The sequence below is a fragment of the Callorhinus ursinus genome, unplaced genomic scaffold (genome assembly GCF_003265705.2).
Source record: "Callorhinus ursinus isolate GAN/ISIS: 27379988/994484 unplaced genomic scaffold, GSC_fseal_2.0 scaffold6, whole genome shotgun sequence".
NCBI lineage: Eukaryota > Metazoa > Chordata > Mammalia > Carnivora > Otariidae > Callorhinus > Callorhinus ursinus.
In genome coordinates, this window is record NW_027397068.1 from 16568030 (window position 1) to 16712208 (window position 144179).

The following is a 144179-nucleotide window of genomic DNA, read 5'->3' on the forward strand; positions in this document are numbered from 1 at the left end:
ATATCCCTAACATTCAGCTGCAGACCAGTAAGGGCAAGACCTTCTGTTCAGGCATCACATCCTTTCCAGTTATACATTCAAGCAAAGGGGCTACCACTACTGGATATCTCCTCCTTTACCATGTTTCTAGCTGGAGTTTTATTGGAACCGTGATACATCAATCATGATATCTCCATCCCCTTTAGCTTCATTTTTGGCTTCGTAATATTATGTTGCTCCCTAGAAATGTATGTAGTGCATTATGTACCAGTATCCACTTAACCCAAAAGTTTTACCAACCCCAGGATATTCTACTTTTTTTTCCTTTTTTTTAATATATATATTATATTAGTCACCATATGGATATTCTACTTTAACCAAAGCACATGGCCTTAGAGCTTCCACCAGGGGCAGGACAAAATATCCCACCCTTTAGGTTAATCCTCTTTGGTATCTGCTACCTCAACCTACAGAGTACATTTAGCAGTTTTAGTTAGCACTTGTTATTACTGTTCTCTAACAGCATCTTTGGGTTTAAATTCATCCAGGCTGGGTTAAAGGGAACATGTCTCATGGGATTCATTAAGGGAGGACTCTGCCCGATATGGAACAGATTTTCCAACTACTGATAATAAGCTAGTAAATCTTTTGAAAGAATCCATTACATTTCTTCTCTTTTCTTCCCTTGTCTTAACTGCCACCTGATAATGGGTCTATCTGATTCACCATTTCCTTATTTCTTCAGCTGCCCCCCACCTCACTTTGCCTTTCCTTGACTATCTGTTTTATCAGTAACCCAGGAGATGAATCTATAGAATGTAGCCACCCAGGGATCAGATTCTCACTGGAGTCTCCTTCCTACCCTTGCCCAGTTCTGCTTCCGGCATCACAGCGTTTTGACTCAAGGGTCTGAAAGCCAAGCCTATTTCTGAGACCAATGTCTAGCACCACAGCTGTGGTTATGGGTGAATTGGCAATCACACTAAGAGACAGGCAGGATTTTTTTTTTCTTGAAGATTTTATTTATTTATTTGACAGAGAGAGACACAGCCAGAGAGGGAACACAAGCAGGGGGAGTGGGAGAGGGAGAAGCAGGCTTGCCGCGGAGCAGGGAGCCCGATGCCTGGCTCGATCCCAGGACCCTGGGATCATGACCTGCGGCAGACGCTTAACAACTGAGCCACCCAGGCAGCCCAGAGACATAGGCAGGATTTAACATAAAGCTCTGTTTACTGGCAATATAGAAGAAAAAGAAAGCCATTCATGCCGTCAGTTAGGGATCTTCGTCTCCTCATCTCATCTCCGCAGCTACTTAAGTACACAAAGAGGAGGCTTCATTTGCAGGCTCACCCACATAGACACCTATGACTGCCACAGATAAGAGCCAGGGTACATGTGGGTCATGTTGATACATGGAAACCTCAACCTCTATTTCCCACCAAGCTTTTTATACCATACTTACCACATGGGCCCAATGCCAAGCTCCCTAATCCGAGGCAGGTGTGTGTTCCACACACCAATGAGGCAAACAAAATATTCTTCATTTATCTTTACTGTTTCCTAGGAAACAGTGCTATGAGAGTTGGAGATCTTCCTGAAACAGGCCTGAAATTCAGGCTGATAGTAATGCTTTATTTACAAAAGTTATATATATATATATTTATACATAAATATATATGTATGTGTTTGTGTGTCATTATGTTACATTTTTCTATTTCTGTGCTTATATTTAGTTTTCATTTATTATATTCCTTTTATTTAACCTTTTCTAATTTGTGAAATATAACTATCATACAAAAAAGAACATAAAATCTTAATCCACAATATAATAAATAATATTTATATATAAATACCCATGCAACCACCTCCTAGATTGAGAAAATTAACATTGTCAGCACCTCAAAAGCCACCAGACCGTCACTTCCCAAATCAGCCCTCCTCAGTATTTCCCTGCCCCATTCATGTGTTTGATTTTATGGTAATTACAACCATGTGTTCCTCTACAGTTTTACCACTAGGTATATATCACTAAACAATACAATTAAGACTTTCCTGTTTTAAATTTTATATAAATTCTGTATGCTTTTGTGTCTTGCCTTTTTTTTTCTCTTTTTGTAGGTGAGCTCAATATTATCTTTCCAAGATTCAATAATGTTGTACTGTACAATGGTACTTTCCTTATTTTTGTTGCTATGTAGTATTCTATTTTATGAAAGTGTTATGATTTATTTAATCCAGTCTTTTATTAATGGTCATTTGTGTTATTTTAATAACAAACAATACTTCTTATATTATTCTTTGCAGTCCTCTAAGGTAAGCAGGATTGTCTTTGTTTTTCGGACAAAGAAAAAGATGGATAGAGAGAGGGGATAAAATTTACTCAATATGGTTCAGATGGTAGAACTGGGCTTTAACCCAGCTATGATGACTCCAGAGTCCATGTTCTTCATTTCTTCACTAGGCTCTTGCAACAAGAGATATAGGATGACACTAAGATAGTGGCAATTGAAATGAAGAAAATGCTCAGATTCAACCAATTCTAAGAATGTAGATACACTATGATTTGGTGATTAACTTGAAGTAGTTGCTGTAGGAGATGGAACAATCAATAACATCATTGAATAAGCATCTGGCTTGAATGGGTAGTTGGTGATGTCATTTATGGAAATAAATGCAGAAGACCCGAGTTGGGAAACAGAATTTAGTTTGGACTTGTACATACTCCCTTTGGTACTGGCAAGACATTCTAGTGATTAATAGTAAATAGCTAACATTTACTGAGAACTTATAATTTGCCAGGAACTGTTTTAAATTCTCTATCTACATTAACTCGTGATTCCCACACAAACCTATAAAGTAGATCATATTCATGTGTCCATTTTATAGATGAAGAAGAAGCAAAGAGGGGCTTGGTGGTATCCCAAAGTTATAAAACTAGTAGGTGAGTCAAGGTAGTTACATGAGCAACTGCTTCTAGAGCTTGTGTTCTTCTTTTGTTTTTTCTTTCTCCTTTCTTATTTTTTTAGAGCTCATGTCCTTAAGCACAAAAATATAATGTCTTTTGATAAAAAGACACAGCCAATAGACAGTTAATTATACAGATTTGATGGTTAGGCAAGAGATCTGGGCTGGAAATATGGATCTAGAAGCTATCAGTAATATACATGACAATGGATGCGTGGAAATGGATGAATTAGCCCTGAAGGAGTGAGTAGTGTGACCAGAGTCGTGGGCTTCATAGGGAACTCCGTGGGATGTGAGGAAGAAAGAATGACACATTACAGCTGTCCAGAATTAGGAGAAGTGGGTGGGCTTTTATACTCTTATGTCAGTGGTTCTCAGTTGGAGGTAATTTTGCTCCCTCAGGGATGTTTGGCCATGTCGGGGGACATTCTGAAGGTGTGTACTACTGGCATCTAAGTGGGTAGGGGCTAGAGATGCTGTTAAACATCCTACAGTGCACAGAACAGACCCCCACAACAAAGAATTATTCTGTCTAAAATATCAATAATACCAAAGTTAAGAAACCCTGTTCCGCACAGATCAGTCACTGGGTGTGGGCCCACCTAGGAAGTGAGAGTTATGCAGCTGCGAGGTGTTTGCTGACAGCACGTCCAGCAGCTGGGATAAGTCATCCATCTCTCTAACTAGGAATGCAGCAGTGCATCACAGCATCTGTCATGGCTGGTAAGGGACATAAGGAAGCCTGCTTTTGACCACCTGCTGGGATCAACAGTGTATCAATCACACCTTTTTATTTTCTGTAATTCCAATGCTTTGACATCTTGAAGCCCTACTGACCCTGGAGAGATTGTGCCTTGCAGGCGCTCGCCAGTTCCTAGAGGTAGTAAATGATTTGGCCGGGAGAATGCCTTTCATATGCAAACCAACCAATCCCGAGTCCTCCCACCCTACCACCTTCTCTCATTCTCAGGGCCACTATCTCCCTGCTCTAACCACCCCAGAGTTAGGTACCAGACAGTTTGGCACAGCCCCTGCACCTCAGAGCCTACTGAAAGTCTTCAGATCAGTCAATCCTAAACCTGCTTACCCTGCCATGTCTGTTCCTTCCCACGGAAATCACACGAAAGGCTCTTCTTACCCATGTTTTTCATTTGTAACCATTGTTTTCTGACCAACCCTGGTGCTTCCCTGTGTGACCCAGTATGGCACGGCATGCCCCCCTCCTGGGAACTGTGAGTAACAAACTCTCTTTTCCATGGCATTCATCTCTTTTTCTGTTGGGCTCACAGTATGGAATAATCAAACCTACCTTTTAAAACAAGCAGATGATTTGAATGATTGATTTTCTTGATGTTCAGGTTTATTTCTTATTTCTTTTCTTGTTTTTTGTTTTTTTGTTTGTTTGTTTGGTATTGAAAGCCTTTAAAAATAATTTGGCTACGTTAATTTTTAAAATTTAAAAATAACTTTGTTTTGGCTGCAGGCTGGTTGCTACATTTTTAACTACACCCATGCATATTTTTCCTTTTTAAAAATCTGCTTATTTTCGGGGCGCCTGAGTGGCTCAGCCAGTTAAGCCTCTGCCTTCAGCTCAGGTTATGATCCCAGGGTCCTGGGATCGAACCGCAGGGTTCTGAGATCAAGCCCCACATCGGGCTCCCTGCTCAGTGGGTAGTCTGCTTCTCCCTCTCCCTCTGCCACTCCCCTCCCACTTGTGTGTGCTCTCTCTCTCTCAAATAAATGAATAAAATCATTTTTTAAAACTCTGTTTATTTTTCATGATAAAAGAATATTCACATATGGTAGTTGACCATAAACATCATAGGTGAATTTCCCTAGTGTTAATCACTGTCTACCTAGTTGCTAATTCATCCCATCTTCTGATTTTAAGCCAAAGAGTTTGTGGACATAAAGCTTCTGTCAAATATTTATTAGAGTATTCTCATTTGTGTTGCTTTGTAAACAATCAGTAATCCATCTCCCTTGATCCATGTTAATGAGCCATGCATTGTTTATTTCCAAATAATTAATTTTCAGCTTTTGTTATTAATGGCTATTATTACGTTCTGATCTAATATCATGACATGCATAATTTCAGCTTTTCTGTAATTTATTTAAAATACTTTTCTTTGTGGCCTGTTAGATGTTCAGTTTTTGTAAATGATCCATTGGCTTTTAGAAGAAAGTGTATGTACTGCATATTTGAAGCATATTTGGACTCTCTTTTAAATAAATTATAAATTAAAGTATTACATAGCTTTTATAATTTTACTTTTTTCTACATGGTTCTTCAAAACTTGAGAGATGTGTCTTCAAAGCTACTTTTTTCTTCTTTTCCAAGTTTTTCTTGTAAAATTTCATATGGTAGTTTTTACTTTAAATATTTTGTCATACAAAGGTATGTGCTTTGAATATCTTCTATAATTATAGATCTAAAATCTATAATTTTTAGGATAAAATGATAGTCATTTTTTTCGATTGTATGATGATATATTTGCCTCAAAATCCAATATAACTGATTTTAATATTATACTCTTTCTTTTGTTTGCTTTACCCAATACATCTCTGGCAGTTCTTTTTTCTTTCACTTTTCTATGTCATATTCCCTGTAGCTATGTCTCTTGGGAATAACACGATTGGACTTTGTCTTTAGTAGAAGAGTTTGACTCTTCTTTTAAGCCTGTTATGCCCCTGAAAAGCTTGTTTATTTGCCCTTTCAATTCTGACCTTTTTTAATACGTCTTTATCTTTCTTGTCTAATTCTTAATGGACTATGATTTTACTATAATTTTTGCCAGTGCTTTGTAAAACACATATCTTTTTTCAATTTAACAGATACATACTTGTTAAAAATGAATTATAATAATCAATTTAACAAATAAAGTAGTGTTTTGATACTACCCGATGTAGTTCTGGATACTAGCATTGTTTTATTTTTCTTTCTTCATCCCTCCTTCACTTCTCTGTTGGATAATATGGGATTGTTATAATCTGGAATTTGAGGCCCAGATTATTACTGTTATTTTTACATTTTGTATATAAAATTTCAAGAATTACTTTTGTATTTTTTCTCATAACATATCTATAACATTTAATTCAACATATTGTGTATCACTGTTCATAATGCCTAATACACATGTATTCTTGAGTCTTTTACTTGAACTCATTGCTTAGCTGGATTTATGCATGTTTTTTAAAGATTTTATTTATTAATTTGAGAAAGAGAGCGTGAGAGAGTGTGTGTGCATGCTGGGGGAGGGGCAGAGGGAGAGGGAGAAGCAGGCTCCCTGCTGAGCAGGGAGCCTGACATGGGTGGGGCTAGATCCCAGGACACTGGGATCAAGACCTGAGCTGAAAGCAGACAGTTAACTGACTGAGCCACCCTTTATGAAGGCACCCCTTTATGCATTATTTTACTATTTTTTTTCATGGAGAATCTGTGTTACTGAATTTTTGTTTTTAATTTCTACCTTCCTCTCAATTAATGTTCTTTCTTGTCAATCTATTATATTTTTACTTCATATTTGTATCTTTTAAATCAGAGTCCATGCTTTCTTAAATTGTATTAAGGACACAAAGCAGATGCATTAAGAAAAAGTGCTTTATACTTCTGATACTGAACATTTTCCAAATATATGTCCTTGCAGTTTAAATACAATTATACTTCTTTTATGTCGAGTTGCTAAAATACCTACATATCTTTTATATCTGCTTTTTCTGGTAAGGAAGAACGTATCCAAACATGATATTTTTTCATAAACATTGTGGGTGAATTCATGAGCCATCTGACTCTATTATAACCTCCCTCAGATGGATTTTGAGCTGGAGCTGGGACAGTTCATCTCATCTTCTTCTACTCCTGGACTGGGATTTAACATCATCAGTTCCCCTGGCTCTCAGGCTGTCAGACTTAGACTGAATTATACCACCAACTTTTCTGGGTCCCCACCCTGCAGATGGCAGATTGTGAGAATTCTCAGCCTCCATCACTACATGAGCCAATTCCTCACAATAAATCTGTGTCTGTATCTATATCAGCTATATTGTACCCATGTACTTCTCTCTAAGGTACTGGTTCTGTTTCTCTGAGGAGTATATCCCTCAAAAAGTCAAAGTATGTGTCAGCATCACCCGTTAATTATAGTTTCTCATTCAGTTCAAAGAAACTTGTAATTTGTGTATATAATATTGGTTGTATTGATTTGGGGAGTTATGAATGTTTGTGTTTTAATATTTTTTATAGATATTATAGTTGGAAGTTAGGAAAGACTTCATCAGGCACTGCTAACTAGGGTGATTCTTTTTTTATTTTTAAAGATTGTATTTATTTGAGAGAGAGAGAATGAGAGATAGAGAGCACCAGAGGGAAGAGGGTCAGAGGGAGAAGCAGACTCCCTGCTGAGCAGGGAGCCCGATGCAGGACTCGATCCCGGGACTACAGGATCATGATCTGAGCCAAAGGCAGTCGCTTAACCAACTCAGCCACCCAGGCGCCCACTAAGGTGATTCTGATGCTTGTACTCCTCACTTTAAATATGCAGCACACATCCTTAGCACATTTTAGGTTTCTGTAGTGACATTTATTCCATAATGCACATTGCACCATATCATCCAGTGATTTAAAACACAAAGCTTTTTTTACCTGGAGGTACCTACCAGCCTCTGTTCCACAGCTGGACTTTCCTAAGCCTCATCCACAGCACAGTGAATTCTAGGACAAACCTGGCCTGATGACTCCTACCTAGCCCAACCTTCTGACACTAAGCATTGTCACCTGAACCACTGGTCTTGCTATAGTTTTGAAAATTTTGCCTTGGTTTCATTCTTACATATGAGTCCTGAAGACTGAGCTCTGCCTTTTCCTCAGTGAGTTCAAATCCCTCTCTTGGTTACCTACCCAGTACTTTAGCTCCTCTGGGTTTACTTACTCCTGGAACAAAGTGAGGGATTGTAATTTTGCCCTGAAGTTCAAAACCTGCTGCCCAGTCTGAGGACTGGGTCCTGGCTGCTGCCTTGCTGCCTCTGCTTCCCCGCTGGAATTTCCAAACCTGTTCCCCTCACTAGGCTCCATCTGGTACCGCAGAGCTAAATTAGCTTTTCAACATTGTACTCTACTTCCTGAAATGCATTTTTCCTAACTCCTGGCAGCAAGTCCTATTTCACCATTATGGTGAGACCTAGCTCTAGGACAGCGTTTCTCCAGGATTATCCAAGGCTTACTTCCTAGACCATACCAAACTCGAAAATGAGAAAATGTCAGATAAGCAAGATCTTATCTTTGAGTTAGCTTGGCATTTTCTTTCCTCTCATTCCAGCCAACCCCACAGCTAACCTAGCACTAATTTAGGTGGTAGCACATGTGAGATACATTTTAAAGCTCACCAATTCTCACCCACTTCACTAGATGACTTTAAACAAGTCACTGTCATCTTTTACCCAGAAAAAACTAACCTCTAATGTTCTCCTTATGTTTAATGTTTACATCTCTTCTCCATGGAGGCAGCCAAGAGGATCCAGTTACTCCCCAGCTCCAAACCTTTCAGGGGTTGACAAATGCTTTAGCACAAGCTTTTAAGATTTGAATTTGCTTTGAATCATGCTTCCACCTTCAGCTTCTTTTCCAGCTACTCTCCCTCTCTGTCATTATGTGGCTCCAGCCACACTAGACTGCTTTCTGGATTTTGAAGATACTATTTATCCTCTTTGCTGTCTGGAACCCTTTCACCCTCAGTCTTGTAGACAAATGCTAGCGAATTTATCTTTCAGGCCTGAGCACCTCCTCAAATAGGATACCCTCCAAGAGGCCCTTACTGACCTCCCTATTAGATTCCTGCATTAATTACTTAAATTACTGTGTTAATTACTGTATTATATTCTCTGGTAGTACCCTATACATTTGTCGGTTGCATTTCCATCTTTCTAAAAATGAATTTGTTTGAATACTTGTCTGATATTTGTTTCCTCTGTTATCCTGCAAACTTCATAATGGTGTCTATTGGGTACATCACTTCCTGAATAGGGCCTAGCAGTGACTTCTGCAAGTAGAGTCTCAAACATACTTGATCAGTGAATTAAGACAAAACAAAAAAAAAAGGGTTAATATGAAACATAAATTAAATATTAGCAATTTACCAACAATACTAAATATTCCTTATTAATAAATTATATGCCTGGTGACAATGCTAGGTATTGTATTAAAATGTTAGTCTACAAGGAAGTCTATCAATATTTTCTTCATATACAGAAAAAAAGAGGCAATGAAAGGGGGTGGGATATAGTTCAGTGAGAGGAAAAGAAAATGATTTAGTGACAAGTAGTGAGCCTGGTTAAGAGAACAGCAGTTCTATGGACAGGCCAAAGCTCTTTGAAACATTTAATTGTTCACATAAATATTTATCTGGGGCTGGAAGGGGTCATAAATTATTTTTATTTTTTTATGCCCGATGGCCAAAGAGATGTAAAAATATGTTTTTTTCCCAAAATTCATAGAGCAGGTCGGAAGATAAGTACACATTTCTTAACTTTCATTCCTAAGTTTTATCTGCAAAACTGCTGATACAGCAGGCTCCTGCACCCGCCATGGTCACTCTGTTCTCTGCACCTAACTGTCCTGACATCTGTCTTCCTAATGCAGACTCCGAAGAACCTATAGAGTTTTGCTTAGCGAAGTCAGCGGCTCTCAGAGAATCAACTAGTGGCCCTTGTGTAGTCCCCATGCTTTTCCTTTCCAGATTCTTGCCTCTCGCCCTGTAAGCAGGGACTTAAGAGAAATTAATGTAGAAGACTTCTTGAAGTCATTAGTAGGGTTTTGGCAGACCTGTACCTCTGAAACAAATAATACATTATATGTTAAAAAAAAAAAAAAGAAGATAGCAGGAGCGGAAGAATGAAGGGGGGAAATCAGAGGGGGAGACAAACCATGAGAGACTATGGACTCTGAGAAACAACCTGAGGGTTCTAGAGGGGAGGTGGGGGGATGGGTTAGCCTGGTGATGGGTATTAAAGAGGGCACGTTCTGCATGGAGCCCTGGGTGTTAAACACAAACAATGAATCATGGAACACTACATCAAAAACTAATGATGTAGTTTATGGTGATTAACATAACATAATAATAAAATAAATAAATAAAAAATAAATAAAATGCATATTCCTGAGTTTTACCTCAGAAATTCGGATTTGGTCATTCTACACCAGGGGTAAATACCTGAATTCTTAAAAAATCATAGCAGGGGCACCTGGGTGGCTCAGTTGGTTAAGCGTCTGCCTTTGGCCCAGGTCATGATCCCAGGGTCCTGGGATCGAGCCCCGCATCGGGCTCCCTGCTACACGGGAAGCCTGCTTCTCCCTCTCCCACTCCCCCTGCTTGTGTTCCCTCTATCACTGTGTCTCTCTCTGTCAAGTAAATAAATAAAATCTTTAAAAAATATCATAGCAGATATTCCTTATGCTGATGGTCTACAGAAAATAGGTTGAAAAAAAAACAGCTACTATTTCATTGTTTTTCATTTAGTCACCTATTTTCTGAAGGGGACACAAACATTCTGTTATATAAGTGGCCAAATTTTGTCACTAAAGCATTTGCCTTTGTATAGGGTCAGACTTATTTAAAAAGAACAGTGTTTTCTCTACATTGGCATTCATTAATTTAGTGTTACTTTTTTTAAAATTTTTTATTGTTATGTTAATCACCATATATTACATAATTTGTTTTGGTGTACTGTTCCATGATTCATTGTTTGTTCATAACACCCAGTGCTCCATGCAGAATGTGCCCTCCTCAATACCCATCACCAGGCTAACCCATCCCCCCACCCTCCTCCCCTCCAGAAACCTATTACTTTTGACAACTCATAACATAAGCATTTTTAGTTAATGTTTAAAAAGGCTTAAGCTCTTCACTTTTTTCACTTTATCCAGCTATCAATATAATGAATATAGACAATATGGATTTGATTTTTATTTTTATGTAATTTTTCTTATCCTACCACTTTGATAGCATAGGTTTCAATATTTTTCAAAAAGTGAAAAGAGAAATGACTTAATAAACTTTAAGTGAATTTGGCAAGAAAAGTAAACATCCATTAAGTTCTTCAAAATTAAGTTTTAATAACAGCTCAGATATACAGATAAAATTAACATTATGTTACCTTTCAGTTTGACTACCACACTGTGCTGGATTACTTCCAAGAATCCCCTTTCCAATCACAACTGATGATAGAAATGTGATGTTTTACATCAGACACTTTGACTAAAATATCTCCACTCATCAGACTTCTAAGAGTCAAACTGCAGGTGGTCCTGAATTTATTTCAGATGTCTGCTATTTTTCTCCATTTGAAGTCTCTTTCAAGTAAAACAACTTAAAGGAATATCAGGAAGCAATTTATTGGAGATTATGTATTTATTTTAATCAACAGGGAGAATTAACTCAATGGATGTAATACATCATCTGGATTCAGCTACACTCTGTGTGCTTTCTTTTTTAGATGAAAGACTGAAATTTTCTTTGGTTCATTAAGTGTAGTATGGTTTCCTCTCTTTTTAATTAAATTTGAATCCAAATCCATTATTATTTTTCACAGTAAGTACTATTCTTCACTCCAACTCAAGATATACTGACTTATGTTCTACCTCATAATCCTGTACTGTCTGGTATAATTCTTCATGCTTCTAAAAATCCTTATAAATTCTACTACAATCATGCTTTGCAAAAACAAAATTAAACCTATACTTCTTTAATTATCTGTGTCAGAACTGAAGCAGTATATATTTATTTGCTTCCTTTTAAGATGAAAAATCAGTACACTTGTGGTTTCACCTTCCAGTTTTTAGTTGTATAATCTGCATGTTTGAAACAATTTACCATAACTTTTAAATATTGTTGATTCTTTTCTTTCAGAACTTTTTATGTCATTTGCCCTATTTGATGCCAAATTAAAATTATTTTTGCAACTACATACAGACGGCCTCCAACTTACAATGCTTCCACCTACAATTTTTCAAATTTATGATGGTGCCAAAATGACATGCATTCAGTAGAAACTATATTTCGAATTTTGAATTTTGATATTTTTCCACGCTAGCGCCATAGGACTCTCTCTCATGATGCTGGGCAGTAGCAACAACCACAGAACCCAGTCAGCCACATGATCATGAGGGTAAAGAGCCAATACATTTACAACCATTTTGTACCCATACAACCATACTGTTTCTCCCTTTCAGTACAGTATGCAATAAGTTACATGAGATATTCAACACTTTATAAAAGTGTTTGATATGTTTGATGATTTTACCCAACTATAAACTAATGTAAGTGTTCTGAGAACAGTTAAATTAGGCTAGACTAAGCTATGATGTTTGGTGGGTGAGGTATATTATGCATTTTCAATTCATGATACTTTCATCTTAGGATGTGTTTATTGGGATGCAACCCCATCTTAAGTGGAGGAAGACCTGTATTTCTGTATTTTAATAGGAATAAAAGGTCATTGTTTAAAAGAAGACTACCAAAAACTGTAACCACAAAATGAAAATGAAAATTTTATGTAATCCAGACAAAAATATCTTTGTTTTGTTTTTCTTTTCAAAATTTTTTATACATATACACAAAAAGTTTCTATAGGTACCTATAGCATTTCACTCTCCTGGTTACATAGCCTGCTCTTCACTTGGCAGTAGATCATGGATATCTTTCCATATCACTGTATATCTTTATATATCATATGGATGTGTTTATGTGATTATACAATTTGTATAACATTTCAAGTTAAAGTATAATGTGCAGCTATATAAATGTATCTTTCAATTTATAATCAATGATTTTATGGGCATTTAGATTGCTATTATAAACAGTACTGTGTTGAATATCCTTATTTTTATGTATTGGTTCAGTTAGTTTCTGTAGATCTATTTCTGGAGGAAAAATGGCTGGATCACTAAGTTTTGGCATATGGTTCTAGAGTGTTTGCAATTGGCTGAACTAAAAGTGTATAAGAGTTCTGCCTTATCGATACTCTTTTCTTTTTAAAGATTTATTTGTTTGGGAGTGAGAGAGAATGAGCAGGAGGAGGGGCAGAGAGAGAGCGAGAGAGAGAATTCTCGAGCGGACCCCCCCTGAGCATGGAGCTGGACACGGGGCTCAATCCCAGGACCCTGAGATCATGACAGGAGCTGAAATCAAGAGTCGGAAGCTTAGCCGACTGAGCCACCCAGATGTGCCCCTCCCCTTATCTACATTCTTAATATAATAAAATATCAAGTTTTTTATCTTTTTCAACCTGAAAATAATTTTAAAATTCAGGTTCAATTTGTAATTCATGGACTATATGTGAAAATAAATCAGGACTGGCTACATAAATTGGAAGATCCCATGTAAAATATACCCCTATTACCCTTTTTTGCAAAATTATTAAGAATTTCAAGAGCATGAAACAGAGTGTTACACCGAGCATGGGGCCTTTATAAGCTTGGAACTCTACTGACTCTAAAAGTTTCACATTCAGGAAACTAATCCCAGGCTTAGCTTTTCAAATGCATATTAGCCCTTTTTATTTAATTTCTGACTCCTGTTTTTGAGTGGTTTTCACCCAGTTTTAAAAATTCTAGTATATCTTTTTATTGATTTGTACAAACTTTTATATAGCTTATACCTAAATTACTAAAACATTATCTCATTTTTCTTATGTTTTATGAGGTTTTTTTATTTATATTTACATTATGTTTATTTAATCTTACAATGTTTTTTACTTGGGGTCAGATCTTAACTGCATTTTCTTTTAACCAAACTGGTTATTCATTTGACCTAATATCATTTATCTTGTAATCTATATTTTCTCCAGTGATTAGAAATGCCACATTTTTCATGTGTCAGTAAGAATATAGGATCAATTTCTGGATTTTCTATTCATTTTCATTGATCTGAGTGATCTTTCCCCAAATATACTCTATTTTAACTACTATAGTTCTATGATTCTATTTATTCTTCTTCCTTCAGAATTTTTTTGATTTTCTTACTGGTTAATTTTCTAACCTGTTTTTTGAATTGTTTCATCAAGTTGAGAAAATTCTTGAGATTTTGATTGCCAAAACAATGAATATGTTGATCCAGCTGGAAAAATCACTGTCTCTAAACATTAACTTTTACACCTAAAAACAAGGTGTGAACTTATATTTATCTAAGTCTTTGTTTATCATTTCATCATATTTTTTTTTGCTTCAAGAGTCCGTGTGAATTCTTTTGACAGTATAAGACCAACACTTTTATTTTTTTAATCTCATTCGCTCAATTAATAAGAAATGCTATTTTAGTAAATTTCCAAATATTGAACTATAATTCCACTGTGGAGATAAATGTGTTGTGGTGTGTTTTTTTTTTTTTAATGTACTACTAATTTCCTTTTGTGAAGTAATTAATTGATTGATTTATATGAAGGTATAGTTGACATCTAATATTATACTAGTATCAGGTGTAAAAAATAATAGTTTGATGTTTGTATATATTGCAAAATGATCACAGAGAAAGCCCAGTTAACATCCATCACCATACATAGTTACTCATTTTTTTCTTGTGATGAGACCTTTCAAAATCCATTCTCCTAGCTACTTTAAAATATGCAATACAGTATTATTAACTATAGTCACCATGCTCTACATTATACCCCTATTACTCACTCATTTTATAACTTAAATTTGTACCTTTTGGCCCCCTGAGCCCCTTTTCCCTACCTACCTCAGGCAACAACCAGTCTTTGTTTTATATCCATAAGCTCAGGTTTTGTTTTTTTGTTTTTATTTTTTGTTTGTTTAGATCCCATATATAAGTGAGATCATATGGTATATATCTTTCTCTGAAACAGGCACTTTAAAACAAATTTTGTTTCTCAGGGAAGGCTTCTTTTTTTTCAGAACAATTTTTAATGTTCGATTCTACTCCTTTTATTAAAACAAACTATTTTTTATTTTCTTCATTCTGTTTTCTTATTCTTTAATGTAGAAAGGTTGTTTGTGGCCTGGAATTTGTCTAAGTAGCACATGGGAGGATACATTTTGGTATCTTTATTGTACACTTAATATATCTTTCAGAATATATTTCTTAACATTTTAAAATAGAAAGGCAGTTAGCATAAATTTAGTAACCCAGCATTCTAAAAAGAATTGGAACGATGATAAGATATGGGCAGGCCTTGTGGGATAATTTAATCTGTGCATAGTTTCCTCTCTATAATTTATGAGGCTGCTAGTCCAGGGACCAGTTTTCTGTGTCTCACTTTCCATTTGTCCCAGTCTTAAATCTACAGATACGGTGTATCTTGTTGCCTCTCCTGTGTTAGTACTACCCAGTCATTGGGAAGAATCATAGTAGATCAGGGAGAAAACCACCACCTACTGGCTTCCTCCTTGAGTAGCTTACATTCTCATATACGTCTCTCACTGCGGATGATACCAAAATGTATGCTACTATTTGCTGCTGATGAAAGCAAGTAAAGGGATCTTAGAAAGGTGCTCCCTGCTTATTTTATGCTGTGCCATTGCCTTTATCCTTCTCTGCTGGAAATTGTGAATGCCAGAATCTCCTAAATTTACTTTCTGTAATGTTACACTACAATCTCAGGAAGAAGAAGTAATGAGTCCTTGATGTGTTTCCAGATAAATTAGCTCAGTTTGAGGTATATTGATTAGTTATGCTTCCTAAAACTGCACAAGCTTTTCACCATTTTTTTTTTACGTTTCTTTGGGCATTTTGTTATTAATTACTAGGTAACTGAGAATGTTGAGTTGTCAAAGGTGCTAGATATACCAATACTCAAGGCAGTTACTTGTCTGGAAGTCATCACCAATAGCTTCTCATTCACAAACTTAAATCCTCATCAAATTGAGTTTGTCTAGAGTCCTTAATGGAGCTTTTACTCACCTGATTTCAGGTGTACTGTACTTTCACCTAAAAATAAATGTGGATATTCCCTAATGTTTTATCTTCGGTTCTTCTCTCTTTTTCTCTGTATTTTTTATATACAATCTCATCAAGTTTTGTGGCTTCAGTTATTTCTACTTTGTGGATCACTTCCAGATCTTACTACCTACATTTGCATTTTCTATAAACTCTGGTTTAACCATCCAGATGACCTACTCCTGCCTTGGATATAATGGTGATGACTTTAAGTCAAAGCAACATGTCCAAATCTGAGTGCATCATTTTCTACCTTCCCAAATCTATTTCTCTACTTGTTCATTCATCTGCTCACTTATATATTCATTCATCATTGTATTTATTGAATACTTTCTTTGTGTCAGGTTCTGTTGCTGAGTGTATATTGATGAAGATGGTAGACAAGGCTCTTCTCTGAGGTAGTCTACACAGAATTAAGGGACATGCATACATGCAAGTTAGCAGAAAAATATGAGATGGCATGATAAGTGCCAAGTTATGATGAACTTATGATAAGATGAAAGAACAAAGGGGTCACCTAGTCCTGACTTGGTGTCAGGAAAAGCTTTTTTTTTTTTAAAGGAAATAATATGTAAACTGAATACTAAAGCTTGAGTAGTAATTTAGTCCTGTAAAGGGGAGAAGGAGAGAGTATTATAGGCAGAAAGAACAATAAGTATGAAAGTAAGAAAGATCATGGCATATGTCAAGCCTAGGAATAGAAAATAGTTTATTATAGCTGGAGTACAGGTGGTATAGGGTAGTGAGTTTTGAGACAGGAAAGGCAATTGATAGCCAAATTCTTTAGGGCTCTTTAAGTTGTGTAGAAAGAGTTTACTTTACTTCCTGAGAAACAGAGAAAGTATTGAAGTTTATAAGGAAGGGAGTTTTGTCAAATTTGAATTTTAGAAAGAACATTTTGACTGCAGTGTGGAGGTTGGCATTGAAAGGCCAAAGGCAGGGGAAACATCAATTAGAATCAAATGAGAGGTGATGAAATTTTTGATTAAAGTAGTGACATTAGAGATGGAGAAAGCTGAGAGGTTTAAAATATATTTTGAAAGACTTGGTGATTTATTTGATTGGGACCCTAGAGGAAAAAAGAGACAAAGATTTCTGGCTTGAGTGATGGGTTGGATAAAGATATCTTTGTGGGTGTTTTTTTTTTTTTTGTCATGACACTAATCAGTTCTGACACTAACAGGGTGTCCTATAATTCAGTTAAATTCTGACACTAACTACCCTGCAGGTAGCATCAGACTCCACAGTTTTAAAGTCTCAGTCTGTAAGACTGCTCTCACTTCAGATGCCAATTGCGAGTTTTGAGTCACAAGGTTATCTGCAGTTCTGTTTCACCAAGCTAAAAAGTCTTGCTAAGCTGGTGAGGATTCCTACAATCCACACCCCCTCCATTGTTCAGTTCTGGTAATTTGTTAGAATAACTCACAAGGCTCAGGGAAATACCTTACTTACTATTTTATTTTATTATATGGATACAACTCAGGAACAGCCAAATGGAAGAGATGCATAAGATAAGCTATAGAGGAGGGGACATGGAGCTTTCATGCCCTCTTTGAGTATAACTCTCTCCCAGTACCTTGGTGGTTTCATCAACCCAGTAGCTCCCCGAACATGGCTGATTAGGGATTTTTATGGGGGTTTCATCCAAGTCATCTCATAGAACAAATGATGCCCCTAGAACTCTTATCCCTGAGGTGATTTCAAGGGTTCTAGGATCTGTATGCTGGGGACTGGAGACAAATACCAAATATTTATTTTTTTATTATACTGCAACCTTCCATGGAGAAATGGAGCAGAAGGAGAGGAGCAGGTTAAGGAAGAAAACTTGTGTTCAATCTTGGACATGTTGCATTTGATTTCCTAAAGTATTTATAAGCATAAATAGTCAAAAAGAAGTCAGTGGATCTGGAGTTTAGGAGAAAAATCTGAACTAGAAACTGCTTTGGTGATTCTTAGGATACTGATGATCATGAAAGCCAGGAAACTGAACGGAGGTTGCCAACAGTTGAGTACATTGCATGAGAAGAGAGAGGACCCAGACAGAAGAGAGTCTACTCGAGGGCTCAGCCAGGAAAGAAAAGCCTACAAAGGAGATCGTGGGGTCATCAAAAAAGTAATAGGAATAATCACAGGACAAAGCTAATATATTTTGAGCACATGTGGGCACCGAGCTTTAAGTGCAGTGCACTTCGCATGAATTGCCTTATGTAAAACTAGAGAGTATGGAGTCAAGAAAGTCAGAAGAAGAAAGTGTTCAAGAAAGATGGAGCTGACTAAAGAGCTGAATGTAGCCGAGAAATCAAATATGGTAGAGACTAATTTTTTTTTATTTTATGTAGTGCAAGGAAATCACTGGAAACCTAGAAAAAGCAATTCCTAAGGTGTTTTGGGAGCAGTAACCATCATACAGAAGGTTCAGGAAGTAATGGAAGGTGAGGAAATATTTCCCATGAGTATTGCTAACAGTTCCACTCTTCTGTGTATCCAGAATAGAACACATGGAGTCATCTTTGATTCTTTTCTCTCATTTGTCTTCTGATGTTAATTCTATGCACAATGACTCTTGCTTCTTTCTCACTTCTCCTTGTCGTTGCTTTTAATAGGACCACTCTTGTTTAATCCTTGGCTTATACTCTCACACCCCTGCTTCAGTTCCTGTTTATGGAAAATCATATAATATGTATTATTTCAGGCCCAATCCAAATACTTCTTGTTTGATTAAATTTCCCTAATGATCTCATACTCAAGCAATCTACTTGTCTGTGAACTCTTATAACACTTCATTGGTACTCTTCTTATAATTCTAATGACTTTCTGCCTTGAGTATGACCACCCACATACGTGTCTTACCACCCTTTCTACACTGTTAATTTCATTAGGGAAGAAATTAATTTTTACATTATACATAGTTCCCAAAATAGAACACCTAAGTACTTATTTCTGTTCCTCATAATTTTGAGTTAGTGGAACTTCATGAAGTTTTACCTAGGCCTTTTGAATATTTTCCTTTGAAAAAGTGATAATAATATTATCTGTTCTCCCTACTTAATATTATAGGATAGTTTTCAGAATTTTTAAAAAGTATTTGAAAATATAACATTATAAATCATTAAAATATAAAACAATTTAATATTTGCCTTGTTATTACCATTGCAGGAGTAGTTAGTGTTATTAGTAGCAATATTAATATGATCATTTTATACTAAGAATATTTAGATATGCCACAAATCAGCCAGTTACTAGTTTAAAGGTTAATTTCTTCAATTCAGAGCATATAACACCTGTGGTGAAGTGTCTGCCAATTTATTTTGATGAATAATTCAAGGAGCATTGATTTTACTAAGAGACTGTTTCTTTCCCTAGGTGTTTATATTAGGAGATGTAGAAGTGATTTACATCAAGTGTCTTGAGGCCAATTGATCAATTTATTACTTTTTTACTTTTTTCAGTACAAAATTAATGTGCACTTATTGTATATATGCAAACTACTCTTAAATGTATACATAGAAACTGAAACCCCAATTCCCAGAAATACCAGTTAAAAGTGTTTGGTATATTTATTTCCAGGAACTTGTTCTACATGAATACATATATTTTGTTGTTGTCAGTGTTGTCTTCCCTCTGTCTCTCTCTTTCCTCACCTCTGTGGTTGTATGTATATAAGTATACATACAAACATATGCATATGTATACACACAAAAGAATTTATATATATATATATAATACACACATACATACACACACACACACACATATATATATATAACACACTTATAGATATTGTGGTAGGTGGAAAGATGGGCCCCTGAAGATGTTCACACCCTATTCCCCAGAACCTGTGACTATGTTACCTTATGTGACAAAAGTGTACATGTGATTAAGGTTAAGGATCTTGAGATGGGGAGATAATCCTGATTATTTACTTGGGCCCACTACAATCTCATGAGTCCTTAAAAGTGGAAGAGGGAAGCAGTTAGTGGGTCAGATGAATGTGACATGAGAAGGACTTGACCAGCATTTGCTGGCTTTGACAATGGAGGAAGGGGGTCATGAGCCAAAAATTGCAATGGATTGAGAAACTGGAACCTGTCTTCAGTTTACAGCCAGCAGAAAAATGCAGACCTCAAATCATTTAACTGTGAGACACTGAATTCTGCCAACAATTGAATAAGCAAAGAAACTAAATAACCCCTAGAGCCTCCAGTAAGGAAGGCAGACTTGCTGGCACCTTGACTTTACCCTAAGGAGACCCAAGTCTGACTTCTAACCTAAAAAACTGTGAAATAATAAAGCTGTGTTGTTTAAGCCACTAATTTATGGTAATTTGATAGGATAGTGATAGAAAACTATACAAACATAAATGTATTTCTATAGCCATCTACATAGCTTGGCAACTTCATTTTTCTTAAAAAAATATACATGGACATATTTTCGTGCCATTTACTTACGTGTATAGCTTGCACAATATAGGTGTAATTTGCAGGAGAAACTGCTACAAATAGCTCACACAAAGAATAACCTTTACCGGGTGTACCCAAATTGCCTTTTGGAAAAGTTCTCTCAATTAATATTTCCACCGATAATATATGAGTGTCCATATTCTGTGTCCTTGCCTGAACTGGATATTATCAGTCATTTTAATGTCATGGCCTTTGTCTTTTGCAGGAATGAAAATTGCTTTTGTGACCATTGAATGCCATTATTTTTTCTTTGTCTGAATCTCACACGGATTCCAGTGTGACATATTAGAAGCCCACACATGATTTTATAAGACTGGCCTCTTAACCTAGTATATTTTCTTAGTGTCTGTAAGGAATTGGCAGTAAAAAATTCATTATTAACTCAGAAAATAGTAGATAATTTTGAATAAAAGGTCCATACTACTGAGTCCCAAAGCTTTGTGTTTGGACTTAACTGAAGGGTAGTTAACTGTCTACATTCAATCAGATACTTTATGTACCTCAGTTGATGTTAGCAGCACTTACCGGATTCCAATGTCACTCTCCAGTCTCTTCCTACCGCTACAACCATTTCCACCCCAAGTTCTGAGAGTATTCATTTCTAAATAACTTAAATAAAAACATAGGAGGTGTCTTAGGATATTTTCTGAATTCACAACAGCTTATATGTAGTGAGATTAAGGTAAATCTTTAATCAGTGGGGGACTCATAAGAAAATAGAACAGCTCAGACAAAGAGTAGATACACTTTATCAGAGAAGACTTTCATAAGGAATGTCTTTCAAATTATACTTGCTTAGGGAGGTTGGGGAGATGGCAGAGTAGGAGGACCCTAAGTTCACCTTGTCCCATGGATACAACTAGATAACACTCACATCAGTGTAAGTGATCCGGAAAATGACTCAAAAGACTGGCAAAACAAATTATACAACTAAAGGTAGAGATAAGACCATATCAGAGAAAGTAGGAAGTGTGAAGACACTGTTTGGGAGTGAAAAGGACCATGGCTGTCTGTGGTAGGTAGGGAGCCACCCCACAGGATACAGAGAAGGGCAGGAAAACAGACTATCATACTAGCGAGCCCATCTAGGGAAAACAAATCCCTATAATATTTGGCTTTGAAAGCGAGGGGGCCAAATCTTTTGAGTTCTTACAACCAGTAGGACTTAAATCCTGGAATTTTAAAAATTGGCGGGCCTGGCTCTGAGAGAGCCCAGAGGGTATTAGAATGATGAGCACTGGGTGTGATACTCAACTAATGAATCATTGAACATTATATCAAAAACTAATGATGTACTATACCTGGGATAATTGAATTTAAATAAAAAAATACAAAATTAATCAATTAAAAAAAAAGTGGAGTTCTCGACCTTAAAGAGACAGCATGACAAATAGCCTGCAGGGATATAGCTTGGAAGTAGCACTTTGAAAAATGCCAGGGGCGGCGGGGGGCGAGTTATTTACCCATCTCAGAGCTTGGCCCAGAGAGGCAGGGATCACGAAGAAGACCCACCAGGAACAAAGGAGTTGGCGGGTGCCCTTTCCTTCCCCACCTCCCAGCATGAACACATAGCTACTTGCAAGAACTGGTGTAGGTTCCACACTTATTACCTAACGTGCTTATACAACCCCCCACAACCAAACCTTGCTTCAGTGGGTCCATCCTTCTTGGCCATGCTTGCCTCCATTCTGGCAATGTGGGCCCCATTCCCTAGAAGACCTCGCCAACACCTCATCTCCCAACCTGTGCATTTTGTGGAACCCAGTTCCAGTAGCAGTGGCAGCAGCAGGGCAGGTCTCATTTTGTAAGCAGACCAGTGCACCCCTTCTTAAAATGCACCCCACCCAGCCAGGGACCAAGCACTGCCCACAACAGGCAGAGGGAATCTCTGCAGACAACAGGACTGAAAGAAAAAGTGGTCAGGACTCAATAGCAGGGCACATGTAACATACAGGGGAGATACTTCTGCAAGCATAGGCTCTGGTGAACAGGGAACACTGTACTGCAGGGCACTATGGGACCTCTTCTTCATAAAGTTATTATCTTCAAGAGCAGGAGATGTAACTGAGTTTCCTAACATACATAAACAGACACATAGAGTTAGACAAAATGAGGAGACAGAGGAATGTCTTGCAAATGAAAGAACAGGACCAACCATAGTAAGAGACAAAAAAAAAGAAAAAAGGGAGAGACCTATAGGAAACAGAGATAAGTAATATGCCAGATAGAGAATTTAAAGTAATGATCATAAAGATACTCACTAGGCTTGAGAAAAGAGTGGAAGACAACAGTGAGACCCTTAACAATCGGATAAAAAAAGAGCCAATCAGAGATGAGACACAATAAATTCATTTAAAAATACACTTGATAGAATAAATAGGCTAGAACAAGCAGAGGAACTGATTAATGACCTGGAAGACAGAGTAATGGAAAGTAATCAAGCTGAGCATAAGAAGAAAAAAGATTTATGCAAAATGAGAATAGACTTACAGAACTCAGTGACTCCATCAAGCATAATGACATTCACATTATAGGGATCCCAGAAGATGAAGAGAGAGAAAAGGGGACAATTTTTTTAAAGGTTTTATTTATTTATTTGACAGAGAGAGAGAGATAGCGAGAGCAGGAACACAAGCAGGGGGAGTGGGAGAGGGAGAAGCAGGCTTCCCACAGAGCAGGGAGCCTGATGTGGGACTCGATCCCAGGACCCTAGGATCATGACCTGAGCTGAAGGCAGATGCTTAACGACTGAGCCACCCAGGTGCCTGAAAGGGGGCAATTTATTTGAAGAAAAATAGCTGAAAAATTCCATAATCTGGAAAAGAAAACAGACATCAAGATCCAGGAGGCACAGAAGTCCACCAACACAATCAACCCAAGGAGATCCACACCAAGACACATGGTAATTAAAATGGCAGAAAGTAGTGATAAAGAAAAAACCTATAAAGCGGCAAGACAAAAGAAGACAGTTATATACAAGAAAATCCCATAAGGCTATCAGCAGAATTTCAGCAGCAACTTTGCAGGCAAAGAATAAAGAGAAAGGAATTCAATACCACTAAAGAAAGCCAACAAACCATGAAAGAGAGGAAGAGAAGAAAGAATCGAGAAAAACTAAAAAAAAAAAAAAACCCACAAAACGAGTAACAAAATGGCAGTAAATATATATCTATCGATAATTACTTTGGATGTAAATGGACTAAATGCTCCAATCAAAAGACATAGGATGACAGAGTGAATAAAAAACAAGATTTGTCTATATGCTGCCTACAAGAGACTCATTTCAGACCTAAAAACACATGCAGATTGAAAATCAGGGAATAGAGAAACATTTATCATGCAAATGAATTGCAAAAGAAAGCTAGAGTGGCAATACTTATGTCGGACAAAATAGACTTTAAAACAAAGTTTGTAACAACAGACAAAGAAAGACACTATATAATCATTCAGGGGACAATGCAACAAGAGGCTATAACAATTGTACATATTTATGCACCCAACATAGAAGCACCCAAATACATAAAATGGTTAATAACAAACATCAATGAGGTAATCTATAGTAATACAATAATAGTAGGGGACTTTAACACCCAACTTATAGCAACAGAAAAATCGTCCAAACAGAAGATCAACAAGGAATCAGTGGCTTTGAATGGCATATTGGTTCAGATGGATTTAATGGGTCTATTTAGAACATTCCATCCTAAAACAGTAAAATACACATTCTTTTCAATCTTACATGGAATATTCTCCAGAATAGATCACATAATAGGCCACAAAATAAGTCTCAACAAATTAAAAAGATAGAAGTCATGCCATGCATCTTTTGTGACCACAATGCCATGAAATTAGAAATCATCCACCAAGAAAAAAATCTGCAAGAGCACAAATACATGGAACTTAAATAACATGTTACTAAACAATGAATGGGTCAAACAAGAAATCAAAGAAGAAATTTTAAAAAATACATGGAAACAAATGAAAATGAAAACACAACAATCTAAAATCTTTGGGATGCAGCAAAAGCATTTATAAGAGGGAGGTTTATAGCAATGCAGGCCTACCTCATAAAACAAGAAAAATCTCAAATAAACAGCCTAACCTTACACCTATAGGAGCTAGAAAAAGAACAAACAAAACCCACATGCAGCAAAAGGAAGGAAATAATAAAGATTAGAGCAGAAATAAATGATACAGAAACAAACAAAAAGAATAGATCAATGAAGCCAGGAGCTTGTTCTTTGAAAAGATTAACAAAATTGAAAAACCTTTCGCCAGACACATGAAAGAGAGAGAGAGAGAGGGAGAGTAAGAGGGAGAGAGAGAGAGAGAGGACTCAAACAAAACCACAAATGAAAGAGGAGAAATTAAAACTCCACCATGGAAATACAAACAATTTTAAGAGAATATTATGAAAAGCTATATGCCAACAAATTGGACAACCTAGAAGAAATGCATAAATTCCTAGCATATAACCTACCAAAACTGAAGCAGGAAGAAATAGAAAATTTGAACAGACCAATTAACAGTAATGAAATTGAATCAGTAATCAAAAACCTCCCAACAAACAAAAGTCCAGGACCAAAGGGCTTTACAGGTGAATTCTACCAAACATTTAAAGAAGAGTTAATACCTATTCTTCTCACACTATTCCAAGAAAATAGAAGGAAACCTTCCAAATTCATTCAGTGAGGTCAGTATTAACCTGATACCAAAGCTAGATAAAGACACCACAAAAGAAGAGAACTATGGGCCAATATCTTTGATGAACACAGATGCGAAAATCCTCAATAAAGATTAGCAGACCAAATCCAACAATACATTAAAAAAATCATTCACTACGATCAAGTGGGATTTATTCCTGTGATGCAAAGGTGACTTAATCTTCATAAATCAATCAGTGTGACGTATCACATCAACAGGAGAAAGGATAAAAACCATATGATTATTTCAATGCATGTGGAAAAAGCATTTAACAAAGTATAACATCCATTCATGATGAAAACCCTCAACAAAGTAGGTTTATAGGAAACATATCTCAATATAATAAAGGCCATATATGAAAAACCCACAGCTAACATCATCCTCAATGGGGAAAAACTGGCAGCTTTTCCCCTAAGGTCAGGAACAAGACAGGGATGTCCACTCTCACCAATTTTATTTAACATAGTACTGGAAGTCCAAGCCACAGCAATCAGACAACAAAAAGAAATAAAAAGGCATCCAAATTGATAAGGAAGTAGTAAAACTTTGACTATTTGCACATAACATGATACTGTGTATAGAAAGCTCTAAACACCAAAACACTACTACAACTGATAAATGAATTCAGTAATGTTGAGGATATAAAATAATGTGCTGAATATTATTCAGTCATAAAAAATGAAATCTTGCCATTTGCAATAACATGGGTGAAGCTAGAGAGTATAATGCTGAGTGAAATAAGCCAGAGAGACAGATACCATATGATTTCACTCATATGTGGAATTTAAGAAACAAAACAAATGAGCAAAGGAGAAAAAAAGAAAAAAAAGAAAAGAAACCAGGAAACAGACTTAACTACCGAGAACTGATGGTTACCAGTGTGGAGATGGGTAGGGGGATGGGTGAATTAGGTGAAAGGGATTAAGAGTACATTTATCATGATGAGCACTGAGTAATGTATAGAATTGTTGACTCACTATATTGTACACCTGAAACTAATGTAACACTCTGTTAACTATAATGGAATTTAAAATAAAAACTTAATAAAAAATTTAAGAAAACAAAATTACACCTGCTTCACCTGCTTACCAAGTTTCCCCAGATTCCCCCGAGATTCTCCTTAGATTTTTTTTTAAAGACTTTATTTATTTATTTGAGAGGGTGAGTGAAAGAGAAAGAGAAGGAACAGGGAGAGGGGCAGAAGCAGACTCCCTTCTGAGCAGGGAGCCCAGTGACACGGGGCTGTTCCCCGGGACCCTGGGATCATGACTTTAGCCGAAGGCAGATGCATAACCAACTGAGCCATCCAGGCGCCCGAGAGTTAAGTGTAGAGTTCTCCTTAGACTTTTGTTGTGTTTTGAAGTGTTTCAACTTTATTTCACATTTTAAATGACTATACAAACTCATTTTCGTATAATTCACAGTACTAAAAATGTACAAAATGTTTACCATAAACATAGGGTTATGAAACTCAATACCCACAATGGTTGCATCATTAAACCCAAATAAGTACTTTTGTTCATTTCACTTTTTCTGAAATCTTGTTGCACATTACAGCTGCTCTACATCTTCTTTCACCTACTCTCTTCTGAACCGGTTCAGGTTGCTCAGCACATATCCAGCCACTACCCACCAGAAGGTTGTAAAAATCCCTGTGAGGGCAATAGTCCTATCCAGATGACTTGGGGAGCAAGCAGAGGCAGACTGTGGGTCCATGCATCTCATTTTTTAAGTATATTAAACATATATCCTTAGATCTTTTATCATAAAATATTTTCATATGTCCAAAAATCCGAAATACATGTAACTACCGTCCATTTAAAATTTAGTAATATTTGCCTGAGTCTTCAATCTCTCTTCTTTGAACAGTTTTCAGGAGTTCTTCTAAAACAGTCTGTGCCTAATGGGTTGTTGCTGTTATTAATTGTATTGTTGCCTTTGTTGTTTGGCTCCAAATTCTCTTCGTTTTTGACACAAAGTATTCTCTCTCTCTCTCTCTCTTTCTCTGCCCTGTTATACATTAAATACAAATAGTTCGGAATTACATTTTACCCAGCATTTCTATGTGTGTGGGAAGAGGACTATCTACATTGGTTAGTTCACCCAGCATTGTGTTCACCGGAAACTTGATATTGAAAGTAAGTTGATGTGAAAAATTAGAGCTTTTCCTTTTCCTCTTGATACTGACATCTCAAGCTAACTTGACAGAAAAATAGAGTATATTCTGCACTGGCAACTCAGTTCTTTATTCTGGCTGCAAAGTCACAGAGAATTTTTAAAGAGGTCAAATACTTCTCTCTAAAAACTTGGAAAGAAAATTAGAAACATATTTGTTTATTTTTAGGGCCTTCTTAAAGAAGAGGGATTATAGTATTTTTTGTAGCTCCATAAAAAAAGAGCTAGGATCAATTTATGGAAGGGATAGACTCAGTTTTGGCTTAACTTGAGGGCAACTTTGGAGCAAGTTGTCCTGACTTTGTGGGCATCAGTTGCCTCTCCTTGGCTGTTTCCAAGCAAACTATATTAACCATGTGTTTGGAGTGTTGTAGAAGAGATTGTTCTACTAAGAGAAATGCTGTCTCGCTGAACTTTAATATCTTTTCACACTCTAAAATTCTATGAGTTGCCGTAACTCCAACAAAGCTCCAGTAGATGCGAGCCTGATGTAATCCAAGCGGAGCCAATGAGCTCAAGCCAGGTACCTCCAGTCAGAATTTACAGAACTACAGAGCTGCCCATGGTAAAAGCTGGAGGGAAAAGAAATCTCAGGCTTGGAGAAAAAGATACCCCAGGGACAACTAGGAAGATAAGAATCATCTGGGGAGCTTGAACATGTATAGGAGAGAATCAAAATTGAACCGGAAGTTTGGAGAAAAATTTGGGGAAAGCCAACATATTCTGTTTTTGGTAAGCCCAATCTAAAATTTCCTTACCTTGTTTTTTTAAATGGACTAATATCATTGACACTCACTTGAAAAATAGTTTTTGAAGTCAATATTTTCTCATTCTTTTGATATTTTCTTCTATACTTTTCCTGAACAAGTTGTACAAAGTTGAAAAATTAATGTTGCAAAATAAAGATATGTCATACCTTGAAACAAGTTCTAAACATATAAAAACAGTTAAAATATATGTGTAAAACTGTATTTCTAATCTTTCTGGGAGCACATTAATATTTTTCTAATGAATCATAAAATATTAAGAGAGCGTTTAGAGAATATATGTGTATTTCTTTTCTCTGCTATGGAATCATAATTGGTAATTTGGTAAGTTCTGCTTTTATTGTATTTTTTATTCTAAAAGATGATTAAGCATCATACTCAAATAATTTATTTTGAAAGAAGCGGGAACATAAAAATGTTACCACCAAGTTATCACACACATGAATAAACACACATACACACACACACACACACACACACACAGTGCTTTATTTCTTATTTAGTCAATAAAGGATGAATTTCTGGCCACTAGATACATTCAATTAAAGAAACATATTTGAAGACTTGCTATGTGAAAGGCATTGAGCGAGGGGCTATGAAAATATAAAGATGAATGAAGGAAAGCCCGCCTTACAGGAACACAAACTCTTGAATATGATTGAAGTAGCCCATACAGTGGTAAGTGGATAATTAATATAAACCACACAGTGTGTATCTCTCTATCTTCTAGATAACAAACTTCTAGAAGGTGGACATTTCTTCTGAACTGATGTATTCTGACAGTAGGCACCCCCCCAAAATTATGAATAAATGCATAATCAAAACCAGTTATGATAAAACTAACATACTGAGCAATCTCAACAAAACAAAACAACCAAAACAACCAGAATAAAATTTGATGAAGGAAAACTCCAGGTTAGATTAGTGTGATTAATTTTAACTCCGTGCATATATTTGTAAGACAATTCTCTCACATCCAAAAAACCATTTTAATGTCCACAATAAAAAGAAGAGTAAATGGTACATCTACCGTTTTTCTTCTCACACACTCTCTTTAGACCAATCTCCTATCTTGTAATTAATGTAACATTTACTGAATCCCTACTGTTCATTGCTTTATTTATTCAACACATTTCTTGAGCACCATATTAGTTTCCTTCAGTTGCTGGAATGAATTAGTACAAACTTGGTAGCTTAAAAAAAAAACCATTCATTTATTTTCTTGCAGTTCTGGAATTCTGAAGGCTGAAGTCAGTTTCACTGGGCTGAAATCAAGGTGTTGGCTTGGTTGGTCTCTCTCCCTTTGGAGGCTGAAGGAAGAATTTGTTTTTTTGCCTTTTCCAGCTTCTAGAGCTGCATTCCTTTCCTTCCTTTCCTTCCTTTCCTTGGAGCCCTTTCCCCAGTCTTCAGAGTTGGCAGCATACCGTTTTGCTTCAGCAGCCACACTGCCTTCTCTGTCAAATTTCCCTTTCCCGGCCTCTGAATAGGACACTTGTGATGATAGTTAGGGCCCATGCAGACAATCTTCATCTCAAGATACTTAATCACATCTGCAATGTCTCTTTTGCCATGTAAAGTAACATTCACATTTTCAGAGGATTTGGAGCTAGTTCTCTTTGGGGACTATTACTCATCCTACTACATGCACCTACTACGTGCTGGATATAGGAGACCCAGCAGTGAATTAGACATCTTTGTGTCTGTGCTCATGGATCTTGACATTAGGGGAGGTAGAAAAGATGTACAAGGCACAGACCTACTTTTTAATTGGGTTCTCTAATAGAGGGATATTTTATCAGAGAATAAGTGCATGTTCTTTCTTTTACTCTTTTACCAAGAGAAATTGCCAGCTACTTAGAATAAGCAGGCACAGAAAATCACCTTGCAGCACTCACCGTTGAGAAAAATTACTTGTGCTCTCATATAAATAGAGGATGAGTGGGCTCATGTATCTTAAGCAATAACAGGCCTTTTTTTTTTTTCTTTAGTACTTTGCAAACTGCTCTCTTTTTTTTTTTTTTAACATCAGGAGATGATGATGGTTTTATGGCAGAAGAAAGGTTAGGTCAATTTGGTTAAGGAATCTATGTTATCCCGGAAAGAAAGAAAGAAAAAAAATCTAATGCCTTAGAAAATAACTGTAAAATCTGTAGTAGATTTAGGTAGTACAACATTTGGGGATTGGCTAATTAGGGTATAAAATTAATGCTCAATCACAATACATGAAACTTCCTTCCCTTTAAATATTGACAGGCTATGTATCAACCTGTGGAGTAGTTGCCCCACTCAGGAAGTGCCATATCCTTCTGCTGGCCCAGATTTCAACTAAAGACAACCATCTGTCTCAACTGCCACATGGAACAGAGTCTTGCCAGGAGAGATGGCCCATAGCCTTCATCAGTGTATTCAATCTAGCTGCACCAATTAGCCAGAGGTGAATGCTCTGCCACCTCTGTGTGGGCCAGTAATGACACTGGAACTCTCTCCCATCTCCATCACTTGCAGTGCCATAACCTCGCCAAGTGCTTCAATCAGAAATGAAAAGAGCTTCTGTCAAATGGACTTGGCCTATTAGGTGGTTTCTCAGTCTGCTTAGGGCTGCTATAACAAAATATGATAGCCAGACGATTTATAAACATCAAGCATTTATTTCTCCCAGTCCTGGGGGCTGGAAGTTTAAGTTTAAGGTGCCAGCATGGTCAGGTGAAAGCCCTCTTTTGAGCCACAGATTTCTTATTTTATCCTCAGATGGCAGAAAAGGGCCAGGGTCTCTCTGGATCCTCTTTTCTAAAGGCACTATTATCTATTCATGACGGCTCTTCTTTCAAGACCTAATCACTTCAAAAGTCCCCACCTCCAAATTCTCCACCTCCCGGTACCATCACCAGAGGAGTTTGGTTTCAACATGGTTTGAAGGAATGCAAACACTGAGACCATAGCAGTTGAGAACTACTTACACTGAGTTTAATACTAGGGTGTGAGTCAATCCTAAATCAGCCCCTATAATGAGTAAAGAAGGCACCTTAGCCCCTGTGGCCACTACAAGGCCAGGGAATTTACACGGCTTTGAGTTAGAGACATGACCTGCCAACACTAGTTTCCTCTTTGACCTGTGTCACAATTTATGAATTTATGTAGGATAGAGTTAGATTGTATTCTTTGTTGTCAAGACTGGTAGGTATTCAAGATCTCTGGGTACACATGGTGAAAAATTAGAGCAGTAGGGTGATGGGTAAGAGTTTGGATCTCTGAATTATCTGCTGCTATCAGCTGGTAGAGGCTTTGGTGTTATATTCAGGGGATTTCTTGGGAGTTACATTCTTTGCATTCCAAATGATGTCAAGAGATAGCCTAGTCAAGAGTTACACCTTTATAAAGCAAAATATGATGTAAAGAATGGTATGACAATTTAATTAATGAAGAAATTATTGCTGTTTCATAGTACTGCCTGTACTCACTGTAATAGTGATTAATGTATATATGTAGTAATAATTACATTGTACGTAGTACAATATTAGAGAAGGTAGACTTGACATGGACATTGAAGCATAGTGTAGTAGATAATTGAACTTTTGTTTTGAGATTTACTGCATTTGTTTGTTGGCTATTTAGAATCCCAAAATCCTGGTTTTGGAGGAATACCATAGTGTGTGTCTTGTGCCTGACTGCCCATTAAGGAAGCCAAATGGACCGACTCCTTTTTCAAGGAAGCTAAGGAGATACAGACATATAACCTAGGCTTAGCTAATCAAATTTTTCCGACCAAAGATTTTAATCTTGAAGAAGTAAGGCAAACAATGCAGGCAGAATGGATAAATTCTTCATGGTGGTGTCAAAAACATTGAGAGTTCAGTGCACTTGAAAGTATCAGTGCCTTAATCTGTACCATTGCATGAGACTGTGATCCCAGTTGTCCAGCCCTTCTGGGTTCCCGCCCATTGCCTAATTCACTAGGCTTCACCTTCCTGCTATACTCTGAAACCTTCCACATGAGGTCTATTTGTGCTTTAGTGTGCCAGATTCAGTTTCTATTGCTGGTAAAAAAGATCTCTGATTAGCATGAGTGGAAAGGATATGGACAGGAACTGAGAAGACATGTCAGGTGAGTGGAGTGATGAACAAAGGTATGAAATGACATAATATGTCTAGGAGATTCTGAGGAAACTGCAGGGACTGGAGGGGATAAAAAGACATAAGGTATTCAGGTGACAGTAAGGACAGTTCTAGGACTAGAGCAAACAGTACATATCAGAAACTAGGATTAAATAATAATGAGTAAGTAACCCCTTAGTCTTTTATTCTTTTATCCCCTGAATAAATTATTGTTGCATTCTTGTTATATGTCAACAACTTTTGTTGGCTCTGGACATTTAAAAAGGGCAAAATCCATGCTGTCAAGGAGACGCTAATCTTTTACAGTGCAGTAGGGGATTTCAGGATACAAATTCCTTTCTTGCTTCAATTTGAACATTTAGATAACTCTCTCTCTCTCTAGAGTCAATTGTTGCCACCAGTTTATCAATTTTAAAAATTGACAGAGATAGAAATTCTAAAGTAATATTTCCAGTATCATAGAATCCTAGGAAATCAAGATAAGAGAGTATCAGTCCTGAGGGCCTAGTTTTTTTTTCTGCATTTTTTGAAATAATCATTATTCCCTACTCTGTTTATGGGAGTTATTATATTAATAAATATCCTGATGTTGAATGAAAGAAAGGGTATTTTATTTTATAACTATATTGGTGCTTGCCTACTTCTTAAAAACTGTTTGATTATGTCTGCCAACATACATTAATTAGGGTAGATTCTCATTGCATGACTTTTTCTACCCATCAGATTCAATGCAAAACAGTATTTATAAATTGGACTGGGATTGCAACTAATGCCTCATCTTATAACTCTGACTGTTCCGTTGGTCCCGTGCTAATGGCAAGAAATGTAGATATATTACTTATAGAGACAATGTCATTGTTATTTTACTCACATCACTTTTTTTTACAAAGTGTGTTTGTGTGGATTACTTAATTATTGGGAGGTATGGGAACAATGTTTTGTTGTAATGATCACATATATTTTTACACACTAAATCTTGACATTTTTTAAATACAGGATGGCTATAATTTCTGCCAAATTCAATTGTCTATTTTTCATATGTATTTTAACTAAAAACTAGCACTGGAGGAATATGCCATTCATCTAATGGATGGATTGCTAGAAGGAAAAAAGGGAGAGCTGCATATAAATTGATTTTGTGTGGTAAAGAGACATTTCAAATGTGTTGCATCAGGATGGTCACTGAGATCCCAAAGGGAAAAAAAAATGATCCAACCAGGGAAGAATGGGGAAAAAATACAAATTTTGCTTATCAAATTCTTATTGAAACTGTCCTAATGCATTAAACTAATAGTAGCCATTTATTATTATAATAGTCTCTACCCCCACAAGATCCTTGGGGTTGATCTTGTCCTGATACTAGCAAAACAGCATCCATTTCTTGTTTGGCATTAGCAATAAAGATCCTTCTCCTTACTTCCCAGGCCTGTGCATAAATTAATCAATAAAGTCAAATCCATTCCAATCAAAATCCAAATAGGGTTTTTTATGGATCTTGGCTGATTCATCCTAAAGTTTATATGAAAGAGCAAACAGCCAAGAGTAGTTAAGGCGATTTTAGAGAAGAACTGTAAGAAAGAGGGGCTCGCTAAATTTTTCAATATGTAGAGCTGAGTGCGTATAACCAACAAGAGAGAAGTATTTAAACTTTAAAAATATATAAAGATTATCTACAAATTAATTTCCAAAAGCAACAAAGCCTATAACATACTCATTATTTTATTTATATTTTTCTGTGTCTAAAAATATTTCATAATTAAGCTTTAAAACTTTTAGAAAATAAAAGAGAGTATCTTATGGTCTCAGGTTGGGAAGACTCTTGTAAACAAGAAAGCAAAATGTGTGAAACTATAATGTAAAAATTTGTTAAATTCAACTAGCAATACTTAAAATATAGAGCTTTTGGTTATCAAAAGATACCACAGAAAGTTAGAAGGACAATCCATAAACTGAAAGAAGCTATTTGAAACACATATAACCAACAAGAGAAACGTACTTAAACTTTAAAAATAATTATCTACAAATTAGTTTCCAAAAGCAAGAAGCCTACAAAAAGTGAGTTAAAATTGAGAACAGGCATTTTACTGAAACCAAATAGCCACTAAGCATTTATAAAGATGCACAACCTCATTGGCAAGGGGGTTAATGTAAATTAAAAGAGCAAATTAAGAGATGCTATTGCCAGGCAAAAATTTTAAAATCTAACAATAACAACAGGTGTTATGGTGATATGCCAGCCTATGTGAAATGTATCTCTGTATAGATAAATCTCAAAACCCAAATGTGGAGTGAAAAAAAGAAGCCGGAGGGGAAAATGCTGTATGATTCGTTATAAAAAATACAACATCAGGATAACTTATATTTTTAGGGAATCACACATACATAACTATGCTCAAAATTCAAGGAAATAAATAATACAAAATTTAGCATAAAGGTTATTTCTGTCTGGGAGCGAGATGGAGAGGGCTTTTGAGAAGGCTTCAAAAATACTGGTGTTCTGCATCTTCAGCTCTGTAATGGGTACCAGGGTATTCTTTTTATTATTTTTTAAAATGTGCACATACGGGATACATTCACATATGCATATTTCACAACCAAAATTCCTCTTAAAAATCCAGTGTGATTTTAAGGACAGCCCTTACAAAATTGGTCACGTCAGCAAGTTCTAGACTGTGAGCCAGGATTTCCTTGTTACAAAACAGAATTCTCTTGGCTTCTCAGGCTGATGTAAGATGGAAACCTTCAGCTGTAACCCCTCTTTCGAAAGTTCTTGTTCTTTACACCTGTCTCATTGTTCTCAATTATTTCTATACTCCACTACAAATGTGATTTTATACATTTGCAAATTAAATGTCATCTTTATTTACTTAGGGCCTTCAAGAAAACTTCCATTTAAAAAAAAAAGATAAAACTGTTCCTTAAAGAGTTTGAAAACAACCGGTGTACTCGAGTTAAAGCAACTCTGGAAAGCATCCCATCAAAGCCAGCTGTCCTGTATTAGTGAGAGCTTCCCAGGGCAACCGCAGAACAGTTTTTAAGAGAGGGGCGGGTCCTCTCTAGTCGGAGAGGTGGGCTGGGAGTCCAGCCCGAGTCGGCTCCGCCCCTTTTCTACAACCGCACCGGACACCCGGAAAAGCTCGCCTCTCCTTTATCCACGCCCCTCCCGACGCTCGCAGATTAGGGGGAGCCCGTGCGGGGAAAGACAGCGCCCCGCCCTCTTCTGGAGCCCGGCGTCAGGCCCCGCCCCCCGGGGCTGCAAGAACGTTCTGCGCGCGCCTTTTGGGAGGCGGGGCTGGATGGGCTCGCTGCGGGGAGGTCGCGCGCTGTCTGCATCAGCTCTCCCTCTCCTCTCAACCCCTACGGCTCTGGCTGAAGCGTCTGCTTGTGGCCGGATTCCCAGACCCCGGTGAGTAGCTGGAGGATTCACGGCTCCGCAGACGCGGCTGCGGCGAGTATGGGACCCACCCCCAGCGCCTGCGCGCCTGTCCGTCAGCCAATGTGCTTGGAGCTTCTGCAGATGGCCTTTGACCCCGCGCCCTTCGGGCGGGGGAGAGGCGGCGAGCTGCGTTTTTGGGGACCCCAGGGTCCCTCACTGTCAGTCTTAGCTCTTGTGTCTGGTTAGTTTTGTTGCCTGCGTTTTACAGACCCTGCCGGGTTTCTGTCGGCAGCTTCCTTGGAGCGGAACCTCCGGTCGTCGCCTCGGTTTTCCCTCCTCTCCCCAACAAGTTGGGAATTCCGGGAGTGACGGAAGCCGTTCAGTGCCTTGTCCTTTTTGTAGCCAAACTGCCGCTGCGCCTTGAGCCTGCGGAGAGAGAGGGAGGATCGAGGCCTACTGCGCTCGGGATGTCGCAGGAGGATCGCGGCCGCCTGCCTCCTGGCGTCTGTGGGCCTCTGGCGAGATGAGGGATGGCGAAGCCACCCCAGAGATGTTCTTTTATTTTCCATTCATTTGTCAACACGCCTGGCTCTGTCAGCGTAGACTTTTATCTTTTGCTAAGTTTCAGGATGCAGCTAGGCCGGACTAACGTCTTTTTCCATTTTCCACAGGAGCAAATTGAAATTCAGGCATTTATGGTAATTTTTTATTGTGAGACCCATGGATAAATGTTAAGAGAAAACGTGGAAGTATTTAAAGATGAATAGAACAAGGGAGGATAATATAGGACTTTAAAAAAGACAAATAGGACTGGAACGGGTTATATTAAAGTATTTTCGATAGTAGTTTGAAAGAAAAATACAAAATGCAGGTTTGGTAATACTGTCACATTACAGAGCATTTTCATGACCATGTGATTAACTTCTTATTGAGCTATATGTAAGCTCAGGGAAAAAAAGGTGGGGTGCAGTGAATCTTCTAGACTTTCAATCTCTGTGCATAAAACATTACCAGACCCGGTTCTGGTAGTCACGTGATGAACGGTAAGCGTAAGATCAGAAAACTGTCCTCAAATTAAAGTTGAGTTGCAATTTATGAGTAGGTAACATAATTGTTTTCTAAGCCCATACTATTTAAATGAAAACATGACCACATGTCAGCAGTTTTCATCTGTCTAAAAAAAAAAAATCTCTAAATCTAATTTGTGTAGTAGGTTGTAGGACGGTGGAATAGAATGCAAGAGCTTGAGTTCTAGAGCCAAGCTTTCTCCTCTTCTTGCTGGTGCTTAACCTCAGAGTGTTGCTTAGCCCTTCAGTGAAGGGCTAAGCCCACTGAAAACTTACCATTTGCTTTGTACCTCTGTTACATCTGTCATCTGCAAAATGGTGTTAAAAAGTTTTACTTCATAGGTTGTTATGAAGACTAAAATGGAAGGATAAGATTATGGGTAGCTGAATTTCTGTTAACCAGAGGGCATAAGTGTTTACACTAAAACCACCTGGGCAAGGAAGCCTTGGTATAGAAACTGACTTTGAAAGTTCCAGGTGTATCTTCTATTATTAGTTGTTTATCTAGAATGGCTTCTTAGAAAATAAAATTAGAAAATACTAAAAAAAGCACTAGGAGTCTGTATAATTTAATAATAGGTTTAATTAAAAGGTGAAATCTTTTGGCCTAACTGGATTGACAGCAAATGCTTTCTGAAATAAGTTGATGTCACAGTGCTCTGGATCTCTTAGAACTCTAAGTCAAAAACTAGCATTTCGAAGATTAAAAGCATAAAACAAAAGTAGAAACCGTAGAGTTTCAAGGGAACCTGTTAGGTATAACTACTGTGTATTATGTAATGTATACGGCCCTTTGAAGAAAGCAGGTCTTCAATAGCCAATACCTTGAGTAGATTCCTACTTTGGGAACCCATACATCTGCAATTAACTTGTAATTTTATTTTCTCAGGTGACTTCTGAAACTTCTTCCTTTTGCTGAAGCCAAATAAATAGTTTCTCCATTCCTTTCTTCCTAGATCATTAGACCTGTTAGCATCTCAAGGGTCACTGTGATTTTGCTGTCTTGAACATGATAATTTTTATTGAAATGAATTTTTAAAATTATTGGATGTTTCTTCCTATATAATATGTTCAATATAGATTAATGGTCAACCATCTGTATAGTCAGTAGAATGTGTTTATACACATACTGCACAAATATATACTAATGTCAAAAACAAAAGGGCCTGAAACTGTTTAAGCTGAACACTTAATGGTCACTGTGTATAAAATGTGTGGGACTCTTCTGCAGTGTAAATACAAGAACTCCATTTTTTGACCTTAAGGAGCAATCTAGTAGTGGATACAATACATGTAAGTAAATAGCATGATGCAGTAGGTAAAGAAATGCCACTTTAATAAGTAGGCAATGCTGTAACAATAGAATGTATGAGAAAATGAGTACTTTTCAGTCTGGAATCAATTAGGGAAGGTATCAAGTGGCGGCAACATTCCAGCTTTGTCTTGAAGGATGAGTAGCATTTTAAAAGTTAGCCGTGTAGAGAATAGACATTTAGAATTAACTGTGTTATTAATTGCTTGCTAGATGCCCATCTTTAATAACCATCATAAAAAATACACATTTTTATTCACTGTTACTCCAAACAGGAAATGATTCTAAAAGTTTTATAATAACTCATTTCATGCTCAAAAATCTGTGAATGAGGTAATAACTCATTGTATAGATGAGAAAAGCAGAGAAAGATGAGGTCATTTGAATAGGTGAAAGAGCTTTAAAAGGCACAGCTGTAGGTTATTTGCCTTGAATCACAGTGCTCAGCCTTTAGGTTGAGGTGACTTACTGTTAATTGAGATGTGGAGGTTGGGTTAGAGCTAGTGAATCATCTATAATTATGTAATAAATGAACATTTTAAGTGAGTTAAGTAATGTAAAAAGAGAGGGACCCACTTAAACTACATTTACAGGCAAGGGTTGGGGGGGGACAAGGCAGCTTCCATAAATGGACATTTTGTTTTGTGTTCTTGTGTAGATCTGAGAAATGAATCTAACAAATATAAAAGTTTCAGAACTATTTGTCTTATATATTTTTTCGCCTTTAACTTCACCTTTATTTTTAAATCCAAGTGGTATTTACCATATGATTAAAATACTATCCTTTTTTTTTACACTTTCACATACATTATCGTGCATGATTCACAGAACAGCTTTGTCAGAAAACACAGATAATAGTTTCTTTTTTTAAGAGGTAAACATGGCTGATTTGGACTTTGTTTTTTTAGATTGCAAGGCCAGTATTCTGCTCTATATCTTGACTCTTCCACACACTTCAGCACTCAGCCTCTCAAAAAGCAAGGTCTAATTTCTTTTTTAAATTTGTTTATTATGTTAATAACCACACATTACATCATTAGTTTTTGATGTAGTGTTCCATGATTCATTGTTTGTGTATAACACCCAGTGCTCCATGCAGAACGTGCCTCTTTAATACCCATCACCAGCCTGACCCATCCTCCCAACACCCTCCCCTCTAGAACCCTCAGTTTGTTCCTCAGAGTCCATCCTCTCTCATGGTTTGTCTCCCCTTCTGATTTCCCCCCTTCATTCTTCCCCTCCTGCTGTATTTCTAAATCCTGTAGTCATTGCTCCCGTTCTCTGTGACTTGGCAATGTTCATTACTGTTATTTCCTAAACTTTTCTTATGAAGTATTATGTTCTAATTTTAGAAGGTAGAGTAGGAAAATATCACTAGATTTTATCACCCAGAGATAATCATTTTACATGTTTAAGTGCTTTTCTTTCCTTTGTGCATCTTTAATGTAGTTGAGATCCTGTTATAACCATAATTCTTTTTTCTACTTCATGGCTTGTCAAGTTTCTGTCTTTAAGGGAGGGATTTGTTTTTGTCTTGATAATTTGGAATTTTCAGGACAAGAGATGATAGAAGCAGGCCAAAATTATTGTATCATCTCTTTATTCTTCTCTGTAGGGCTGCCACATTCCATACATTAGAAATTCACTCTCTGGAGTCCTGCATTGCAAAGCTTGTAGGATGGTATGAGTTGACCCTTCCCAGAAATAAGTGTTAAGTTACCAGCTTATGTCCTCCAGTTTGCTGGTGGGATTTTTTTTTTTTTCTTTTCAAATTTTATACTTAAATGTTTCAAAAATAGTACAAACAACTCAGTTCCTGTATATTTTTCCTGGATAGTCACCAAATGGTAATATTTTACTATATTTTATCATTATACACATGTGCACACTTATGTCTTACATCGTATATAATTATATACATTACATGTAATACATATGTGTGTACATAGGTATATATGTATGTGGATATATGCGTGAGTGTCTAATATATTGTCTGATGTTTCCTCATGTTTAGGGTCAAGTTAAATTTTGACAAATACCATAGCAGTGATTATTTCCTTCTTAGGGCATCCTCAGAGTTTATTTTGATCACTTGTTTAAGGTGGTGTCTGCTAGGTTTTGCACTGAGTTACTGTTGTTCCCTTTGTATTAATTAGGTGCCTTTTGGGGAGATTCTTTGCCAATATATAGATATCCTGTTTCTCATCAAATCATTTAATATCCATTGATGATTTTTGCCTAGTATGGTGGTTATAGTAGTTGACAAATAGTGATATTCCATTATTCCATCTAAATTTATTAGTTGGCATTCTAACATGAATCTTCTTTATTCCTTTTATTTTTGCATTTAAAAAAATATCAGTATGAAAAAAATACCTGTATGGATTCATGAATTCTTATTTTAATACCTATCATTTATTACTCCTTATTGTGTTGCTGAAATTGTCTAGGATTTAGCCAGTGGTTGCCCCTTCAGGCTGGCTCCTGTGTCCAATGGACATGTCCCCAACACTTTTTGAGTACTTCTTACTTTCTGGTAAGATGATCAAGGCTCATTTTGTACTTTCCCAGCCACAGTCTGGGAATCAACATTTCTCCAAGGAACCTGGTTCTTCTAGGTAGAGAAGGAATTTACAAACCAAAATATTGGCATCAGATGTGTTCATTGCTGCTGGGGTTTCTTTGGGTCTAGACTCTGTCAGTGTACAGAACTAGGAAATGTTAACACACAAAACACCCCTATTTATTGATAAAAGCCACACATTCATACAGATATTGCTAACTACAATCTGACAACACAAGTTTTATTCTAGCTTCCCACTTTATACATAACTTTTTGTCCGTGAAAAACCTGGGCCCCAGTTTCTGGCATATGTTTGCTTACATGTAGAATACACATTAAGAATTGTACGACACCTGGGTGGCTCAGTCAGTTAAGTGTCTTCTGCCTTTGGCCTGGGTCATGATCACGGGGTCCTGGGATCAAGTCCCACATTGGGCTCCTTGCTCAGTGGGGAGCCTGCTTCTCCCTCAGCCTGCCACTCCTGCTTGTGCGCGCGCGCGCGCGCGCGCTCTCTCTCCCCCTCCCTCCCTCCCTCCCTCTCTCTCTCTCTCTCTCTCTCTCACAAATAAAATTTTTTTAAAAAATTGCTAACGTGTACCATTGCAAAAACAGCTTATTAACTGGGATTTAACATTTAATACTTGTTTTTTTAGAGTATGCAAAATATGACATGGCTCAAAAAGCCAAAGCTGTACAAAAAGGTAGAGTCCTTTCTCTTCTCCAGCTCTTCTACCCATTCTCCTCCCTCCACATTCTCGGTCCCATTTGTCCTTACCCCTATAATCAACCTCCAGATTCTTGTTCTTCCTGTGTTTCTTTTGTGCCCTTGAGAAAATGTATATTTTCTTGTTTGTATTTTCCTTCTTTTACTTAGCAGTATATCCAGAAAATCAATTTATGTCATTTCAAAGAGTTCTTCCTCATTTTATTCAGCTGAACACCCCAGTATTTTACAATTACAGTGCTGTATATGGATTTATGTGCTATTTATGTGGTTGTGTATTTTTAAGGTAATATTCATGAAGTAGGACTTCTGAGTCCAAAGATAAATGGATGTGTAATTTTGTTAGCTATTGCCAAATTCACAAAAAGTCTGTACCAGTTTGCATTCAGGTAGCAATGTTTGGAAGTGCTTGTTTTCCCACCGTCTTGCCAACAGCATGTATTTTTGTTTTTGTTTTCTTCGTCTTGTAGATAAATGATATTTTTATGTAGTTTTATTTTGCATTATTTTAAAGGTTTATTTTAGAGGGGGAAGGGGCAGAGAGACTCTCAAGCAGGCTCCATCTCACAACCCTGACATTATCACCTGAGCTAAAATCAAGAGTCAAATGCTTAACCGACTGAGCCACCCAGGAGCCACTTTAATTTGCATTTTTAAAAATTTTGAGTGAGGTAGAAGATCTTGCCAGTATTTTCACTGTCGGTTGTCTTTTGTTAATAGTGTTTTCTGATATGCATATCTTTAAATTTATGTAGTTAATTTGCCTTTTTATATATTGCATCTGAATTTTGTCATTGTTATAAAGCCTTCCATTACACTCAAGTTATAAGGGAATTCAGGTGGAATTCCTTAATCATTTCAATGGCTTTGAGGCCTACAACATGCATTATTCTTTGGGAGATTGTGGAGGAAATAGGGGAGGATTGTTTAAAACCCCTGATTCAAGAATAACAGAAACTAAGAACATAATTAGAAAATAGAAAGTGGCCGGATCTTGATAAAACCCATGGCTTTAATTTCAGTACCCATGCATGTAAGGGAATAGGATTAATCAGAAATAGTTCAGATATTTACAAGGACTTAAAACCAGTTTCGAAGATTTTACTCTGTTTAGATTAAGATAATCTTCCTCTACCTTAGCAGTCCTCAAGACACACAAGTTTTCTCTAGAGGAAAATAATATATAGAGCTTCATTGTCTCTAAAAATTTTCATTATAATGATTGGCATTCAATTAAAAAAAAATTACTTAGCATACAAAAAATGTGACCAGATATTGAGAGAGAACAAAACAACAACAACAACAAAAACGGGCAATAGAAGCAGAATCCCTAAGATCCAATTCAGGTTAGTAGAGGTGGACTTTAAATAAGTGGAATTAACATGTTCAATGAATTAGCAGATGGAAAATTTTAACAGAGCTGATGGCTTTGAAAAGAGTTAAATGAAAATTCTAAGTAAAATTATAACATTAAATTACAGCTGAAGAGAATTGGGAAACAGGAAGTGTTCAGAAGGACTCAGACTGAGGCAAGGAGAGATGAGGGAAATTTTAAAATGTTTAAAAAAGGATATAAAATTCTAACAGTAATGTATTCCAAAAAGATATGAACGAGAAAGCAATAATGGAGCAAAAGCAATATTTGAAGAGATTGTGGTCAAGAATTTTACAAAGCTAAGGAAAGATATTAACCCACAGACTGAAGAAGCATGTTGGACCTAAAGCAGGACAAATACTAAGAAAACCATATTCCATAGCAAAACTGCTGAAAACCAAATGAGAAAAATATTAAAAGGAGCCAGAGCAAAAGAAAAGATTCTTCAAGTTTTTAAAAAATCAAGGAAAAGAACGACAAAACAATAGTTGAGTTTTCAACAGAAACAAAGATAATGGGTTGTGCTGAAAGAAAATTGCCAATATAGAAGGGTATCGATCCATGTTACAGTGGAGGCAAAATATATTTTCAAACTAACATGGGATTTATCAGCAGCGGGCTGATACTAAAAGCCTTATTAGAGGGAATAATTTCTTCACCATAAGGAAAATTGTTTTGAATGGAAGTGGGGGGATGCAGGAGGAAGTGAAGAGCAAAGGAAAGGGTAAAAATGTAATGAATGTTGACTGTGTAAAACCATATCCCATCTGGCGGGGTTTAAAATTTGTGTTAAAAAATAAAATACACCAAAACAGGAGTACAAAGTTGGGGCAGAAGTGTGCTTTTATTGTTGAGACATAGTAAAGTTCGTCTCCCAAATATAATACATTTATAAATAGTCATTGGAGAAGAAATAATGGAAATTTGAATATATTTTGAACTAAGTGGTCCTAAAAATACAGGGGTGCAAAACTCATAAGATACTGCTAAAGATGTGATGGCAACAGCCGTGGTATAGTGTTGGAATCATTCTGAAATCCTAAAAACAGACCATTAAATAGTAAAACCAAAACAAATACCTGTAACAAAACTGAAATGACAAGTTATCCCCAGGGACCCCAAGGTATGAGTGGAAGGGGACAGCTCACTAACAGCTATAAGACATGTATTCTAACTTGGTTTGTGCTGGAGGAAGGAGAAGAAATAGTGCGTCTGCTTAAACTGATAACAGGAATAAATATAGATATTCTATATGTAGAATATATATAATATAGATGTTAATTTGAAAGAAGGACAGCCCAGTCTGAGAATAATAGCTGCAAGGGGGAAGGGGAACTTTGAAGTCTTCTATCTGAAGAAGCTAGAGCATCTTAGTTTTCAGGACAAAACCCCATATAGAAGAGTAACTTCTGGAAATAACTTTCAAATGGAGCAGAATAACAAAATAGAAGCCAAGGAAATAAAAACATCCAGATAAATGTGGGAATGGAGAAAAACCCAGCTGATCTCAGCAAAAATTCGAGACCATAGTAAGATTTCACAAAAACAATAGAAGTTCTCTCTAATGCATGAAGCTAGAAAAACTATCATGATAAAACACTCCTAAAAATTGAGAGAAAATTATTTCATGTAATATTTAGTAACAGTAAAAGATCAGTCAAATCCCATACAAAGTCATTATAGGCAAAAAAAGTTCAACATACTTGTAAACACTGAAGGCATGCCAGAGAGACGTGTTCACAAAATATGACAACTGTAACCTAATAATTAAATAGAAATAAAATCGTTATATGAATGAATAAGCAAATTGCAGCTATGAAAAGTCAAAAATGAGGTAATTATTTCATAAATGACTACAAGATAAACACAACAGATCAGGTCTTATGAGAAAGAGGGTAAAGAAACTTAGAGAAAATGCAGTTGAAAAAATTGAGCAAAATTCAACAAAATAAAATTTTCTATAGAAGAAAAAGCAGTGAAACAACAAATATTGGAAACATTTGCTGACAAAAGTTGATGCCAATAGGTTAGTTAATTTAATGGGAAGATGAGGGAGTTCCTGTATGATTGTTTCTTTTTTCTCTATGAAGTACTGTTCACCCTTGAGCACTGGAGGTTAAGGGTACTGACTCCTGTGCAGTTAGAAATCTGCATATAACTTTTGACTGGAAAAATTTAATTACCCACTGTTGACTGGAAGCCTACTGATAACAGTTCATTAATGTATGTTTTGTATGCCCTACATATTATATCTGTATTCTTACAATAAAGTAAGCTAGAGAAAAGAAATGGTGTTAAAATCATAAGAGAAAATGCATTTTTACTACTTCACCATATTTATGGAAAAAAATATCCACATATAAATGAATCTGCACCGTTCAAACCCACATTGTTGAAGGGTCAACTGTTTAAGACATAGCTATCTGAAGATAATAAAGGGAGTTGGTGACACAGCAGTAGGTTTGATGAAAAATGAAAATGACATTCTGAGGTTAAAAAAGTGAACATACTAGAGTATGGTAATGGGATAGTTAAGCGGTCTTGAGTGTTCATTTGAAATTTATGGTCATGAATTCATAGTGAAAAATCAGCATGGTTGCGTGTTTTTGTCCAGTATAGTTCTGTAGTTCTGAATCAAAGTCAAGACACGCATGATTTATTTGGAGTTTTACCAGGTATGTATCAAGAAAGGAGAGAAGTGAGGAATTAAAATGTTGGGATTATGGGGCGCCTGGGTGGCTCAGATGGTTAAGTGTCTGCCTTCGGCTCAGGTCATGATCCCAGGGTCCTGGGATCGAGTCCCGCATCAGGCTCCTTGCTCAGCAGGGAGTCTGCTTCTCCCTCTCCCTCTGCCTCTCCCTCTGCTTGTTCTCTCTCTGTCTCTCTCGCAAATGAATAAATAAAATCTTTAAAAAAAATGTTGGATTATGGAGGATAAACTATATCACTAGAGACAAAACATGAAGAACAGGAAAAATAGCAGAAACAGTGGACTCAGTAGATAGGACATCTCAATGTCAAGAAATTACCAGAATGAGACTACTAAACTAGAGGCTCAAAGCACAAGAGGTTATGTTTGGAAAATGGGAAAAAATAAAGATTTTGGAGTGGTAAAAGATTTAAAAGACAGGATCAATAGTAGGAGTATGATACCTGAGTTGGTGAAGTGGGGGTGGAAGAACAGATCTCTAGAAGTGAGGCAAAGAATTGGGAGACTAAACTACTGGATGGATCATCCATGTTGGTAGAGTCACTAAAAATAGTAATGTGGAAAGAGAGTTAGTTTAAATTATTATGAATGGAAGATTATTAGATTGAGCAAATGGTGAAGTTTGATGTCTTGAATTGCCTTTCACTTCTCTGTTGGCACTTTTCTTCTTTGAATTATAGTTGCTTGCGTGTGTCTTCTGCCTTCCTCATGGACTCTAAGTACCTTGCACATAAGAACTATGTTTTACTAATCTAATCCGTCTGTTTCATGTGACGCTTAGCATAATAGTTTTTACACAATTGAGTTGCTCAATTGAGTTATACATCTTTTTAGTTTTCTAGACTTTTTTTGGTATTTCAACCAAATGAAATTTTTGTTTGTTGAAAAACAACAGTAAGGACTTAACTGCTTCTCATCTTAAACTACGTCTATTTTCATAATGCTTGTTTTAGTTTATGTGTAATGTTAACAGTTGGCTATATGACAAACTTAAATGAGTCTAGTTTGTTGGTGTGGTCACAATGTCTCCATTTAATAATAAAATATAATAACTTTGGGGGGGTCACTAAATTAGAGTCTTAGGAACAATAGAGAAAGGGCTACTTTTTATTTCCAAAGTTTAAGAAGGAGAATACTTGACATGAAAACATTTTCATCAAACCAGTGGATTAATACAGTTGTAAAACAAAATTCTCCAGATCTATCTACCTACGCCTTTCCATTTTCATGGTTTTTTGTATGGGAGTGGAAGAACTGATGTGATGGAATGCAGGGATGGGAAAGAGGTAAGACACCAAGTAAAGTGTCAGAGAAGGTTTAATAATGTTGTTCCCCCATATTTTTGTATATTTTATGTATATCAAATTATATATAATTATACATATTGATAGCATATCTAAGTATATGTAAAACATACCAAAATCTATGTAGAAGATTAATATGCATATTAATGTGTATATAATTACTTAAATTCTGAAACTGGCAAAACAAAATTAAGATTGGCTAGATATGTTTATGTTTTGGAAAAAACTATAAAGAAAGGTGAGGGGATGGTAAATACAAAAGTCAAGTCCTTTTTAAGGAGAAGGGGCAGGGCTGGTGATTGGCAAAGGGCCCAAAAAATGGAAATGAGCATTTAAACTGGCAGTTTCCTTTTTGAATGTTTGTGTTTCAACCTAGACATATGTCTTTTATATTGATCTTTAGGTGTAATGTATTTCACAATTAAACAAGGTTAACTTTGAGAGGAATCTGTGATTTTAGTCTTAAAAGAAATATGCTTGCTCATCTTAGTAATTCTTGCATATATGCATAATGGAAGTAGCAATTTGTAGAGAGGGTTTGTGTGTGTGAGACAGAATTACTTGCTGGTTAGATTAAGTTTTACTTATCTGTCTTTTCTATTAGGGTTAGTTTATTGAAACTTAATTCTCTAGAATAACAACAGCATGGTTTATTATAAAAAGTCATATTTTATAAAGACAATGTCAATTTTTCCCCAAATACCTTTCAAATAAGGAATTTGTAAAGACATTTTATTTCCATGTATGTATACATACCTATGTACATATATACACATTACACATATATGTGTATACATAGTTACTGAAACATAAAAATACACAATACCATTTTAGAAGTTATAAGTCTATGTTTATAATCTTTGTTCAATAAGGTGTTCAAAGTTATAAAGTAATATATTTTTAAATTAGGACTCCCTCACTTGTGATCATACTTTTATTTCTCATTCTTTTCATTTCAGAAATGAAATATGTGTGATTACTCCCTTCTTGTGCAATCATTATTTTAGTTAAAAAAAAGTTTGTTGAAAATCCACTTACTGACGAGGCTTTTAATCCATTCATAAGTATTTCCTTTTTTAAACTATGAGCCTTTAATTTTATATTTGGAAAATTTTAGACCACTTGCATAGAATATTTCCTTCCTATATTCAGCATACACAAAATCTGTTCAAATGATGCAAAATACTTTCTTAAATAAAATTCCTAAGATGTTTATCTGACAAGATATAATTGCTATTTCCAAATAAATACTGCTATTTAGTCTAGCCATATATAGATTTTGTACACATCAGTATTTGATGATACAACTAATATATTGCACTTTTAAAACTTTTCAATATAATGAACTTTATGGATTTTAGTTTTCATTTCGAATACATTGGGAAATATTGTCAATACCATTTACTAATTACCATTTTTCAATAAATTACAGCTAAACATTTACCATTTTGGAGTTTAAAGTATGTCATCATGGCAAAGTTTCGAAGAAGGACTTGCATCATTTTGTCACTTTTTATTCTATTTATTTTCTCCCTGATGATGGGTTTAAAAATGCTGAGACCAAATAAAGCTACTTTTGGAGATCCTTTTGGACTTGAACTTCTTCCAGTACTTCATCAACAAACTCGCTTAGGGAAAGACTTTGATTCCCAAAACAATGACAAAATCAACAGTGAAACAAATAACAAGAATTTAAAAAGTGTTGAAATCACTATGAAGCCTTCCAAAGCCTCTGAACCTTACCTGGAAGAGCTGCAACCTCTGAATTATTATTTACATGTATTTTATTACAGTTGGTATGGAAATCCACAATTTGATGGTAAATATATACATTGGAACCATCCAATCCTGAAGCATTGGGACCCTAGACTAACCAAGAATTATCCACAAGGGAAACACAGTCCCCCGGATGACATTGGCTCCAGCTTTTACCCTGAGTTGGGAATTTACAGCTCTCGGGATCCTTCTGTCATTGAAACTCACATGAAACAAATGTACTCAGCTTCAATTGGTAATTATTTGTGTGTGTGTGTGTGTGTGTGTGTGTGTAGAAATGTAGACTGTTTAAGGTTACTAATTATTCTTCACATTGTTAATTACAATTTTAAGCTTATAAACTCCAAGTTAAGCTGTATGTATGTACTTAAACATCCAGGAAACCACCTTTTAATACTACTTTAAAATACATTATGTAATTTCTAATTTTCAGAATATTTCTGGATATATTTTTATTGATTTCTAATATATTCTTTCTGAATTGTATTAAAGTATGATCTACATAAGATACAATGAATTCTCCCACTTCAAGCATACAGCTCAATGATGTTTCTCTTCCCAACATGAAGTAAAATATCCTATAGCCCAGAAACTTTTGTCATTCTTCCCTTATGCACCCCCATATTCTTCCCCAGGAAATTGTGAATCTGATTTTTCTCACTGTAGAATAGTTGTGAATGTTCTCTTACTGTATGGAGATAGAATCATCTAGCATTTGTGTGTGTGTGTGGTCTTTTGCTTGGCACATCATTCTGAAGTTTACCCTTGTTGTTAACTATGTCAGTAGTTGAGTCATTGTTACTGCTGAATAATAGTCCATTGTATGATTATAGCAATTTGTTTCTGCATTCATCTTGATGAACATTTGGACTGTTTCAAATTTTAGGCATGTAGTATATCATTTGGTCTTGGTTTTCTGTTTTTTAAACCTTGTCTAACAATCTCTGCTTTTTAAATTTGGGCTTATTTGTATTTAATAAGGATATGGTTTATTTTAAATATTCTGTTTGCTGTTTTCTGTTTATCCTGTCTGTTCTCCTTTTTCCTCTTTTTCTGCCTTCTCTTGTATAGGATATGTTTATTCCATTTTCTTCTCTTCTTATTATATATTTCTTTTATTTATATTATGAGTGCTCTAAAATTTACAGTATGCACTTTAACTTAACTGATGAGAAGTCTCTGATTATTTTTATTCCCCTTTTCCCTGAACTTTGTCTTCCCTCTAACTTCTGGCACTCCAACTGCACACATTTACATAGAGTCATTATCCCACAGGTAATTAATAAAAAAATGCATAATTGAATGCCTGAGAATTCTTCGAACTGTTAATCTACCCTCTAAAATAAAAAAGTCTGTTGTGTTTCCTCTATCTTGTTAGTGTCCCTAACACTAGGGCCACAAGAACAAATTGGGTGTTCTCACATTTTTATAGCTGTACAAAAGGCACAGACTCACTATTGAGCTAATAGGTATATAGAGATGTGCAAGGCTTTTACATGAACAAAACAATGTAGGATTCTGTGAATCTGCATCAACTATGCAAGATGACTTGTTTTTCGTTTTTCTTCTGTAATTATTTTTTTCCAACTATTTAAAAAAATTTAATTTTCTAGTATATACTTATAGCTCCAGGTTCTATGTTCTATAATATAAAATATGAAATAAGATTCAGAGATCATTGACTACAGTCTCTGTTTACTTTTGGGGAGAGGACTTTTCAATGACTTTACTATTTTGTACAAAGCATTTATATCACATTTAAGCCTTTTTTGTTATTACAAGGTTGGCTTGTTTGTGACTGCTATGCTTGGCAAAAATGGATATCCATGGAAGTTTCAGATTTCTTTAATGAAAACTGAACTTTATGCAATGAGTGTCTCCCCCCCCACCCCCAGGTATGTTTCATCTGAAGAAATAATATGTGAATGACATACTTTGTATGTTATTATTTGTAATTAGGAAGAAAACTTTCAAATCATATCTAGTTTTATGCCTGTCTTATGTTTATGAAGACCTTTCCCCCGTATATTATTTTACTGCTGCGTAATATGTGTGAACATGAGTTACTTCAAAACATTGTCAACAATACAACTATTTTAATTTTAAATGTTGACTGTTTCACTATTGATGCAAATATTTTATATCCTTTGATAGAAATAAAAGTGATATTGCAGTCCATCTATAAATTATTTTCTTATCAGTTAAATATTGTACTCATTTTTATTGAAATACTGACATTTAACATTCTGTAAATTTAAAGTATATAGCGTAGTGATTTGATATATGTTTGCATATGATTACCATTGTAGCCATCAGCAAGCCGTTTTATCACATCCCATAGTTATCATTTCTTCTAGTGGTGGAAAAAATGAAGATCTAGTCTCCTAGCAAGTTGAATGTTTTTAATAGTCTTGATGTCTATAATCACTGTACTATGTATGAGATCTCCACATCTTATTTATGTACTAGTTGCAAGTGTGTACCTTAAACAACCTCTCTCCCATTTCCCCACTCCTGAGCCCCTGGTAACCACCATTTCACTCTATTTCTTTGTTTTGTTTACATTTCATATAAGCTATCTGAAAGTATTTGTCTGTGTCTTCTCAGCATAATGTCCTCAAGATAACATCCATGTTGCTGCAAATGGCAGGATTTCACTACTTCTTCTGGCCAAATAGTATTCCATTTTATATATGTATATGTATATATATCACACTTTATATGTATTTACCTGTGTGTGTGTGTTTACACGCATGCGAGTGCATCTATCTATATCTATCCGTTTATATGTATCACCATGTCTTTGTCCGTTCACTCATTGATGGACACATTTTGGCTGTCGTGTAATGTTGCAGTTACACAGGAATACAAATAGCTCTTTGATAACATTTCATTTCCTTTGGATTTATACCCAGAGTTGTGACTGCTGGATTATACAGTAGTTCTATTTTTAATTTTGGGGGGGAACCTTTATACTCTTCTCCATAGTGGCTGAACCAATTTAGATTCCACCCAAAAGTGTGCAAGGTTTCTCTTTTCTCTACATCCTTGCCAACACTTACTATCTCTTGTTTTCTTGATAATATCTGTTATAACAGGTATGAAAGGCTGTTTCACTGTGGTATTGGTTTGTATTTCCCTGGTGGTTAATGATGTTGAGCACCTTTCATGCCAACAGTGGCGAGTCTTCTTTGGAAAAGTGCCTGTTAAGTTCCTCTGCTCATTTTTTAATTGGATAATTTGTGGGGATTTTTTCATTATTGAGTTATAGGAATTCTATGTATATTTTGGATATTAACCCATTATCTGTTAAATGGTTTACAAATAATTTATTTGCCTTTTCATTTTCTTAATTGTTCCTTTTGCAGTGTAGAAGCTTTCAGGTTTGATGTAGTCCCACTTGTTAATTTTTTCTTGTGCTTTGGGTGTCCTATCCAAATGTTTAATTCTGATCCATTTCTAGGTGGTGTAAGAGTCCAATTTTCTTTTTCTGCGTGTGGTTATCCAGTTTTCCCAGCATAATTTGTTGAAGAGATATCCTTTCCCCATTTAATATTAATATTCTTTGCTCCCTTATCCTTTACTATTGACTATATATGGGGGTTTAATTCTAAGTACTGTATTTTGTTCTATTGATCTAAGTGCCTATCTTTATGCCAGGATCATACTGTATAATTAGTATAGCTTCGTAGTATAGTTTGAAATCAGTAAATATGATGGCTCCAGTTTTGTTTTTCTTTGTTGTCTTTGCTTTATCTGTAGAGGAGTCTTCTGTGGTTCCATACAAATTTGAGGATTGTTTCTTTTATTACTATGAAAAATGCTATAGGAATTTTTTTTTTGGCTTGAATAGTGGACGGATTTTTAATAATTTTTATTTAAATTCAATTAATTAACATAGGGTATTACTAGTTTTAGAGGCAGAGTTCAGTGATTCATCAGTCTTATGTAACACCTAGTGCTCATTACATTCTGTGCCCTCCTTAATGTCCATCACCGAATTACCCCATTCCCCCAACCCTCTCCCCTCCAGCAACCCTCGGTTTGTTTCCTATGATTAAGAGTTTCTTATGGATTGCTTTGCTCTGTGGATTTTTTTTTTCCTTTTAAGATTTTATTTATTTGTCAGAGTGATAGTGCACGCACAAGCAGGGAGAGTGGCAGGCAGAGGAAGAAGCGGGCTCCTCACCGAGCACGGAACCCGACATGGAACTTGATCCCAGGACCCTGGGATCATAACCTGAGCCAAAGGCAGACACTTAACTGACTGAACCACCCAGGTGTGTCCCACCCTCTGTGATTTCATCTTGTTTTATTTTACCCTCTCTTCACCTATGTACCTCTGTTTTCCTTTTTAAATTCCACATGAGTGAAATCATATGGTGTCTTTCTCTGATTGACTTATTTCACTTAGCTTAATACCCTCTAGTCCCATCCATGTCGATGTAAATGGTAAGCATCCTTTCTGATGGCTGAGTAATATTCCATTGTGTGTGTGTGTATATACATATATACACACACACACACATCACATCTTCTTTATCCATTCATCTGTCGATGGACATCTCAGCTCTTTGCACAGTTTACCTATTGTGGGCTTTGCCGCTATAAACTGGGGTGTAGGTACCCCTTTGGATCACTACATTTCTGTCTTTTGGGTAGATACCTAGTAGTTCAATTGCTGGGTCATAGAGTAACTCTATTTTCAACTTTTTGAGGAACCTCCATACCGTTTTCCAGAGTGGGCTGCACCAGCTTGCATTCCCACCAACAGTGTAGGACGGTTCCCTTTTCTCTGCATCCTCGCCAACATCTGTCATTTCCTGACTTGTTAATTTTAGCCATTCTGACTGGTATGAGGTGGTATCTCATTGTGGTTTTGATTTGTATTTCCCTGTTGCCAAGTGATGTTGAGCATTTTTTCATGTGTCTATTAGCCATTGGTATGTCATCTTTGGAGAAATGTCTGTTCATGTCCTCTGCCCATTTCTTGATTGGATCATTTGTTCTTTGGGTGTTGAGTTTGATAAGTTCTTTATAGATTTTAGATACTAGCCCTTTATCTGATATGTCATTTGCAAATATCTTCTCCCATTCTGTGGGTTGTCTTTTGGTTTTGTTGACTGTTTCTTTTGCTATGCAAAAGCTTTTTATCTTGATGAAATCCCAATGGTTTGTTTTGCCTTTGTTTCCCTTGCCTTTGGAGACCTGTCTAGCAAGAAGTTGCTGCACCAAGGTCAAAGAGGTGGTTGATGCCTGTGTTCTCTGGGATTTTGATCGATTCCTGTCTCACATTTAGGTCTTTCATCCATTTTGAGTCTATTTTGTACATGTTGTAAGGAGATGGTCCAGTTTCATTCTTCCATGTGGCTGTCCAATTTTCCCAACACCATTTATTGAAGAGACTGTTTTTTTTCCATTGGATAGTCTTTCCTGCCTTGTCAAAGATGAGTTGACCATAGAGTTGAGGGTCCATTTCTGGGTTCTCTGTTCTGTGCCATTGATCTATGTGTCTATTTTTGTGCCAGTAGCATATCATCTTGATGGTTACAGCTTTGAAATAGAACTTGAAGTCCAGAATTGTGATGCCACCAGTTTTGGTTTTCTTTTCCAACATTCCTTTGGCTTTTCTGATTCCATACAAATTTTAGGATTATTTGTTCCAGCTCTTTGAAAAAAGTTGATGATATTTTGATAGGGATTGCATTGAATGTGTAGATTGTTCTAGGTAGCATAGACTTTTTACCAATATTTGTTCTCCCAATCCATGAGCATGGAACATTTTTCTATTTCTTTTTGTCTTCCTCAATTTCATTCATTAGTGTTCTATAGTGTTCTGAGTACAGATCTTTTGCCTCTTTGGTTAGGCTTATTCCTAGATATCTTACAGTTTTGGGTACAGTTGTAAATGGAATCAACTCCTTAATTTCTCTTTCTTCTGTCTCATTGTTGGTGTGTAGAAATGCAACTGAGTTCTGTGCATTGATTTTATATCCTTCCACTTTAATGAATTCCTGTATGAGTTCTAGCAATTTTGGGGTGGAGTCTTTTGGGTTTTCCACATAGAATATCATGTCATCTGCAAAGAGTGAGAGTTTGACTTCTTCTTTGCTGATGTGGATGCCTTTTATTTCTTTTTGTTGTCTGATTGTTGAGGCTAGGGCTTCTAGTACTATGTTGAACAACAGTGGTGAGTGTGTGCATCCCTGTGGTGTTCCTGATCTGACAGATTATATTCACTGTGAGCTTTTCATATATGGCTTTTTTGATATTGCGGTATGTTACCTCTATCCCTATAGAGTGAAGAGTTTTAATCAAGAAAGTTTGCTGGGGCACCTGGGTGCTTCAGTCAGTTAAGCATCTGCCTTTGGTTCAGGTCATGATCTCAGGTTCCTGGAATCGAGCCTGGTGTCGGGGTCCCTGCTCAGCGGGGAGCATGCTTCTCCCTTTCCCTCTGCCCCTGCTTGTTCTCTCTCTCTCAAATAAAATCTTAAAAAATAGGATGCTGTACTTTGTCAAATGCTTTTTCTGCATCTATTGAGAGGATCATATGGTTCTTAGCCTTTTATTAATGTAGTGTATCACATTGATTTGAGGATGTTGAACCACCTTTGCAGCTCAGGAATAAATCCCACTTGCTTGTGGTGAATACTTTTAATGTTTTGTTGGATCCTATTGGCTAGTATCTTGGTAAGAATTTTTGCATCTATGTTCATCAGTAATATTGGTCTGTAGTTCTCCTTTTTGATGGTGTCTTTGTCTGGTTTTGGGATCAAGGTAGTACTGGCCTCATAGAACAAGTTTGGAAGTTTTCCTTCCATTTATATTTTTTGAAACATCTTCAGAAGTATAGGTATTAATTCTTCTTTAAATGTTTGGTAGAATTCCCTGGGAAGCCATCTAACCCTGGTCTCTTGTTTGTTGGGAGATTTTTGATTACTACTTCAATTTCCTTACTGGTTATGGGTCTGTTCAGATTTTCTATTTCTTCCTAGTTCAGTTTTGGTAGCTTGTATGTCTCTAGGAATGCATCCATTTCTTCCAGATTGCCTAATTTGTTGGCATATCGTTCTCATGATATGTTCTTATAATTGCTTGTATTTCTTTGGTGTTGGTTGTGATCCTCTCCTCTTTCATTCATGATTTTATTTACTTGGGTCCTTTATTTATTTGGGTCCTTTCCCTTTTCTTTTTGGTAAGTCTGGCCAGGGGTTTATCAATCTTATTCTTTCATAGAACCAGCTCCTAGTTTTGTTGATCTGTACTGTTCTTTTGGTTTCTATTTCATTGATTTCTGCTCTAATCTTAATTCTCTTCTCCTGCTAGGTTTAGGCTTTATTTGCTGCTCTTTCTCCAGCACCTTTAGGTGTAAGTTTAGGTTATGTATTTGAGATCTTTCTTGTTTGTTGAGAAAGGCTTGTATTGCTATGTACTTCCCTCTTAGGACCGCTTTTGCTGCATTCCAAAGTTTTTGAACAGTTGTGTTTTTATTTTCATTTGTTTCCATGAAATTTTTAATTCTTCTTTAATTTCCTGGTTGACCTGTTCATTCTTTAGTAAGATGCTCTTTAGCCTCCATGTATTTGAGTTCTTTCCAAATTTTCTCTTGTGATTTGAGATCAAGTTTAAAAGCATTGTGGTCTGAAAATATGGAGTTAATGATCCCAACCATTTAGTACCGGTTGAGACCTGATTTGTGACCCAGTATGTGATCTATTCTGGAGAAGGTTCCCCATTCACTTGAGAAGAATATGTCTTTTGTTGATTTAAGATGGAATGTTCTGAATATATGTGAAGTCCATCTGGTCCAGTGTGTCATTCAAAGCCCTTATTTCCTTACCTTCTGCTTAGGTGATCTGTCCATTGCACTGAGTGGGATGTTAAAGACCCCTATTATTATTTTTGTTATTGTTTTGTATAATTTTATTAGTTGGTTTTTTTTTGTTATTAATTGGTTTATATAATTGGCTGTCCCCAAGTTAGGGGCATAAATATTTACAGTTGTTAGATCTTGTTGGATAGACCCTTTAATTATGATATAGTGTCTTCCCTGATCTCTTATTACAGTCTTTGGTTTAAAATCTAATTTATCTGGTACAAGGATTGACACCCCAGCTTTCTTTTGATATCCATTAGCATGATAAATGATTTTCCATACCCTCTTTTTCAATCTGGAGGGGTATTTGGGTCCAAAATGCATCTTTTGCAGACAGCATATCGATGAGTCTTGCTTTTTAATCCAGTCTGATACCCAGTGTCTTTTGATTGGGGTATTTAGCCCATTTTCATTCAGGGTAACTATTGAAAGATGTGAATTTAGTGCCATTGTATTACCTGTAAAGTTACTGTTTCTGTGTATTGTCTCTGTCCCTTTCTGGTCTGTGTTACCTTTGGACTCTTTCTTCGCTTAAAGGATCCCCTTTGATAATTCTTACAGAGCTGGTTTAGTGATCACAAACTCTTTTAGTTTCTTTTTGTCCTGGAAGCTCTTTATCTCTCCTCTTTTTAATGACAGCCTTTCTGGATAAAGTATTAGCTGCATATTTTTCTCATTTAGCACCCTTATATCATGCCACACCTTTCTGGCCTTCCAGGTCTCTGGATAGGTCTGCTGCCAGTCTAATGTTTCTATCCTTGCACGTTACGTACCTCTTGTCCCAAGCTGCTTTCAGCATTTTCTCTTTGTCTCTGAGATTTGCAAGTTTCACTATTTTATGTCAGGGTGTTGACCTATTTTTTTTTTTTTTTTTTGAGTGGGGGGACCTCTGTGCCTCCTAGACTTGAATACCTGTTTCCTTCCTCAGATTAGGGATGTTCTCAGCTATAATTTGCTCCAATATACCTCCTGCCCCCCACCCTTTCCTCTTCTTCTGGGATCCCAATTATTCTAATATTGTTTTCACCTTATGGTATCACTTATCTCTCGAATTCTCCCCTCTTGATCTGGTAGTTTATCTCTCTTTTTCTCAGCTTCTTTATTCTCCATCATTTGGTGTTCTCTATCACTAATTTTCTCTTCTGCCTCATATATCCCAGCACTTAGAGCCTCAATTTTTTTCTTTTTTCTTTTTTTAAAGATTTTATTTATCTATGAGAGAGAGAATGAGAGAGAGAGAGCACATGAGAGGGGCGAGGGTCAGAGGGAGAAGCCGACTCCCTGCCGAGCAGGGAGCCCAATGCGGGACTCGATCCAGGGACTCCAGGATCATGACCTGAGCCGAAGGCAGTAGCTTAACCAACTGAGCCACCCAGGCACCCTCAATTTTTTTTTTCAAGATTTTATTTATTTGAGAGAGGGAGAACACAAGCAGGGGGAGGGGCAGAGGGAGAGTGAGAAGCAGGTTCCCCGCTGAGCAGGGAGCCAGATGCAGCACTTGATCCCAGGGCTCTGGCATCATGACTTGTGCCAAAGGCAGACGCTTAAGCAGCTGAGCCACCCGGGTGCCCTGAGACTTGATTTTTGATCACATCTCATTGGTAGCCTTCTTTATTTCAACGTGATTAGATTTTAGTTATTTCCAGAAAGGGATTCTCTAGTGTCTCCTGTGCTTTTTCAAGCCCAGATAGTTTCTGTATAATCAGAATAACAATTCTGATCATTCCATCATCTTACTTACATTCAAACCGATTAGGTCCCTGACAGTTAGTATTGCCTCTTGTTCTCTTTTTCGAGGGGTTTTTCCATCTAGTCATTCTGTCCAGAGAAGAATAGATGAACAAGAGAATAAAATAGTAAAATAGCAACAACGACCCTGGAGAATTATACACTAAACTCAGAGACCAGAAACCAACAAGAAAAAAAAAATAATCGGGCCAATGAACAAAAACAAGCAATACACTAGATACACTAAATCCTGAGTGTATTTTGGTCTGTTAGAAAACTAGGTCCCAAAACTATAGAAAGAAAAACCTATATATACAAAACTAAAATACATTGAAATGATAGAATGTAACTGTAAAAATGAAAATTAAAAGAGACTTAAAAAATATAATCAGACAGGTGAACAGAACAAAGCATTACACTCGATTCTGGGTGTATTTTGGTCTCTTTGTTAGAAGAAACTACATCTCAAAATTGTAAAGCAAGAAAAACATATACAAAAATATATAATGAAAGGATAGAATAAAAAAGAAAATTTTTAAAAACTTAAAGTTGACAAAATAAATTAGTTGAAAAGGAATACGAATTAAAATTGAAAGACTAAAGAATCATGAGAAAAATACCCCAAATTCTATATACTGTTTTCCCCTAGTGCTGGAGTTTTGCAGTTCTGTGTGATCAGTAAACTTGGTCTTAGCCGGAGTTCTTGCTGATCTTCTGGGCGAGGCGCCTGTTGCCCTGATTCTCAGGTGTCTTTGCCCTGGGCGGAGCTGCACTGCCCTTGCCAGGGGGCTGGGCTCAGTGTAGGTGGCTATGGATTGCTCTATGTGGCTTTTGTTCCCTGAAGACTTTCTGTCTCGCTTCAGAGAATAAAAATAAAAATGGCGGTGTCCTGATCTCCGGAGCTGAAAGATTGTGGAGCCACACTCCTCAGTGCACCCTCTGGAAAAAGCAGTCAATCACGTTTATCTCCCTGGTTTCTGTCAGCACTCTGTGTTCGCCCAGCCTGTGACCAAGTGTTTTGATTTCAGGCACACTGCCACCCATTTTGGAGTCTGCAAACCCTGCAGACTCGGTAGCATGCACCTGTGCTTCTCCTCCCAAGGGAAGCATAAGGGTCTTGCCCTGCTTCTGCCACTTGCTGGGCCTTGACTGGAGAGTGGTTGCCTTACCAACTGTGCTGTGGTTTGTGGTTTATGGGAACACCCAGCTGAAAGCCCACTCCTGGGATCACTGATTGCAGCCGGCTTCCCCACTCCGATGCCTGGGAGCTCTGCCACACTCAGGGACACCCGTTCTTTCTGTGACCCAGTGGATCCTGAGACCAACTGTTCCAGCTAGGATTCTGCCCTGCCTCGCCACCTGAGTGCCTTTCAGGCAGGGACATCCCTCACTAGAGAAGACTTCTGAAAGTTCTGATTTTGCACTCTGCTGCTATATCACTTTCCCGAAGTCGGCTTTCAGAAGGTCCTTCCCCTGTGGTTTATCTTTCAACATATCACCTCACATTCACTTCTCCACACCTCCTACCTTGCCAAAAGTTGTCCCTTTTCTATTTGTAGAATTGCAGCAATTCTTTTCTTAGATCCTTTTCTATTTGTAGAATTGCAGCAGTTCTTTTCTTAGATCCTTTTCTATTTGTAGAATTGCAGCAATTCTTTTCTTAGATCTCTGGTTGAGTTCACCAGTGTTCATAATGATTTGATAGCTATCTAGCTGAATTCCAGGGACCAGACAAAACTAGGGTCCCCTACTCCTTTGCCATCCTCCCCGGTCCCCCACCATCTGCTACAGGAATTTTCGTAGTGATTGTGTTGGATATATAAATGGCTTTGATAACATGGACATTTTTAATTTTTTTAAGTTTATTTATTAGAACGAAAGGGGAGAGGGAGAAGCAGACTCCCTGCTGAGCAGGGAGCCTGACTTGGGGCTTAATCCCAGGAGCCTGAGATCATGACCTGAGCCGAAGACAGATGCTTAACCAACTGAGCCACCCAGGCACCCCAATAACATGGACATTTTAACAATATTAACTCTTCAAACCCTTGACATGGGATATCTTTCCATTTATGTCATCGTCCGTTTCTTTTAGCAAAGTCTTGTAGTTTTCATAGGTCTTTAACTTGATTAAAGTTATTCCTAGGTATCTTATTTTTGATGCTGTTGTGAATGGGCGTTTTCTTTATTTTTTTTTTTCAGATACCTTATGGTTAGTGTATAGAAAACAACTGATTTCTGTGTTTTGATTTTATATCCTGCAACTCTATTGTATTCATTGATTAGACCCAACAGTTTTTTCAGTCTTTGGGATTTTCAATATATAAGATCATATCATCTGTAAATAGCAACAATTTTAATTCTTCCTTTCCTATTTGGATGCTTTTTCTTTGTCTTGCCTGATTGTAGTAGGTAGGACTTCCAGTACTATATTGAATAAGAGTGGTGATAGTGGGCACCTTTGTATTATACTTGATCTTAGAGGAAAAGCTTTGTTTCTCTTTGTTGAGTATGATGTTACCTGTGGGTTTGTTTTATATTACTTTTATGTTGAGGTATGTTCTTTCTGTACTCAATCTGTTGAGGGATTTTATTATGAAAGAATGTTGTATTTTATCAAATGTCTTTTTTTTTTTTTTTGCATCTTTTGAGATGAGCATATGCTTTTTATTTTTCATTCTATTAACCTGGTGTATCACATTTATTGATTTATGTATGTTGAACCATCCTTGAACCCCAGGAATAAATCCCACTTGTTCATGGTGTATAATCCTTTCAGTGAATTCTTGAATTTCGTTTGCTAATATTTTGTTTAGAATTATTCCATCTGTGTCCATCAGGGATCTTGGTCTCTAGTTTTTTATTCTTGTAGGGTCCTTATCTTGTTTTGTTATCAGAGTATTGCTACCTCATGTAGTAACTTTGGAAATGTTTCCTTCTCTCCAGCTTTTTGGAAAAGTTCAAGAATTGGCTTTAATTCTTCTTTAAACATTTACTATAATTCACCAGGGAAGCCATCTGGTCTGCATAGTTCTGTGTTGGGAGGTTTTTGATTATTGATTCATTTTTTCACACATCATCATTTTGTTCAGACTCTACTTATTCCTGGTTCAGTCTTGGAAGATTATAGGATTGTTGAAAATTATTCATTTCTTCTGTTATTGTAATTTGCTCACATATACTTGTTTATAGTAGTCTCTTATGAGCCTATGTATTTCTGTAGTCAATTGCAATTTCTTCTCATTCATTTCTGATTTTGAGTTTTCTCTCTTATTTACTTAGTACTCTCCCTAAAGTGTTGTCAAATTTATCTTTCAAAAAAACCCAGCTTTTTGTTGACTTTCTATTTTTCTGGTCTCTTACTCATTTTATTTTCCAACTTTGATATTTATTATTTCCTTCCATCTACTAACTCTGAGCTTTGTTCTTTTACTTCTTTGAAGTGTAAAGTTATGTTTTTTTGTAATCTTTCTCATTTCTTAACATATGCATATATTGCTGTAAACTTCTAGAAATGTTTTTGCAGCATTCCATTTGTTTTGGTATGTTCTGTTTCCATTTTCATTTGTTTGAAGATACTGATTCAGTCTATTTTCACTTATTGGTTGTTCAGGAGTTTGTTTAGTTTCCATGTATTTGTAGATTTTCTAGCTATTTTGGTGTAAGTATAGCTATCCCTACTTCCCTTTGGTTTCCACTTGCATAGATTATCTTTTTATCCCTTCACTTTGAGTCTTCTGTACATCTTTAAAGCTGAAATGGATCTCTTACTGGCACCACATAGTTAGGTCTTGTTTTTTATCCACTTTGCCACTGTGTGCCTTTTGATTGGTGTATTCAGTTCATTTATACTTAGGGCAATTATTAATATGTTAATATGTAAGGACTTACTTATTAATTGCTTTCTGGTTTTATTTTTCCCTGTTTCTGCCACCTTTATAAGTTGGTTACTTTCTGTGGTAGTATGTCAGCCCCCACACTCTTTTTTTTTTTTTTTTGTCTTCTGTAGATCTGCTCTAGGTTTTGGTCTTATGGTTACTATTGGGCTTACATAAAACATCTTATAAAATCATCCATTCTGTGCTGAGAACAGCTTATCTCTGATTGCCTATAAAGTGTTCACCCTTTTACTTCTCCCTTTTATACTACTGACATTACAGTTTATTACATTTTGTTGTGTATTTAACTTGTAGCAGTAGTTATTTTTTTAATATTTTATATTTTTTTATATTTTTTATTCTAATTTATGTGTGTGTGTGTGTGTGTGTGTGTGTGTGTGTGTGTGTGTAACCTTGAGAGTTTTCCATATATAAAGTCATTTCATTTGCAAACAGATAATTTTACTACTTTCTTTCCAACTTGGGTGTCCTTTCCTTTCCTGATTGCTCTGGCTAGATCCTTCAGTACTATGTTTTTTTGATTTTTTGTTTTTATGTTATGCTTTTCCTCCGAATTTTTATTTAAGTTCTAGTTATTTGACATATACTATAATATTGGTTTCAGAAGTAGAATTTAGTGATTTATCACTTACATACAATACCCAGTGTTCATTACAACATGTTCCTCCTTAGTACCTATCAACCATTTAGCCCATCCCCTGCCTGTCTCCCTCCATCAATCCTGTTTTTTCCTCAATCATTAGAGTCTTTTTTTTCCCCTTCCCATATGTTCATCTCTTTTGTTTCTTAAATTCCACATAGGAGGGAAATTATATGGTATTTGTCTTTTTTCTGACTGATTTATTTCACTTAGCAAAATACAATCTAGCTCCATCCACATCACATCATTGCAAATGGCAAGGTTTTTTTTTTTTTTTTCCTCTCTTTTTTTGATGGCTGAGTTGTTTCAGTGCTATGTTAGATGGAAGTCGTAAAAGTGGCCATCCTGCTTTGGTCTTGATTCTCTAGGAAAAACTTTGAATCTCACTGTTGGCTATTCACTGTGGGTTTTTTTTGTTGTTGTTTATATATATATATATTCTAGTCTTAGTTTTTGATTTTTGAGTATTTTTATCAGGGAAAAGTTGAATTTTGTCATATGCTTTTTCTGCATCAACTGAGATCATTTTTCCCCTTCATTCTGTTCATGTGTTTATATTTCATTTATTGATTTCTACATATTGTACCATCCTTGCACTCCAGGTGTGATCCTTTTACCATACTGCTGAATTTGTTTTAGTAAGAACAGTTCTTCCTCGTCTTATGATGGGTTGGTGTCCTGATTAACTCATAGTGAATTGAAAATATTGTAAGTCAGAAATACATTTAATACACCTAACTTAACAAATATCATAGCTTAGTCTAGCCTGCCTTAAATGTGCTTTGGACACTTATATTTGCCAGCAGTTGGGCAAAATCATCTAATACGAAGCCTCTTTTATAATTGTTAAAAACCTCACGTAATTTACTGAATACTATATTGCAAGTAAAAAACAAAATAGTTGTATGGGTACAAAATGATTGTAAATGTTTCAGTTGTTCACCTTCATAATTGCATGGCGACCAGGAGCTGTGGCTCACTGCTACTGCCCATCATCACAGGGGAGTATTGTACCACATATTGCTAGCCCAGGAAAAGAACAAAATTCAAAATATCATTTCCACTGGATGCCTGTCACTTTCACATTATCATAAAGTTGAAAAATCTTGAACCATCTTACATTTGGTACCATCTGTATCTTGTTGAGGAATTTTTACATCAGTGTTCATTTGGGATAGTAGTCTAGTTTTCTTGTGTCTTTGTCTGCTTTTGTATTAAGGTAATGCTGATCTCATACAGTGAGTAAGAAAGTTCTCCCTCCTCTTTAATTTTTTGGAATAGTTTGAGAAAATTGGTTTAATTCTTCTTTACTTATTTTATAGAATTCACCTATGAAGCTAATGGTCCAGGGCTTTTCTTTGTTGGGAGATTTTTGATTACTGATTCACTTTCCTTACTAGTTATAAGTTTATCCTGTTTATTTCTTGATGATTTAGTCTTGGTAGCTTTGAGCTTCTAGGAATTTGTATATTTCAATCTGGCTATCCAATTTTTGACATATATTTATTCACAGTACTCTCTGATAATTGTTATTTCTGTTATTAGATTTTCATTTCTGATTTTAGTAATTTGTATCTTCTCTCCTGTTTTCTCAGTCCATCTTACTAAAGGTTTGTTAATTTTGATGATTTCATCAAAGGACCAACTTTTGTTTTCATTGATTCCTGTTGTTTTTTAATTTCTTATTTCATTTATCTCTGCTCTAGTCTATTGTTTCCTTCCTTCTGCAAGCCTTAGGATTATTGTTTTTTTATTCTAGTTCTTTAAGTTTTAAAGGTATGTGGTGGTTTTGAGATCATTCTCATTTTTTAAATGTAAGCATTTATAGCTGTCAGTTTATCCCCATAGCACCACTTTGTCCATATCCAAGTTTTGATGTGTCATGTTTTTGTTTTATTCATTTGTAAATGTTTAGAAAACACTTTGCTTATGATTTCTTGTTTGATCTGTTGGTTGTTTAATTCTTTTGGCTTTAATATAGTGACTTAGGAGGATTTATTTTCAAATGTTGAATTTTATTCATTCTTGGAATTAACTCCATTTGTTGATGATTTATTTATATAATACTAAATCCTATTTGCTAATTTTTTAAAAAGATTTTGCCTGTGTCCATGTTCAGCTGGTGGATCAGTCTATAGTTTCTTTTCTTGAAATATCTTTGTCTTTTTGTTATTAAAGTAGTGTGGCGGGGCACCTGGGTAGCTCAGTCAGGCATCCAACTCTTGATTTTAGCTTAGGTCATGATCTCAGGGTCGTGAGATCAAGCCCCACATCAGGCTCCATGGTTAGTGCAGAGTCTGAGATTCACCCTCTCTTTCGGCCCTTTTCCTTGCTCATGTGTGCAAGTGCTCTCTTTTCTCTCTCCTAATAAATAAATAAAATCTTAAAAAAATAAAAATAATATAAAGATAAAATAGTGCTGGTTGGCCTCATAAAACTAGTTAAGAAAACTTCCCTCTTTTTTTCTGGAAGAGGTTGAGTAGAGATGGTAGTATTTCCTATTATGTATTTGGTAGAATTCACAAGTGAAACCATCTTGGCCTAGTGGTTTCATTGTTTAATTATAAATTCAAGTGCATTAATAGGACTATTCAGGTTATCTATTTCTTCTTGAGTGAGTTTGCTCCTAATTTTTTAAAGAACTGGTCAATGTCCATTTCTCAGTTTTATGGACAAAGAGTTGTTTGTATTATCCCTTTGTTAAGCTTTTAAAGTATATGGGGTCTGTATATTCTGTATGTTTTACCTCTTTCTCCATACTTTTGATAGTTTTTTTTTCCTCCTTTTTTTTTATTCTTGGTCAATTTATCTAATTAAAATTTTTTAATCTTTCAGGAAATCAATACTTGGTTTCATAATCTGAAAAAATGTTGCTTGTTATGCTGCTGTGGAATTATCTTATAAATGTCAGTTAAAGTTCTTGATAGTATTGTTCAGATCTTCTATATGTTTTCCAAGTATCTATTTGTTCTATCACTTATTGATAAAGCAATATCATTGTATTCAAGTGTAATTTTGTGTTTATTTCCCCTTTCAGGTCTGCCATTTTTTGTTTTCTATATATTAAAGGTCTTTTGTTAGGTACATAAACATTTAGGACTGTTACATCATTTGGATAGAGTCCTTTATTATTATGAAGTATTCCTTTTTTAGTTCTGGTAATATTTGTTTTCTAAAGTCTACTTTGTCTGACATTAATATAACAATTCCAGCTCTCTTTGGTTAGTGTTTGCCTGATAAATCTTTTCTCATTCTTTTTAACCTGTTTTCATGCTTCAGTTGTGTTCAAGGAAATCAGTCTGTGGTCAGGTCTTGCTTTTTTTAAATCCAGTTTGAAAATTCTGCCCTTAAAATGGTATGCTTAGACTGTTCTCAGTATGATTATTAATATGATTAGATTGATTGAAATCTGCTTGTTAGCCATGTGCTATTTGTTCCATTTTATTCCATTTCTTTGTTCCCTCTTTTTTCCTGTGTTCTTTTGGATTAATTGAATAGTTTTTATGATTCATTTATTCTTCACTATTTGCTTATTATTTTTTCTTTTTTAGTTGTTGACATCAGGTTTACCAAATATACCTTTTTATCATCAGTCCACTTGCAAATAATACATACTTTTTACATAGTATAAGGACCTTATATATTCCCAATATATTCCCTCCCATATCTTTTGCTATTGTTGTCATAATTGTCACAGAAGACCCTGTACATTACTACTCTTTTTCTTGTATATCAGAGGTTGGCTAACATCTTCTTTAAAGAACCAGTGATATTGGGGTGCCTGGGTGGCTCAGTCATTGGGTGTCTGCCTTCAGCTCAGGTCATGATTCCGGGGGTCCTGGGATCGAGCCCCTCATCGGGCTCTCCACTCCGTGGGGGGCCTGCTTCACCCTCTCCCACTCTCCCTGCTTGTGTTCCCTCTCTCTCTGTGTCTCTCTCTGTCAAATAAATAAGTAAAATCTTTAAAAAAAAAAAAAAAAAGAACCAGTGATATTTTTGGTTTTGTGGGACACTTGTCTCTTTACAAACCACTCAAGTCTGCCATTATGGTGTAAAAGTAGCCATATGTAAACAAATGTATAGAAGACATAAAAGGCAAGATTTGGCTCATGGGTCATAGTTTGTTGATGACAGCTTTAACAGTCATTCATCAAATAAAGTATTTAAAGGACAAATATTAATTTTCTCTTTATTACATTTTCAGTGTTCTTGTAATACTGGTCTGATTGCAATGAATTCTTTCAAATTTTGTTTATATTCTTTGGTTTGAATGATGCTTCCTCTGCTATAGAATTCTCAGTGGGCAGATTTTGGAGGTTTTACTTTCCTTTTGGGACTTTAAAAATGTTATTCCATTATCTTCTATCATGGTTTATGACGAGAAGTATACTGTAACTTTTACAAATCTTTTCATATCTTTACTTTCCTGTATGTTTCTGTCATTTTGCACTGACTTTAAAATGTTTTTTCTGTTTTTGATTTTTAGCAGTTTAAATGTATGTGTATGTGTTGATTTTGGTATTTATCTTTCTTGGTGTTCTCTGAGCTTCTTGAATTTGTTGTTTTGTGTCTGTCATCAACTTCAGATAACTCTTAGCAGTTATTTTGACATATATACCTTTACCTCTTCTGAGTTTTTAATTACATGTATGGTAGAATGTTGATGTTTATCCTAGAACTGTTGGATATTGGATGTTTTGTTTTAATCTTATATTTTAATCATTGTCATTCTTTGTGACTTGCTTGAAGTTACCTCTCTCCTCAGCTCTGTTCAGTCTGTTCATGAGTCTGTTGAAGGTATTCTCCATCTTTTAACATGTTTTTAATTTCCAGCATTTCTGTTTGATTCTTTTTATTGAAGTATAATTAACATACAAAGTTGTATTAGTTTCAGGTGTACAAAACGTTGGTTCAATGTATCTTATTTATTACTCAGTGCTACTATAAGTGTAGTCACTATCTGTCACCATAAAATGTTATTACAATATTATTGACGTTCCCTATGCTTTATCTTTCATCTCTGTGACTTATTTATCCCTTAATTATGTTTGTACTTCTAAATACCCTTTATCCATTTCACCTATCACCCACCTTCCTCCCTTCAGACAACCACCAATTTGTTCTCTATATTTATGGGTCTGTTTCTGCTTTGTTTGTTGTTCCTTTATTTTTTAGGTTCCACATATGACAGAAGTCCCATGATCTTGGTCTGCCTGACTTATTTCACTTCACATAATACCCTCTAGGTTCATCCATGTTGTTGCAAATGGCGAGACCTCATTCTTTTTATGGCTGAGTAATATTCCATTGCGTGTATGTATATACATATATACACACACCATATCTTCTTTAGCAATTTATCTGTTGACGGACACTTGGTCTGACTCAATATTTTGGCTATTGTAAATAATGCTGCAATAAACATAGGGATGCATATGTCTTCTTTAATTAGTGTTTTTGTTTTCTGTGTGTAAATACCCAGTAGTAGAATTACTGGATCATAAGGTATTTTTTATTTAAGATTTTATTTATTTATTTGAGAGAGAAAGCGTGTGCATAAATGGGGAAGGGGCAGAAGGAGAGGGAAAAGCAGACTACCCCCTGCACAGAGAGCCTGATGTGGGGCTCAATCCCAGGACCCTGAGTTCATGACCTGAGCTGAAGGCAGAGGCTTAACCGACTGAGACACCAAGGTGCCCTGACCGTATGGTATTTCTATTTTTAATTTTTTGAGGAACCTCCATACTTTCTTCCACAGTGGCTGCACCAATTTACAGTCCATCAACAGTGCACAAGGGTTCCTTTTTTCCCACTTCCTTGCCAAGACTTATTTCTTGTCTTTTTGATTCTAGCCATACTGACAGATGTAAGGTGTTTAGACTTTCATTTTCCTGATGATTAGTGGTGTTGAACATCTTTTCATGTGTCAGTCATCTGTGTGTCTTCTTTGGAAAAAATACTCAAGTTTTCTGCCCATTTTTTAATAAATTATTTTTTTCTTTTTTTTTTTTGGTGGTGGTGCTGGTGTTGTATCTGTGATTTGGAGATATCTTCTGTTTAGTAGGTTGCCTTTTAATTTTGTTCATGGTTTTCTTTGCTGTGAAAAATATTTTATTTTGATACAGTCCCAATAGTTTATTTTTGCTGACATAACTAGAAAAATTTTGCTAAGGCCAATGTCAGAGATTGCTATTTTCTTTTAGGGAGAGATATAGTTTCAGGTCTCACATTTAGGTCTTTAATCCCTGTTCAGTTTATTTTTTTGTATACTGTGAGAAAGTGGTCCAGTTTCATTTCTTTGCATGTAGCTATCTAGCTTTACCAGCACCATTTATTGAAGAGTCTTTCTTTTTCCCATTGTGTATCCTTGCCTCTTTTGTTATAGACTAATTGACCATATAAACATGGGTTTAGTTCTGGGCCCTCTATTCTGTCCCATTGATTTATGTGTCTTATATTTGGCCTATACCATACTGTTTTGATTGCCACAGCTTTGTGTAGTATACCTTGAAATCTGGGATTGTGATACCTTTAACTTAATTCTTCTTTCACAAGATAGCTTTGACTCTTTGAGGTCTTGTGGTTCTATACAAATTTTAGCATTATTTGTTTCAGTTCTGTGAAAAATGCTGTTGGTATTTTGATAGAGTTTACATTGAGTCTGTAGATTGCTTTGGTTCATACAGACATTTCAACAATATTAATTCTTCCAAACCATGAGCATGAAACATCTTTCCATTTATTTGTGTCCTCTTTAATTTTTTTCATCAGTGTTTTATAGTTTCAGAGTACAGGTTTTTCACCTCTTTGATTAAGTTTATTCTTAGATACTTTATTTTTGGTGTTATTGTAAACAAAATTGTTTTCTTAATTTCTCTTTCTGCTACTTTGTCATTAATATATAGATAATGCAACAGATTTCTATATATTATTCTTGTATCTTGCAACTTTAACTTTTTCATTTACTCTTAGTAATCACATCATATGCAAACCGTGACACTTTTGCTTCTTCTTTACCGGTTTTAATACCTTTTATTTCTTGTCTGATTACTGCAGCTAGGAGTTCAGTACTATACTGAATAAAAATGGTGAGGGTGGACATCCTTGTTTCATTCCTGATAGAGGAAAAACCTTCAGTTTTTCACCATTGAGTGGGATGTTAACTGTGGGTTTTTAATATGAGGCCGTTACTAGGGTATTTTACCTCTAAACCCACTTTGTTGAGAGTTTATCATGAATGAGTATATTATTATGTCAGTTGCTATTTCTGTATCTATTGAGCTGATCATATGATTTTTATCCTTTCTCGTTAATGTGATGTATTACATTGTTTTGTGCATATTGAAACACCTTTGCATCCCTAGAATAAATCCTACTTGATTGTGGTGAGAGATCTTTTAATATATTGTTGAATTCTGCTTGCTGGTATCTTGTTGAAGATTTTGCATCTATGTTCATCAGAGTTTTTGGCCTCCAGTATTCTTTTTGTGTGTTGTCTTTGTCTAGTTTTGGTATCAGGATAATGCTGGCCTCATAGAAGGAATTTGGAAGTTTTACTTCTTCTGTTTTGGGGAATAGTTTAAGTATTAACTCTTCTTTAAATGTTTGGTAGAATTCACCTGTGAATCCATTGGGTTTGGGCAATTTTTTTTTTTTTAATAGAGTGCGAGTGGTGGGAGGGGCAGAGGGAGAGGAAGAATCCTAAGCAGGCTCCATACCCAGAGCAGAACCCCATGTGGTTCTTGATCTCGACCCTGAGGTCATGACGTCTGCCAAAATCAAGTTGGGTGCTTAACTAAGCCACCCAGGTGCCCCTTATCCCAATTTGTTGGTATGTAATTTTTCATTATAGTCTCTTAAAAATCTTTACATTTCTGCGGGGTTGGTGTTTATTTCTCCCTCATTTCTGATTTAATTTATTTGAGTCCTCTCTTTCTTGGTTAGTCTGGCTAAAAGTTTATCAATTTTATCTTTTCAAGGAACCAGTTTCTGGTTTCATTGATCTTTTTCTTTTTTCTGTTTCTTCTTTTTTTTTTTGTCTCTATTTATTTCTGCTCTAAATGTTATCATTTCCTTCCTTCTGCTGTTTTTGGCTATGTTTGTTCTTTTTTCTAGCTCTTTTCGATGTGGGATTGGTTATTTATTTGAGACCTTTTTTTTGTTTCTTCAGATAGGCCTGTATTGCTATAAACTTCTCTGTTAGAACTGCTTTTGCTGTGTCGCAAAGATTTTGTACTCGTGTATTTTCATTTTCATTTGTCTCCATGTATTTTTCGATTTCCTCTTTGATTTCATCATTGACCCATTCACTGTTTTGTAGCATGTTGTTTAGCTTCCATGTATTTATGTTCTTCCCAGATTTTTCTATTGTAATTGATTTCTAGTTTCATACTATTATGGTCAAAAGATGCTATATGATTTTAATCTTAAATTTATTGAGACTTGTTTTGTGTGGTATGTATTGGAGAATGTTGCATGTGCATTTGAAAAGAACATATATTCTTCTGTTTATGGATAGAATGTTCTTTATATATCTTAGTTCCCATCTGGTTTAATGTGCCTTCTGTAGAAGAGATCCTGTGGCACCCTGTCAGTCCTCCCTTGGTCACCAGAAACAGGTGCTCCTGGGGTGTCTCCTCTGCATGCTGTGTGTGCCCTAATGTTGTGGCTGAACTGCATTTGCCTTCAGTCCAGCCAACTGCAGTGACCTGCTTTGCCTGCTTTGCGCAAACAAGGCAGAATTTGTGCAATTGAGAAGTCTGTTTGAGGCCTCTGCAATCTTGTAGGTGGGTGAGGTCAGCAGTCAGGCTGTCTGAACTTAGCCTGCCTGCCACAGCTGTGGGATACCAAACAGCAAACTTTACTTTTTGCTCAGCCAGTGAAGAGGCTTTGATGCTCGAACTGTGGGCATTCCGGTGTGTGGGATTATCTTCCCCTCTCCAAGGCAGGCATCACTTTTGAGTGGTGCTGGTCCCTGCTGGGGCTGTTTGCAGGTTATGGTGGGGGCAGGAACCACTCTGGTGGGATGCTTGTCAATGCAGGAGGGTTGGATGGGCAGATCTGCAGGTAAATAGTGCTAGCAAGATAGGTAGAGACTGTTATGCTGGCTCCTGCCAAATGTCCAGCTATCTAGGATCAGGGAGGGGAAGAGAAATGGCACCCACCAGTACTTTTGTTTCTAGAGAAGTCTCCTGATGATCCCTACCCCTCTGGCATATGTTCTGAAATTACTAAGTAAATCTTCATGTACCCGAGGCACTTTTCAAACTGCTACTATTGTGCTGTGTTTCTGGCTGAGTTATTTATTATTCTGGCTTTTTAAAGGCAGGACTCTGTTTCCTATTATTGTCTGACTCTCCTGGAGTTAAGCCCAGCTGATTTTTAAAGTATGTGGAGTTAAGTTTTGCTGATACTAAAAGCTCCTGAAGTTAAGCCCCATTGGTTTTCAAGGCCAGATGTTATGGGGACTCATCTTCCCAGTGCATTTCCCAGTGTCTTAGGTGCCTGGTGTGAGGTTTAATCCTCTCCCTTCTCTTTGCTTGTAGTATAAGTCCTGTTTGTGGTTAATCTCACCCAGTGTTTTGGTTCCCAACTGTGTCTCCATGGCTCCTACCCTTTTTGATGTGACCCCCGGTCTATGATTAACTGTGGAAGGTCTTTTTTGCCAGTCTTCAGATCATTTTCAGAGCTAGTTACATAAATGTAGCTATAATCTCAGAGGTGTGTCCATGGGGGTAGGTGAGCTTGGGATCACCCTACTCTATCTTCCCTGAACTATTTGATTCTTAGAGTTTTCATCTCTGCTGCTATTTCCCACCTGATCTACATATGATGGCTGTCTTTCCCATTTGGACCTTTAATGTTTTAATCATAGTAATTTTATATTCTTTGTCTAATTATTTAGACATCTGTTTCATATTGGAGTCTGGTTCTGTTGACTATTTTGCCTCCTGACAGTTATCTTTTTCTTGCTTTTTTATATGCCTTATACTTTTTGTTGAACATGGGTTATCTTGTGTAGTGATAATAGTGTTTATGTCTGGAACTGGGCTTCCCTTTCTGCTAAACCTTTAGTTTGAAGTAATGTTTTATGTTTGAAAGAAACAGTAAGTTACCTATATATAAGGGAAGCTGTCATAAGCTCTGTGGAGTTAAATATATCCTAATTTATTTGCCGTTATCTTTTTATTACCTTCTTTGTAATTACTTTTGGGGGTCTTATTCTATGTAAGGCATTCTCTATACTTTTTAAAACACACTTTTAGGGAATGAACTGAAGTTATCCCCATTTTACAAATGGAAACTTAAGTAAAATTAAAGATAAACACCTATCAAATAATAGAATGGGAACTTGATTCTCCAGGTGTCTGATTTCATATCTTATGTCCTTAACTTTTAGATTCATCATTTGACCTCACCCAAAAAAAAAAAAAAAAAAAGGATTGGGTATCACTTATATTGAAGGCCCTGTGATATGTGCTATGGAGGGACAACATGATCAATATGACATCTGCATTTAATAAAATGTTAGGGGTGCCTGGGTGTCTCAGTCAGTTAAGTGTCTGACTCTTGGTTTCAGTTCAGGTCGTGATCTCATGGGTTGTGAGATAGAGCCCCTTGTTGGGCTCTGAGCTTAGTGGGGAGTCTGTTTGAAGAGTCTCTCCCTCTGCCCCTCCCCCCCACTTGTGCCTGGTGTCTTGCACTGTCTTGTGCTCTGTAAAATCTTTTTTAAAATAATAAAATGAAATGCTAATATTCTAAGGATAGACCTCAAAGAATATCTCTTTTCACTACATAATTGAAATAGTAGAAATATGCAGTAATCTTATTTATAAATGATACTGGTTTATATGTGTTAGAGAAACCTCTGGTTGCTGTGGTGATTCATAACCATTTTAAGTGGTCCAGCCATCCTCAGGAGGAGGACCATCATTGGCTTATTTCCCAGGCCTTTACTTATTCAGAACTCATGAGTAATAAAGTCCAAAAGATACCGTACAAAGATAAATTAGATGGTGGAGCACAGTATGGAGATAGAATTAGACATTTGGAAATGATAATTTGGTACGATAAAAAGCTGAAAGAAAGTAATAATGAGGAACAAAGAACATTCTCAAACCTTAGAGTATAACTTCAGTGAGGATAAGGAGAAAGAAAAATCAGTAGATAAGAATGAAATGGTTAGAGTATTAGGAGAATCAACAATCTAGCAATGCTGTCCAATAGAACTTTCTGTGATAATGAAAATGTTCTTTATCTGTGTTGTTCAGTACAGTAGAAAATACTAGTCACTTTAAAGCTAGAGAATTTCCCAAGCACTGTCATCCTGGGACTTAATCCACTGGTTTTGATGGTTGGTTTACTTCTGTCAGTTACTTTTTTGGGAAGACTGACTTTCTTGTTCATTTACTTCTCTTCATGTTTTTGCCTCAATTTGGACAGGTAATTCCTTAACTGTCTAGCTCTTTGGCTTTAAGAAGTTTTTTGTAATCCATATTTTATTTAATAATTTTTTTCATGGAAATGTTGGCCTATGTAACCTAATCTATTACTAGAAACAGGAATCTTTTGTTTTGAATTTCATGGAAAAATGCTATACTTACAATTTTTCTAGGCTTCATGGCATAATCTTTCTTTTATATGTTCCTCCTTTACTATTTTGTGTCAACTTTTTTTTAAATTTTTTGTAGGATTTTTTCATAAGTTCCATGTTGAGAATTTTTTTTACTGTGACTCTTCATTGGTACTATTCTTTTTATAAGCTAGGCTAGTAGGTAGCTTAGATATTCGATCAATTGTTTCCAGACACTTTTCTTACCAGCACTTTTCTATATATAATATACTCCCTTCATAGCTAACCATAAGCTTCCCTAAAGCACTTCATGTATTATAGATTATTTTATTCTACCTCTTGTGTTCTTATTGCTATTCTTATTTTCAGAGTGGGTAGAGGACATAGACATTTTTTTTTTTTCCTGTAAACTTTAATGAAATTTCTGTCTTGTTTTTCTAGATGGGGCTGCTCTGTACATGGCAGGTCTACTATAAAGTCTTATAATTTAGTTCTCTGCCAGTTTCTAACCTTCGAGTTCCTGTATTTCCACATGCTTCTCTTTTGGTACCATTGTATTTCTCTCCATGCCTTAAATAATGTGTTGGTTGATTTAGAAATAAGTAGCATTTTTCTCATGGCCTTTCTTACAGGGAGAAACTGTAATTGTTTTTTTCTTGAATCTTCTTAATTGCCCCAAATTAGAAGCATCCATGGTATCTTCCAGTAGGTGAATGGATAGACTGTAGTACATCCATGCAATGAGTTATCATGCAGCAGTAAAGAGAATGATCTATAAATCCACAAAAAGACATAAATGAACCTTAATTATGTATTGCTAAGTGTAAGAAGCCAGTCTGTAAAAGTTACTGTTAGGATTCCACCTATGTAGCATTGTGGAAAAGATAAAACAATAGAGATACTGAAAAGATCAGTTATTATCCAGGGAATTGAGGGAGTGAGGGAGGAGGGGTGAATAGATGGATGTCAGAGGGTTCTGAGGTCTGTAAAACTATTCTGCATTATACTGTAATGGTGGGCACATATGCTTATGTCAGAAGCCATACAACTGTACACCACAAAGAGTGAACCCTAATGTAAATTGTGGATTTTGGTTAATAGTGATGTATCAATATTGGTCCATCACATGTAACAAATATACCACATAAAGGCAAGATATTAATAACAAGAACCATATGTGGGTTGGGGAGTGGGTTTGTAAGAGGAGAATATATGGAAACTATACTTTCTGTGCAATTTTTCTGTAAACTTAATCTGGAAAGCAAAACCTATTAACTAAAATATATTCATACTTGATAAAGAGTTCATATATAGACTATTACAAAGTAATTAAATAACCATAGGTAGTATCTAAGTAACAAAACAACAATTTATATGAGAATGTGTTTCTTTTCTGTTGTTAACAATTTGGTCTTTATTCTGCCTTCTTAAATTTTTTTTTAGAATTCCTCCAGTCATTCCTGTTTCTGTATTTATTTTTCTTTTTGGTCTTTTCTATTAGGTGTACTAGCCCTATCTTGGTACCCACCTGGTACAAATGATGAGAATGGAGAAAATACTGATGACTTGGTACCGACTATTTTGGATAAAGCTCATAAATATAATCTGAAGGTATTTAATTTAATTTTTTTTTGGAGATATCGACATATTAGTATCAGGTGTTCAACATAATGATTTGGTGTGTTTATTTTTTGAAATGATCACAAGTCTAGCTAACATTCATTACACAATTACAAATTATTTGTGTGTGTGTGTGTGTGTGTGTTAAGAATTTTTAAGATCTGTTCTCTTTACTGGCGTTCAAATGTATCATACAATGTTAACTGTAGTCACTATGCTGTACATTATATACCTAAGTCTTTTTTATTTTATGACTGGAAGTTTGTACCTTTTAACCATCTTCACCCATTTCACCCCCTCCCCACCCCCACCTCAGACAACCATACATCTGTTATCTGTGTCTGTGAGGTGTTTTAGGATATTTGTCTCTATCTGACAGACTTATTTCACATAGCATAATGTCCTCTAGGTCCATCTATGTTGTAGCAAATGGCAAGATTTCCTTCTTTTCATGGCAGAATAATATTTGCCTTGTATATATACTACATTTCCTTTCTCCATCCATCCATTAATGGACATTTAGGTTATTTCCATTTCTTGGTTATTGTAAATACAGGCACACCTCATTTTGTTGTGCTTAGATTTTGTGCTTTGTAGATACTACACTTTTTAAAAAAAAAAAAATTGAAGTTTTGTGGCAGCCCTGCATATAGTAAATATATTTTCCAACAGCTTTTGCTTCATGTTCTGTGTCACGTTTTGGTAATTCTCACAATATTTCAAACTTTTTCATTATATTTGTTAAGGTGATCTGTGATGAGTGATTATGACTTGCTGAAAGATAAAATGATGGCTAGCATTTTTTTAGCAATAAAGTATCTTTTAAGACACATACATTGTTTTTTAGACATAATGCTATTGCAAACTTAACAGACTACAGTGTAGTGTAAGCTGGATTTTTTTATGCACCGGGAAGCCAAAAAATCCATTTGACTCCTTTTTTTTACAATATTCATTTTATGGTGATGGTCTGGAACAGAACCTGTAACGTCTCTCAGGTATGCTTGTAATTGTGCGGTAAGCATCAGTATTATTTCAAACTTGTTTTTATTCCCTTTGGATAAATACCAGAATTGCTGGATCATATGGTAGTTTTATTCTTAATATTTTTTTCTTTTTTTTCTTTTTTCCCAGCCACCCGATCCCTCCCACCCTCCACCACTCCAGCAACCCCCAGTTTGTTTCCTGAGATTAAGAATTCCTCATATCAGTGAGGTCATATGATACATGTCTTTCTCTGATTGACTTATTTCAGTCAGCATAACACCCTCCAGTTCCATCCACATCATTGCAAATGGCAAGATCTCATTCCTTTTGACGGCTGCATAATATTCCATTGTGTATATATACCACATCTTCTTTAGCCATTCATCTGTTGATGGACATCTTGATTCTTTCCACAGTTTGGCTATTGTGGACATTGCTGCTATAAACATTGGGGTGCATGTACCCCTTCGGATCCCTACATTTGTATCTTTGTGGTAAATACCCAGTAGTGCAATTGCTGGATCGTATGGTAGCTCTATTTTCAACTGTTTGAGGAACCTCCATACTGTTTTCCAGAGTGGCTGCACCAGCTTGCATTCCCACCAACAGTGTAGGAGGGTTCCCCTTTCTCCACATCCCCGCCAACATCTGTCGTTTCCTGACTTAATTTTAGCCATTCTGACGGGTGTGAGGTGGTATCTCATTGAGGTTTTGATTTGGATTTCCCTGATGCCGAGCGATGTTGAGCACTTTTTCATGTGTCTTTTGGCCATTTGGATGTCTTCTTTGGAAAAATGTCTGTTCATGTCTTCTGCCCATTTCTTGATTGGATTATTTGTTCTTTGGGTGTTGAGTTTAATAAGTTCTTTATAGATTTTGGATACTAGCCCTTATTTTTAATATTTTAAAGTACTTCCATAGTGTTTTCCATAGTGGCTGCATCGATTTACATTCCCACCAACAGTGCACAAGGGTTCCCTTTTCTCCCCATCCTCTCCAACCCTTGTTATTTCTTAAAGATTGATTTATTTGAGAGAGAGAGAGGGTATGTGCATGCATGAATGGGGCTAGGGGCAGAGGGAGAGAAAGAGCATCTCAAGCAGACTCCATGTTGAGCACAGGGCCTGATACAGGACTCGATCCTGAGATCATGACCTGGCCAAAACCAAGTGTTGGATGCTCAACTGACTGAGCCATCCAGGTGCTCCCAACACTGGTTATTTCTTGTCTTTTTGATAATAGCCATACTAACAGAAGTGAGGTGCATCTCATTGTGGTTTGATTTGCATTTCCCTGATAATTAGTGAGGAATGAGCACCTTTTCAGGTACCTGTTGGCCATCCAGATATCTTCTTAGGAAAATTATTCAGAACTTCTGCCCCTTTTTTAATTGGATTGTATGCTTTTTTAAATTGATTTTGGATATTAACTCCTTATCAGATATATGATATTAAATATTTTCTCCCATTTGCTAGGTTGCCTTTCACTTTGTTGTGCAGAAGCCTTTTAGTTTGATGTAGTCCCACTTATTTTTGCTTTTACCTTATGATGTCAAATCCAAAATATCATCTCTAAGACCTTTCTCAAGGGGCTTATCACCTATGTTGTCTTCCAAAAGTTTTATACTTTCTACACTTACGTTTAGGATTTTAATCCATTTTGAGTTAATTTTGTTTTTTTTTTTTTAAAGATTTTATTTATTTGAGAGAGAGAGAGCACAAGTGAGCACAAGCAGGGGGAGGGGCACAGGGACAGGGAGAAGCAGACTCCCTACTGAGCAAGGGAGCCCGACATGGGGCTTGATCCCAGGACCCCGGGATCATGACCTGAGCCGAAGGCAGTCACTTAACCAACTGAGCCACCCAGGCGCCCCATCCATTTTGAGTTAATTTTGTATATGGTGTAATTTAGTGGTTCATTTTCATTTTTTTTTTTTTTGCATGTAGCTCTCCAGGTTTCCAGACACAATTTATTGAAGAGACTGGCCTTTCCCCATTGTGTATTCTTGGCTCTGTGGTTGAAGATTAATTGACGATATCTGCATGGATTTTTCTGGGAGGGAGGGAGGCTTTCTATTTTGTGTGTTCCATTGATCTGTGTCTGGTTTTGTTTTGTTGTTGTTTTTTTTTGTTAGTGTTTTTGTGAGTACCATACTGTTTTGTTTACTGTAGCTTTTTTTTTGTTTATTTTAAATATTTTTATTATTTGACAGAGAGAGAGAGTGAGAGCAGGAACACAGCAGGGGGAGTGGGAGAGGGAGAAGCAGGCTTCCCGTGAGCAGGGAGCCCAATGTGGGGCTTGATCCCAGGATACTGGGATCATGACCTGAGCCAAAGGCAGACGCTTAACTGACTGAGCCACCCAGGTGCCCTGATTACTGTAGCTTTGTAATATAATTTGAAATTAGTGACCTCGATGCTTCCAGGTTTGTTTTTCTTTCTTAAGATTGCTTTGGTTCTCTCTTGTGGTTCCATACAAATTTTAGGAATATTTGTTCCATTTCTGTTGAAAATGTCATTGGAATATTCATAGGGATTGTATTGAATCTATAGATTGCTTTGTGTAGTATGGACATTTTAACAATAATAGTTCTTTTAGTTTATGAGCATGGGGTATCTTTCTGTTTTTTCTTCACTTTGTTTTCATTAATGTCTTATACTTGTCAGTGTCCAGATCTTTCACCTTCTTAGTAAAATTTATTCCAGTATTTTATTATTTTTGATGCAATTGTAGATGGATTTTCTTGATTTCTCTTTCTGTTAGTTCATTATTAGTGAATAGAAATATGAACATTTTCATATACTGATTTTGTATTCTACGACTTTACTAAATTTTGTATTCTGCAACTTTACTAAATTAGAATAAAACAATAAATTGTTTATTCTAAAGTTTTTTGATGAAGTTTTAGACTTTTCTATGTCATATGTCATCTGTAAATAATGAGTTTTGTTTCTTCTTTTCTAATTTGTATTCCTTTCATTTCTTTTTCTTGCATTGTTACTCTGGCTGAGAATTCCAATGTTGTGTTGAATAAAGTGATGAGAGTAGGCATCCTTATCTTGTTCATGATCTTAGAGGAAAATACATTCAGTATTTCTCCATTGGGTATGATGTTAGCTTGGGGCTTCTCATATAGCCTTTACTATGTTGAGGTACATTTCCTCTGTACCCACTTTGTTGATAGTTTTATCATAAATGGATGTTGAATCTTGGTGAATGCTTTTTTTCTCCATCTATTTAGATGATATCCTTTTTTTTTGTTTATTAACATATAATGTATTACTTGTTTTAGGGATATAGGTCTGTGATTCATCAGTCTCACAAAATATACAGCACTCACCACAACACATACCCTCCCCAGTGTCCATCACCCAGCCACCCTATCCCTCCCACCCACTCCATTCCAGCAACCCTCAGTTTGTTTCCTGAGATTAAGAGTCTCTTATGATTTGTCTCCCTCTCTGGTTTCTTCTTGTTTCATTTTTCCTCTCTTTCCCTATGATCCTCTGCCTTGTTTCTCAAATTCCACATATCAGTGAGATCATATGATAATTGTCTTTCTCTGATTGACTTATTTCGCTTAGCATAATACCCTCTAGTTCCATCCACGTCATTGCAAATGGCAAGATTTCATTTTTTGGTGGCTGCATAATATTCCATTGTGTGTGTGTGTGTGTGTGCGTGTGTGTGTATACACACACACACACACCACATTTTTATCCATTCATCTGTCCATGGACATCTGGGCTCTTTCCATATTTTGGCTACTGTGGACATTGCTGCAATAAACATTGGGGTGCATGTGGCCCTTCGGATCCCTACATTTGTATCTCTGGGGTAAATACCCAGTAGTGCAATTGCTGGGTCATAGGGTAGCTCTATTTTTAACTTTTTGAGGAACCTCCATACTGTTTTCCAGACCCACCAGGTCTGGAATGCACCAGCTTGCATTCCCACCAACAGTGTAGGAGCGTTCTCCTTTCTCCGCATCCTCGCCAACATCTGTCATTTCTTGACTTGTTAATTTTAGCCATTCTGACTGGTGTGAGGTGGTATCTCATTGTGGTTTTGATTTGTATTTCCCTGATGCCGAGTGATGTCTTTGAGCACTTTTTCATGTGTCTGTTGGCCATTTGGATGTCTTCTTTGGAGAAATGTCTGTTCATGTCTTCTGCCCATTTCTTGATTGGATTATTTGTTCTTTGTGTGTTGAGTTTGATAAGTTCTTTATAGATTCTTTGTAGATTTTGGATACTAGCCCTTTATCTGATATGTCATTTGCAAATATCTTCTCCAATTCTGTCAGTTGTCTTTTGGTTTTGTTGACTGTTTCCTTTGCTGTGCTAAAGCTTTTTATCTTGATGAAGTCCCAGTTGTTCATTTTTGCCCTTGCTTCCCTTGCCTTGGGTGATGTTTCTAGGAAGAAGTTGCTGTGGCGAGGTCAGAGAGGTTGCTGTCTTTGTTCTCCTCAAGGATTTTGATGGATTCCTGTCTCACATTTAGGTCTTTCATCCATTGAGTCTATTTTTGTCTGTGGTGTAAGGAAATGGTCCAGTTTCATTCTTCTGCATGTGGCTGTCCAATTTTCCCAACACCATTTGTTGAAGAGACTTTTTTCCATTGGACATTCTTTCCTGCTTTGTCGAAGATTAGTTGACCATAGAGTTGAGGGTCCATTTCTGGGCTCTCTATTCTGTTCCACTGATCTATGTGTCTGTTTTTGTGCCAGTACCATACTGTCTTGATGATTACAGCTTTGTATTAGAGCTTGAAGTCCAGAATCATGATGCCACCAGCTTTGGTTTTCTTTTTCAACATTCCCCTTTTATTCTTGATTAATGTTGTGTTTCACATTGACTGATTTGCTGATGTCAAACCATTCTTGCACTCCTGGAATAAATCCCATTTAATCATGGTGTATGATCTTTTTAATGTATTGTTGAACTCAGTTTATTAATATAAGGTTTTTGCTTCTCTGTCCTCATGATTGTGGATTGCTGCACTGATAGTGAAGTTTATGGTTAGATTGTGGCTGAGCCTGTCCTATCCATTTCAACATGGGTTTTTTTCTTGTTAGCCTGATGTATAGAAGTAACTCAGCTGTTGTTTGGAATTTCTTACAGAGGAAATTATTCTGTACATATTTGTAGACCTGGTATATCCATGGGAGGAGGTGAGTTAAGGATCCTCCTATGTCACCATCTTGAACTGGATCTTCTGAAGATATTTCATTTTATTATCAAGCTACTCAAGTTAATTCTTTTGGACATGAGTATATTAGTTTTTGGAATAGTTATTTTTATTAAAAATGTGTGAAAATATGAATGAGAATCTTTTCTAATACTGTATTTTTTCATAAAAAATTTTTATCATGAATTCCAAAGCTTGTGTACATTATAATTTATTAAAGATCTCTACTATTTTAAATACATATATTACATTCATTTATTTATTGTTTACTAGTAGAAAAGGATTGAAGTGTTCTTTTATGAAGATAATATAGTAATTAGATTTACATGTTTAAATATTTTAGATGTCAAAGATGTACTAAAAACAAGTGTTAACAATGTGAATTTAAGTATTTATAAAGTAATTGGAAAACAAACTGCCACTCAAAATTTGTCAAAATCTGATATTTACTTAAGCTGTATTTAACACATACACCCCTCCCCCGCACAAACACACATCTGTTTATATACATATAAGATGCAGGTGAAAGTCTGAAGACCAAGTATATTCTTTTTTGTTTTGTTTTTAAGATTTTATTTATTTTTTTGTCAGGTAGAGAGAGCACAGCAGGGGGAGCAGCAGGCAGAAGGAGAAGCAAGCTCCCTGCTGAGCAAGGAGCCTGATGCAGGAACTCAATCCCAGGACCCTGGGATCATGACCTGAGCAGATGCTTAACTGACTGAGCCACCCAGGCATCCCAGACCAAGTATATTCTACCCATATATTAAAGTGTGTTACAAATGGAGGAAGTTTTTTTCACAGTATAAGATTTTATTTCTTTTGGAAATTAATGAATCATGGAAACAAATAGAAATGATGATTAAAAGGATTTCAGTAGCACTGCAAAGGAAAATTTTGTACTAAATAGCAAGAGGATAAGCATTGTTTTTATCCACAGATACTTTTCAAAAACTGGTTATGTAGAAGGTGGCAACATTAATCATAATAAATTCTCAAGAACTATAACCATATATTCTGCATTCTTTGGCCATATTCAGTATAACTAAGCAACAATTAAGGCCAAATGAAACATTTAAAAGGTATCAAATTTAAAAAATTTTAATTGTAAAATTCTAATTAAAATAACAAAAAGAAAAATCAAGAGTGAAGTTTAAGATGATATAAAAATAGCACTGAGAAAATTACTGCATTATTGATACTAGTGGGATAGCAATAATCTAAAAGGGAGGGGAGGAATTAATAAGGATTAAATAAACAATTAAATAGAATACAAAACCTTCAAATCAGTAGCCTGGATAAATCCATCATTTTTTTCACTTATAAAATAGAAAAGTCACTGGTGAGATTAAAAAAGAAAAAAAAAATAGAGAAAATATATCAAAGATTAAAAGGGAGTATACCCATAGATACAGAAGAGAGTTTAGATTTTATATCACCATATTTAAAATGTATAAGAAATGGGGCATTTTCTTAGAAAATACAAAAACATAAATTTATGTATAGAAAGAAGTTTAAATCTGAATTGACTTGTATCCTAGAAAAAATTCTAAAAGTTTCTTGAACATGTCTTCCCAGAGCATCAGATTTCACCTGGCACTTCTCGTCAACCTTTGAGAAACAGCAGATTCTTATGATACTGAAATATAATGGAAAGCTGCTTTAACAAATTACCCTAAAATTCTGCAGTTTAAAGCAACAAACCTGTATTATCTCACCCACTGTCGGAAAGTTGAGAATCTGGAAATCGCTTAACCTGGTGGGTCTGGTCAGGTTTTACCAAGAGGTTACAGTCAATCTGTTTACTGGTGCTGTAATTATCTCTGAAGACTGTAGGATCCTTCCAAGCTTTCTCATGTGAGGATTAACAGGCCTCAGTTCCTTTCAGCTATTGGAATGGGAGTTTGGGTTCTTCTAAGCCTCTCCACAGAGCTACCTGAGTCTCCTTAAGACATCGCAGCTAGTTCCCCATAGTGAATGATCTGAGGGAGTCCAGTGGAGAAGCTGCAGTGTTTTCTTGACCTAATCTTAGAAGTGACTATCTCTTTTGCCCTATTCTACTGGTTTATCTACTGAATAAACCAACCAAACAAGTATAGCATGAGAAAGATTTATAGACTGGGGCACCTAGGTGGCTCAGTCAGTTAAGCATCTGCCTTCAGCCCGGGTTGTGATCTCGGGGTCCTGGGATCGAGCCCCGAGTTGGACTCCCTGCTCGGGGCGGGGGGAGTCTGTCTGCCCTTACCTTCCACTTGCGTGCTCTCTCTCTCTCAAATAAATAAATAAAAAATCTTTTAAAAAAGATTTATAGACTGATCTTACTAATGAAAACATGTGCAAAATTTCTGAAGAAAACTTAGATAAGAAGTGTTTATTAGCAAGAATCTAAGAATGGTTTCAAGAGTATGAAATCTGAATCCAAATCTCTGCATTCACTCCTGACTCAGCCACTTATAAGAACTATGTAACTCGTATGCCTCAGTTTTCTCATTTCTCAAATGGAAGAAGTAAGAAAATGTACTTTACAGAGTGATTATAAAGATTACATGAGGTAGTATATGAAAAGTACTCAGTGTCTGGCACACAGTAAGCACTATATTAAGTAAATAAAACTTGATTATTTGCTGGAGATAAAATAACAGGTACTGAAATTTCAAGGAAATAACTCATTAATAAATCTGTTGTGAGTTCTTTAACTTGACAGATGAGGTCTTTTACTAACCTATATCAAACACCATCTTTTTGTTTTAAGATTTTATTTATGAGATCGAGAAAGTATGAGTAGGGGGAGGGGCAGAGGGAGAAGCGGACTCCCGACTGAGCAGGGAGCCAGATGGCTAGATCCCAGGACCCTGAGATCATGACCTAAGCCGAAGGCAGACGCTTAACCCACTGAGTCACCCAGGCGCCCCTCAAACACCATCCTTAATGGAAAAACAGTGGTATCATGCTCATTAAGCCAAGATCAATCAAGAATGCCATCTGTCATCTGTATTATTTAATACTGTTATAGAGAATTTTTTTTTTTTAAGATTTTATATATTTATTTGACAGAGTGAGCACAAGCAGGGAGAGAGGCAGAGGGAGAAACAGACTCCCCACTGAGCAAGGAACCCAATGCAGGGCTCAATCGCAGGACTCTGGATCATGACCTGAGCCGAAGGCGGGAACCGACTGAACCACCCAGATGCCCCTGTTACAGTGTTTCTGAACAAATCATTTTAACTAAAAAATACAAAAAGAAAAAATGTTCTAAGTAAAATTACCATTCTTTGCAAATAGAAAATATCTATAAAACTCATGAAAAGTATCTAAAAACTTGTATGTAATGAGTCCAGTAAGGTGGTTGAAACCAAAGAATATTTGAGTCAATAGGATTCCTATATTAACGGGAAAAATGGAAAACATGTACACTGAAAATAGCATAGCCATAGATTTACGAAGAAATCTTTGGCATTTTATGAAAGGATATAAAAGACTTGCATAAATAGAGAAACATGAATTTAATGTGAAGAGTCAAAATTTCCAAGTGGCCATTCTTTTGATCATTTGCATTTTATATATACATTTTAAAGATTTTATCCATTCATTTGAGAGAGAGAGCGCATGCGAGCATGAGTGTTGGGGAGGGATAAAGGCAGAGGGAGAAGCAGACTCCGCGCTGAGCAGGGAGCCCGATGTGGGGCTCCATCTGAGGACCCCAAGATCATGACCTGAGCCGAAGACATGTTTAACCAACTGAGCCACCCAGGTGCCCCCTGTATTTTATATTTTAATATAATATATAAATTTAATCCCAATGAAAAATTCTAATGAGATTTTAAATGCAGAATTTAACCACCTAATCCTAAAGTTTATAAATGTTAGAAGAAAGTAAGACTTTTAGGGGCACCTGGGTGGTTCAGTTGATTAAGCGTCTGACTTCAGCTCAGGTCATGGTCTCAGGGTCATGCTGAGATTGAGCCCCCTGTTGGACTCTGGGCTCAGCGGGAGTCTGCTTTTCCCTCGCCCTCTGCCCCTCCCCCACTCATACTCACTCACATGTGCGCTTTCTCTAAAAAATAAAATCTTTTTTTTTTAAGATTCTATTTATTTGACAGCAGAGGGAAAAGGAGAAGCAGACTCCCTGCTGAGTAGGGGCCCGATGTGGGACCTGATCCCAAGACGCTGGGATCATGACCTGAGCAGAAGGCAGAAGCTTAACTAACTGAGCCGCTCAGGCACCCTTTTTAAATTTTTTTAAAGATTTTATTTAAAATATATATTTTTTTAATTTTTTTTTTTTTTATTAGAGAGAGAGCACAAGCAGGGGGAGCTGCAGGCAGAGGGAGAGGGAGAAGCAGGGTCCCTGCTGACCAAGAAGCCCAATTCAGGGCTGGATCTCAGGACCCTGGGATCATAACCTGAGCCGAAGGCAGACGCTTAACCAACTGAGCCACCCAGGTGCCCCTAATATATAAAATCTTAAAAAAAAAAAGACTTCAAAAAATGTTAATTAATGAAGGGAAAACTTGTTTGTCCAAATAATGAAATGTACTATAAAATGACAGATATTAGGAGTATGGCACTAGCATTAGGATACAGAAAGAGATCAATGAAACATAATAATCCAAAAACAAAGCACTTTATATGAGATTCTAGTATATAATTCAAGAATCATTTAGAATGAAGTGTAAAAGGAATGTTTATTAATAACCTTGTCTTCCTGATACTTATTTAGTTTTTCATTATCTGTTCTACTGTTCTTAAGCAATAATTTTCATGTCCAATAATTCTTAGATTGCTCATTTTTCATGTTTATTCCTGTTTTTTAAGGTAGTGTCTTAGCAAATCTTAATGAAAATGTGAATCAGAGTATCTTTTCACTAGAGACTATTTAGTCTGAATTCTCAGGTTCTTACCACTCTTAAAAATCACTGAGGGTTTTTATTTGCTCTGAAATGTCTTGAAGTTTATATATCCTAATGGAAGACAGTCTGGTTTGTCCGGTACAGGTAAGTTAAGTGAGGTCTTTAAGAGATGATGTAGACCTCTGTTGAAATATTTATTTCCAAATAAAAATCTGAAAAATGAGTTTTAAGACTTCTTTTGCAGCTTAAGGAATCAGTAATTTATCAGGGAGTGGAACTAGAACTCTAGGGAAACAGGATCAGCTAAATAGGCAAGTTCTTTTTTATTCCCCCCTAATTCCTGTCCATAAAGCCTTCTTTTTCTACTTTATAATCCTAAAGCTCCTAAGGCAGCAGCATCACCTAAATTAGCTGACTGGAAAGAGCTGTCATTTGCCACGTCCCCCAGTACCATTCAGTAAGCTCTCATTAGCACTTGAAATCTGCAAATACACAGACCTTGCAAATTCTGGCACCAGGTCTGAAACTGGATAAGTAATATGATTTATCTTCCCCCAAACAGGTCCAAAGGCCACTCTTCTGTCCATGTAATTCTAAGTTCTGTAATCCTGGGACATGAGAGGGAAGAGGCCTTCACAACTCAAGAAAGCTGGCCTTTAAGTATGTACTTTCAGGAGTTTAAAGGTAAAGTGAGGATGTTCTGGTGCATGAGGATAGGTTTGGTTTTCTCCTCTGTAAAGCTTCCTGTTTAGGAGAATGTGGCAAAGATATATCTAATTGCCAACGTATTTGGTCTTGCTGTGCTTCAGCTTTTATATCAAATGATCAGAATCATTTGGAACCAGACAGGCTAATATTTTACAAAATGTTTAGGATAATTTCTTGGCCTTGTGTCTGGGGAGCAACTATGCAGTGCTTACAAAAATAGACCAGGAACCATGAGACTGGAGTTAATCTCAGCTCTGGAATTTTATATTAATTACTTCATCTTCTTGGCTTATCATCCTCATTTGTAAAATGACAGGATGAAACCGTAAGATGGTTTTAGTTATTGAGTTTTTGTGATTTCTGTAGTGTTGTTGAGCAGATATTTCTTATAATTAAAGTGTAATATATCCTGTTTATATAAAGAATGGAAACTGCTAATAAAAGAAGAGTTAATGCTTAAATAATGACAGTAACTTACTAAAATTAAAGTTCTAAGGCAGTAATAGAAGAGATGAATAATATTGTGAGTTCTGTGCTAAGAAACTGTGGCCTACAATCTGCATAACTTACCACACCTGAAACTTTAAGAGTAAAATAAGTGGGTTTATTAGTAACAGCTCTTTTTGCCCTTGCTAATTTTCAGCACAAGAAAATAATCTCCCCTTTTCTACAATTTGATTAGTATAGAATTGCTTAGCCCCTTCCTGCCAAAAAAGCAGCCCTTCAATTTATCAGTTTTATTTTTAAAATATTCTAATAGGTTTTTAAAATATTCTAACAGTTTTAATGCATTAATTCTATTCGGTCTTGATTGATAGAATTAATCATTCTTTCCTCAGGTTTGTTTTACTCTTCCCTTTCTACTTTTTGAGCTAAAAATGTCTTTCCTTTTTTTTCTCTTTTTTTGTTTTAGGAATAGAGAGTTTGTTAAGAAATGAGTTTGTCTCACAGTTAAGCTTTTGTCATAGCTTATTAGTTTTGATTACATAAGGGTTTAACTAGTATTTTAGGTGAGTGCTTTTAAGTCAAACAAATGAGCAAGAATAACAAAAATGTTTGACACTTTAGTTACTTGTTTTGCTTTATCTCTAGCAAACGTGGACTAATTTTTTTGGGGGGGCAGAGTAAATGAGTAAAGCAAAATATAAATTATGAGTTTCAAGTTATCTGCTCTTTGACATATTTGTTAGCATATTCATTGGAACAAGGACTGTTTTAGCACTTTTTAAGCATATAATAAAAATCAGAGCTGGGTCTTTTCCACTATATCTTTGCCATCCTCCTGTCTCTTTAAGAACATAGCAGTGAGGGGCTCTCCTGGGTGGCTCAGTAGGTTGAGCGTCAGACTCTTGATTTTGGCTCAGGTCGTGATCTCAGGGTCTTGAGATGGAGCCTTCTGTGGGGCTCCCCACTCAGTGGGGAGTCTAATGTTCTCCTTCCTCTCTCTCTCTGCCCTTTACCCCTGTTCGCACACTCTAAAAGAAATAAATTAAAAACAACAACAACAACAACAAACCCACAGTGGTGAAACAGTGTTTGAGTGAAACACATTTTGGTAGATTGTGTCACTCTTTAGTCAACAGTCCTTTTTCCCTTCCCCTCCATGGAAAAGAGTGAATGTACCTACTGACCCATTGATGTTGGCCTTGGCCTCATGGCTTGCTTTGGCTAATAAGATGTGAAAAAACATAATATATACCATACCTGAGCATAAACACCAGATATGCTTCCATGGTTGTATTCCTTTTCTATAAGAACAGCATGCCTCCGGTGCTCTTTCTTCCTAGGCCCCCAGAATGATAGGCACATGGAGCAGATCTGAACCTGACCCACAGTCTGGAGCAGAGCCATCATAGCCAGTCCATATAACTATGTGCAACAAACAAATGTTTGTCTTTGAAAGCCACGGCGATTGTGGGTTGTTAATTATATAACATCATCACATCACAATCTGACTGAATTAAACCACCCATCTAGGTAAAAGAAAATCAGGAGGATCCAGTGAAAGAACCAACTTAGCCACTGATGGTCTTGCATTTTAACAATTTTGTATTTTAAAATAGCAAGTGTTTTTCTATGTTATATATAAATCACATTTCTCATACTGTTAGTTTACCAGCATCCATTATTTATTTGGCCTATGGCTCTAGAGTCATAGGCCAAATAAATGAAAATTCTGTTTCTCAGGTTCATGCAGATTTTTGGCTATGTTAAAAGTTGCATGTAGTATGTTTGTGTTTTTTCTTTTTAAGATTATTTTTCAGCTCCATTTGAAAGATGTTATAGTATCAATGATCTCCTCCCCCCCCTTTTTTTTCCTTCCTTGTTCTTGAGTTATAGGGTGAATTTGTTGTGAAAACTTGGTAAATCTCACCTAAATGGGGTATATAAATGGCAGACCTAGAGTTTGTTAACCAATTTTGCATGGAAATCTTCCACTCATGTATTCATTCAGGTGCTATTCCAGATGCTGGTAGTATTAAGAATAATATAATCTCTCTGTATCTTAAGGGGCTTTGCAGTTTGGTGGAGGTCAGAGACAAACACAAGTAATTGCGGGAAGAGAAAAGTACTAAGTATTATAGCACCATATAGGTGTAGGAGGACCTCATTTGTATTCTAGGAGATGAAGGGTATAGAGGAGTGAAGATGGGGTGTGGAGGAGTTGGAGGAGGAAAGCTTGATCTGATTTTTACCTCCTTTTTTGGGATATAACCAGCATATAACACATAAATTAAGGTTTACAACACACTGATAAATTTATACTGTAGTATGATTGCCATTGTAGCACTAACTAATACCTCTATCATGTCACATAATTATAATCTCCTCTAGTGATGGGAACAATTAAGATCTAGTCTTTATAATACAGTTTTGTTGTGTATAACCACTGTGCTGTGTGTTATATCTCCATGGATTCTATCTACTAGTTGCAAGTATATACCCTTAAACAAAATCACTCCCATTCCTCCAGCCCCCAGGCCCTAGCAACACCATTCTATTGGTTTTTTGTGGTGTTTTTTTGTTTGTTTGCATTCATTTTCTTTTAGATTCCACGTATAAGAGATATCCTAAATTGTCTGTCTTTGACCTATCTCACTTACCTTAATGACCTCATGGTCTACCCATGTTGTCACACATAGCAGGATTTCTTTTTTTCTCATGGCTGAATAGCATTCCATTGTGTATATATACATTTTCCTTATCCATTCATCCATTGGACACTTACATTGTTGCCATATATTGTCTATTGTAAATAATGCTGGAAGGAACATGAGGGTGGCAGATATCCTTTGGGGATAGTGATTTCATTTCCTTTGAATAAATACTCTGAAGTGAAATTTCTATATTATGCTGTCTTTAATTTTTTAAGGAACCTCCATACTGCTTTCTATAGTAGCTGCACCAGTTTACCTTACCACTACCAGTACACAAGAGTTCCCTTTTCTCCACATCTTAATCAACAATTCTTTTTGATGATAGCACCTCACATCTGTTATTATGGCCATCTTATTTTGGTTTTTATTTGCATTTCCCTCATGATTAGTGATACTGAGCACCTTTTCATGTACCTGTTGGCCATTTGGATATCTTCTTTGGAAAAAATGTCTCTACTCTTCCTCTGCCCATTTTTTAATCAGATTTTTTTAATTGAATTGTATGAGTTCTTTATAAATTTTGGATATTAACTCCTTATCCAGTACATGGTTTGCAGATATTTCCTACCATTCCATAGCTGTCTTTTCATTTTATTGTTTCTCTTCTACAGTGTAGATTTTAAATTTGATATAGTCCCACTTACTGATTTTTTTTTCTTTTGTCATTTGTACTTTTGTTGTCATATACAAAGTATCATATCAAGACCAATGTCAAGAAGGTTCTTACCCATGTTTTTTTCCTAAGAGTTTTGCAGTTTCAGGTCTTAGGCCTAAGTCTTCAAGTCCCTCTCAAGGCAATTTTTGTGAGTTGTATAAATTAGGGGTCCAATTTTCTTTTTCTACATGTGGTTATACAGTTTTCCCAGCACCATTTGTTAATTATCTTTTCTTCACTGGATGTTCCTGACCCCCTTACCAAATACTAATTGACCTTATATGCAGGGACTTAATTCTGGGCTCTTTATTTTGTTCCATTGGTCCATGTGTCTATCTTAACACCAGTACCAAATTTTAATTACCATAGCTTCGTAGTATAGTTTGAAATTAGGAAGTGTGATAGCTCTAGTTTTATTGTTCTTTCCCATGATTATTATATCTATTAGGGATCTTCTGTGGTTCTAAACAAATTTGAGCATTGTTTTTTCTATTTCTGTGAAAAATTACATTGGATTTGGATAGGAATTGCATTGAATCTATAGACTGCTTTGGGTAGCATGAACATCTTAACAATATTATCTCTTGAAACTGTGAACATGAGATGTCTTTCCATTTGTTTATGTTGTCTTCAATTTCTTTTAGCAAAGTTATGTAGTTTTCATTATACAGATCTTTTACTTCCTTGGTTAAATTTATTCCTCTGTATTTATTATTGTTTTTGATGTGTTTGTGAATGAGATAGATTTTTTTTTTCCTTTTCAGATGTATGTTAGTGTATAGAATGCAACTGATTTCTGTATATTGGTTTTAATTTGTGCAGCTTTACTGAAGTCACTGATTAGATCCATTAATTTGAGTCTTCGGGATTTTCAATATATAGGGTCCTATCATCTGCAAATAATGACAGTTTTACTTATTCCTTTCCTATTTGGATACCTTATATATCTTTGTTTTGCCTGATTGCTCTAGCTAGGACTTGTATGGGCTATTTTGAAAAAGAGTGGTAAGGTGAGCATACTTGTCTTGTTCCTGATCTTAGAGGAAAAATTTTCAATTTTTCCCTGACTATAATGTTAGCTGTGAGTCTGTTGTATTTTGCCTTTAATATCATTAAATATGTTCTTTTGCCTCTCTTTTCATAGGATCTATAGTTTTCCATCCATCCCTATAGCATCATCATCTAGCTTTGGCATCAGGATAATGCTGGCTTCATAAAATGAGTTTAGAAGTGTTCCCTCCTCTTCTAGTTCTTATAAAAAAAATTGAAAAGTACTGGCATTAATTCTTCTTTAAATATTTGGCAGAATTGCCCAATTAAGTAAGACATCTGGTCATGGGATTTCAGTTGTCAGGAAGTTTTTGATAATGATTCAATCTCCTCACATGTTACTGTTCAGACATTCCTATTTCTGTGTCTCTACGAAATTATCCATTTCTTTGAGGTCATATAATTATTCATAGTAGTCTCTTATCCTATTTATTTTGGTAGTGTCTGTTGTAATTTCTTTTTATTTGAGCCTTCTGTCTCATATACTCAGTCTCACTTAAGAGTTGTAAATTTTATCTTTCAGAAAAACAGGATCTTAGTTTCATTGATCTTTTTTATTGCTTTTCTGGTTTCCATTTACTTTTGCTCTGATCTTTATTATTTCCTTCCTTACGCTAACTCTGGGCTTAGTTTGTTCTCTTTCTAGTTCCTTGAGGTGTAAAGTTAAGGCTGTTTATTTATGATCTTTCTCATTTCTTAATATGTACATTCATCACTATAAACTTCTGTCTCAGAACTAGTTTTGCAGCATTCCATTGGTTTTGGTATGTTGTGTTTCCATTGTCATTTGAGATATTCTTTGATTTCTTTTTTTTTTAATTGGATATAATTGACATGTAGCATATATATTAGTTTCCAATGTAAAGTGTAAGGATTTTATATTTCTGTATATTGTGGAATGATCACCACAATTAGTTAACATCCGCCACCATACATAATTATAAAGTTTTCTTGTGATAAAATCTTTTAAGATCTACTCTCTTAGCAAATTTCAGATGTGTAGTGAAGTATTAGGAACCATAGTCACCATGCTATACATTACATCCCCATGACTGACATTTTTTATAACTGGAAATCAGTACATTTTAAACACCTTTGCCCACATCCCTCAACCTCCTGCCCTTTGCTTTGTGAGCTTGGTTTGTTCCACATTTAAGTGAGATCAAACAGCATTTCTTTCTCTGACTTATTTTACTTAGCATAATTGCCTCAAGGTTTACCCATGTTGTCACAAATGGCAAAATTTTATTCTTCATTCTTTATTATGGCTGAATAAAATTCCATTGTGTGTGTGTGTGTGTGCGTGTGCGCGTGTGCATGTGTGTGTGTGTATACACATACATTCTGCTACTTCTTTACCCATTCATCCTTCACTGGACATATAGGTTGTTCTGTTGTCTTGGCTATTGGCAATAATGCAGCTTAGTAATATTTTGTTGATGATTTTTGCATCTGTGTTCATCATGGATGTTGGCCTGTAATTTTCTTTTCTTGTGGCATCCTTGTCTGGTTTGGGTATCAGGGTAATGCTAATCTTGTAAAATTAGTTTGGAAGAGTTTGCTTCTCTTCTGTATTTTGGAAGAGTAGAGATTGCTATAAATTCTTTGAATATTTGGTAGAATTTGCCAACAAAGCATTCTGTCCCTGAACTTTTGTTTATTGGAAGTTTTTGATTACTGACTCAATCTCCTTACCAATAATTGGTTTGTTCAGATTTTCTTTCTTCGTGATGAAGTCTCAGAAGGTTGTATGTTTCTAGAAACTTATTCATTTTTCTAGGTTGTTCAATTTGTCAGCATATAATTTTTCATTGTAGTTTTTATGATCCTTTGTATTTCTGTGGTTTATTTGTAACATCTCTTTCATTTCTGTTTTTTTGAGTTTTCTTTGTGAGTCTAGTTAAAGGTTTGTCAATTTTGTTTAAATTTTCAAAGAAATAGCTCTTGGTTTCTTCTTTTCTATTGTCATTTTAGTCTCTATTCCCTATATAAAACTCCAAACTTTGTTATATTTATTTTCATATATAGCTCCAAACTTTTTGTTTTGTTTTGTTTTTTTTCTAGTTCCTTGACGTGTAAAGTTAGGTTGTTCGTTTGAGATTTTTTTATTTCTGAAGGTAAGCATGTATTGCTATAAACTCCCCTCTTAAGTTTTTGTATTTTTTATTTCTATTTTCTTTGTCTCATTTTTTTTTTATGTTCAGTTAGCCACTCTATAGTATACATTATTAGTTTTTGATGTAGTAGTGTTCAATGACTCATTAGTTGTGTATAAAACACCCAGTGCTCACCACAACACGTGCCCTCTTTAATACCCACCACCCGGTTATCCTCTCCCCCCCACCCCCCTCCCCTCTGAAACCCTCAGTTTGCTTCCCGGGGTCCATAGTCTCTCGTGGTTCATCTCCCTCTCTGATTTCTCCCCCTTCAGATTTCCCTCCCTTCCCCTATGGTCCTCCCTACTATTCCTTATGTTCCACATATGAGTGAAACCATATGATAATTGTCTTTCTCCACTTGACTTACTTCACTTAGCATAATCCCCTCCACTTCCATCCATGTTGATGCAAATGGTGGGTATTCATCCTTTCTGATGGCTGAGTAATATTCCATTGTATATACATACCACATCTTCTTTATCCATTCATCTGTTGAAGGGCATCTCAGCTCCTTCCACAGTTTGGCTATTGTGGACATTGCTGCTATGAACATTGGGGTGCATGTGCCCCTTCTTTTCACTACATCTATGTCTTTGGGGTAATTACCTAGTAGTGCAATTGCTGGGTTATAGGGTAGCTCTATTTTTAACATCTTGAGGAACCTCCATACTGTTTTCCGGAGTGGTTGTACCAGCTTGCATTCCCACCAACAGCGTAAGAGGGTTCCCCTTTCTCCACATCCTTGCCAACATTTGTTGTTTCCTGTTTTGTTAATTTTTACCATTCTAACTGGTGTAAGGTGGTATCTCATTGTGATTTTGATTTGTATTTCCCTGATGGCTAGTGATGTTGAGCATTTTTTCATGTGACTGTTAGCCATTTGTATGTGTTCTTTGGAGGAGTGTCTGTTCATGTCTTCTGCCCATTTTTTGACTGAGTTATTTGTTATTTGAGTTTGAGAAGTTCTTTATAGATCTTGGATATCAGCCCTTTCTCTGTAATGTCATTTGCAAATATCTTCTCCCATTCTGTGGGTTGCCTCTTAGTTTTGTTGGCTGTTTCCTTTGCTGTGCAGAAGCTTTTTATGTTGATGAAGTCCCAAAAGTTCATTTTTGATTTGTTTCTCTTGCCTTTGGAGACGTGTCTTGAAAGAAGTTGCTGTGGCCAAGGAATTTTTAAATTTCTCTTTTAATTTCTTCTTTGATATACTAGTTGTTCAGTACCATGTACCATTGCTATAAACTCCCCTCTTAAGTTTTTGTATTTTTTATTTCTATTTTGTCTCGTCTTTTTTTTTTTATCTTCAGTTAGCCACAGTATAGTATACATTATTAGTTTTTGATGTGGTAGTGTTCAATGATTCATTAGTTGTGTATAAAACACCCAGTGCTCACCACAACACGTGCCCTCTATGAATTTCCCAGTTTTCTTATAATTGTTTTCTGGTTTCATCATCTTTTCTGACCACATGGTGTATGATTTCAATCTTAATATATTTGTTAGGACTCGTTTTATGGCCTAACATATGACCTATCCTGGAGTATAGGTGAATGACGATGCACTTTAAGAAGGTGCAGTCTGTTGCTTTGAATGAAATTTTCTGTAAATATCTGTTAAGTTCATCTGTTCTGACATGTTAAGGCCTATAATTTCTTTTACTCTCTGAATAATTTATCCATTGACTTAAGTGGGTATTTAAGTCCCCTACAATTATTGTATTGCTTTTTCTCCTTTCAGGTGTTTTAACATTTGCTTTATATATTTAGGTGCTCCTATGCTGAGTGCATAAATATTTACAAATGCTACATCTTCTTATTGGATTGACCCCTTTATCAGTATGTAATCCCCTTTTTTCTCTTATGATAGTCTTTGTCTTGAAAGCCTGTTTTGTGGGATACACATATAGCTACTCCTGCTTTCTTTTGGTTTCTTTTTGCATGAAATACCTTTTTCCATCCCTTCACTTTCAAACTACATGTTCTTATATCTGAATACTCTTGTAGGTACCATATAGATGGGTCTTGTTTTTATTTATTTTTCATCCATTTAGCCTGTCTTTTGATTAGAGAATTTAGTCCATTTACATTTAAAGTAATTTGATAGTTTGTACGTCTTGCTGTTTTGTTGTTTTCCGGCTGTTTTTGGGTTCCTCTGTTTCTTTTATCTTCTTTTGTTCTCTTCCTTTGTGGTTTGATGGCTTTCTAGTGGTGTGCCTAGATTCCTTTCTCATTATTTTGTGTGTGCACATATCTACTGTAGGTTTTTGCTTTGTGATTACCATGAGGTTTACATATAACAAATTATATTTGTAATAGTTTGTTTTAAATTGATAAGTTGGAATGCATTCCAAACTCTACAGTTTTACTCTCCTCACACCTCTTTTTATGTTTTTGGTGTCACGTTTTACATCATTTTATTGTGTGTATACTTTAATTATTGTAGTTTTTACTGTTTTTATTTTTTAGGCTTCATGCTAGCTTTGCGATTAATTGACTACCCTCACTATATATTTACCTTTACCAGTGAAATTTGTACTTTCACAAGTTGTTACTATTTAGCGCCCTTTCTTTTCTACTTAAAACAGTCCCTTTAACGTTTCTTGTAAGGTGGGTTTGTGGTGATGATCTCCTTTGGCTTTTGCTTGTGTGGAAAACTCTTTTATCTCTTCTGATTCTGAATGATAACTTTGCCAGGTGCAGTGTTCTTGGTTGTGACACTTTATTCTGGTCGGCTTAGTTTTTGCTGAAAAATTTGCTGTTAGTCTTATGGAGGTTCCCTTGTATGGTAACAAGTGTTTTTCTCTTACTCTTTTTAAGATTCTTTTCTCGTCCTTAACTTTTGACATTTTAATTACATTTTAAGACATTTAATAATCTCTAACTGTGAGTCTTTCTGGGTCCATCTTTTTAGGAATTCTCTGAGCTTCTTGTATCTGGAGGTGTTTTCCTTCCTCAGGTTAGGGAAATTTTCAGTCATTTCTTCAGATAAGTTTTCTGCCCCCTTCTTTCTCTGTTCTCCTTCTGGGACCTCTATCATGCAATTGTTAGTTTGCTTGATGTTATCATATAAATTCTTTAATCTAGCTTCACTGTTTTTCCTTTTTTTTTTTTTTTTTTTTTTTTTTTTTTTTTGCTGCTCTGATTGGTGAGTTCCTATGACGTGTTTGAGCCCCTCTTCTGCTTCATGCTATCGAACCCATCTGGTGTATTTTCCAGCTCAGCTATTTTATTCTTTAGCACTGACTTCCGTTTGGTACTTTCTTATATTTCCTATTCCTTTGTTAAAGTTCTCACTTCTTAAATCCATTCTTCAGAGTTTTGTGGGCATAATTATCATTAATTTCAACTCTTTATCAGGTAAGTTACTATCTCTATTTACTATCTCTATCACTTGATTCTGTGTTGGTTTCTACACATTAGATGAAACAGCTACCTCTCCCCGTCTTGAATGGCTAGCCTTGTGCAGGAGATGAACCTTAACATTCAACCCTGCCCTAGCTTTTGGAGGTCTCTCAATCCTTTGTGTTTGTCCAAGCATCCTATATTATTTCTAACAGATCCCTGTAGTTGGGTGTTCCAATAACTAGTTACCCAAAGAAGGGGAGGGCCTCATTCAACACGTAGATTCAGGCTGATTAGAAGCCAGACCCTTAGGCAGTAGCTTTTAAAGAATGCAGATATGTTTGTGGTCCCACTGGACTATATATAAGATGCACTGACCATCAGAGCCAGGTGATCTGGAGGTGTTGTCTAGTGGCAGTTGTGAAAACTGGGGCTCCAGGCAAGTTTATAAGCTCTTTTCTGGGAGATTCCACAAGCTGTAGTGAGGCAGAGAGAAGGCACAAAGATAGCGTCCCGTGGCCTATGTTCCCTAAGAGCACTTCTGTAGGCTCTAGCTGGATGCCAAACCTGAAGCCTGCCCCTAAGGCTGAAGCTCCAGGACAAGCAACTCAGCCTTTTTGACAGAATGGGGCTGTGTTTCAATCTGCTCTCTGGGTGGTGCCCCACCAAGGACTATCTGATTATTATAGTTCTGGGGGACTCAGGAACTCAGGCTCTGCTGCTACCAGAACCAGGCAATCAGGGGTTATCCTTTGGGTTGCAGCCACAAAAATCAGGGCACCAAACACATGTAAGACCTCCCCTCTAAGAGATGCTGACCTTCTGGAGTGCAGCAGAGGGAGAACGAGAGATAGTACCTGCCCTTTGAGGGCTCAGGAAAGGTTTACAGCAGCCCTTAAATGTGAGTGGTTGGTTTTTTTGTTTGTTTTGTTTTTAGATTTTATTTGTCAGAGCACAAGCAGGTGGAGCGGCAGGCAGAGGAAGAAGCAGGCTCCCTGCTGAGTAAGGAGCCCCATGTGGGACTCTATCCCAGGACCCTGGGATCATGACCTGAGCAGAAGGCAGACGCTTAACTGACTGAGCCACCCAGGCATCCCAAATGTGTGTTTAATTAGAAGCCTGCCTCTCAGATCGCAGCTATGATATAAGCTAATAGACTTCTTTCACAAAAAGAGTGAGCTCCTAGTTCTCTTTTCCTCTTGCTTTGCCCTAGGGGTGGTAGCTTGGTAGCTGTTTAAGAACTCTTTCTCTGTTGGTTACAGTCCTATGGGATTTGTGAGCATAGACTCCACTGGCCACCAGAGCCAAGTGATGTAGAGGTGTCCCCCAGAAGCAGCTGTAAAAATCAAGGCACCAGCCATGAATATAATAAGTTCCTTTCTTAAAGATAATGGCATGCTTGAGCAAAGCAGATGGAGAGTGTAAATATTGCATCCACTTGCCTCTGTTCAGTGAGAGCAATTCTTTGGGTATCTATAAATGTGCTCAACCAGAAGCCTCAGGTCAGAGCCCCTAGACTAGCAAATAGGCCTCTTTCTCAGACTGGGAATGGGTTTTGGTCTTCTATCTGTACTCTGCTCTGGGAGTGTTAGTCTGCCAAACTGCCTCTTTGTTACAGCCCTGTGGGACCCAGGAACCCCTCATTCTCTAGAGCCAGGTGATCGAGGGGTGTTTTTTGAGCATCAGCCACAAAAACTGGGTTACCAGGCATGGATAAAAGCTCTCCTCCAGAAGATACTGGTGCTCTATAGCATAACAGATTAATAAGATGGCACTCACCAGCCTTCTCCCCAGAGACTCTTCCTGTAGGCCTCTGCCCCTCAGACCAATGCTTTCACATTAGCAAATGAGTCTGTTTCACATAAAGTCTGGTCAGCTGCAAAGGACTGCTACCGTGCTGGGCCTTGGGGCAGGTGAATCTGCACATGAGCCGTTTAAGAGCCATTTTTCAGTTTACCATAGCCCCATCAGTCTGGTAGGTGTAAACCCTGGAGGTCTTCAAAGCCAGATGTTTTGGAGTCTCATCTCTCAGGTGCCAGTCTTAAACGTTAGGATGCCCATCTTAAACGTTAGGATGCCCAATGTGGGATCAAGCACTTTGCTTCTCAGGGAGAGCCTCCAACTTTTGAATCCCCATCCGATTATGGGTCCGTGGTGGGGGTTTATGGTGAGATTGTGTCTCAGCCTTTCCTACCCACTTTGATGTGGTTTTCCCCTTGTTTACCAGATGGGAAGAGCTCACTCTGCCAAGTTTTAGGTTTTTATTTTCAGAGGAAATTGTTCTATAGATAGCTGTAGATTCAGTGTGTCCATGTAAGGTGAGTTGTAGGTTCCTATGTCACTATCTTGAATTGGAGTTTTTTTTTTTTCTTTTCCTAGTAGAGTTATATTTATTTCAACAAAATTATAAAGTAAAACTACAAAGAAAAATATTTGACACAGACACATTTTGTAAAGAGGAAAGTTAGCAGTAATTGGTGTAAGTATAATAAATTATATCTTGATATTTTGGGGGAAAGTATTACCAGAAGAAACACTAAAATACAGCATTGTTGCCATAGCACGTGAAAACATTCCCAGAAAAAAATTAGTGATTTTCATTTGAACACTTAATTTTTCAGCCCTCTTTGAATTTATATTCTGAAATTTGATGTTCTATTGCAGTTTCCACTTGCATGGATTATCTTTCCCATCCCCTTCTCCCTCTCTTCTTCTGAAATCCTGATTATTCTGATATTTGTCTTTTTTTATAATCACCACTCATTTAGGCTTTGTGTACTTTAAGTTCCCTCTTCTGTGTTATTTCAAAATTCTTATCCTCCATGCAATTATTCTTTCTTTCATGTGGTCTGTATATGCTCTCTGTTACATTCTGATCTAATTTACTGAATTTTTGCTCCAGAATTTGGAAAGAACTCATTTTGTATTTTTAATTCTTGATTTGATTGAATTCTTTCTGAATTTCCTTGTAACTTGTTGAGTTTCCTCATTACAGCTATTTGAAATTCTTATCTGCTGCTTTCCCAATTTCCTCCCAATCCCCAGTTATAGATCTCCCACCTTAGTACTCCAGGTGCTGAGGGAGAGAATGGCTTTCTCTGGTTGCCGTAACTAGGCACTCACTGCTTTCCTTTTCCCCTGCAGGAGAGGTCACTGCCACCAGATAACTTAGCACCCTTCAGTGTTTCATTGGGCACAGGGGTGGTGCCAGGAAAGTTTCTCTTACAATCTCTCAGGTGGCCGAACTCCTGTTTTTCTCCCCTTTACAATGGTGTGCTAGAGTCTGCCTTAGGGAAGACTCTCTGACACTATTCCAGTCTGTACTCACCCAATTTTTGTCCTGTAGAGGCAAGAATGGTCTAGGCAGTTTGGCTCACTCCTCTGGTGGGTGAGACTCCTCCCAGGTTCCTTGGAGTAAGGTGATGGGTCTAAAAACACCCATGAGGGTGCTTTTGTTCATGTATGAATGTCTAATCCATTGATTTTTGGGGTGGATAAATAGGAACATTTTATGCCAGCATGTTGCTGACCTCACTCTCCAGGATCATCAGATGTACACTTTAGAAAGTTTACTTTGGCTGCTGGGTAGAGAAGAGTCAAAAGTGTAGCAGTATGAAATGAGGGAACATTTATGATTCTTTCTAATCTGAAGTTAACACAAACGTTTGATTTTATATATAGTATTCTGTCATTTATAAAGTTACTTTAATATTGGTCTAATAGGTTTTTCCCAGTGAAGGAAATATTAACTAGATTACGTCATTAATTAAACCTACAAAGTGATTTTATTATAATTAAGTTTGAAATATAGGAGGGGAAAATGAAATATTGTATATTTATCAATAACAGCTTTTTTTATCTGTACTTTACAAAAGAAGGAAAGGACGACATGGACATAAGCTATTTGCTTAAACAAGGTACCCTTTATATATAAAATGGAAGCTTAGAAAATACAGCATTCCATCTAAAGGGAGAATTAGCCAAGGTAACATTATGTAAGAACATGAAAATACCTATACCCTTGCCATTCTGCTTTCACTTGAAGTTAAAAAGTAAATACTAGAGCTACTGAAAACTATGACTGTCCTAGCAGTACTTAAATATACAGAATTGAATTTGACCTCATTTTGTTACTGATAAAACTTCCTTTTAATAAAATGAGATTTCAATAATAATATACAAAGTAGGGAATATTTTCACTAAATGCATCTGACTTTAAAATTCTTGACTAGCAAAATCCATTTTATTATTTTTCATAGTATTCATATTTATTATTTATTCATTTTACTTTAATTGGGTAATTGAAAACAAAAGCATTTTAAAGATGGATTTATTTTAGAGAGAGCATGGGAGGGAGGGGCACAGGGAGAGTGAGAGAGAATCCCAAGCAGACTCTGCGCTGAGCAGCAGCCCAGGCAGGATTGATGCCGCCACCCTGAGATCATGACCTGAGCCGAAACCAGGAGTGCGATGCTCAGTCAATTGTCCCACCCAGGTGGCTCCAAAACAAAGGCATTTTATATTGCAGTAGTATAGAAGTTTCTAATCCCATACCTGCTTCATAGAGACTAAACCCTAAGATTAGAATAACATCAAGATGTTTATTAGATGGTCATAAAGATGTTTAATGGCTACTGGTAAGTCAAAGTTAGTAATAAAAGTGCAAAATCTCCTTTTCAGTGACAATCTACACTACTAGTTTGAAGTATCATACAAAATGGTTTTACTAGCCATAATCAGTTTTTCTTGATTTATATATAAGCTGAAAATGAATCTTCTGTGCACAGTAAATAAAAAAAATACTTTTGGTTACTGCTTTGTACAATTATGGTAGAGATCTATAAACCATATCAATAACAAGCCTTCATAGTACTAGTGGGTATTATTTTTCCAGTAATTTTGTGATAAATTCTTTGAGTACTATTACACATTAAATGTAGATTATTTTGTGAAATGGTGTTTTAATGATAGAGGACTTTGGTACTGGGGAGCCTGGGTGGTTCAGTTAAGCTTTTGACTCTGGATTTCTGCTCAGATCATGATCTCAGGGTGGTGGGATCCAGCCCCAAGGCAGTCTCCTCGCTAGGTGAGGAGTCTGTTTGAGATTCTCTCCCTCTGCCCCTCCCCACACTGGTATGTGCCTACTCTCTCTCAAATAAATAAATCTTAAAAAAAAAAAAAAATTGTTGTTGGTCACACTTGGGAAAAGAATCCAGATTTTTCTGGACCATGTTCTTTTTAAAGAAACATGTCTGGAGACGATGGACTCTGAAAAACAGAGTTCTAGAGGGGAGGCGGGTGGGAGGATGGGTTAGCCTGGTGATGGGTATTAAAGAGGGCACGTTCTGCATGGAGCACTGGGTGTTATACACAAACACACGAACAATCATGGAATACTACATCAAAAACTAATGATGGAATGTATGGTGATTAACATAACAATAAAAGATTAAAAGAAATAAACATATAGGAAGAAGTATTGCATAGTGGTTGAACATTTGAGTTCTGAATTCTGATTGCTTATTTTGCCTCCAGCAGTCTGCCTCACTTAGTAACTACCTTAAGGGAGTTGTGAGAACGGAGGTAAAAAGTATAAACTGTTGAGCATATTATTTCACAGTAACAACGTTAACTAGGAGCTTTCTCTGCTAGAACTTGCTGTTAATAATATTTATGTTCAAGAAGTATTCATCCTAAATTAAGATTAAATTATTAAAAATATGAAATAGTTTTATTTTTACATCAGATAATTTTTTCTCTAATCTTTTTTTGTTTTAGGTCACTTTTCACATCGAACCATATAGCAATCGAGACGATCAAAACATGTACAAAAATGTCAAATATATTATAGACAAGTGAGTGTCTTCTGTGTTTATAATTACTGTTTTACGATCCAATAATTATTTTAAGAAGAGTACATTTAAATTATATTTGAGATTTGAATGACTTATGGTCTGAGATACTAAAATTTTATAATGAATAATCATTTGGAGGAACATTTCTGAAATTATTTGATTCACTTTCTGTATAGATTTATTGTTTGTGTGTAATAAGCTATTTAATGATTTGTTGGCTGACCTTTTAAATTGATATTCTATAAATCAGGACTAGAGTTTTGTCTTTTTAAAAGAAGGTTCAAATTATGAAATGTGAACTGCTTTTATATCCGTGGACCCACATCTAATATTTTCATTTATATTTAGTCTGATTGCAAGGAAAAAGTTAATAGTTTCATTTTGTTCAAAGATTTTACTGATAAGAACCTGTGACAGATACTGTACTCTTAAAAAGAAACTTGTCAGCAACAGTGAGACATTTATCACTGATAGCAGTTGATATATTCATATAGAAAATGGGCTTTTTATGGTGTTGGTCATCATTTGTAAACCTCAATATGTCTTGATATATCCAGTATCTCAATTTTCCTATCTGCAAAATTGAAAATGCATTTTTAATGATTATCCTTAATATAACTGATCCCCCAAAGAAAGTGAACTAACTGCACTGATTACTTTCATTTTCAGTATAGAAACAGTTATTGTCTGTGGAAAATGAGTTACAGATATTCACTTCTACGTATTTTTGTATTCTAGGTATGGAAATCATCCGGCCTTTTATAGGTACAAGACTAAGACCGGCAATGCTCTTCCTATGTTTTATATCTATGATTCCTATATCACAAAGCCTGAAAAATGGGCCAATTTGTTAACCACCACAGGGTCTCAGAGCATCCGCAATTCTCCTTATGATGCACTGTTTATTGCACTTCTAGTAGAAAGCAAACATAGATATGATATTCTTCAAGGTGGTTTTGATGGAATTTACACATATTTTGCCACAAATGGCTTTACTTATGGCTCATCATATGAGAATTGGGTGAGGCTAAAATTTTTTTGTGACCAGTTCAACCTACTGTTTATCCCAAGTGTGGGCCCGGGATATATAGATACCAGCATCCGCCCATGGAACGCTCAAAACACTCGAAACCGAATCAGCGGGAAGTACTATGAAACTGCTCTGGGTGCTGCACTCCATGCCCACCCCAGTGTGATTTCTATCACCTCTTTCAATGAGTGGCATGAAGGAACTCAGATTGAAAAAGCTATTCCCAAAAGAACCAGTAATACAGTGTACCTGGATTACCGGCCTCATAAACCAAGTCTTTATCTAGAACTAACTCGCAAGTGGTCTGAAAAATACGGTAAGGAAAGAGCAACTTATGCATTAGATCAGAAGCTGCCTGTTTCTTAATGCATTAATAATTATAGAAATCACCTAGTACCTTTTAAGTATATACTGATTGGCAGTTATCCCCATAATAAAAAGAATTTGTATTTTTTTAAAAAATGGTAATATCATCATTGCCATCCTTCACAATGCTGCACTGAAAAAATATCAGAGAGAAAAATTGTGCAAATTACATTCCCTGTGGCATATGCTGAATTTCTGACTGAAATTGAAATTCTACTTTGCTACTAATTTTTATTTCACACAAAAATGTTTGTGTTACATGGGTTAGTGCACAGTTAAATCCTTCTTGTATTCTGGGCTCAAAGAAATAGTGTATATTTAATATGTCTAGTGAAGAAAATAAGACCTAGAAGATAGCGTACATGTTTCAGTCATCCAGAGTCTGTTCACTAATAGTCTCCAATAAAAAATTCTTAAGGAAAATAAAATCTTAACTTAAGCCTTACTGTGAATCACATTGTGTTAGGAAGGCCTGCTTTCTACAGCACAATATGCATCATCCTTTGAGGATTTTTTGATTTCTTATAGCATGTTAGGTGTTTTGCATGTCTAATGTATCTGCTTTACAATGCTGAATTCCAGATTTTAGAAGCTGTGGAACGTTCTTTCATGCTTCTCTATTAAGAAAACATAGTTGGTTCACAATTACGAAGATAGAATGCCCAAAATACCACTTTTTGGATAACCTGTCAATTTTTAACTTGTTATTCTATTCATGTTTTTAAAATTTAATGTTAATCAGAGACCAACTGTTAGTATCAACCTTTTTCTTTCTTACCTATCATGGGATTTCCTTCTTAATATTTTAAGCTATTTTTACCAAAATAGAATTTACTTAGCATGTTAGGAACATAGAAATGAAAATTCTTTTATATCTTAAACTTACAAGTCAAATGAATTTAACACTTAATGATGGCAATAATCTCGTTTAAAAGACAATATATCCCCATGTAAAAACATTATACTTTCATGGTATCTATTAGATTCAGTACTTGTGATCAGTTGTCATATTGTGACAAATTAATCCACCTGTATGCTAATAGAGTATATGTTATCCTTCAGTTCTTATAGTTAACTAGAACTATAAAATGTATATATGCTATTACAAGATTATCATTTCTTAGATATTTCATTTACTAAAGAGAAGCAATACTAAACAATAATACATATAAATCTTCAGGTTTTAGAGATATTCAGAAATAAAGCAACCGTAGAATTTATCATAACATAGCCCATCAGGTGATGAAATTTATTTTAGCCAGTGATTTTGAAGTAAAAATCTTTTCTTTGAAAAGAGGCATGATTAATGTTAAACTTATTTATAAGTTAAAAATTTGCCATTTCTCAGAGAATGATCAGTCCTTGAGAAATTAGAACAATAGTAGTAAACTACTTTCTAGAGGAAGTTATGAGACTAAATCACTATAACGATATAACCAAGCCTCTTCATAGGAACATTCATACAGATATGACCTGTGGATTTTTTTTTTCTTATATCCAGTTGGCCACTCTGTGTTATCATAGGCATGACACATTTATAGAGTTTATTCCTAATAATCACTTTTACCATATTTTATTAAATTTAGAGAAATTACTACTACAGAGGAGTTCTTGTCATTGCTTATACTGTATATTTGAACCTACCATGACAGAAAAAGTTCTGAGATTAAGAGAATAAAAACAAGGTCAACAAATACTCAATGCGAGTACTACCACTTTTTATCTTGCTCCCACTGCAGACCTAGATAATCTACTACAGCACTCTTGACCTCTGAACTTTGTTGTGGTTCCTAACACATTACTCCAACCAGCCAGTTATGACCAGATTTCAAAGTAAGATAAAACAGATTTGTTCTCAAGGGAAGAATGTTTGGAATCTGATCTCATAATGGTTTAAGGATTTATAATTATATGAAAATCTGTGTCTTTTTGCCTATTTTAAAAACTAGGAAGAATTATCTCTAATTTCATAAATCTTCCTCAGGTATTCATTACAGTTGCCTTTATCATTTGACTTATAACCATTTAGATCATTATGATCACAAGTAAAAGCAGAGAACTGATTGCCTAATTTAAACTACCGAGGTGTGAATTCAATAAACTAAAATACCTGTTAAACAGTGTAATATATGCAATTCATGAATCACAATTCTTTTATGGTTTAATCAGTCTGTTTTGACTGTATAGAAAACAATCTTTGTTTTATTGTTCGTCTTAAGGATGAATATTATCAGAAACTGCTGTTGTTAATGTTTAAGTCGTACGTTAACCATTTTCTGTTTTAAAAGTAAAAGACTTTTGTTATATGGAGTCATTAACTTTCATTTAATAAAAGCATACATGAAATAGTGTATCTTAGGTATAAAAATGTGTCCCTTTCTATTTATGAAATATTTAACTTCTGATTAACAGATGAAAAATAGTAGTCATTCAGCACTAAATATTTTTTCTGTTTGAGATATGTAGCACTTACAAAGTCTGTATCTTTAACTGTATATACATTTTTAAATCTGTGAATTTGTTAAACACACAAAAAAACAAAGGTTTTTGGGGGTGTGGGGGCAGAGATGTTTTATTTTTTTATTCTTTGGGCATAATCATGTTAGCCGTAACTCCTTTGGGAGATCTTACCCTAACAAGCCACCAGAGAACCTACCAAGTTTATAACCATCACTTTTTCAAACTGATCAGTTCAACATGACGACTGTTCCTGAACTCTGTAGTGCCTGCAGAAACAGCTCTTGAAAGTCTTATCTAAATTTTGAATTAAGGTCGAAAACCCTCATGTCCCATAGTATAGAAGCAATACTATTTATGACCAGAAAAATTCCAGTTATTTTTATAAATATCTGTAATTTCTTTTTTTTTTAAAGATTTTATTTATTTATTTGAGAGAGAGCACATGAGAGGGGATAGGGTCAGAGGGAGAAGCAGACTCCCTGCCAAGCAGGGAGCTCGATGCGGGACTCAATCCTGGGACTCCAGGATCATGACCTGAGCTGAAGGCAGTCGCTTAACTAACTGAGCCACCCAGGCGCCCCCTAAATATCTGTAATTTCAAAATGAAAAATAGACCTAGCCACAAGCAAAAAAGCTTTTTAGCTCAGATAAAATTTTATGCTGACTTTGTTATATATCCACATAAAGTCTAAATGTTATTGTATGCTTCCTATAAGATTATCATTCTTGAGAATCCAAGTGCTACATTGGCTTAATTACTTTACAGAGACTCATTGTAGTCTAATCAAAGAACTTAGTAGTAGTGCTATTATATTTCATCAATGGAGAGAGTAACATTTTTCAATGTGGTTAGTTTCTGTTGTTACATAAGTTATGATATCAAAAGAAAAAATAAAGAACTAGTAAGTAAATGGCCACAGATCTAAAATTTAGTGAAGTTAAAACAGTAGCACTATTTTGGATGTTCTACACTTCATTTAAAAGCATCTTATATATTTTAAGTTTCTCAATTTATATTAAAAAATTAACCATAAATTTAATCATAAAGTAAAGAGACTTATAGAAAATACCCCATGAAATAAGTACTTCGTGACATAAGGCAATGCTGTACTATGGTTGGATAATTCTATATATAATTTAACCTATGGTATTTGATTGTATCTTCATGCTTTGTTTTTGACTTTTTGAAAGAATTGGTTGAGCAAAGATTGTTGTAAACAACATGAAATAAAGTGACACTCTTTAGCTATTCAATTACATTTAAAATACCTTAATTATAATTATGTTCATGCATAAAAGTACGAGTCAGTTTTTAAAAAGCCATTATGAAAACACTATTAATTTGATAATAATGTCTAATGTAATGTGATCTTTACCCTGATTTTGAAACTATCTAATACAAAAGAGAAAAATACCTAGAAGAAATTCAATTGTAATAAATGCAATAAGGTTTAGAAATATATATTTAAACACAGTCACCTAAGGGTAGTGTGTCAGAAAGTTTTTTGGATGTAACAAGTTTATTTATTGAATGCTGCCATTCTATGTATTGTTTTTTAATTACTTAGATTCCTTAGCCATGCGGCAGTCTATTAAGCCATTAATATTAAAATAGAGCAGTCTAATCTCAAGCCTCATGTAAAAAGTTAACTGCAAGGCTGCTAAATTCTTACTTGAAAATTTGGTGTTATATTTAATTAAAGTACATTCTTGAAAATTATGCTCTTGACTTTTTAGCTGTCTTATAAAAAAGATATTGACAATCATTTTATGAATAGTAGCTGAGCTCAAATTCTGTTTTATTTTTCCTTATGAGTATTATGTATTCTTAGCTAAAGACTTAATATAATCCCCAAATAAAATATTCTTTTAATGTATAATATTTTATTTCATTGTTTTCTTTTTACTTGAGTCATTTTTATGTAGAGTGTAGGTAATGTTTCCCCTTTTTAAAATGTGTACTCATTTTGAAAACAGGATTTAAAGTATTTTTTCCATAGAATTTAAAAATGTATGAACAATGAAAGATGGGATTTTTAAAAAGAATATACATATACAATGCTAGCATATATGGTTGACTACATATTTGGTATTGAGCTTCTGAATAGTTAATACAAGATGTTATATGATTTTTTTGCCAGGAAAGAAGCACCTTCTTTCCCCTACAAGGTAAACTTGACCTTGTCATCACAATTTAAAATAAAAGGTAAAGCATAGGGAATATAGTAATGGTGCTGTAATAGTATTGTATGCTGACAGATGGTAGCTACACTTATGGTGAGTTGTTGAGTCACTATGTTGTACACCTGAAAATAATGTAACATGTATCAAGTACACACAAAAAAATTTTTCAAATTGGCATTATACCTTAATGTTAAAAAATGTAAAAACCTACAGGAACCTGTCAGGTAATGTACTGTAAATAAATGCATCAGGTTTAAGACCCTAGAGAGTCCTAGGAACTGTGGACTACTCTCATCTAAAAGGAGTACTTGCTAATCAGCTCTGTCAATTCATTTTGTAGTTATGGGTCACTAAAATGAGGATGTATGTATGCCCGTGTGTGTATAAATTTTTCTAATTACAAATATTGGCAAATACCGGAAAAGGTTTTTAAAATATTTGCTGGTTGGCGTCACTAATTTGTGACCTCTGATAGAATATAAAATTATTGAGAACATTTTTCATAACATTACACTCAAGGGGATTTCATATGACTAGTTATTGTGATGATTATTGGATAAGTTCTAAGTATGTAACAAAACTCAATGAAAGTGAATCCATGAGGGTTCTGACTATATGATAACTTTTCCCAGATCCTATGGAAGATCAGAAATAAAGCACCCCAACAATGAGATACATATCTTTTAGCCAGGACCAATATGCCAAGACCAAATTTCATTTATTATTTATCCTAATTTGGCTTTTGACTAGCAGATTTGAATTAATTTACTGAGAAGGACCTAGAATGCTTTTATTCTTTTGCTTATTAGATACAGATCCATATTTGGAGCCTGAAAAGTAAGTAGAAAACACTGTAAGTAATTGCCTTTAGTTACAGCCCCCACTTCTGTAACCTGTTTTATGCCTTTTTGATGCCTGCTATTCAACCTTTCTTTCTTACTCTCAACATACCTGCCTTTCTTATCTGTTTTGTTTCAAAGAGGGTATTAGTGATCTGTTAGAATATATAACATGTCTCAGTTGAAATGGAACAAGAATAGGAATACACATTGAACCCAGCTTTAAAAGGAAAACAATATTATGGTAAATACACTGCTATACTTGTGATCACAAATTTAAGCTTTTGAATAGCCAGTATGAAAAAACATCTAATCATCCACATATTGTGCAATGTCCATAGAGTAAGTTAAAAATAAATTTCTCAAGAAAAAAGCTGTCTTAAGGATGTCCACTCTTACCACATTTATTCAAATTAGTACTGAAAGTCCTAGCCACAACAGACAAGAAATAAAAGGCATCTAAATTGGAAAGAAAAAAAACTACAGATGACATGATACTATAGACTCCCCAAAAGAACTATTTGAAATAAGTGAATTCAGTAAAGGTGCAGGATACAAAATGAATATATAGAAATCTGTTGTCTTTCTATATGCAAATGATAAGAAAGAGAAATTAAAACAATCCCATTTAAACCATATCAAAAAAAAAAAATACCTTGGAATAAACTTAACCAAAGAGGTGAAAGATTTGTGTTCTGAAAACTTTAAAACATCGATGAAAGAAATTGAAGGTAACACAAATGGAAAGACATGCCATACTCATGGATTGGAATATTGCTAAAATGTCCATACTAAAAGCAATCTCCAGATTCAGTGCAATCTCTTATCAAAGTGCCAACGGCATTTTTCACAGAACTAGAATAATACTAAGAAATATATGGGACCTCAAAAGACTCCAAATAGCAAAATCAATCTTGAAAGAAGAACAAAACTTTACCAGATTTCAAAATATACTACAAAGCTGTAGTAATCAAGACAGTATGGCACTGGCACAAAAATAGACACATAGATCAGTGGAACAGAATAGAGAGCCGAGATATAAACCCACACGTATATGGTCTATTAATTACAATAAAAGTAAGAATACAATGGGAAAAGGACAGCCTCTTCAATAAATGGTGCTGGGAAAACTGGACCACTTTCTTACACAATACACAAAATTAAAATGGATGAAAGACCTAACTGTGAGACCTAAAACCATAAAACTCCTAGAAGACTCTGAGAAACAAACAGGGTTCTAGAGGGGAAGGGGTGGGGGGGATGGGTTAGCCTGGTGATGGGTATTAAAAAGGGCATGTATTGAATGGAGCATTGGGTGTTCTATGCAAATAATGAATCATGGAACACTACATCAAAAAAATAAACTAGAAGAAAATAGGCAGTAATCTCTTTGACCTCAACTCTAGCAACATATTTGTGGATATGTCTCCTTAGGCAAGGGAAATGACAAAATTAAACTATTGGACTATACCAAAATAAAAAGCTTTTGCACAGCAGAGGAAACCAGCAAAACGAAATGGCAGCCTACTGAATGGGAGAAGGTATTTGCAAACAATATATCCAATAAGGGGTTAATATCCAAAATATATAACGAACTTATACAAGTCAACATCAGTAAAACAAATCTGATTAAAAAATGGGCCGAGGACATGAATAGACATTTTCCCAAAGAAGATCTACAGATGACCAGCAGAAACATGAAAAGATGCTCAAAATCACTAATCATCAGGAAATGCCAACCAAAACCACAATGAGATACCACCTTATACCTATCAAAATGGCTAGAATAAAAAAAAAAAAAAAGTGTTGGCAAGGAAGCAAACAAAAAGGGAACCCTCATGCATGCACTGTTGGTGGGAATGTAAATTGGTACAGCCACTGTGGGAGTTTTGTAAAAAATTAAAAAGTAAAACACCATATGATCCAGTAATTCCACTACTGGGTATTCACCCACAGAAATGAAAACACTAATTTGAAAAGATATTCACACCCCTGTTTATTTGGCGTTATTCACAGTAGCCAAGATGAGGAAAGAACCAGTGTTCATCTATAGATGAAAGGGTAAAGATGTGGTAAACATTTACAAAGTAATATTACTCAGCCATAAAAAGAATGAGATCTTGCCATTTGCAACAACATGGATGGACATACAGGATATTATGCTAAGTGGAGTACGTCAGACAGAGAAAGACAAATACCGTATGATTTCACTTATATGTGGAATTTAAAGAACAAAAATGAAAAAGTAAAGCAGAAACAGACACATAAATAAAACTGGTGGTTGCCAGAAGGGAGAGGAGTGGGCAAATGAGCAAAATGGGTAAAGGGGAGTGGGTTGGAGAGATAGGTTTCCAGTTATGGAATAAAGAAATCACAGGGATGAAAGGTACAGCACAGGGAATAGAGTCAATGGTATAATAGTGTTGTATGATGACGGATGGTAGCTATACTTGTAAACATAGCATAATGTATAGATTTGTCAAATCACTATGTTGTCCACCTGAAACTAACGTAATGTGTGTCAAGTATTTATATATATATATATATATGTCTTATGACCAAATTTCATAAGGCTTTTTCTTATAAATATCTTTACAATATGTGATTGCAGTATCATGCTAAAGCACAATTACTAAAAGCATTTATATATTTATCCATCTATGCACCCACCCACTCATTCATCCATTTCTCTCAAAAAGTGAATAGTCCATGTATCTTTCAATCAATTCTTCCCACCATTTTTTGAATATTCACTAATATTTCTTGAATTTTTGCCAGAGAGTGTAATGGTGAAGGGGACTGATTACACATGAATAAGACACTAGCTCCCTGCTTTCAAAATAAAGTTTTTAAAAAGCATTATGTTTTAGGTGATGCAGTTTACATTTTTTGATCTCTCATACCCGATCAGCTATATACATAATAGAAGTTTTCTTATAAATAATCAAAATGAAAGGCTGAGTCAAATATATATTATTTCCAGAAGGGAAAATGAAATTATGTAGCTCACAATTTTATACAGAAAAAGATTTACATTTGCTGAATTGGTAGTATATTAGCCATAGATCACCACTCATTTACAAAAAGGGAAACCAAGATGTTTACTGATAACTCATCTGTCTGGTTTCCATATCTTTAAAATGAAGGCACTGACTTGGAAATAGCTAAGATTGCTATTTACAACTATTACTATTTTTATGTTATCAATAGCATCAAAACCAAAACAAAAAAAAATGAAAAAATTCTGTATTTCTACAAACAAAAACTATCTGAAAAAGAGGATTTGATAAAATCACACAAACCTTAAAATTAACATCTGTCATCCACTCTGGATTTTATTACTCTGTTTGCCTTTCAAATAACATTGTTATGGATATTAAATATGTTAATACAAATAAAGTGTCTAAAATCGTCCCAAAACATGCTAATGTTCAATAAATGTTGGCCATCCCTGTCATTTTTATACTCAAGAACAACCAAAATGTCCATCAGTGAGTGAAAGGACAAATGAACTGGTATATGCATATCATAGACTATTGCTCAGCAGTAAAAAATAACAAAACACTGATACATGCAACCACGTGGATAAATCTCAAATGCATTGTGCTAAGTGAAAGAAGTCAGCTGCCAAGGATTACAGGTTTTCCCCACTTATCTGAAAGCAGAACATTCCTGTGAAACCTTTTTAGCTAAAATCCACGTAAAGCAAAGAAGCAATTGCCATTTCACAAAAGTGAAAATCCTCTTTAAATTTCTTCTAGTTAGCAAAAATAGATACTAATGTAGGTCTTTACTGAAAGAAAAGTGGATAAAGCAAACCTTTGGGTAGCAGGGGAAGCCTGTATATACTTTATGATTCTACCTCTATGATTCTGAAAAAAAGCAAAATAGATTGGTGGCCCCCAAGGTCTAGGAGTTGGGGACAGGGTCTTGATTACAAAGGAGCAGCACAGGATCTTTGATTACTCAACAGCACTATGCATTTGCCAAAATCCACAGAGCTATTCAACTCCTCTCAACATATACATATGCAAAAAAAAAAAAAAACAACTCAGATGAATTGTCTGTATATTAGTATTTTTTAAGCCTACAATGTGGTACTACTACACATATACAAATGACTAAAATTAAAAAGACTTAAAATGCTAAAGCACTCCTACTTTTCTGGTGCTAGTATAAAATATTTTCCCAACTTTCAAAAATCGTTTAGCCATTTCTTATAAAGTTAAACATATCTTTACACTATGGCCACCAATGTCACTTTCACTAGTAGTAGAATTTCTCATCTCACATTTTCTCTTCCCTATCTCAATTCACAACATTGTCATTCATACAACCAAAATCATGACATCATTCTTTGCCTTAACATACTCTCTCTGCGCCCTAAACCACATCAGTCAATAAGCACTGCTACATTTTTCCCCTAGATATTCCTTAAATATTTATGCTATTCTTCATCTGTATAACCTCTGACCATACCCAGGACATCATCATTTTTCACTTGGCCTGTTAGATCTTCTCAACTAGTTTATATACCTATAGCATTGTTTAATTCAAATTAATCTGTAGACCCAGAGTCTAGGTCATTCTCTTGCTTCAAATCCTTTAAGTGACTGCCAATTTCCTGCAGAATAAAGCACAAACTTCACAAAGCATATAAGATGTCCCATTACTGTTCTAGCCAGTATGTTCTATAGCAACAGTCTCCTCTCCTGGTTCATTTTTTTCCCTCAAAATTTTTGCTACAATAATATTTTACTTCAAAGGGATTATCAAACACAACTTGCTATTTCATAATCCCATAAAGGTTATGTGTGTGTGTGTGTGCGTGTGTGTGTGTGATGTCTTTTTCATTGCTCCTCACTTATTTACTCCTACTTGAAAAAGGACGAGAATGGAACAGAAAAGCAAAGGAAGAAAGGAAATATCTCTAACAAGTATCTAATGCATATCAAACGCTGTGTTAAAGTGTTATACATGTTATTTCATGTAATATTCATCCAACATTGAGGTTGCTTTTATTTATTTTATAGTTAAATAAACTCTATTACAGAAGCTGCCAATGTCCCACAACTGAGTAGAGATGGGTCTGAACAAAGCATGTCATGCTACTATAGGGCCAACTTATCTAGAAGTATTTCCCTATGCCCGACACTTTCCCTGCTCTCACGCAGGTTAGGTACTCTGAATATGCTTCTATCCTAGCACTCACTACTTTGTATTGAGACAAGCTTCATCAGTGAGTATCTTTCTGGGGGTGGGATATATCTTTGGTTTCACTTTTTTCACACATTGAAAAGAGAACATAATAGATATTTATGTTTTTTTAAAAGGCAGTCATGGACCCAACACTAAATTTAACGAAATGTAACATTCCTCACAACTTTGAAACCTCTTGGAGTATGTCTTTTCCATCTTTACACTCTCTGTGTCTGACACAGAGTAGATGCCAATTAAGTATTCATTGAATATATGAAGGTTTGTATATTACAAAACAAAGTGTTACACAAAGTTTTCTGTTCATGAACATTTACTGTTAACCTATTCCCCTTGAGCTACTAGCAAGAAAAGTGTAGATGTGTTCCGAGATGTGATGGTTGTAACCAAATAATATTGACATATATGATTTCTTTTTCATCTTCATTAACTAAAACATTAAAAATAAAATTGCAGTTGTATCTCATAAATTTTTGTTTTGTTTTGTTTTTCTGACCCTTTTATACAAAGTAAATTTCAGGAAAGTTCTGCAATGCAAACAAAAACAAAAAAACAAACTCCATTGCTTACATAAAAGTAAAGCTATTTGGTTGATTAAACACATTGGTGGCAGAAATTCTAGAAGTGTCCCAATTAAACAGACTCGTAATCAGTCATTTACTCTTAACAGTATAATGTTTGAGATAGTCATAGCTTCTGAGCTATTTGCATAATCCCGGTGCTCTTTCCACTAAATATTTTGCTAAATTTAACACAGCTATTAAAAGAGAACATGCATCAGAAATTTTTTTAAAAAGTAAATATTTACATGCTTTTCAATCAGTATTAAGATTTAGAAAACCATGGGGCGCCTGGGTGGCTCAGTTGGTTAAGCGACTGCCTTCGGCTCAGGTCATGATCCTGGAGTCCCGGGATCGAGTCCCACATGGGGCTCCCTGCTCAGCAGGAAGTCTGCTTCTCCCTCTGACCCTTTCCCCTCTCATGCTCTCTCTCTACCTCATTCTCTCTCTCAAATAAATAAATGAAATTTAAAAAAAAAAAAGATTTAGAAAACCATGTGTTGAATATTAACCTCATTTCTCCATTAATCATAATTCCTCATAGATCATTCAATCTTAAGACAGTAGAATAAAAAAAATAGAGTCAATTCTTGTCTTGCTATTTGTGATAAAGTCCCTTAAATACCATTCAGAATATTAAGTAATTGCCAGAAGTATGATGATTGTGTTGAATAAGCCATTATGCAAGGAAAGCACATGCTGGATAAATCTTGAAAAGATTAGTCAAAAGGTACACATTCTTAGATATAGGTCATCCTTTTTCCCATTTCCTAAAACCTCCACCCCCTTCTCTGTCCAATTTGTGATCTTGCTTCCTCCTTAACTAAGAAAGTAGAAGCAATTGATGATGATGCCCAGTGAGCCATGCCCTTATGTAATCCCCTTCCCATAAATGTGAGCAGGATCTAGAATTTATTTCCAACACAATACAGCACAGTTAGTGGGTTATCATTCCTGCAATTAGTATATGGCAAAGGTGAAGGGATTTTGAGGTTATAATTGAGATACCTATTCAGTTGATTTTAAGTTAATCAAAAGGTAATCCTTGGTGGGCTGATCTAATCAAGTGGGCCCCTTTCTTTTAAAAAAGTCCAGAGGTTAGGGTCAAGACATAGAGATACTCCCTTGCTGACAAGAGGAAAACCACCATGAGTCTACAGCTTCAAGGAAATGAATTCCCCCAGCAACCACATGAGCTGGGAAGAGGACTCAGCTTTACATTTTCTTCAACACCAGTTAACACCTTAAGTATAGCCCTGTGAGACCCTGGAGCTGAGAATCCAGGTAGGCCGTGCCACATATCCTGACTCACAGAAACTGTGAGATAATAAAATATTTGCTGTTTTAAGCTGCTAAATTTGTGATAATTTGTTACATAGCAATGGAAAACTAATACACAATCAAAAGAAAATGTGCCTAAGCTGCTACCACCACATGTACTCTCCCTCATGCCTCTGTGCTCATAAACGCTGTCAGCCTTTCCTTTTATTATGAGTAAACCATCCTTGTTTCATCTAAGGCCAATTTCTCCCTCTGGGTTCTAAATCCTATTTCTTCTTGTGTGCTCAAAGGTGTGACTCTGACAGTAGTATTCTTATTCAAACATCATTAAATCTCCCCTCTCTACTGACTCATTTCATCAGCAAACAAGATCTGTCTTCTTCTAACTTCAAAAAACATACTGCCTCTGTGGTATCCTCTCCAAGAAACAATAATCCCAGTCTAGTCATGAGAAAAAAACATCAGACACACTCAAATTGAGGGACCTTCTGCAAAATACCTAACCAGTACCACACGAAACTGTCAAGGTCATGACACAAGGAAAGGTTGGCTGTCAGGCCAGCAGAGACTAAGTCAATAGGGCAACTAAATGTAAATGGTTTATGGGACTGGACCCTGAAACAGGAAAAGGACATTAAGGGTATAACTGCTGAACTCTGAATACAAAGTCTGAAGTAACTGGAGTGAGTTTCCTAGTTTTGACAAATATACCATGGTGGCCCCTTACCTTCTTCAGGTTTTGCTGAAATATCAGGGAGGACTTTCCCCTGAAGCCTTCTTTGACTAGTCTATTTTAGTTTAGATTATGCCCACCATTTTCACTGAACACACATATATAGTGTAGTCACTTTTAGATAATGAGGAAATAAAATGAAGGTAAAATATCTCCATGCCCAAGGAGTTCACAGGTTATAAGCAAAAGAATAATTTCTTCACAAGATAATCATCATTTCTGCTTGCACAGTGTCCCTTAACTCTTAGGATAAATAGTCTGTCCTTTGTATTTGAGGAACAACTTTCCCTATTCTATGTGGTCCTGGTGGAATTACTAATCTCTGTATCTTTGGGTTGAATATATGGTATAAACTAGCAAATGAAGCTACTCCCTTTGCTATAGTGATTGCTCCAGGGCCAGGCAAGTGAACCAAGCTCAGTTGTGCTCTAATAATATAGATTCAGAGCACTCCATAGGTAAATTTTGTCCCATATGGAAATCTTTAGTCTGAGAAAATAATATACAGAGGACAGCAAGAGTTGGAGAAAAGGAGCCTTGATATTTGGAACCCTCAAATGCTACCCTAAACCATGTCTGCCTTTCAGCTCCATTCCATTAGTCAATAAACTTTTCTTTTTGATTAAGCTAATTTGTTAGATTTCATTCATGGACCTGAAAGTGTTCTGATTAATAAAACTGCATATACTGTTTTAAGTCTCAACATAGAGGTAGATAAGGAAAAGACACCAGGAAGAGTGAGTCAATCCTCTCTGAAAGACTAGGGAAACATTCACAAAGGAGTCACTCTCGAGTTTTAAAAAGCCTAAGAACCCAGCATATGGGCTAACCAAGAAAAAGCCTTACTGAATTTCTGAGTTCTTACTGTGAGTCAAACATTGTCTTAAGTATATCACATACATTATGAAATGGACTCTGTTACTGTCATCAATTTCTTAATGGAGGGAGAAAGCAATTAATAAATTGCTCAAGTTTATATCTGATAACTGAATCATCAGCCAAATTCCGCTGTAGGCACTTTTTAGGAAAACAGGGTTTTATGATATATAATTTTTGAAATGTTTGCCATGTTCTGAGAACTCATTAAACTAAGACACAAAAACTTTATTTGTTGTGGATTGGATTTCCTATAAAGGGTATAATTTGAGTCCTAAAACCATCTAACTTTGGCTTAATTAAGGTGAACAATATACTAAGGACCAAATGGATAGAACAGAAATGGGGCTTAAGAAGAATAACAAGATTATTGACCAGTGGTCTACTACCTGTGGGCTGCTGACCCCTGAGTGGAGCAGTTATTTCTAAGCATATACAATTATGAACAACTTCTTAAGGGAATCAAGTATTTTCCCTAGTGTGGCTGAACCACTGAGTCAGGTAGAGCTGATGACAACTGCTTGGATGAGTTAGTGGCTGTTCTCTCCATGAGCGCAACTCGGTCAAGCAAAAAGAAAAAGAGTTGGAGACACTTACGTGTGATAGTTTTAAAATGCTTTATATCTGAATAAAGCAAGATATTTTTTACAAAATATATGTTAATTTCTATGAGGAAAAGTGGCAAATATTTTTGAGGATGCGTGAATAGTCCTGTTAAGAACTGACAGTTTTGAGAGAACTTCAGATTTCTTTTATTTGCTCACAAAATCTAATAACATCTAACACCAATTGATATAGAATTTTCTACATGCTGCAGCTTCTTGAACTTTTTGTCTCATGAATATTCCTCTTATAAAACCAGTTTTAGCCTAATATGTAAGTTATGTATGATTTATTTAACCATTGTATGTTTTTACATAGAAGAAAAAACAATTATTTTAATTATGTTGATTTTGTTGCCTTCAGTAAGCATGCCCTGTTTAGCTTCAATAAGGACATTATTTCTTAATACACTACATTTACAATGTAACCCAAAATTTTTCTACCTATGTTAAAAGGGGTCATTATTATGAATATTAAATTAATTCAATAGTAAGGAAGACTGAATAACAAAACCATACACACAGATCTTTTGTTTAAATTTGTGTTAATTGTTTTATCATTAAAATCCATATAAAATTAGCTATTTCTATAAAGTTCCATTACATAACTTATAAAATTGAGAAATTAAAAAAATAAGAAAATATATTTATGCAAGGATGACTAATAATTGAGAACCCATTATTTTATATTTTTTTCTCAATGTCAGCTGCCACAGATTCATATTTGGAAATTTTCATGGTTATTACAGTATTTGATAATTATTTGAAATCACATTTAATATCAGATATTTTCAGATATATTTACTTAAATTTCTTTATTCTTTCTTACATTACCTAGGTATGAATAAACTTAAAATTCCATACTGTTATCGTTAAGTGTGACCTGGAGTCACTTAAACATGGTTTTATTTTACTCTGTTTTATTTTAAATTTTTATTGACATATAGCTGATATACAATATAATATTAGTTTCATGTGTTCTAACTTTGGCTTAACTAAGGTAATTTAAAAGCTTTAGAAAATGATGGAGGTTAAGTCTAGTTACCATCTGTTACCATATAGTTATTATATTATTGACTATATTCACTATGCTGTACTTTACATGACTTATTTATAACTGGAAGTTCATACATCTTAATCCCCTTCATCTATTTCACTCGTTCTCCATCGCCCCCAAACATCAGTTTGTTTCCTGTATCTGTGAGTACTGTTTCTGTTTTGTTTCATTTGTTAGTTTCTTTTGTTTTCTTAGATTTTACATAAAAGTGAAATCATATAGTATTTGTCTTTCTCCGACTCATTTCACTTGGCATAATATCATCTAGGTTCACGTCATAGCAAATGGCAAGATTTCATTGTTTCTTATGGCTGAGTATTATTCCAGTGAGTGAGTGAGTGTGTGTGTGTGTGTGTGTGTGTGTGTGTGTGTGTATCACATCTTCTTTCTATATTCATCTATCTATGGACTATGGATATTTCCATATCTTGGCTATTGTAAATAATGCTGCAGTGAATATAGGGGTGCATATATCTTTCTGAATTAGTGTTTTTGTTTTCTTCAAATCAATACCCAGAAGTGGAATTACTAGATCATATAGTTCTATTTTCAATTTTTTGAGGACTCTCCATACTGTTTTCAGTAGTGGCTGCACCAATTTACATTCCCATCAACAATGCACAAGGGTTCCCTTTTCTACACATTTTCAAGCATTCACTTTATTCAAATAATATCTGATAGTCTGCAGATGTGATTATAATGCCATGCAGATTGATCTCAGTAATCTCTTTATAATTAGTGAAACACTCAAAACTTTTCTTTAGTTAAGGTATCTTTCACTAATTGACAAGTGTTCTTTTGTTGCTCAGCATTATGGCATTATATATTATTAAGATAGCTGAGAAAATATTGTTTTTCTTTAATGATGCCCTGCAACATTTCAGTCTTTTTGATTTTTTACCTTTTGTAGGCATTAATCCAAGAATTCATAAGCTGAAATATTTCTTCTTTATTGTGCACTGATTTCCAAGAACTCCAGAGAAATGTGTTTTTATTTGCCATTTATAAGCATCATGGTTTCTTAATGGTAATTACTATGCTCTAAGAAATAAAATATTTTCAACTACGAATTTGAGAAACCTATTTGCCTAACTAGCTTCAAGAGAGCCAACAATTTATAGTGACACTTCCACTAAAAGCTTGATAATCAACTTGGAAATAAGCATAAATGTACTTCATTTTCAAAGTTTTAAAAATTTCTCTAGGGCCTCCTTTTCTTTTTTTTCTCTTCACTTCTTTCTTACTTTCTGTCTTTTCCCCTTCTTCTTCCTTTCCTCTCCATTCCCTTTTTCCTTCCTTCCTTTCTTAAAAAAAAAAAATCTAACTGCTACAAATAACATTCCTCCAGAACAGATTTTTTTAATAAGTAGAACTATTGGGATACAAATTATGATGCCATACATTTTTGAATTCTCTTTTCAATTTTTAAATCTAAATACCAAAGTAATTTTACATGTTATAATCTGCCTTAAACTTTGTGGACTTTGAAAGTAAATTTTAGTGGTAATGGTCTATCATATTTTTCATAAATTACAAACTCTAAATTAGGTGATAGTTGAACTTCCATTACTCTCCCTACATATATTTTGATTAGAGCATGTTAGTTCATCTTAGATGAGGATGATATTTAAATATGACTAATTGTTTTTGAATATCTACTATGTTTTAAGTTTGTTGTCCCGTTAACCCTCAAAACATCCTTGTAGGGGAAAGGAGTTAACTTTAGCTCCAGTTTTACTGAATATCTACTATGTTTTAAGTTTGTTGTCCCATTAACCTTCAAAACATCCTTGTAGGGTAAAAGAGATAACTGTAGCTCCAGTTTTAGTTTCCTCATCTGTAAAATGCAAATAATAGTGGCACTTACCTCCTGGAGTTATGTGCTATTATGTGTTGAGGAAAATGATTCACAGTAACCTATGCAGGGTTCTAGAGCTAACAAGTATAAGACCAGGATTTAAATCTAAACATGTTCAACTCTAGATCTTGTTTGCTTAATTGTGCTATAATGACATACTGAAAGCTAACTGCTGCTGGAAAGGACCACTTCCCCTAGCTCTCGCACTGCTCTCCATTGGATCAGGAGTTGCGGGGGGTGGTGGGGAGATAACAGAGTTTGGCTTACTTTCACTATGACCATGACTTCCCATCCTCCAGTCATCCAAAATTTACCTTGAACAAGTTCCAAAATGGGTCTATAATTAGACTTAATCATCCATCTCTTCATAAGATACCATCAGTACAAATAACATTGTGTCCTATATTCCTGTTTATCTTAGTCCCCCTGACAAAAAGCCCATACCCCATATCTCTTCGCAATTACCCTGCACACAGGACTAAACATTTTTTAATCTGACTCAAGCTCCCATTCTCTCCTGTGGTCCACAGACTCTAAGACAACCTCCGTTATCCTAAATTCCTGGTACTCAAGTTTTTGTGTAATCTCTTCCTCTTGAGTGTGTGTGGGGCCCTGGGACTTGCTTCTAACCAGTAGAATACTACAAAAGTGACTAGATGTTCACATCTGTGGTTATGATATGAGATGATGATTTCTGCTTTGCTAGAAGACTCTCTCCCTTGCTGGTTTTGATGAAGCAAGCAGCCTTACTTGGAAAGTCTACATGACAAAGAGCTGAAGGGAATCAGCTGACAGAAGCAAGAAACTAAACAAGAAACTAAGGCCATTAATCCATCAGTCTGCAAGTATCTGAATCCTGCCAACAACTACAGGAGTATAAAAGTAAATCCTTCCCTAGTCAAGTCTTGAGAACATGCTTTGGCTGACACCTTGATTGCAGTCTTTTAGAGGACCAGATAAACCATGCTTAGACTCCTGACCCACAGAAATTGGAAGATGATAAATCTGCCTTGTTTTCAGCTGCTAAGTTTGTGATACTGTTAAACGGCAATATGCAACTAATACACCCCTGAATTCCCAAAACTCTTTGTCTATGATCTCTGGAATTCATTGAGGAAATGGAGGCTATCTGAAGAGGATTTCTACATCCATCAGCAAGTATTCCAATCTACCTACATTTTTTGCTTGATTATTCAACTGTCTTACCTGTTACAATGTATAAACTTTCCATGTTCCTAAGGCCATCTTTTGAATCGTGCATTTTATCCAAGTCCTTCTCCTCACCTCAAAGACTTTGTTCCTAGAATTATTTCTTCCCTCTCCATCTTCCATTTTTTCTCTATCTACTGGATAGTTCTCATTTGCATAGAAGAACGTATAATATCCCCATCATAAAACAACAAAACCTTCCCTTGACTTTCTCTCCCACCAGTTATAGCCCTCTGTTCCTTTATATAGCAAATGTCTCAGGAGAATTGTTTATACTCTATTATTCATTTCTGCTATTCTCTTTTGGATCCAATTAAATCTTTCCTACCACTTCACTAAAAATGCTTTTATTAGGGTCTTTAATGACCTCCAAATTACCAAATGTAAAAGGTAATTCTCCGTCTCCATCTTATTTAAATTCAGCAGTGACACAGTGGATCACTTCCTCCTCCTTGAAGCACTTTCTTCCCTTAGTTTTGGTGACATCACCCACTTCTGGTTTTCCTTCTAACATTCATTACTCTTTTTCAGTCTACCTTGCTGCATATTCATGCCTTTCTTAATCAGTGAAGGTAACAAGACTCTGGGCGCTGTACTTGTACATCTTCTCTATCCACATTCTCTTTTCAGGCAAACTTGTCTAGTTCCATGGCTTTAAATCTCATGGATATGCATATAACTTCTAAAACTATATCTATAGGATATAACTTCCAAAATTGTATCTGTAAGCCCTGACTTTTCATCTGAAATGTCTAGGCTTAGATAGCCAATCTGAATTTGGATTTCTAATAGGTAACTTAAATTTAACTTTTTAAAAACTGAACTCAATTTCCTGCATCCCACAAACATTTAACTTTCCCAGCAAGTGGCATCAGCATACTTTCTGTTCCTCATGCCAAAATCCTTGGAATCAATCTTTACTTCACATCCCACATCCATTTTTTTTATGGAAAATATACCAGTGCTGCCTTTAAAATATGTCCCAAATATGAAACTTTCTCGCTCCATTCCCTAGGGCCACTTTGGTTGTAACCACCACCTTTTATTTCCTGACCATAACTTCCCAACTTGTTTCTATTTTTGGAAGCATGCAGTCTATCTCCTTCTTAGTAGCTAAGTGAATGATTCTTTTTACTATGTTAAGTTACATCGTGATATTTCATAAAAACATCCAATGACTCCCTTCAACCCTAGGAATAAAATCTAAAGTACTGAGTAGGCATCGAAGCCTGCATGAACAAGCCCCTGCTTCTGCCCCGATCGGTTTTTCCTCATTCTTCCTTTGCTCACTCCATCCTAGCCACACAGATCTTTTTGCTGTCTCTAGAGTGCTCTATGCAGGTGTGTTCCCCAGGCCCTCCTTTTTCTGTCTTTGCTGTTTCCTCTTCCCACAATGATCTTCCCCAAGATGCTTCCTGTTACCCTTATTTCATTTTTGCCTCTGCCCAAAAGTCTCAAATTCATTCCCCGACTATACTATACTATTTAAAATAGCAGCCATATCACTTTCTATTCCCTTGTACTATGTCACTTTTCTACAAGGCTCTTTTACCAAAAGACAATATTACATAGCCATTTTTTAGTCTGTCATCCCTTCTGGAATTTAAACTCCATGTCCTGGTAGGGCCTCTCTTTCTTTACTCATACAAATTCCTGGGGTTAAGTGAAGCATGAGCAAAGCAGCAAATCATAAAAAATAAAATATCAAAATACTACCATTTATTGGATTACAGAAAAGGCAGTTTTCCATTAAAATTTTTTGTATCTTGATGATGAATTTTCTGTTATGCAATCGATCCATCACCGAGTGCTACAATTTATTTGTAGCTATATATGTGGTTTTGATGATCTTATCACATTTCTGATAGATTAATTTTTTTTTCTTCTGGGAAATAGGGGATCTTGTCTCCATTCTCCTTGTTCAACTGTCATAGCTGGATTTATCTAGGCTTTTACGAAATTCTCATTAACTGATCCTTTTCTGAAAATTTCACTGAGAAAAAAGAATTATTTAGGACATTTTATAACATTCATTACCTAATCAGTAACCCTCTAGTTAGCTTTGATCTTTCACAGATGGCAAAAACATTCAAAAGATCTTTCAAAACCTTTGAAAGACATTTTGTCTTAGCTAGCAACACCTCATATCTCCTTCCAACTTACTTTTTAAATGTGCCAACAAACCCATGAATGTTTTTGAGACTATCACAAAGCTTTTCCCTTTTCCCATTTCTTTTTCATTATAAATATTACAAAAGAATCCTATTCCTTTATTCTGAGTCTTTATTTAAATATTTCTCACACCCTGCCCATCCTCATAGTAAATTTTTAACACACAGCCAATTTGTCATTTAGTGCCTAAGAACGGTGCTGTATTTCCACAGAGATGAGTTTATGCCAAACTTTCATAACCCCATCGTGCTTTACTGCAAAAGTATCCCTTCATAGGGTTCTTTTTAAACAGCTTTCTCAAATTCCCTCCAAAATTGAAGATGAGAGTCTCATACTAAAAATGCTTCATTTTCAATGCACTTGGACCTCTGACAAAACCCAACTTGGATTCACTATTAGCAAACTATATACATACAACAAATATAACTTTAGGTTGAGGTTTTAAATTTGCAAAAAAACCAATCATTCTATGCCTTCAAATTAGCATTTCTTCTATCACTCCATTCCTCTTCTCCATTTAGAATGTGTAGTTCTGTGCTTCTTGTATTTGAGATTAAAATCTGGCTCTAAGAGTTTTTCTTAAAACCTGCAAGTTTCCATGGAAACACAGCATGACTTCTCAAATGTCAGCTTTCTCAAACTAGCACTTGCAGTTTATGAAGGATCCTTCATTGAAGTGTGACAATCTCTTTCACCTCTGTGAAGTAAGTAGGGAATATTGGAACAAGAAGAGATATCACGGGCATGCTATATTGTTAAATAGTATTTCCACGCCCAAAAATACGAAGTAAATACCAATCAAATTAAAAATTGGTGTTTTAAGAATAATTACCCTTCTTTATACTAATAAAAAAATCAGTGGGCAGAGAAACAAACACAGGACGCCTATTGGTTTCCTTTCCACAAAATATGTTAGAATAGCGGTGTCCTGCCTCTTCTACTGCTCTCAAATCTACTTCACAACAGAGGGGCTACTTCACACAGCATAGCCTCCTCCTTTACCTGGGAGCTCCTGGACCTGACCAACCACTAGGTTAAAACATAGAAACTGGACACTGACAAAGCTGAGAGAACAATGGGTAATTCGGCCTGTGAATTGCACATACCAAGCAGGCCCCTGTGTTGCAATAAGCATAGAAAGTGATGAGCTGGGCCTGGGCTCCCCGTTTTCCCTGGATAATGCCACAGGGAAGAAGATCAAACATATGGATCCAAGTACATGTGGATTTCCTTTCATGAGTGCAGCCATATGCTCTCCACTGAGGTCCAGACCACTGAGTGAGTCCCTCCTGTCCATCTGGTGACTGTGCTATTGTTTCAGACAGATCTGCCACAATCCTTGCCACTTCATACTTCCAATGCACCCCTTTATCACAACATTCTGAGAATGGTAGGAGTAAATCAGTGGTTCCCCCAATGTATGTGTGGCTCTAACCCCTGGGATTGCCATTGTAGGTTCCCCCAGAGGACCTCTAGAGATATGAAAAGGTTGTTCAGGATTTTCCTCTAAGTCAGTTCCAAAACAGGCAAGAAGAAAGAATTCAGCACGTTTGTGTCACTGCAGTCAGAATTCAGCTAGCAAAATTGAGTAGAAAGTTGAGACAATGAATCCAAATAACCATGACTAAAAGAGACTTTTAAATAAAAGTTCATTTTAAGTTCTTATTTTAGGATCTTATCTTTGAATACTCCTTAAGCCTGAAATTTGCCTCTTGAGTTCTTCATATTAAAGAAAGAAATTAATTGGTCAATAGCTTACAAAGTTTTCTTTCTGGCTATTAGTTGGTTGAAATTTGGTGCAGTTTACTATATGTCATCCACAGAGTAGCTCTTCCTTCTTCTCCTCCTCCTCCTGCTCTTCATCCCTCCACCCCTATACTTCCCCCTCATCTTTCCAAATCTTTTTGGTAAGTCTTTGTTACCTTGCTTTCAGAAAAATTGTTGCCTCCAAGTTATCCTTTTATTCTGTTTTTGTGTTCATTTTTGGCCTTGTCTTTCATATTAAATGCATCCCTAAGATTTCAGAATACCTTTGGCTATCCATTTATATTTTAGAGTAGATAGTAACACACTGATAGGGACATCTAATTAAGATTGTATTGAGTGTAGTTTTAATGAGGGATGTTCATCTGGACTATCTATTTATTGAGACATTTTCTGTCAATATCATTAAGTCTTTCCTCTTGATTGATCCAGAGTACTTGGAGAAGATTCTTTCTATCTTCTGAACTGGCTACTAGCATTCTAGGGGCCAAGTGAGGGAGAAAGTTTGAGGACTTAATCAATATGTGCACTTTAATATTCTCCCTCTTTTCTATATGGACTCTAACTTTCAACTTGGTCTGCTCTCCCCCGGTTCAGAAACCCTTAGTTTGATGCAACCCATAAACATAATTTCAATCACTCTCTGGATAGAGGAAGAGCCATTGCTCAGTTGCAAAACTGAAAATAGTATGTGGAAGTCTACCACTATCTTAAAGAGATTTTTAATCAGCCTTGTATAGCCCTACTTTCTGTCCCATTTTCAGAAGTAACTAGTAAGGTGAATTCTGGAGCCTTTTGAAGGGTCACAGTATAAATACAGTTGCTGTTCTGCTTTCCCTACCATTAATGTCAGGTTCAGTTTCCTTGGGTGTACCAAGTCAGTTGCTCCTTCTGCCTCAAATTTCTTATAAGAATTTCTTTCCTGGGGTGCCTGGGTGGCTCAGTCATTAAGCGTCAGCCTTCGGCTCAGGTCATGATCCCAGGGTTCTGGGATAGAGCCCAGCATGGGACTCTCTGCTCAGCAGGAAGCCTGCTTCTCCCTCTCACACTCCCCCTGCTTGTGTTCCCTCTCTCGCTCTCTCTCTCTCTCTGTCAAATAAATAAATAAAATCTTAAAAAAAAAGAATTTCTTTCCAAATCTTCAAATCTCCAAATCTTATAAACATTCTTTTGGTGTCATTTAATGGGATTTTAGGAAGAAGCGGAACATAATACATACATTCAACATGCCATTATTTGTGGTTTTAGTCTTTATTTTGTTGCACTAGTAATCTACAATCCTTAATGTTATACTTGAAAAAGCCTATGGTTATCAGATACTTTCTTTCTCTTGTTTCACAGATGAGAAAACTAACTCCAGGGAGATCAATTGGCCAATCAATAGAGTTTATTAGAGTAGATTTGGGATTTGAACATAGGCCTTTTAAAATTTCAGTTCTCAGAATCTTAGAATTTTACAACATGTAAACCCTAGAAATGATCTCATCAAAACCCTCATATTTTCAACCAAATACCAGAGAAGTTAAGAGACATGTACCTGGTCAAACTGCCAGATAAAACTTTGGTCTCTTGACAACCAATCCATATTGTCACAAATTCTTTTCAGAATATTTTCTTCAGTTAGTAAAGATGGATTTGGAAGAGAAAATAGATGTGGCTCATGTTTTGGAAAGTAAATTATATCTGTACTTTGAGGTTCTCCTTGGGTCTCTAAATTTAGTAATGATTGGCTGGGTCAACACTGGTGTTAGCCCTTAGCAAAGTTCTGGTAGAGTCTATTTCCCTTGCAAGAAGACACTCAACTAGTTAGATTATTCATAACCCACACAAATTATAAGATGGTAGAAGTGATTTAATATGAAAGGTTTTGATATAGGAAATATTGCATCAGATATATGTAAGTAATGCAAACTAATGTAGCAAAGATAAAACAACTTTTAATGGATATGTTTGATCATTGTGAAATGAGTAAACTAACTTCAGGCTAAGAAATGAAAACAACAAAAAATACAAAACTTTCTAAACTTTATACTATCCCCACACTTGGAAAAACACACACACATATACACGCACACACATATATCTCAATACAAAAAAAAAGAACTGCAAATAAGTGGGTAGGTTAATATTAGCTTCAGGAAATATTTACTGTAATGCTATAAAACTTAGAAAATAGGATTTTATAATGAAGTGCTAACTTTAATTATAGCAAAGAGATTAGCAGCATAATAATTAATATGTAAAGCATATGCAAATGGATCATTATTATGTAAAAGTCAAGCTGAGGTTCAGTGCTAAAAATCTGCATGTTTAGTGAAAACAAATACAAAATTATGATTAAGTCACTGTAGCCACAGAGTAGCTTCGGATAATATCCTAGAGGATCATAGAAATGGAGGAAAAGGAATAGGCTTGATGATTTTAGTAATAGGAATAATTCTAGCTTCTGGATACAACATGTAAAACTGACCCAAGAAATAAAAAATGACTTCCCAAATTGATTAAACCCTTAAGTTGGGATCAATCTTCTAACTACATCATTATTTCTGGTTGATAAACGTTAGCCAATTGCATGAGAGAGTTTCCTGCCTATTTATTAAATTTGCTTTATTCCAAGTGACTTGGAAATTATTTGTGCTGAAAAGAAAAGGAAAATGTTAGGGGTCCCCAACCTGGGCCCTGCAGTGAGCCCTGGTCTTGGCACCATCTGAGGCTCTAGAGAAGCCAACACCCAAGTCCAAACTGATGTGAGAGTGATTACCTATCTTGCTGTTCATTGAAATCAGTGTTCTGTTGGCACTTACCAAAATATATGAGGGTGCCTGAGCAGGACTGATTTTTCTTTCCTGGATCTGAGATCAAGGTGCTATTTAGAGTGAAGTACAAGTTACTCAAAGAAAGCATTCAGAACAATTCTGATTCCTTTCATCCCTTGGGTCACTCTCTCTTTTGTCTCTATTATTGGTTTGGTTGCTATTTGAAGTAGTCAGGACAGTTTTCCTTCTTTTTTCTTTTTTTTTATTTTTCCCCTCTCCTGTTCTTTCTCTTTTTCTTTCTTTCTTTCTTTCTTTCTTTCTTTCTTTCTTTCTTTCTTTCTTTCTTTCTTTCTTTCTTTCTTTCTTCTTTCTTTCTTTCTTTCCTTTCTTTCTTTCCTTCTTCTTCCTTCCTTCCCTCCTTCCTTCCTTCCTCCTTTCCTTTCCTTTCCTTTCCTTTTTCCTTTCCTTTTCTTTCTTTTGTCTCTCTAGTCAGGAATTCTTATTTATAATCTTTTCCAAATCCCATGTTAGGGAAACTGCCTGAGTCATTTCTATGGTCTGAATATTTGTGCCCCACCCACCCACCCAAATTCATATGTTAAAAACCGAAAGCCCCAAAATAATGGCTTTAGGAAGTGGGGACACGGAGTTGCTTCGGGCATGCAGGTAGAGCCCTCATGAATGGGATGGCGTTCATATAAGAGTCCTCGGGGAGCTCCCTTGCCCCTTCCACCAAAGGAAGACACAAGAAGTCTGTGATCTGGAAGAGGGCCCTTGCCTGATCATGCTGACACTAAATTTCTGTTGGTTATAAGCTGTTCAATCTGTAGTATTTTGTTATAGCAGCCCAAACTGACTAAGACAGTCATCATAATAGTGGTGACCATGATTAGATAGTAACAAGTCTGTTACTAGTCTCTTATTAGTGCCAGGCACTGAGCTTTGGGCATTATATGTATGGTAGAATTATATCCTGAAGTATTAATTAATAGAGCTCTTTTCCCTACTTCTCTGCCCTTTTCTTTCACACTTGTAACCTAGGGGCTATTTTCCTTCTATCTTACACTAAAGGGAAAAGAAATTGCCAATCTAAGGGGAAAAACATGGTTTTCTTTTCAGAAACAGGCTTCTTCTTAGATAAAACAGCCTGTGGAAATGAGAGGGAAAAAATGATGTGACATCTATAACCTAAAGTAGAGACTGGATGGTTTGGAGAGACCTCTAAGATGGAACTGTAGTGGATCATGAATTTCCCCTACTGCCACCAATCTATTAATGGTAAACAACCTGATCTTCCATAGGTTGGATGCTTGTAAACTCTCTCTTAAAGAGATGGTAGGAAATTCAAACATCCTGATGGAAACAGGCTGAGGAAAGAACCTCATCCCTGACCAAAGGCACACTAGATTAAACCAGCATATATCCCTGTGAGCATAGGTAACATTAGACTCATTATAATGTATGTAATTAACATAGTATATTCATTAGGAAACTGAAATTAAATAACTTCTACAAGATCAACTATTCAGTCATTTTTGGAACTGGGATACAAGCCCATGTACTCTGGCCTCAGAGCTTTCATTTATCATAATGTTCTACTGCTTCTAAATATCCACTGCAAAATAGTTCAGAATAAGGATTTATCAATATAGTGATACTCCCCTGCCTCTAAAAAGTATCCATCTTCTCAGAGGATAATGCTGGGCTTCATGTTTTTTCCCTATTACATACTTATTTTCCTCATAGAGAGATCTGGAAAAAGGGCATTTCTGACAATGAAAAATAACTCACCCATCCTTATGCAGCCAGGGATTTAGAATGTCAATATCACTTGCAGGTGTTCACATTTCAGATTTGTGGGAAACCTAATATAATTTAGATAAATGTGTTTTTAATTAACAAAAGCTAAATTCCAACCTAAGGGAGAGTACTTGAACCTTAGAATTAGCTGTATAATAAATCTAGTTTTTAAAATGTCAGCCATACCCACCCGCCTGCATTTCTAATAACTGTGTTATGGTTTCCAAAGAGTTGTCTATCAATCTGACCTCCTGGTATCAATTGCTGAAGTAAGATTTGCAAAAGAACAAAGTAACTTTGGTTTATATAATCAAGTCAAGCTATTTTGTCTTTTCTTTACTATAAAACAATTTATAGGATTGAGCCTCAAACATGACAACTGAGGATATGAGTATGCCATGTACAACCCACCACTTCCTTCTACCCTTCTTTTCCATGATACATTCTCAAAAATTCAACCTAAGATTTCAGAAGCCCTCAAGTTCACCCAAGACTCAGAGAAGATCTGTACCCAGAAACATGGAACATGAATAACGGACTAGAACTCTAGGGTCCCATAGCACCAAGGTGGAGCTTGGTCTTGGCAGCCAACAGAGCTATCACATCCAGGGAATATGTTGCCAAAGTTTTGGCCTATCTAATTGAGGCCAGACCACTCCCAAAGACAACTTTTCTTTAATCCAACTCAATCCCTGGTGGCTGAGCAATTGACAAAAATGTCTTTGAATAGAAGATTCATCTTAACAAAAGTAACAAAAAAAAATCCAAAAAGATATTTTAATTGATGTATATCTTACATAAAAAAGTATATCCCTAATGTAAAATGAAAAATTATAAAACTGCTAGAAAAGAATATATGAGAAAATGTAGGTGACCTTAAATCTGGTGATTAGTTTTTGATACAACACTAAAAGCATAATCTATAAAAAACAAAACATGTAAGCTGGTCTTTAATAAAATGAAAAACTTTTTGCAAAAGATACTGTTAAGAGAATGAAAGACAAGCCACAGACTAGGAGAAAATATTTGCAAAACACATATGATAAAAACATATCAAAAATATACAAAGAACTTTTTAAACACAAAAATAAGTTAAATCAGTAAATAAAGAGTATAAGAGCAGAACAAATACCTCATCAAAGAAGATACAGTGATAGCAAATGAGCACCTGCAAAGACGCTAAACATTTTATGTCATTAAGGTAATACAAACTAAAACTATAATGACATACCCCTATACATGTATTAGAATGGCTAAAATCCAAACAACTGACATTTCCAAATGCTGGTGAGGATATATAGCAACAGAAACCCTCATTCATTACTGGAAGGAATGCAAGATGGTACAGCCACTTTGGAAGACACTTTGGCAGTTTCTTTCAAAGCCTAACATAAACTTAACTTGTGATTCAGCAATCGAACTCTTAGATATTTCCCCAAATAATTTAAAAATGTATATCCACAAAAAACCCACACACAATTTTTTATAGCAGATTCTTTCATAATCACCAAAGACTGGAAGCACCAAGATGTTCTTCAATAGGTAAATTGATAAACAAGCTGTTTTATATCCATACAATGGAATACTACTCGGCAATAAAAAGGAACAAAGTATCAAGCCACACAAACACATGAATGGATCAAAATGCATATTACTAAAGTAAAGAAGTCAGTCTCAAAGGCTACATACGTATACTTTCAATTATATAACATTCTGGAAAGGGCAAAATTGTAAAGACAATAGCAGATCAGTGGCTTCTAGGGGTTCAGTGGTTGTGAGGGAAGGATGATTAACGGGATGGGAATTTTCGGGGAGGCAAAACTGCTCAGTATGATACTGTAATGATGGATATACAAAACTGTGTATTTGTAAGAACTCATAGAACTTTATAGCAAAAAGAATGAACCTTTATGTCTGTAAATTTTTTAAGTCATTTGAAATATTTAAAAAGATACCATATGATAGAGTGCAGAGTAAATGTATAAAACAACTTCACTAAAAGGGGTGGGGTGAAAGGTGCTGACTGAAGTAATTTTGGAAATGTGTGGGGTCTGTGAGACTAAAGGCAAAAGAAACTGCATGTAAATACTGTACCCTAGTTGATAAAACTGTTTCACACAGCATATCTGATTAATAATTCTGATAATGTTTTACATGTATACTGCAACTGACCAATTAAATTAATGGCTTGCATACAGTGGGAGCTAGGTTTCTTATTGGAGTGGGAGGTTACATACAGGAAAGAACAAGAGCTAGAAGGCTTCATCAAGAATGGAATAGAGTTTGCTTAATTTATGTTAAGCTTATGTAGTTGATCAATTAATATGAATTGAGAAATTAATGAATTAGTTGATGTAGTTGTATTTGAATTAATATCAAAATATTTAAGGATATTTAAACCTATATTAGCTAGTATATACACACATATTTTCTTGATCTGTCAGCTGAGAAGGGTTAGAATCAACAACATCCTAGTGACAGTGATCACACTTAGCGCTCAGATCTTGGTTTTATCATTCTCCAATAAAAGAGCCACTTGCTCCTTGAAGAAATGGCTGATTCTAAGCCTGAGGCAGGGAATACAGAAGAGGAGCCTGGAGCATTTTGTAGTGCCAGGAAGGAAGGAATTGCTTACCAAAACAAATAAACAAACAAATACAACAAAAACAAACAAAAAAGGCACAGTATGTGGATATATCAAAAGGGCACAGGAACCAACTAAAATGGTTCCCAGTGACTAAAGTTTGAGCAAATAATAAAGTAATATTAATTCAGTCCAAAGTATAATACAAATATTTATGAGTTCATATTGATATAACAGATAGAATAAACAAATAAATAGGAGAAAATAGATAAAGCTCCTGTGCAGAATTCCAAATAATTTATGTAGGTATCTTAACCTCAAGTAGTTAGAGCATAACTTCCCACTGACTGAGTGTGGGCTACACACAGTGATTTCTGTCTATAGAGCACAGTATAGAAAGGGAAGAGAAAAAGTGACTTTGCAGTGGAGAAATCTGACAATAACTACCTTAGGCAGGTGATGAATGTTAACATCAATAGTGGTAAGTCATATTGATAGTATGCACTCTTGATATGTTGTGATTAGAATGGCACTTCCTCCCCCCCAAAACCCATAACCCCAATCTATAATGAGAAAAATATCAGACAAATCCTAATTGAGGGATAAAAATACCTGACCATATTCTAGAAATTGTCAATGTCATCAAAACTAAACAAACAAACAAAAAAAAACTTTGGTAAACTGTAACAGGTAATGAGACATGATGTCTAAATGCAGTGTGAAATTCTGGATAGAATCCTGGAACAGAAAATCTGAATAAAGTATGACAAATGTAAGATGTTAATAATAGGGGAAATTGGGTGTGAGGTATATGGAAATTCTCAGTACTATCTTTACAATCTAAAACTATTCTAAAATAACAAAAGGTTATTTTATTTTACTTTATTTTACAAAAACTTATTTTAAAAAGTACCAGCCCTATGTATATAGCTCAGTGTTTTTAAACCCTTGTGTATCTAGCTCCCAGATCATGAAGTAGAATATCACCAGCACCAACAAAACCTCCTCATTCTCCCCAAAACCTCCATCCCCAGTCCTTACCACCCCTTCCCCCAAGGGCAACCACAGTCCTGACCTCTAACAGCATAGATTAGTTTTGCCTGTCGCTGAATGTAAAATACAGATGGAATCACACAGTGTGAAGAAGATTCTTTTTTAAATGACAAATTGGCTCAAGTCACTTGAGGCTCCAGGGGAAACATATTTGCCCTTGATTATGCCCATTCATAGGTATAAAATTAAGGTACCTGTCAGCAGTTGGCACAGCTTGTATTTGACTTCAGGTATAATTTAAGCTATTTGGAAATGAAATAATTAGGAAGGGTAGAAGAATAAAATAATGAAATTTTGTCTTCATTTCTTTGTAAGATTTCTTTCCCCTAGACTTTTTAATTATACAGAGTTTGCATTCTCTAAAGTATTCCAACTTTTTCTGGTTATCAGTTAATACATCCAATATTAGTTATGACGTTTTTAGATTGTGAGCAGATGACACTTGTGTTTTCAGTGATTTACTCCCCTCTTTTCATACCATCTAAAATCTGGGCTTGTTATTCCCTTGTGGAATAAGCCCTGTGAAAGTGCCTTCTTAGTTTATTGGAACAACCAGTTTAACAAATCTTCAGTTTAGTCCTCATGCAGCCTGTCATATGCTTGGTCATCTAAAGAGGGTTTTTTTAAACAGATTTTCAGGCCTGCCCCATCCTGCTGAATCAGACTCTTCAGAAGTAAAGACTGCACATCTGTAGTTTACAACACCACCATGCAATTCTTTTGCCCATTCAAGTTTGAGGACCTTTTCCTTAGTGTCAGATATAGCATAATTGGTGAGATTTTTCATAGTATATTTTAAAAATATTCAAAATGAGTGTACATGTGTGCATCTGGAATTTCAAAATGTATACATTATAACTCAAATTCATAAAATCTGTAATCTTATTTCCTATTACTGATTTCATCTTGCTATCTAACTCTAGTTTCAAAAAACTGAAATAAAGAACAAAAAGCAAACTTTAAATTTAGCTTATCCATTGTTCCTGGTTCAAAATAGTGTTTTTCATCTGTACACAGTCCCTTTTGGAAAATTATTCCATCTTTTCATGAGTTGATCTTAGGGAATGCGAGCATTTACCCACCTTGACCTTTCTTTCTGAGAATCTTTCATGTCATTATGTGTGGTACTCCATGAAGAACCATCACTACCTCCTAGACATTTTTCTTAGCTGTCTCTAAGTCACCCCATGATTGTGGCCAGCTTTTTTCAGGGGTCTTGCTGTTGGAAAAGTTTTAAATTTTCCCTTTCTACAGGAAGGGAACAAAGAATACCCACCACCACTCTCCTTTCCTCCAATTACTAGTATTCCTAATTCAAAAATGAGTGGTGGAGATACAGGCAGTTTCCATCTCTTTAAATAAGGCCATGTTGCTCCCCACCCTGACAAATCTAATGTTCAGTGAGTGCTTATGCTGAGCTGTGTTCTAGGCATGTATTCTTCACAATAATGTTGGATTGTTTTTTCATCATTTCTATTTTATTGGGGCATCATGAGACCAAGTAAATTGCTTATGGTGTACAGCTAGTGGGCAATGCAGCTGATATTCAAAACCAGACAGCCTGACTCTAAGGCCCCATGCTCTTCCTACCATGCTATGTATTGTTTCTCATTCATTCATTCAACAGAGAATTATTGAATACCACCTGCTGTGGGAAGATCACTGGGGATATAGCAAAAGACAAGGTCCCTGCTTTAATGGATCTGATGGGGGTAGAGAGAGACAAGGAAAACTGATAATAAATAAACATGTAATTTAATGTTGGATTGTAAAAGGTGCTGTGAAAAAAATGGTTGAGTATGGTTTCATTAGATATGATTATTAGGGGAGAATTATCTTAAGAAGGTAACATTGAACTGATACTGAAGGACAATAAGAACTCAGACATGCAAAAAGATAGAAGAGCACTCCAGATGGAAGTAGGAAGACCCCGACATGAGAAAAAATTGGCATGTTACAGAATATTGGACTGTGTGCCTGGCACCAAAATCAAGAGTGAGAATGGTATGAAAGGTGGGAGAGACAAGTAAGAGTCTGATGATATAGAGCTACATAATTCAAGGTAAGAGGTGGATTTTTCCTAACATCCCCTGTCTTAAGCAGGATGATGACATGATCTGATAGGCATTTTCAAAATTTTTTTGGCTGCTGTGTGTGGGAAATTTTTTTTAAAGATTTTATTTATTTATTTGAGAGAGAGAGAATGAGAGATAGCACGAGAGGGAAGAGGGTCAGAGGGAGAAGCAGACTCCCTGCTGAGCAGGAAGCCCAATGTGGGACTTGATCCCGGGACTCCAGGATCATGACATGAGCCGAAGGCAGTCGCTTAACCAACTGAGCCACCCAGGCACCCTGTAGGAAATTAATTTTAAGAAAGTAAAATGTGAACAGGGAGAACAGTTATTCCTTATAACTCTTTAGAATGAAAGATGTTGACTTTGTGAAGATTTGGGAAAAAGATGAACCAAAATATAAGAAGGATATTTTGCTAGAAGTGTCCTTCATCACTGCAGAACATTATGAAATAAAGGCAAAGGGAAATGATAGGGCTGGTTTCTATGTTAATATGATGTTTTTCGTTCTTTATTAATCTGGCTATTCTGTAAGCTATTTTTTTTCTGATGTCCTATAACACAGCCTCAGATGATCCTAAGATGCTTGGGTTTTATTAAGTCCTTAAAATCCCTGAAAGTTCCCCATAAATCTATAGCTATTATTTGCTAGAAGAGATGCCTCCCAAAATCCAAATTGCCAGAGTTTGCATCTGTTTTAAGAATATAAACAAGCTGAAATTGATGTCTCACTAAATATTATAGCGCACATTTTACAAAGAAGTTTCTTATCTGGCTTTGTGGACAACATGCATATGTATTCACTATGTCACTTACTTTTAAGGAATTTAAAAATTATGTTTTCATTCAAGAAATGATTGAAAACCTATGATGTGAAAAACACTGGGATGGGCATCATGGCTGTGAAGATAAATAGCACACTGTTTTCACTTTTAAAAAATGTTACAGCCAAGTACAGGGAGGCATAACATAGAAGACCTACTGTGATAGGGAAGGAAGAAGTGATTGCTTTTTATTATCACCAAGTAGATTGTCTTCCTCAAGCTATAGACCTAGAAACAGAAGTAGAGAATGGGCAGGTAGTTTATTTTCAGAAATATTAGCAGGAAAGAGGAGTGACAGATCAGGCTGAGGGAAACAGGGAAGGAGGGAAAGCCAACTCCAGAGTACATTCTTGAATTGGTCACTACTGACAGCAACCTGGCTTGCTTGATTCTCTCTTGACATTCTGCGGAGCCATGAAGGGTGTGTCCCAGCATTGCCTGTCTAAAGGACAAAAGAGGACGGAACTTAATAACAATTATTCTCTCTCTATTCAATCAATAGTGGCCCATTGGGACATTAATGCTCTCATACTCCCAGGTTGCACATAAGTGTCCATATTGGTTCCCAAAGGTGTTCTGTGTCAGAGAAGCTTGGGACAGAAAGCAAAAGATCACTGGTATAGCCCATGGGAGGTGCTGTCAGGTCAGATCTGTGTGAAGCTGGTTGCTATGCAATGGCTGAAGACTGAGAGAACATAAGAAGATGGGAAGGGTGGGTAAGATAATTTTTACACAGAAAACCTTAACATGAGGTAGCATTTGAGCTAGAATTCAGAGATATATTAAGATTTTATACACAAAGATTAAGAATATATAATAAGATGAGGAAATTATTTAGAAATGTATTTCAGGCAGGAATCTGGTGGACAAATATATAGATTTGGGAGCGCAGAGAGTATGTTGGTAAGGGGGTTATGGTAGGTAAGTGTAGATACATCTCTTGGGTTGAAGAGTGAAAGATCTTTAGTAGTAGGCTCTGGAATGTACTATCATTGTCCTTTGGACGGAAGTCATTGGCCTGATCTGCTTACATGCTAACTCCTGGGTCCAGGAGAGCACTATGAAAGGCAGATGCATTATTATGGAAGAAAAGTAGTTCTCTGTAGGAGGGTGTTGTAGTTTCAAAATATATCCACAAATGATCTGATGCTCCTTCTTTTGAGAGGTAAAGCTTAATTCCCCTTTCCTTAAATTTGGGCTGGATTTAATCACTTGATTCTGAAAAATAGAATATGGTGAATGTAAAAGTCACAGCCAGTCACAGTTGTGAGACTAGGTCATAAAAGGTATGCAGCTTTCTCCATGTCATGAGAACACTGGAGCTTTCTTGCGGCCCGTATGGAGGAATGGAGGCCTCTGGCTAGTAGCCAGCAAGGAACTAAGGCTTCTTGCCCACAGCTATGTGAGTGAGATTCCAAGTAAATCTGTCAGCTTCAGCAAATCCTCCAGATGACTGCAGCCTAGCTGGAATCTTGATGGCAACCTCATGAGAAACTTTGAGCCAGAAGCATTCCGAAAGGCTCCCCAGTTCTTGATACACAGAGTGGTATCACAATCAACCCCTTTTGTTTTAAGAACTAAATTGTTAATTTGTTAAGAACTAAGTCGGTAATTTGTTACTCAGCTATTGGAAACTAATACAGAAATGATGCCGAATGGACAAAAAAGATGTTTGATCAGTACAGGTTATTAAGGCCAAATTTAGGGTGAAGGTGATGGACAAAGAAAGAAACGAAGCAATATGAGAGGTGAATGAAGTCTAGGTTTCTGTGAGAACAGTAACAAAGTAAGGTAGATAATTAATAGACATTAATAGAATCCTACCACACATGAAAAAATGGAGTATTAACATTTCGTGTTTTCATCAGGTAGTTAGTGGATAATCCCAGAGTTACAGGTTCTCAAGGATAACTCATGTTATGTAAGGAAGTCAATTTCTGATTTGGCCTGAGGAATGCATAGAAAATAAGGAAATGATAAAATATGAGCCCTACTTGCTTGGTTCTCTCAATTCAAAAGAAATTTGTGGAAAGTCTGGAGGAAATTGGTAGATAATGGATTCCAAATTTAAATCAATTCCACCCTAAGTGTACAGTTTCCCTTTTAAGTATAGTGGATCTGATATTTTGAGATATATTAAGGCACCATTTTTTTTTTCTGTAATGGGTTTGTGGTTGTCTCACTAGTCTGTCAGAAGCAAGCATCCTTTTCAGTTTATATGTGAAGAGTAATAGTTGATGCAGCAGGAATGCAAAGGATTAAAGAGTTAATGCTGTAGTCAGTTTATAATATTCAAAATAGTATTTTGGTGATAAACAATTATCTAGATATCTAAGCTTTTCCATAGAGCATGATTTTCTAAATTTTTTTAGTATATGAAGCAATAAGCCTAATAGACTCTATTCATAGATTTTCTTTCATATTGCAGAGAAGATATTCCCATCTCCTTATGATGACTGGGTATAAGTCTTGCTCTGGTAAGAGAGAGTTGGTAGTTTCAAGGTCAAAACTCCTTTCTTCTTTATCACTCAGTACCAAAACTTAAAGGTGAGGGTTTTTAAAAAATCCATTCTTGTAGGTTAGATTTTAGAAACATTGTAGCAAGTGCATAATTCCATAGGAATTGTGATGGCAGCTGCAGATCTCTGATAAAATGCTCTGGATCCACTGTGTCAATGTGGTATAAAAGTACTGGCTAAATGGTGATGGCCAGAGGCATGCTGATAGACTTGAAGAGGTGCATGCACACGTTCTTCTAGGCCTTTATTTGTTGTACTAAGGCTCTGGGCCGCCAGACACACCTTGAGAAGAAAAGCAGATGTGCAAAGGAGGACAGGAGATGTCCTGTCAAACTTAGAGTTTCATGACAGAGCTAGTACAGACTGGAAATTAGAGGCATAGGACAAGTATTTTGAACCTGGGTCCTAGAGAGGCACCCAGAAGTGGGTGCCGCCACAACACACATAGAGTGATATATGATTAGTCGTACTTCACTAGACCAAAGAGTTGACCAGTTGTACTTCACTGGACCACAGCTAAGATCATAGAAGATGCATGGGGCATTGTTAGAAGGTGGAGAAGGGACAGTAAAACATCCTCCAGACTGTGAAGTCACTTTGAGACCAAAAATGAATCAAGCCACTCCACACCATTTACACAGAATTTTGTTCAGGGTAACTTATGGATGGGGGGTTGGGTGGATAATGATCAGGGCAATACACAGCTATTCTCCACAAAGTCTGGACCTAAATACCCAGATTGCATAGAGCAAGGGGCACTATGGTGAAGTCAAAGGGTAGTTATCTAAAGTGACACCATCTGTGTGCCAGAGGAGAGGAAACCATGTTTCTCTACTAGTTATCTAAACTTTAGGGAAGATCAGAACAAGCCTTCCTGAACTCTGGTCAAGCATACATTAACCTCCAAGGGGCCTGGAACACTTAACCCCAAGGGAGATCATCACTGGGACATGAACAAGATGGGGTCAGTATTGTCAACACTCCTACATATAACATAGGTTTACAGCCTGAGTCTCTTCTGACGTGAGAGTGCATAAATGGCCACCTTCTCTCAAAAGGAGAGATTGTCATCTGAAAGAAAACCTTTTTATCCAAAGAAATGGAATTACTTAAAGAGTCGTTTGACATTATTGATTCAAACTAAGATGACTGGACTAGGTAAATTTAGTTTTCTTTCTTTCAGCTGCCCAGTGGGGGTGGAGGCTTCTGAGGAAGAACAGATCAGATAGAACGAATAAAAGGTCTATGCAACTCTTTTTTCCTTTGAACTGCAATGGAAGTGAATATGTTACCCTGCCAAATTTATCCCTTGTGAGTGTGATTATGTATCAAATTTTTCTAATCCTAGGAAACCATAGATAAAAAAATCTGCTCATCTATTTCTGTTTTAGTTACATTATTTTGTACTAGAATGAGAACAGGCAACATGGGCATGATAGAATTTTTGAACCTGGGTCCTATCATTATGTAGATATGACCTCATGAGTTTTCAGACTTGCTGACTGTGTTGTGATTCTATACCATTTACTGTGTCTATATTATAAGAACATAAGAGACTTTCTTAATGGGAGATGTCTGTAATTTTTTCCAGTTTAAATGTGTTCTTATGAGTGAATAGCATTATTTACCACTTTCTGAATGCATATCCACTGAGATAATTTATTTTTATGACAACAATTTCCATGCATTGAGGCATGTTGTGTTTTCAGTTAGCTTGCATTTTCTGAGACATACATAAATCAACTTTAACCCCTTTTTTAAGGACTGTTTTTTTCTTAGTTTTTGTAATAGCTATTAAAGAATTCCTTAGAAACAAATTAGTTTTCCTAAGGCTGTGTATATTCAGCCTATTAAAATTTGCAACAAAAGTTTATAATGAAAACCACTCAGATAATTCAAAGATAAGGCACTGTTACAGAATGAAAATAACCCCTTAGCTCTTAATGTGGATTAATATATGAGCAGGGCCACTAAAAGAGACAGAAAAAAAAAAAATAAGTGATTACTTCTGTTAATGTCAGCTGTCTGATATTAGCTCATCTTTCACCGATTCTTTAGTGAAATTAAACTACTTTTCTTTATTTGCCAAATTCTCGAAACCCGTAGTGTTATCATTGTTTCTTCTGAAGAACATTCTATTCCTATGATTTCTCCAGCATTCTACCAAACACGTCTTTAAATACAATTTCTTATCTTCAACCTCCCATTCATTCTTTCTTATTAAAACTCCTCAACACCAATATTACATTAACTTCTGTTCTCTCCATCACTCACTGTTTACATTACCAGTAAGTTAGAGTTGTACCACTTTTATTTTTTTTTATGGTAACAGCACTTAACATGAAATCTACCTCTTAAATTTTTAAATGTACAATACAGTATTATAACTATAGGTACCAAGTTGTATAGCAGATCTCTAGAATATAATCATCTCATATAATGGCAACTTTATATCCCGTTGAACAGCAACTTCCCATTTCCCATTCCTCCAGATTCTGACAACCATCATTCTATTCTCTGCTTCTTTGTGTTTGACCAGTTTGGACATCTCATACAAGTTGCTAAGTGAAATAAGCTAGTCAGAGAAAGACAAACACTTTTCATTGTTTTCAAGATGGCCTAGCAACATATTTTAATGAAGGTTGAGACCAACTGGCATATTCAACTTCTCTCTCCCATGACATAAAAAAAAATATTGCAAATTAAATACCCTTAACCCTTTTTCTTTCTAATCCATTTCCCTCCAAAGTCCTTCACAATTTTTT

At 35.9% G+C, this 144179-nt stretch overlaps 1 protein-coding gene across 5 annotated transcripts; it reads left to right on the forward strand.

Moving 5' to 3' along the window:
* Positions 1-35332: 35332 nt before the first annotated feature.
* On the forward strand, positions 35333-109315 carry MANEA (mannosidase endo-alpha). 5 transcript variants are annotated; one of them, XM_073893651.1, is made up of 6 exons: positions 35908-36183; positions 46436-46522; positions 47973-48551; positions 75530-75639; positions 103522-103598; positions 104337-109315. In XM_073893651.1, exons 2-6 carry the CDS (start codon positions 46504-46506, stop codon positions 104992-104994), a joined length of 1443 nt encoding a protein of 480 aa, XP_073749752.1. In that variant the 5' UTR covers positions 35908-36183; positions 46436-46503; the 3' UTR covers positions 104995-109315. The 5 variants fall into 5 exon arrangements, with proteins under 5 accessions (XP_073749753.1, XP_025718594.1, XP_073749752.1 ...); XM_073893650.1 differs by lacking the exon at positions 35908-36183 and adding an exon at positions 36222-36528; XM_073893652.1 differs by lacking the exons at positions 35908-36183; positions 46436-46522 and adding an exon at positions 35333-35515 and having other exon boundaries at positions 48334-48551.
* The last annotated feature ends 34864 nt before the right edge of the window (positions 109316-144179 follow it).

Excerpts from the sequence above, each read along its gene's own strand:
- MANEA (XM_073893651.1), top strand. Across the intron at positions 75,640-103,521 it reads CTCATAAATATAATCTGAAG|GTCACTTTTCACATCGAACC; the intron begins GTATTTAATTTA and ends TTTTTGTTTTAG. Across the intron at positions 103,599-104,336 it reads GTCAAATATATTATAGACAA|GTATGGAAATCATCCGGCCT; the intron begins GTGAGTGTCTTC and ends TTTGTATTCTAG.